Raw genomic sequence first — 144,179 nt, forward strand, 5'->3', positions numbered from 1 at the left:
CGCCACAGCAGTGAGAAGCGAGCTGCACAATTCTCATCACAATTCAAATCTACTGCGTAACAAAATACCAAGTTACTATCAACAAGTAGTCAAACAATTAATCACCTCTGATGTGTGCTGACAGCATGTGTCCCTCACCCTTCCTGCTTCACAGGCATGATGTGTCAAACCCAGGCGCGGTCCTCAGCGTCTCACAAACGAACATCACAAGGTCGAGTTCCCGGCAATTCTGCTTGAATCACACATGGCTTAAATGCAGAACGCCATCTAATTATCTGCTTCAGCTGAAAGTCTTTAAGGTTGCATGTGAGCACCATCCACAGGTGCTGCACATGATGTTGATGAGGGCGTGAGCACCATCCACAGGTGCTGCACATGATGTTGATGAGGGTGAAGGACTCTTCAGCCAGCACCTTCTCCACAGACAAATCAGTTTTCATACCACCTGGAGAGCAAAGAAAAGAAAAGAACACCAAAATGTCCAGCCACACCCCCCAACACACAACAATATTGTATCAATTGCATTTATGTTATTTTTTCTCTAAACTATTATTTTAACTTTGGATGGTGTTTTATGTAATATTTGTGTGACAGCCCACCTGGAGTTTGCCAAAACGCACCTGAAGGACTGTTGGGCCATGAGAAACAAAAGTCTCTGGTCTGGTGAAGCAAAGATTGTACTCTTTGGCATGAATGCCAGACGCCATGTTTGGAGGAAACCAGCCACCATCCCTACAGTGAAGCATGGTGGTGGCAGCATCATGCTGTGGGGATGTTTTTCAGGGGCAGGAACTGGGAGACTAGTTAGGATTGAGAGAAAGGTGAATGTAGCAATGTACAGAGACATCCTGGATGAAAACCTGCTCCAGAGTGCTCGACCTCATACTGGGTTGACGGTTCATCTTTCAGCAGGGCAATGACCCTAAGCACACAGCCAAGATACCTAAGGAGTGGCTTCAGGACAACTCTGTGAATGTCCTTGAGTGGCCCAGCCAGAGCCCAGAACTGAATCTGATTGAACATCTCTGGAGAGATCTGAAAATGGCTGTACACCGACACTCCCCATCCAACCTGATGGAGCATGAAAGGTGCCGCAAAGAGGAATGGGCAAAACTCGCTGTTCGCTGTGGGTTGCCCCCATGTGGCGTTGATTCTTCCGTTCCATGTCCTGTTAACCAGTATGTAATACAACAGCGTCAGCTTCCTCATTTTTGTTTGTTTGAATTGTAGGATCGCAGTTGAGAGTAGTGGCGCAACTTGAGAGGTGCTGCAAAGACGAATGGCCAAAACTGCCCAATGATAGACGCACCAAGCTCGAGGCATTATATTCAAGAAGTCTTGAGGATGTAATTGCTGCCAAAGGTGCATCAAAAAAATATTGAACAAAGGGTGTGAATACTTATGTACATGTGATTTCTTAGTTTTGCATTTCCAAAAAAAAAAAAAAAAAAAAACTTTTTTCATGTTGTCATTATGGGGTGTATGAGTCGAATTTTGAACGGAAACATGAATTCACTCCATTTTGAAATTAGTCTGTAACATAACAAAATGTGGAAAAGATGAAGCACTGTGAATACTTTGTGGATGCACTGTATAACCACATAGTCAAGGGACTCCAACAAGACATTAAAATGGAAAAGAAAAGCACTGGCTGTGACTTCCCCTACACTCACTGCTGCAGAAAGAAGGACCAAAGCATCCTCAGCGACCACCACCACCCAGCTCATTCCCTGTTCAGGTGAAGGGAATCAGGATACAGTATAAGACAGCATTGACCAGTATCACTACCCACACAGCACATTTCCACAACAGGTTTTTCCCAGCCATGTTCAGACTGCTTGCCTAGGATATGAAGCAGAGAAAGTAAATACCACATGCTTAAACATAACACTGACATGCTACAGCTGTAAAAACTAACTCTGAGCAGTAATTCCAGTGTATGTGTATTGTTTCATACATTTGCAAATGGCAATAAAATCTATCTATCTATCTATCTATCTATCTATCTATCTATCTATCTATCTATCTATCTATCTATCTATCTATCTATCTATCTATCTATCTATCTATCTATCTATCTATCTATCTATCTATCTATCTATCTATCTATCTATCTATCTATCTATCTATCTATCTATCTATCTTTGCCATACATTTCAACATGGAGTTATATTGACAAATGCCACGTAAAAATGTAGGGTGTAAAAAAACAAGCTGTATTTTAAACTTGTCCAGAAGCAGCATCAGTTTCTCTGGTTTCTGAAGCATTTGGCCTGGACTGTCACACAGCAGAAATGTGTAGTGTGGTCAAATGAATCAGTATTCCAGTTCATTTTTGATTTTTGGAAGAAATGGATGCAGTATGCTCCAGACCAAAGACAAGGACCATTCTGACTTATCAGCAACAAGCCCAAAAACCAGTATCTGTAACAGTGGTGGTTGTCTCAGTGCTCTTGGCAAAAGTATTTTGCATTTCTGTGATGACAGGGTTAATGCAGAAAAGCACAGTGAGATTTTAAAGCAACATATACTGACGTGTATGTGTTTTTCAACAGTGCAATGCAAATCCTCATTCTGCGCACATTGCAAAGGCATGGCTGTGGAAGGAGAGGGTACAGATATTGGACTGGCCTTGCTGGAGTCTGGACCTGTCCCCAAAAAGAGAATGTGTGGAGATCTTTGAAACAAAAAAATTAATGACAATCCTGTACTGTTGCACACCTTAAGACCTATTTGCAAGAAGAATGGGACAAAATATCCTCAGTACCAAAACATATTTTCAGTGCTGTGAGAAGAAATGACAACATTACAAAGTGGCAAATACTTTCCCAGTGTTTTTTGGAAAGTGTGACAGGTCTTTTATCTAAGAATGAATACATGTTAAATAAAATGAAGGTGACCATACAAAACATGGAATATTCTGCTTCTTTTTTTTATTATTTATTTGCATTTTCCGGGTTGTCCCAACTTTTTCTGATTTGGGGTTGCATATGCTGCAGAATGTGGTTTGTTAGTTTATATTTTACTTATGTTATTTATTTTTTTTAAATTTTAACCTGTTCTGGGAGGGGGGAATTTAAACTGAAGGAACAGAATTGAGAAACTGGATTCAGGTTGCCTACTTAAATTGCATCACAACAGTCACAAAACCTTGTACATTCCGGTACATCCTTGCCTTGTGATCTCTGTTTGCTCATAAATGCTCAAGCGTAGTCATGTCCTGCAAACAAACCTGCCTGTTCACTGCTTGCTATAAGCAGCTCTATACACACAATGTTGTAACTCAATAAGGACTGAACCACACTGATGATCTTCATGCAACCAGACCAACATTTAGTCACAATTGCATCTTCAAAAAGCAATATTTAGCCGATTGTTAACTAAAAACAGGTGTGTAGTGGTCATTAGTAAGATTTTCAACTCTACTGGATAACAAATCCAAAGGTGGGAGTTGCTATAGGCAGCATTCAAGTGCCACACCCCAACTCCACAGTCAGAAACTACAACCCCAATTCCTGTGAAGTTGGGACATTGTGTAAAACGTAAATAAAAACAGAATACAATGATTTGCAAATCCTCTTCAACCTATATTCAATTGAATACACCACAAAGACAACTTTGTTTTTGTGCAAATATTTGCATGTTCAAATTTTTGTGCATGCTTCGAGCAGAAACAGTGCCAAGTGCAGCATATGGCACCGCTTATGTGGAAGAAATAAAAACCAGCTGGTACCTGTGGGACCACATCGCACCGCTTACGTGGAATAATGAAAAAAAAACAAAAAAAAAACGAAAAAAACACACCACCCAGGACGCAAACTTGCACCTTTCACAAGATCTGATTGCCAGTCAGCAACTTTACCACTGAGCTACAGAGCTGTTCTTTGAAAGCTGCGGGAAGTTGCCTCATATCAGGAAGGACATGGAAGTATTCAAAAAAAAAAAAAATTAAAATCACACACCATATAAAAACACCGCATTTATCAAGCGAGCAACACAAATATGATCCATTCTGTTTCTCTGTAAATGACTCATGGTCACAGACATACAGTCATGAAATTACATGAATGAGAAGCAGTGTGCTCTGATGTCCATAACTAGTGGCCCGATGCGTCCAGTTGGCTGCGTGTGTGTTCTAACCGGACACGCATCTTGTGGACGGCACGCCGCAGCACAGACACCGCGTCATGTGGAACAGAGCTCATGTGGGTGACGTGACAGTCAGATCGCCCTCTGCGTGTCCTGATCTGACGGTCTGTTTCAACCTGGCAGGCTGTCAATGTCTGCTCCTTGCGCACACTCACTGGCTGCAGCTTGTCGCCACTGTGATATATATTTTTATTTATGTCCACATAAATACAGCATTCAGACACATGCCTCACAGTGGACAGTTGGTAGTCTATGTCTGTCCAAACACAGTAGGTGTTATCTAGCTGGAATGTCCAGAATGACAGATCACCACAGCTGCTTCTGTCATAGCCACACCTCCTGTCAGTTCTCAGCGCACACACCAAAGTCACACTCCTGGGGAACTTAGACAAATTTCTCTGCTAATACGACAGTGGTCATCTGCAGTTTGCTGTCGTGTGAAGAGTGCAACTGGTCACACATTTTATAAATGCCATGCAAGCGGTGTTAGATATTTGTGCATGTCACCTGGAATTTGGCTGACACCTGCCGCGAGAGGGTGTGATGGGTTTGCACAGTGCACACTTTGTCTTTCAGCCGCTGGTGTGTGCAAATAGTTGTAGCAACAGGTGTACGAGGCGTTAGAGGCAGGGATGATTTCACATGGTTTGCACATGATTCCTGTGTCATGCGCACTAAATGCGCACTTCATCCAAACTTCGCACTATGTGTGAAGGGGCCCTTAACAAGGTCAAGAACATTTGTTGAGGATATGTGCAAAATGACAACAAAGTCACAGATCATTGGACAGATGAATATTTAAAACAATTTCTTGAAATTTATTCAGTTATTCTGAAGCAAACATTTAACAATTGCAAGATTTAATAATGACAACAAACAAAAAATGCTTAAAAGTAATAACAATCCAATTACGAGTATATGAAATGAATTATACCTATGCTCATAACAATTTCACAACACTCCATATTAAGATTAAAGAGTAACATTCCTCTGAGATATTGGTATTCAAGGGTCTCAGGTTTAAATCGTTGCATGCTGTCTGAACATAAATGTCTGACAGTTATTATTGTTGCTCTATTGAAGATGTCCACATTATCCAAGTTATGAATAAGAAAAATAGTCAGGAATGAAAAACAAAAACATAATTTCAGAAGGATTAACATATTCAAGATACAATGATACTCAGCAGTACTAAATGCACAAATAAATTAATTAATTTATCCTCACAGTAAAAAGCTTGAGTATAAAAAATATAGGTCATTTATTTTCTATACCCGCTTACTCCACTAAAGGGTCATGGGGCTGGAGCCTATCCCAGCAGTAATAGGGGGGTTGGTGGGTGCACCCTGGATAGGACTCCAGTCTACCGCAAGGCCACAGTATATACAGACAATCTCAGGCACAAGCATACGCACACCTATGGTCACAATTTAAAGTTCACAGTTCACCTAACCTGCATGTCTATGGAAGTGGGAGGAACCCAAAGGGAACCCACATGAAAATGAGAATATTCAAAGTTCACACAGAAAGGATCGTGCAGGAAGGCATTGTCAGACCTTCCAAAACTCAAAATATTTTGTAATGTTGAAATCTAAAATAATTATGTGGATCTAACCCTTTATCCAATGCTATATATAAAACTTCATACAAGTTTTTCCAAAACTGGTAGATTGTGTAATCTCAATCCCAACTAAAAGGTGTGGGAGCCATGCATCTATTTGGATGAAATGACCAAACTTTTAAAAGTAAAACCCAAGTTAAGTAGAAGGAAAGAGAGTCTCATTATATTAGAATTTACAGGATGGCATGATCAAAATTTCTGGCCACATGTACAACAGCAGACCAGACTCAGAATGGTGACCAACTGCTTTGGCCATACTAGCAACAACCAAAATCAGGTGAACAAATAACTGGCAAACATGCAAATCAGAAATAAGGATCCCCATAGTAAAGTACCCATGATAAAGTCCAACGGGCATCATGACCCACAGTTCATCATAGATGGAGTTAACATATGCTAGTTCACAAATGCTAGTGAACAGGGTCCAGACAGATATAACAAATCACAGATTAATCATTTCTATCATTTGTTAAAGAATGACTCCAACTTCAGTATGTACCAGTTACCTGATTTACTGCCCCCTCCCACCCACACACTTTTATCACTGTGATCAAATACATTGTCAAACAAAATACATCATTGAAATACATTAGGGGCTTTGTTACACCTGGCACAAAGCAGCTCAAAGCGCAGTGCAAATGTCTTTATTAGTTTGTCATTTTCACGGCCCCTGCCCATGTTTTTTTTTTTTATAACTGAATGTATTTGTGCTTATCTGTGCTTAAGATGAGGTGTGCTCAAACACATTGCTGGTGCATTATTATGTTGAGACAGCAGACAATGAATGCACCAAAGACAAAAACAAAAAACAAACAAAAAACAAGAAAAAAACAGGTCAAAAGCTGAGTGCAGAATGTTTCTGCTATTTATACATTGTGATGTTCAGATACACATTCTGAAAACAGAACAGCTCTTTCTGCAGCTGGTGAGATGTGGATTTGATGGGGTGGTCAACGGAAGTGTTGCAGGAAGGAGGCACTCACTTCAGGAAGCTGTGAGAAGATAACTGCTGTTTCCACTAATGATCTGCTCGTGTGATCTGTTTCCTTGTCAGAAAACCTCTCATTTCTACCATCTACTGAGTCTGTCATCTAAACAGCAATACACCAGGCCCCAGTGCATTTGGCTCTTAAAAGGCGTTCTGATTGGTGTAATTCACGTTGCGCTAAAAACTGATTAATGATTAAGCAAAAAACAGAACCCCTTTGCACCCTCCACCTTAAAAGTGGAACTGAACATGCCTGAAATACACTTGTGCTATGCACTTTACACCATGCGCGATGGCTTGGGCCTATCGTCTTGGTCCCAATGAAACTGTCATGGGTATTTTTCATTATCACTATCTGACAAAAACAATTGTCCATAAGGGCACGCGACACAACTGTAAATTGAATTTTGGCTGTCAGCCCACCTCATTTTCACAAAAGGTAACATCTCAAATGAATAAACAGTGGAGACGTTGCCACACATTTGAGCATTTTTTTTTTGCCATCTGGTGGGCAATGTGAGCATTTCAGGGCTTCTGTTACATTTCCTACTTTAAACCCAAAATTCAGTAAAAAAAAAAAAAACAAAAAACAAAAGAGGCATTTCTAAATGTCAGAAATGTATGATTTGCCATTCCAGTATTAATGTATGAAATTTCGATTTTGAAAGTTTTACAGTTCTTGAGTTTTAGGACACGGAAGGTTTTGCCATATGGATGGACAGAAGGATAGTAATTTCTCTTGACAGTGGTGACTGAAAATGACCATGTGTTTTTCAGCGCCAGTAGCTCATGACTCAATAAAGACCTCGCAACATTTCAGTGGCATGATCATTTTGCAGTGAAGTCACGTTGTTAGTGACAAAGCTCCTCGTTTCATCCCCATTCTCTCTGTCAGATTGGCAACATTGTATGCCAAAACAAACACAAGTAAATTGAAAAAAAATTGAAAACACTAATGGAAAAATAAGAAGCCTCATGTTACTGCTTCACCTCAGGAGCTATGGCGGCTGCTGCCCACTGGTGTGCTCTGACAGGTTAGTGCTCACTTATTAATTCACTGGAATATCTTTCATTTGTCTCCTCATTCATCAACTGGCACACTCTGATTGGTTGATATTATGTTTGGACTACAACAAGGCCAATCCGAATAAACACAGCAAATCCAACCCCTTTGTGCTCGCATGGCATCAAAATAGAAGCAACAGTGTTGCCAGATACTGCAGCTGTCCTTATAACATTGAAAATCTGACGTGCGTAATGATGACCTTTATCATAATGAGCCACACAACAACCACATGAACAATCTGGAGCAAAACAAAATTCTTAAACTACAATTAAATATAAATTACCTTCACTTTAGCATTCAACTCAGTCTGTAAATGTAACACAAACATTTTCCTCCGTAAAAATAGCAAGCAATAATTAAAAAAAAAACTACTGCTTCTTTGCAGTTGGAAGCTTTATTATTGAGATGACAGCAGTCTGTTGCAGATGTCGGCAATTTTCAGCTAATAGCTATCATCGAACTGCATCATATGTGTTGTGCAGCTGATTGAGCCACATGCATTATACACTAATAATTATATATTATTTCTATACTTTTCATAAACAGTCTACTCTGGTTATATTTTTAAACAAAAGAATTGGAAGTGCTTTTTTAAAAACCTCTTCCCTGTTAGCTGTTGCACAGTTCCTTGTTTTAGTAAGTGAGTGTGTGTGTTTGTGTGTATGTGTGTGTGTGTGTGTGTGTGTGTGTGTGTGTGTGTGTGTGTGTGTGTGTGTGTGTGTGTGTGTGTGTGTGTGCGCACATGCACTGAAATGCACGGCTGCATGCATGAACTCTTCAGTACTGTAACTGAAAATGTGTCAAGGCTGCTGCTGGTACTGGCTCTCTGTGGCTGTGTAGAAATCCTCCAGGACACTCTGCAGGTAATCGAAGGTGGGCCGGTTCTCAGGCTTGTCCTTCCAACACTCCAGCATGATGTCATACAGTTCTTTGGGACAGCAGTCCAGGCGCTGCATTCGGTAACCCTTCTCAAGGGATCGTATTACCTCTGGATTGGTCATGCCTGAATATGCAAACATATAACCGGTTAAACGTCCTCATGCTTTTGTGTCACAGTTTCTTACAAAAGTGAGTGAGTTCAATCCATGACTTCAATTCATGGTGTGAGAGCTTTTCTTGGCACTAGAAACAGAGACCAGAATAAATTTCCAACACCAGTCTTAGTGCCCCTTGACACATAACACGAAAGATGCAGAAACCGGAAGAAAATCTACAAACCAAACACAAAATGGGGAACCACGAACCATCATGTGCATGCACGAACACAGTGTGAGCAGCTGCAGCGTGTTGCACCACACTGCACCGCTGATGTGGAGACAAATAAAATAAAAACCAGTTGTATAATTAGTGAAAATCACTGGGTTGATATCAATAATAAATAAAAGGGGACGCAATACAGAAGCCCGTGGTTAAATAACCCTGGTTAAATAAAAAATAAATACCACTCACGGGATTTGAACTTGCAATTTACAAAAGCTCAGATTACCAGACAGAAACTTTACCACTGCACTACAATCACTGTCTTATAACAGGAACGTAAAATGCCTAAAATCAAAAAGAGAAAAAAGCACCATAATAACTGACAAAACGATGTTTGTTATGGTGTACTTTTAGGGAATAACCCTGTTGTGTCTAATGATGTGTCGGACATTTATGCTGGGATATACAGTTGAAAATATTGCTTTTTAAAAGGAATTTTATCATAAAGCAGATATTTTCAACTGTATACAACATGCCATTCCCCTTTGTGTGCAAGTTTGCTTCAATTGTGTTATGTGTGAAGCGGCCCTTAAGTTTGATGACCACATTAGTCTTGGCCAGTCATACGTTGCTGTACTTGTCTACTAACAGACACTTGGCTGTATTGAATTACTTTTTCCCTCCACCTAATATTCATGTTCTTATGGGTGGAGTTAAACTCAGTCTGACCACATCTAAGTTCTGGGGATATTTGTGAAATGCAAGACGATGGTTCCAGCAATCACATTAGCATCCTGTCTGTAATTTTGTTTTCCTGATATAGTGTTGCTGTGTATTGTTCATTCTATCTGATTTATTTCTGTTTTATTCTCTGACCAAGGTTTCGGCTGATGAAGAGTCTGTAGGCGACCACCACTGATAGCCCAGGAAATGTACTGTGGGAGTGTGGGTTCTGAGGGCCATCCACCTCCGGTATGAGCTAATCTTGCAGACCGGTCACTTCACTGACGATTGTGGGACTAAGGAGCAAATTTTAAGTCTGAAACTGAATTGATAACTCAGTTCTAAATGGCTTTCACTGAGCATGATGTTTTGATGGACTTAAAATATTTCTTTGCACTGGGTAAAGCCTTTGGTGGTTTAGCTGGGGCAAAGTCACATTAAGCATTAAGATAACAAATGAAAACTATACATAATATATAAGCAAAATATTCATCTACTGTGACTTTCTATCTTCCTATTTTAATGTTTGTATACACAAGCATACACATGCCCATTTGCATGTATGCACATATGTATTGGATCTGTTGGGCATTGCAGTGTGTTTAGCTAATGTGTAGTAATACTATATTACAAAATAACTCACGGTGTCTGGAATTAAAGAGATTCTCCTTTAATGAATTAATTAATTTGCTGTCTTAATACAAGAGACACAGTATCCTATTAAATTGGTCCCATGCAAGCATTATTTTTGATAGTTTAATTTTATTAAAGTATAACATGGCATAGCAAGGATTATGCCATACACAAATATATCTATCCTAAAACTGAAAAAAGAGATAAATTATTTTACATGGTGATAAAAAGTTCTTTATCTGCACTCTCAAATGCAGAGATATTTCTAGTTCATCAAAACAACATTCTCACTGACAGCCAATCAGAATTTAAGTTGACCACATGTCATGTGTTCAGTGAGAGGCAATCAGAACTGAGTTGCGTCACTTCAGTTTGGGAATTATAAATTCGCATCCCTCTGGGAATTGGGATGTTGGTCATGTTCAATGAGGTTCTAAGTGTCATCATTTCTTTGTTGTACTTTGTTTTATTTGTTAATTTGTTATTAAGGGGCATGGCAAGAGCAGATGGTCACCCCTTGTCTGGTCTGTTAGAGGTTTCTTCCTACAATCAGGTGGTATGGTGTAAAATTAAAAACCCTCCCATGTGTTGCGTCTACCTATGCAACTAAAACAGGTAATCTCAATAATTAGCTCATTCACCTGCCTGAAGAGCTGAACTAATTGCAGTCAGCTGGTTTATTAGGAAGATGGAAGGAAGATGGCTGGACTTTTACTTTCTGAAGCTGGAGTTTTACACCTCTGCATCCGTGGGATGGGCTTTTCCTTACAACAGTTCTGTATGTGCTTCCTCGGGGGGGTAGGTAAGGTTTGACCTTACCTTTGTGAAACACCTTGGGTGACTTATGATGTGATTTGGTACTATATAAATTCAGTGATGGGCAGCACGGTGGCTTAGTGGTTAGCACTGTTGCCTCACAGCGAGAAGGTCGTGGGTTCAGTTCCCGTGGCCTTTCTGTGTGGGGTTTGCATGTTCTCCCCATGTTTGTGTGGGTTTCCTCCGGGTGCTCCGGTTTCCTCCCACATCCAAAGACATGCGGGTTAGGTGGATTGGAATCTTTAAAATTGCCCGTAGGTGTGTGTGTGTGTGTGTCTGTGTTTGTTTGTCTATTTGTGGCCCTGCGACAGACTGGCATCCTGTCCTGGGTGTACCCCGCCTCGCGCTCTATGACTGCTGGGATAGGCTCCAGTCCCCCGCGACCCTTAACTGGACTAAGCGGTAGAAGATGAATGAATGAATGAATGAAATTCAGTGATGGGCACAGTTCCACTAATCAGCTAAACACTAATTAGCAAAGCTGACTTTTTTGTTAGCCAATTAGCTTTCCAGCTAACTTCAAAAACCATCAGCATCTAGTAGATGGGTCAAAGTGCATAGAACACTGCCATCTACTGGATGGCAGTGTGAATGGCGCCCGGTTATATCACACGGTTGTAGAGTTGAATCACAACTTAACAGTATTTTCAGTTTTGCAAATGCCTTTTTTTTACAAATGAAAAAAATTACATATTTTACAAATACACATTTATTTGTAAAAACCAACATGTGTTATAGCCACTTGTGTGTTGGTTTTTACACCAACCAATCAGTGATGAGGGGAGGCTCATTTTACCATAATGCATTTTGGCATCTGTGTGTATTAATGTTCAAAACATTCAGAATTAGTGCATTATTTTAAAATTAAAAGATATGTTATATCTTCACTTTGTAAAAATGTCAGAGTTGACATTAATGTAGTTATTCTATCCAGATTCATTTGATTTATAAATCAAAACCATAAGGCAAACATGCTTTGCTTTTCAGGTCATCTGCCTCATGGCTGGACCGGCGTATGCTGTGAATGGAAATGACTCTTTCTTACAACAGTGGGCAGGGCGCACAAAGACAGACGCGCTGACTCATTGGTTGTGTTGGGTTTGTGATCGTCTTTGATTCTAATCAGAAGTGTTAGCGGTGCTTAAACTGAAAGCCGGCTTGTTAGTAGCTTAGAGTGTACTGGAGACAACGCTGAAAGGTAGCGGTTAGCGATTAACTGTAGCTTCCGCTAATTTGTTTGTGGTTTATCGGCTTAGCGTTATAAAAGCTAATTTTTCAGTTAGCTGATCAGCGGTTATCAAAGTTAACTTTTTGGTTCACTGTGCCCACCACTGTATAAATTAAACAAACTGAAACTGAATTAAACAAGCAACATTCCAATAAGATAAAAAGACATGTTTTTAAATTATACAGCTTAAAAATCTTGTTGAGTGAAATAGTCTTGGAAACATCATGTTTTGAGTCATGTCATTATGAAGTGATCTTGTCTTATATTAACTGTAGATTAGATTTTTTTGACTAAAATTCAACATGTCCACCAGTCATTAATTCATGTCCAGGCCCAATATCTGTGACTATTTTCCTACAGTTCAACGGCCAAAGGAGAAAGTCACAAAGCATTTGGTACCCATGCCACTCAAGCACCAGAATCAAAATCAACGGCTGTATTTTTGAGGTAAAAAGATCAAGTCCAAAATGCCATGACCTTGTTTCAGTCTGCATTCTAATTCTACATAAAATGAAGTGTTGAGAGATATCCATCCATCCATCCATCTTCTACCGCTTAGTCCAATCAAGGGTCGCGGGGGGCTGGAGCCTATCCCAGCAGTCATAGGGCGTGAGGCGGGGTACACCCAGGACAGGACGCCAGTCTGTCGCAGGGCCACAAACAGACAAACAAACACAGACACACCCACACGCACACCTAAGGACAATATTGTTAAAGATTCTAATCCACCTAACCTGCATGTCTTTGGATGTGGGAAGAAACCATAGCACCCGGAGGAAACCCACGCAAACATGGGGAGAACATGCAAACTCCACACAGAAAGGCCCCGGGAATTGAACCCATGACCTACTCGCTGTTAGGCAACAGTGCTAACCACTAATCCACCGTGCCCGTGTTGAGAGATATTTGTGGAAAAAATGGTAGAAATGTTGAAGTTCCCTTACCTGGGTATGGTGTACGTCCATAGCTAATAATTTCAGTCAGCAAGATTCCAAAGGACCAGACATCTGATTTAATGGTGAAAGAACCATAGTTGATGGCCTCAGGTGCTGTCCACTTGATTGGAAATTTGGCTCCTGATTGGTGGGAACATTAAAGCAAAATGAACGAAAATTAAAATAACTTCTGTTCTTTCTTAAACTCGAGATAAAATCAGACATCTGTGTAGCACAGTGTAAATTCTGCTGAATTGTGGAAACTATGACTGGTCCCATTTCAACATTTTTAAAGAATCAGTTCCTTTTTTAACTGTTTCGTGTGACACCTGACTGCTCAGCACATATCTTACATGTATTTACAGTGCATACTGTAGTGTACCTTCTCTGGCTGTGTACTCGTTGTCTTCAATGATACGTGCAAGTCCAAAGTCAGCTATTTTACACACTAAAGCTTTATTGACCAGGATGTTGGCAGCTCTCAAGTCCCTGTGGATGTAGTTCCTCTGCTCAATGTAGGCCATGCCCTCTGCAGTCTGCAAACAAGGCAAAACCATACATGAGGAACAACACTTTACATTCTGGCAATGATCACAATTCAGATTGCAAGCTAGAAGTTACTTATGTTTCTTTACATCAGAAGATGAGTATTTTCCAACATTAATATATAAGAAATATGCCCTGAGGCCCATTGGTACTGGTCTTTATCCCAGATTCTGCAGTGTGATGTGGATGAGACTCTACAAGTCCCCCTTAATGTGACATCAGTCCAACACAAGTTACTTCCCCAGTCGGTACCCATTTACAGCTGGGTGGACGGAGACAATACAGATGAAGTGTCCAGTCCAAGGACATGGGCAGATTGCATAACAGGGAATCAAATGCAGGTCTACATTTTAGTAGCCCAACTCTTTATGCCACTGAGCTCCCTGCTCTGCTGTACTCTATCAATATCAATTACCTAAAAACAAAGTGTAGGCAGCGAGCTAACAACTGTTATTATTAACAACTAAGTTTGAAAACCATTAGCGGTGTTGCTAACTTCCACTAATTTTAATTAAACTGAATTCAAGTCAGCTAACTTTTTTAAAATTAAAATTTAATTGTCAAGAAGTAAGCCGTAAAATCATACATCTTTGTTCTTGTTGGAGATTATACACTAATCCAGTCAGTGAAATGGTCACATTGTGTCAAGGCAACAAGGATCACCTCAAGGAGATGGAAGAGCAGGAAGACATGTTTATATTTATTAATATTTTTCTTTAACTTAACGTTGAATGCGAAGAACTGCTTAATTTCATATGTTCATTACCCAAGGCCATCAAATATGGCCATCGGGTATTGCAAAGACTTTGCATCCATCCGTCTGTCTGTCCGTCTGTGCTCAGCATAAGTCCAGTCCCATTACTGCCAGTCTTCAAATTCAGAAGGAACATTCTTGGGACACAGACCTTGGGCAAGTTCAAAGATGGCAACACTTGACCCATTTTATGAGGTATTTTAAGAGGTTAAAAACTCACAATCTGTTCAGTTTGTTTGTTTTTGAAGGGCAATGCTCACATGGCACAGGGTATTTTAGCATTGCATTATATTTTTACCCAAGGCCATCAAATATGGCCATCGGGTATTGCGAGGCTTTTCGTCCATCCAGCCGTCTGCCTGGCCATCTGTCTGTGCTCACCATAAATCCAGTCCTATAACTGCCATATTATTCCCATAATGCCTTTTGGCATGTGTGTCTGTTAACACTCAAACCTTCGGAATTAGCGCATTACTTTAAAAGATATGTGCAATATTTTCACTTTGTAAAAATGACAGAGTTTACATTAATGTTGATAAACTATCCGGAATTATTTTGTTTATAGATGAAACCATGAGTGAAAAGTGCTTTGCGTTTCATGTCTCCTGCCCACTGTCTGTGTCATTGCATGTGGAAAGTAAATGACACTTTTCTTTTCACAAACAGCAGGTGGCAACCACTGATCTCTATATACTACTGGATAGCTCATGGGCCCACACCCTCCGTACAATCCGCTGAAGAAAAGTGGCGGCCATCTTGCCACTCCCAACTTATGCAGATCGCACATAGACAGCTTATTGGAATGTCAACAATTTCTCACTTAAGTTTGATCCCTCCTAATCTGTGCATGCCATGATTCACTATTTGATTTTTCTTTCTTTCTTTTATTACTTTGACACGTTCTTCCCTTCTATTCTCACTTACACATATCTCTGGGACAAATACTGAATTCCAGCAAGGTTTTATATATATATATATATGTGTGTGTGTGTGTGTGTGTGTGTGCGTGCATTGGTATCATATCATGAACAAAAGTGGATAGATAACAAAAGTCATGATGGATAATACAGAAATAGTGGATTTTTTTAATAGTTGCACTAAAAGAATAAAACACCACTTAACTAGCTACAGGAGAGTTAGCTTTCCCTGCAATGACAACATTTATTACACACAGCTCTATGAGCTTCAGCCTAATATACACTCAACAAAAATATAAACGCAACACTTTTGGTTTTGCTCCCATTTTGTATGACATGAACTCAAAGATCTAAAACATTTTCCACATACACAATATCACCATTTCCCCTCAAATATTGTTCACAGACCAGTCTAAATCTGTGATAGTGAGCACTTCTCCTTTGCTGAGATAATCCATCCCACCTCACAGGTGTGCCATATCAAGATGCTGATTAGACACCATGATTAGTGCACAGGTGTGCCTTAGACTGCCCACAATAAAAGGCCACTCTGAAAGGTGCAGTTTTGTTTTATTGGGGGGGATACCAGTCAGTATCTGGTGTGACCACCATTTGCCTCATGCAGTGCAACACATCTCCTTCGCATAGAGTTGATCAGGTTGTCAATTGTGGCCTGTGGAATGTTGGTCCACTCCTCTTCAATGGCTGTGCGAAGTTGCTGGATATTGGCAGGAACTGGTACACACTGTCGTATACGCCGGTCCAGAGCATCCCAAACATGCTCAATGGGTGACATGTCCGGTGAGTATGCCGGCCATGCAAGAACTGGGACATTGTCAGCTTCCAAGAATTGTGTACAGATCCTTGCAACATGGGGCCGTCAACATGCCATCAATAAAATGCACCTGTGTTCTTCGTCCATAACAGACGCCTGCCCATACCATAACCCCACCGCCACCATGGGCCACTCGATCCACAACATTGACATCAGAAAACCGCTCACCCACACGACGCCACACACGCTGTCTGCCATCTGCCCTGAACAGTGTGAACCGGGATTCATCCGTGAAGAGAACACCTCTCCAACATGCCAAACGCCAGCGAATGTGAGCATTTGCCCACTCAAGTCGGTTACGACGACGAACTGGAGTCAGGTCGAGACCCCGATGAGGACGACGAGCATGCAGATGAATTTCCCTGAGACGGTTTCTGACACTTTGTGCAGAAATTCTTTGGTTATGCAAACCGATTGTTTCAGCAGCTGTCTGAGTGGCTGGTCTCAGACGATCTTGGAGGTGAACATGCTGGATGTGGAGGTCCTGGGCTGGTGTGGTTACACGTGGTCTGCGGTTGTGAGGCTGGTCGGATGTACTGCCAAATTCTCTGAAACGCCTTTGGAGACGGCTTATGGAAGAGAAATGAACATTCATTGCACGAGCAACAGCTCTGGTTGACATTCCTGCTGTCAGCATGCCAATTGCACGCTCCCTCAAATCTTGCGACATCTGTGGCATTGTGCTGTGTGATAAAACTGCACCTTTCAGAGTGGCCTTTTATTGTGGGCAGTCTAAGGCACACCTGTGCACTAATCATGGTGTCTAATCAGCATCTTGATATGGCACACCTGTGAGGTGGGATGGATTATCTCAGCAAAGGAGAAGTGCTCACTATCACAGATTTAGACTGGTTTGTGAACAATATTTGAGGGAAATGGTGATATTGTGTATGTGGAAAAAGTTTTAGATCTTTGAGTTCATCTCATACAAAATGGGAGCAAAACCAAAAGTGTTGCGTTTATATTTTTGTTGAGTGTATGTAATAAAGCTCGTAACAAAACCTAACACCCCAAAACGATGCACAAGTAGACCTAATAAATGTCTTAAAATAGTTCGTCCAACACAAAACACAACATGTGGCTACACATGTTGAGTTAATAAGCCACTTATTATTATTATTATTATTATTATTATTATTATTATCTTTGCTTATGCTGGAATAAGGGAGAGAACTCTTCAAATTATTGTTCATTATTATCACTTACTGAGGTGTTGCTGGGCTGGTACCGTAGATTTACATTTACGCTACCCCTGGCTATACCCGCATGCAGCTGCCCACAGTGGGCGGGTATCCGGATACCTGCCCGCTGTGCGTAAACTGATGACATCATAGCGCGCACGCGCGCAGCCCAAGAACTGTCCGCAGAGGAAAAGATGAAAAGGCGAGAAGTGTGTGTTGGTCCCAATATGGATATTCCGGATTATTTTCTCATGGATAGTCCGACAATGAACAGCAGCCAAAGCAGCCAGCTTGATGAGGACGCACTGCTGAATTTGGAGAGCAGCGCGCGCCAGCCGACACAACAAAAGTTAAAGTGAGCCAACTTTTTATGTACGCGTTACGTGTTGTGTATCTCAGTCTAACTCGGGCGAATAGCTGCCATTTTAGGCGACGGCATGGACGTCGGGTCTCTGAAAATGCATACCGCATGACAAATGCATGTTATTGTATTATTACTTCCCATTTCAATCATACTCACAGGTGAAATCTTCATCCACAGCCTCTGAACTGGCAATTTGCGCAGTTTATAGCTGCACTTGAAGGTATTTTTTAACATAATTACAAAGAATAAAGTTGTGGTCGTCTCACTGAAGATCAACAGAAAAGTGCGTTCAGGAGCGGGACATCGGAGTCGTAATATGGCGGCCAGTTTGCTTCAAAAATATTGGCCAATGAGCGATCCAGTGTTATATAGGGGTCAGTGCTGGCAGTTGGCAGCCAGCACGTCCTGCTCCACTACCTTCTGCTGGGGGAGGATTGAGCAGTCTGACTGTGGCAAAACATGCATAAGACAAGAACTAACATGTATGATTTTAGGGTTCACAAATATTTTTGCTTTGCTTTGTCAAGCTTTACTCACTATGCCAGCAAAAAAATGTTAGTGGACTGAAAGTTAACGGAACTAAATTCAGTGGAAGCTAATTGGTCCACTGATGGTTTTTAAAATTAGCTGAGAAGCTAATCCGCTAACAAAAAAAGTTATTTTTGCTAATTAGCAGTTAGCAGATTAGCGGAACTTTGCCCACCACTGAATAAAAGTTAGTGGCTATCTGCAGTTTCAGCAAAATATAGTGGTTCAGTGTAATCATGGTTATCTTTTCAGTTGACAGATTAGTAGTTAACAAACCTAACTTTTATCTTAACCCAAACAAAATGTGCGCTGAAACATAAGTACACATCCTGTAAAAAATTTGGGGTCTTATGTGTCCCATTGCTCATCTACCAGGATTTATGATAACCTGAGTGTAAAAACTAATGCTGCGCATTTGGACATATTCTAACAAGCAGAAGTTCATGTATCTTGTATAAATTTGTTATGGCTTTTTGGTTCAACACAGTTTCCTTTTGTAAATTGTATCAAATGTTTGTTCCCTTAGGCAAATTTTTTCTTGTCCAACCTACTGTGGAGGAAACATAATGATACAAGGACTACAGTGAAACATTTTACTCAAGAGTTCAGCAGGAAGCATGTTCCTCTTATTAAAGACACACAAACACATGCACATGTACGCGCGCGCGCACACACGAATAAACATACTGAGGCTGCAGGTGAAGCACACTGTTGCCTTCACTGCCTGTAGATGGCACACTCGTGCACATTTACTTGAAGCTACTTCTCGTTAGGCGGTGATTCTAGAGGTGGAGCGTTTACTCAGAATGGCAGGTGGAATATCTTAATAGTCACTTTATGTTTTTAAACACTGGTTCTGAGAAATGTTAAAAGGACAGACATAAAAACAAACCCATCAAACAACAAGAGAGAATGTTCTGCAACAGTCTGGAAAAGAGGAATGAGGGTTTTAAAAAAAGCCCATTATTTCGCCTGACCTGGGCAGAGAAATCGATAAGCTTTGGGAGCTGGATGCGACGCCCCTCATCACTCTTCAAGAAGTCCAGTAAACTACCTGTAAATAGACATAAACATAATAGCAAATATGCAATTTAATCATAATGTCTGGAAAAGTCTGTGTACTTTTTGGGTAATTAGGGACATAAAAAACCCCCACCACCAACAACAAACAAGCAAAAAAACACAAAGGTTTTTTTCATGTAATCTTTAATGTCACAGTGAAAACAAATGGCAGTAACACAATTTAAATAAAATAAAATGGAAAACAAAATCATTTTAACTTCATTATGATAGACCTAAAACAACATTTTATAGGTTTTTGGCTTTAGAAAAGTCATTGAATGGATATTACCATGTTACTGAATATTATGAGTGAAAAAATGAATGAAAAAAGGGAACACAGTATGATGTAATGTTTTTATTTAACTGATGTTGTAGAAATTATTTTTCATTTTGAGATTAAAAAAATAACATTTTTTAACATTAAATGTTATAAGTGTACAAATTCACTGGAAATTGAATGCAGCATAACTGTATTTGAACTTACTGATTAAATTTCCCAAAATCCTTGTTAATGTAGTCAGAATGTATGTTGAATTAATTTAAGTCAATCTTTATGTTACAAAACCAACAGATGTTCTGCTCAACATTTTTTACACACACCCACCTTTTTCCATGAACTCTGTGATAATATAGATGGGCTCCTCCTTGGTGACGACGGCATTAAGTCGGACCAGTTTGTCGTGCTGCAGAGTCTTCATCAAGTTGGCTTCAGCCATGAAGGCCTCAACTGACATGCTTCCAGGTTTCATGGTCTTCACTGCCACCTTGGTGTGTTTATTGTATGTAGCTTCAAACAAAAACATTTAATTTAGAAAATTAAATGCATTTAAAAAACTAAAACATGAGGTACTGTCCCCATCTCTCGAGATAACCCAGTACCAAACAGATTAAAATCCATCTCACCCATCCAGACTTCTCCAAACTGTCCGGCACCGAGCCTCTTCTCCATTCTGAGTGATGATCGTGGGATTTCCCAGGCATCTTTCTCCCATGGCTTCTCAGGTTTGGAGTTCAGACACGGGCTGGTCAGGGTTTGGCACAGACCATCACCCTGCTCTAGAGTTAAAATAACAACATCGAATCGAGTTATGAAGTCATGTTATTGAGCAGCACATTGTAGAGTGCTTACACTTACAGTGCTGATGAGAAAACAAATCGCATCCTTGTGATTTTTACCAGAGGCCATCAAATATGGCCATCAGGTATTGCAAAAGCTTTTCATCTGTCCAGAGAGCTAGGACCAAAGTAACAAAGGCTACACACTATGCAAAGAGGGACTCAAATCCTGCAGTGCCAGGTGTGTCCCCCTGCTTAAGCCAGTATGTGTCCAGGCCCATCTGAAGTTTGCCAGAGAGCATATGGATGATCCAGAAGAGGACTGGGAGAATATCATGTGGTCAGATGAAACCAAAATATAACACTTTGGTAAAAACTCAACTCTTCGTGTTTGGAGGAAGAAGAATGCTGAGTTGCATTCCAAGAACACCATATCTACTGTGAAGCATGGGGGTGGAAACATCATGCTTTGGGGCTGTTTTTCTGCAAAGGGGACAGGACGACTGATCTGTGTTAAGGGAAAAATGAATGTGGCCATGTATCATGAGATTTTAAGCCAAAACCTCCTTCCATCAGTGAGAGCATTGAAGATGCAACGTGGCTGGGTCTTCCAGCATGACAATGATCCCAAACACACCACTCGGGCAATGAAGGAGTGGCTCCATAAAAAGCATTTCAAGGTCCTGGAGTGGCCAAGCCAGTCTCCAGACCTCAACCCCATAGAAAATTTGTTGACGGAGTTGAAAGTCCGTGTTGCCCAGCGATAGCTCCAAAACATCACTGCTCTAGAAGAGATCTGCATGGAGGAATGGGCCAAAATACCAGCTACAGTGTGTGCAAAACTAGATGTAGACTTACAGGAAATGTTTGACCTCTGTCATTGCCAACAAAGATTATGTTACAAAGTATTGAGTTGAACTTTTGTTATTGACCAAATACTTATTTTCCACCGTAATTTACAAATAAATTATTTAAAAATGCTACAATGTGATTTCCTGAATTCTTTTTTCTCAATTTGTCTCTCACAGTTGAAGTGTACCTATGTTGAAAATTACAGACCTCTCTGATCTTTCTAAGTAGGAGAACTTGCACAATCCGGGACTGACTAAATACTTTTTGGCCCCACTGTACATCCGAGGGTGTTTTAGCATTTGCGTCATCTTTCATGTTTTAACTGCTTTAAATAATAAAAAAAAGGATCCAGCTTATTCAAAGCTCATGGAAACACATTGAAGATTATAAATGCTATATTCCATTTTTGCTAATAAATGCCCCCAAATCCAAAACAAATCCAACAGTTTGTAGCCAATATGGTAAGACTGGATCACAAATAATTAATTTGATTGACTTTTTTTTTATTTTTTTTTATTAAAAATGTAAGCTGTGCATATGGCACTTTTTGAATGACCCTTCTTGGTTATGTGATTAGATTCTAAGATGTATATCCAGGAACAGACATGACTCAAGATGTGCATGGAGGAACATAAGGCGGATTACAGAGTGGACTTTCACTCTGACTAATTTTAACCTGACTTCTGACACATACATTAAAACTGTTCAGTGATTGAAATTGTTCTTTTTTTCCATTCCACATACAGTGAACTCACTCTTGTAATGGGTGACAAGCTCCTGGAGAGTGTGGAAGGTGATACGAGGAGAGATGTAGAATCCTCCGTTATCCAGAGTGCGAATCTTATAATGTTTAACTGTTTCCCCAGACTGGGCGTCGTGGTCCCGGACAGACAGAGAGAAGCTTCCTGTGGTGAAAGAGAAAGAAGGGAGTTGTTACCACATGACTTACTGAAGCTGTTAAAGGCATATACCATACTGTTTTTCAGCTGACGTGATCGATATTTAGAGCTGATGGCCTTAAAATAATCCATCTGCTTAATTTACATTCTGAAATATTGGTGCTCAGTGTTTTTGCAAACCATTTGTGGAGACCAACAACTAATCCTCGACATGTATGACCTTCTGATTACAACGTAGTAAAAAAACAAAAAAACAACTGAAACAAACAACACACATTGAAAGAAGAATTACTGTTAGTTTAATTCATCATGTTTTGTGCCCTTTTTCAGAAAACATTAATAACAGGAGAACACACACACACACACCATTCAACGTAAGCACAACAAAACGTGTCTGCTGTAAAAATTACTAATTATATCATGTTTGAAAGCTATATTTCATGTATTTGTAACTGCTTGAACAATAAGAGGCAAACAGTTAAAAGTGTACAGCCTTTGAGTATTTTAAGATTAAAGTCATGAAAAGAATTTCCTGTTACCACTATAATTTTATTTATCAAGGTCAAGGTCAAGGTCAGGTTTATTTATAAAGTACATTTACAAACAGTCAGCAGGGGTGGTGGCCAAGTGGTTAATGCGTTTGGTTTCAGTGCAGAAGGTTCCAGGTTCAAATCCCACCCCTGCCACATTTCTCCATGTAATGTGGAGTTGCATCAGGAAGGGCATCCGGCGTAAAACCTGTGCCAATTCAGCATGCAGATCCACCTTGGATTTGCTGTGGCGACCCCGAGTGCAAACAAGGGAGCAGCCGAAGGGACTTACTTACATTTACAAACAGTCAACACTGCCCCAAAGTGCTGTACAATAAAAGGAATTAAAATTATATTTAGTTAAATACAAGAACAAAAAAAATCAACAAGACAATAAAAGATGTGGCAGTATTCAGCTGATCTTGTGTTAAAAGCCAGTGCAAAAAGATGTGCCTTTAAAAGAGTCTTAAAAGAGTCAATTGAAGGAGCCAGTCGGAAATTCAATGGCAGAGAGTTCCAGAGCTTGGGCCCCGCAACAGCAAAGGCTCTGTCTCCCCTGGTCTTCAGCTTAGACCTGGGACAGACCAGTAAACTCTGGTCTGCAGAGCGCAGAGCTCTTCCTGGAGTGTGCAATGACAGCATATCAGATAAATAGAATGGGGCATGACCATGAACTGATTTAAAAACAAGCAACAAAATCTTAAAATCAATTCTAAAAGCAACAGGTAACCAGTGCAGTGAAGATAAAACAGGAGAAATGTGTTGTGCCGTTTGGCTCCAATGAGCAGATGCGCAGCTGCATTTTGCACCATCTGGAGGCGATGCACAGACGACTGATTAAGATCAACATACAGAGAATTGCAGTAGTCTAAACGAGACGTAATCAAGGCGTACACAACCACTTGCAGATACTCTTCTGAGATCTCTCAAAACCGAAACAGTCATAAGAATGGTTTCTGCTTGTGGATACTTGGAAATACACACGCGTGCATGATTAGTGTGTGTGTGTGGGGGTTTAAACTATTTAACTGTCACATTTAGTGTTTTTTCCATCTGATGCAGATGCTAAAAGTGCTTTACAATGATGCCTCACATTCAAGGAGCTGCTATGCAAGGTCCTCAACTACACACCACGAGCAACTTGGAGATTACAGATGCTGGCCAAAAACCCTTGATGACTTCCATGACTGATAGGGAATTGAACTGAGGATCTTTTGGTTACAACACGCTTCACCAACCTCTTGACCATTGCCAAGTGCCGTTGAACATACCCCAAATGTAAATGTGGTGCACTGAAAAAAGAACCAATATAAAAAGTTCTTTCAGCTGGTAACATCTGAATGAATTAAGTTGTTTGAACATAAGTTAGTAAGTTAGATCAACTCTAACTTACAAACTTAAGTTCAAACAACTTAATTCATTCAGATGTTACCAATTGAAACAATTCATTTATGTTGGTTCAACTATTCTCTTTTTTCAGTGTGTGTGCTTTCGATGACACTATAGCTCTGCACCACAGACAAATTTTGGACATCTTATGATGTCCAAACATGACTTCATGTGTTTGGACATATGTAACCTTCCTTGCCTTTGTTGATTAAAATGTGAACACAAACATCTTAGTGTTGTTTGAACTGTCAGCAGGATGTCTCAAAAACACATTAATGGGTTTAATGTAACCTAGCAGAGAGGTCGGCATTTCATAAAGAGAGACTTTGAGGCAGAGGCAGGTTCCCAGATAAATTCACTGATTTCCATCTTATTAGTGCTTTGGTGAACTAGTCCCCCACCTGTACTTTATCTTGGCAATGGGTAGAACTGCGGATGGGTGAGAACCTGGCAGATGTATACACTCTCTGATTTCCCTTGAGTTTGTTCCATGTGTCACTTACCTTGGTTGGTTTCACTGTCTCTGATCATGAAAGATCCAATTTTGTTCCCAGGAGCCAACAGCTGCCTCTCCGCATCTTTTCTGGTTACTCCCTTAAAAAACCACCTAAATACCAGGCAAACAGAGGCGTTAGCATAGAAATCACCAGAAATCAGAACTCCCCCCCCCCCCCCACCCCATGGTTAATAATATTTTCTTTATTAACATTATCCCCAGGTTGTGGAAAAGCCAAGACATGAGTAAATACAGAGATAGATGTAGCTTGTTTGCTTGCTAGGTAGATAGATAAGTGGCTTTTTAAAAAACACAATAACTCAAAAACAATAAAAGCCATCATTTTTCACCTTACCATATTAAAAAGGCATATAATGAGGACAAACCCTTTGACATCAGGTGAACTTTAAAGCACCAGAACAATTAGAAAACCCACTTTGTTTTGCTTGTTCACCTATCCAATCACAGTGTGGTATGGCAGATGTATAGCTGGAGACGAGAGAAGCTGGAGACTCCATGTGCAAGTTGTTTTGGGTATATGCTTTGCAAATAAAACATGGCTATGACACGTATTTGCAGTGAAGATCATTTTTGCTGCCATAATGTTTTGCAACAAGTTGAAAAACATGTAAAAGAATCAAATCTAAAAAACATTATAAAATAATGCAAACTGTAAATAATGTCAGTGTTTTTGTGAAAGCTCATCCATCTTACAGTAAGTCAATGCCATGAGTGCTTTAATGGTGTTCCTAATTTATCATTAAATACTGAAACATAAGTTGTAAAGTTGTAAAGCACAAGTTATTTCCATCCCCCCAGCCCCAATAAGATGGTGCTTTAACGTTGATGGACAGAGAAAAGGATAACCAGTTTTACATACAGGCCAGGTGTATACATCTCATATGATGATTAAAACTCTGCAAAATGTATTGTTCAGGCTGTAGATACAGAGAATTGTTTATTTCATATTGCAGCCTATCCTATTGTCTCATTCATGCTCTTTAAATAACATCAAATAAGTGAAAATAAGCTTTGGGGAAGTTCATAATGGAATATGTTTTTCTCATGGCATCTGTTCCCTTATTGGTGTATCACTTCCACTTTCCCAGGCTGTCAAAATCCTCTAGTTCCATAATTCTCAAACTGTGGTACATGCCGGCTCCCTCTGGTGGTATACTGAGTCAAACGAACAAGTCATTTTTATGGCGTAATTAAGTGAGCTGCTTTTTTCAAATAAGGTTAAGACTAACTCAACAACTTTTCATTGAATCAATACAAACTAATAGAGGAGACTATTCATAATGAAGGACTTCCCAGTTGGTGAATGTGTGTGTTTCACACATGCCTTCACATGTTCGGGGAGTCAGCAAATTTCAACAGAATTGGAGAGTTTTCACTTGTAAAATGAGCGACAAGTACCAGGATAATTTCGGTGGTGAGGAGTTAACAAACAGCATGTTGTCACGTTCACGTTACTGCTGTTTTCTCATAGTAAGAGAGTTTGTATTTGTCAGTGAGTTTCTCAGGCAACTGGGCTTCAAACATGCCCCAGCAGACAGGCCACAGCAAGCGAACACGTGGACACTTGGAACCGGACCGAAAGAGCAGCAGGAGCGAGTCGAGTGGAGAGGAAGCATCTCATCGGTCGGGCCTGCAGGCAGCGTTAAGGAGGTCGTTGACCGGGCAGGAGTGGAGACGCGCAGCCAGTAACAGACAGTAACAGCAGCAGAGAGTGGCAGCATTTGGAGGAACATTGCATCATCGGTCTTGTCCCATAAAAACAACGCACAAAGGATATTATTATTATTATTGTTGTTGTTGTTGTTTTTCCTTTACACGAGGGACCGTAACTTCAATTGACGAACTGGAAAAGAGAACAACCGTGAGCTGCTCCAGTGGAAAAAGGCACGTTAATAATGAATGAATGCCAGCAAGAACAGACAAGAGTTCCGGTTAGCGACTTTAATTAACAGAATGGTGAGTTACAATTGGCATCTTTAAATGGCTTTGACGGAGGTTGATGAATAAATTGTGGACCCGCTGCTTCTGATTAGAGATCTGGCTATCACTGATTCAGCAGGTTTTAATGAAAGCTGGTCAAACTTGTGCTACGCTATGTTTATTTTACAAGTGAGAGCGTCTAACCAATTAAATGTGAGTGGAGTTATTAAAAACAGGCGACACTGCAGAAAAAAAGTTGTTTTCAGCCCTAATTATTTTTTTAATTGGATGTACAGCCAGCAACACAGCTCCGGTATCACTCGAACTGCAACAAAACATACAGAGAAGTTCACTGTGTTTTCACTCACTAAAAACCGGCCGATGCTGTGCATGTGAGAGGAAACAGTTCTTCTCTGCTGCCGGACACAGTCCTGGAGGTCACAGGCGGTCAATGACCAATACAAAAATGCTTTAAGTTGTCAACTTCACCTTAAACTGATCTAAATTATCATACAAGCTTCACGCTGCTGCATGGCGCGAAGCTCGCTCATACAGGGAGTTCCAAACAGGAAGTACCAAAGTTTGAGTCCACAGTGAAACAGGAAATGTCCAATGTTGAACACTTCCTGGCATGGGTGGAGCTAGAGCAGAGGCCAGGGTTGCACTGGACTTCCCTGAAATCTGACTGGACACAGATGACAGACAGGTCAAAATGTTTGCCTCAGATTAGAACTGAACACATTGTTTGAACCATGGACTAATAATGACACCAAAGTTATACTGGTGAGTAAATGACCGTATTTTATGCCATAAATGAGGTCCAGGTTGTTAAAAGCGGCATTTCTCCTTTAATTCGGGTTGTCATATATATTCATGTCTCTCCAGTGATTTTTAAATAAGCAGACAGCTGTTGATTAAATAACCCCCCTAAATTTGCTCTCTGTGTGACACCAGGATGATGCATTTCACTTCAAAATACACATGCCACGCAGTGTTTCTTAGCTGTACTCAAAAATATTGGAACACTTGGCATTTCACACATTTTAATTTGTCCGTAACATATACATATAATCCATATTGCTTTCTACTATTTTAAGCTGTTGTTGTTGCTGCTCTATGCTAGCCTCGATTCTTCGTACACTTTAATTCTTCCAGTTTGTTTGTGGTGTGTACACAGACAAAGCTTCCTCTGCATTACAGTATCATACAACATCTCTTTGTGCAAAGTGTGCTGTATAGTTGAACGATGCACAGAGACACTATGTGCGGCAAGATCATGTTGCAGGTCTTTGGAGCAGGTCTGTGGGTTGACTGTGACTGTTCTCACCATCCTTCGCTTCAGCTTATCTGAGATTTTTCTTGGCCTGCTACTTCAGGTCTTAACTAGTACTGTGTCTGTGGTCTTCCATTTCCTCATTATGTTCCTCACAGTGGAAACTGACAGCTGAAATCTCTGAGATAGGTTTTTGTATCCTTCCCCTAAACCATGATGTTGAACAGTCTTTGCTTTCTTTGAGAGTTGTTTAGAGGCTCCCATGTTTCCAGTCATTGGAAGAAATGCAAAGAGGGGAAACATTTGCAAATGGCTACCTTAAATACCCTTTCTCATGATTGGATTCACCTGTGTAAGGAGGTCAAGGGTCAATGTGCTTACAAACCAATTTTGTGTTCCAATTAGTGCTAAATGTATTCAAATCAATAAAATGACAAGGGTGCCCAAATCTATACACCTGCCTAATTTTGTTTAAATAATTATTGCATACTTTCTGTAAATACTAGAAACTTCATTTCACTTGTCAAATATTAATGTGTTGGTCTGCTATATGATATATTTAACTGAAATTTCTGATCCAGACAACCAATGATTTATAAAGGAAAATCATGAAAATTTTCAGGGGTGTCCAAACTTTTGCATACAACTGTATACTCTTTCTCACACATGCATATCAAGTGTGATTGTGAGAATATGTGCATGTAAGTGAGAAACCTGATGGCTTGCCCTGAGCTCAGATGTCCAGTAGGATGTCCACAAACCATGAACACACTGCTGCAAAGGCGGTAAGCTTTGAGGAGCCGACCACACCCTTTCACAATGATTCGCCGACCGAATTACTTACAGAAAAAAAAAGTGCAAACGTTGGAATTGGATTAGAATTGGAATAACCCCCTTGTGTCTGATGATTTGCGGACGTTAATGCTGGATTACGGTCGCAAATAGCCGTAAAACTCCTTTTTACCGGTAAAGTTCAATTTGCGACCATAAAATCCAGCATAAACGTCTGCAAATCATCAGACGCAACAGGGTTATTCCCTAATTAAACATTTACGAGGTCTGTTAGAAAAGTATCCCACCTTACTATTTTTTTTTAAAACCATATGGATTTGAATCACGTGTGATTGCGTCAGACAAGCTTGAACCCTCGTGCGCATGCGTGAGTTTTTTCATGCCTGGCGGTTGCGTCATTCACTTGTGAGCAGGCTTGGAGTGAGGTGTGGTCCACCCCTCTCGTCTATTTTTTATTGCGAATAAATGTCTGAATGATTTGGAGCTTTGCTGCATCAATTTTTTTCCAGAAACTGTGAGAGACCTCCAGGTGGACACCGTTCAAAAATTAATATGGCATTCAGGGATGATTTTATGGGGATTAAACAGATTACGGGGTGTTACTGCCACTTTAAGGACGGCCCACAACTGCTGAGAGTGCGGCGCGCTCCCAGCCCCCATCGACAGGCTGACACCCCGCTGGAACAACCAGATCATTTCCAACGTGAAGGCTTTGTTGATCCAGGACCTCTTCTGACTTTCACAAAAAGGCAGAAGATGTGGACATCAGCACTTTTTCCGGCACATTCCACCGTTACAGGAGTTTTTTCATGGAAAGAAAAGCGGAGGGACGCGCCACGGCTCCGTTCATTAAGTGGGACAAAACCACCTCGGACTTGGTCTCTCAGGACAGCTTTCAGGTGGATTTCAGACAGATTCCGGTTGCTTTCCAGTCGTGTGAATATCCGATTGTGATTGTGCATGAGCTGTACATGCCAGAACATGTCCCGTGAGGCTTCATCATGGCGTTGCTTTGCGCCGAGCGGCTGCACCGCGATGCGCGGTGGAGCAGCTTCTCTTTCCATGACAAAAACTCCTGTAACAGTGAAATGTGCCGTTCATTTTTAAACTGTCTTGATCCGGTATGTCATCTGACTAGCACAGTAATTGTGAAAAGACGTGGACATTCACACCTGTTGATGGGGGCTGGGAGCGCGCTGCGCTCTCAGCAGTTGTGGGCCGTCCTTAAAGCGGCAGTAACACCCCGTAATCTGTTTAATCCCCATAAAATCGTCCCTGAAAGCCATATTAATTTTTTGAACGGTGTCCACCTGGAGGTCTCTCACAGTTTCTGGAAAAAAATTGATGCAGCAAAGCTCCAAATCATTCAGACATTTATTCGCAATAAAAAATAGACAAGAGGGGTGGACCACACCTCACTCCAAGCCTGCTCACAGGCGAATGACGCAACCGACAGGCGTGAAAAAACTCACGCATGCGCACGAGGGTTCAAGCTTGGCTGACGCAATCACACGTGATTCAAATCCATATGGTTTTTTAAAAAAATAATAAGGTCGGATACTTTTCTAACAGACCTCGTATGTTAGTTAGAAACGCTGTCAGAAAATGTTAATATTAGTGAAACTATGCAACAGGTGCCACAACTTTTCTACAAGGTCTTGCCATCTTTGGATCAACCAGTGGTAAAACTCAGGAGAAGATGCTCTCCTCCACCTTATCATCATTGTGTTAATCTTGACAAAAATTTTGGCTCAAAAAAAAAAAAAAAAAATAACAAAAAAAAAAATCCATCTTCACAGTGTCGCATTCCCTGTGTTTTCAGGTGTACTTACTCTTCTGCCTCCAGAGTGTCTTTGGCGACATAGTTGCTGGGGATGTAACCTTCCTTGCCTGTGCTGATTAACATGGCTTTCCACCACTCCCCCGACCTGCAGAGAGAGAACAAGTGGGAATCTTTTTGGTTGCCATAAATCAGCACAAATACTGGAGTGAAAGCAAACACTTGACTTCTGTAACTGCCAACGATGGACAGTAACGTTTTTTTCTATTTCTCTGTTCATTTGCTTGTTCGAAATATTAGAGACATACATATTAAATGATGCTCTTAACACTGCGTGGAAGGTTAGGGGAGGGGAAATGAAGAACAAAATTAAATTTCAACAACATAAACTATGTTTATATGAAGGGTGGGTTCTTCTCATAATGATCATTGTAATCATTGTGTTGCCACAGTTACTTTGAAAAAAATAAAATAATTACTGATCACTCCTTGAAAAAGTAACTTAGTTAGATTACTAGTTACTATATTAGTTACTTTCAGGTGCTGCCAACAACAACCCCCCTGCTTCCTCAACATGAAAATGATAACCAGTTTGGCCAATACTCACTTTACTGGAAGTGCATTTTTAACAGTAATGTAAAGTAAACAATGTGTGTCTTGACATTTAAGTTGAACTTAAATACTACAATTGTGCTCAAACGTTTACATACCCCGGCAGAAGTTTAGGTTTTTTTGGCCATTTGTCAGAGCATATGAATGTTGTCCATTCGGCTGCCCCCGATTCATTCGGGTCGCCACAGCGGATACAGCCAGATCCGCATTGGTATTTGGCACAGGTTTTACGCCGGATGCCCTTCCTGACGCAAAACCCAGTTTTACCTGGAGAAACACACACAGCCGCTGGTATTCCAAAGAGGTCTCCCATCCAAGTACTAACCAGGTCCCGCACTGCTTAGTTTGCACTGTGCATAATTTCTCCAATCACAGCCACATAAGCCTATAACCTCTTCTGGGTTGTCTGGGTGTCTTGGTGGCTTTCCTCATTCTTCTACTTCTTGCACAGTCACTCAGTTTTGAGAACTGTCTACTCCATGCAGATTTACCATAAAGTGCCATATTGTTTGTATTTCTTTGTAACTGATGTAAATAAAGTCCGAAACATATTCAGTGGCAGCTTTACCATCAGAGAGCCTTGTCCAAATCTACCACAAAAGACACCAAGCTGTCATTGATGTTAAAGGGGCAATACACGGTATTAAGAACAGGGGTATGTAAACTTTGGATCAGGGTCATTTGAGTAGTTTGAGTAGTTTCTGTTGTCATTATGATTTGAAAAGAGTAAACAGTTGTTTGACAATAAATGGCTTCACCCAACCACTAACCATGAGTAAAAAAAACGTTTTTGTGTTTTTGTTCATATTCTCTGAAAAATCTGACAGGGTATGTAAATCTTTGAGCACAACTGTATATTTTTTAATGGCATGGATCAGTGAAAGAGGCTGTGTTTGAAGGTGAGCTGTACAAAGAGGTGTACTTACTCTTATATAGTTCTAACAGACAAAGTGTACGTTTGTTAAGACATGGTTGACATTGAGATACAAAGAGACACGCAAATACAGTTATTTTAAGAAAAAGATTGACACTGAACATATCAGATTGAACCGTCTGATATACGTAACCAGTGTCAAAATAAATAGAACACTGCCATGATCTACTGGTGCCATATGTTCAGTACTTAAGCTGGGCTTACACTGTGTGAGTTTTGGCCCTTTTTCAGCTGATTTTTCACTCGTGCGAGAATTTTTTGGATCGCGCTGAGTTTTTTAGGTTAATCCCGCATCCTGCATCGTGTAGTATACATGGGGTAACGAGTTGCGTTTAACCTCTCACGAACACCTCCTGATCAGCAATTGTATGGTCAGATGAAGATCAAACCTGTTTGATATTCTGGTCGGCTGTCATGAGGGTATCCCGCTGCTGAAGCGCTACAAGCGTCCAACCTCTCGCACTGTGCATGTGCAAACACCAATGCGGAATTGGAGAGAGCATAAACAGTGATCATCTCTTTGGGAGAGCAGCTTCTGTTTCTTTCCACCCCCTTTCTTCAACTTATGTAAAGTCTTGTAATGTTTTTTTTTAAACTTTGATGTCTCCCATCGAGAGTTTTTGTAAAAAAAAGTTAGAAAAAATGAAAGCTTCTGTTTACGTTTTGCTTCTGTAAACATGAGTCCGACGTGTGGTTTTTGAACATACAATGTGTGTAAGAACTTTTACACCGTGTGGTTTTGTCATACAGTTTGAGCTGTAGCTGAGTACAGTGATTGAAAACATTGTACAGTGTCTGCCCAACTTTAGGGGGAATACTGCCATGAACACTACTGGCCAGTAGATGGCAGTAGAGACCGTGAAAACTTGCCAAAACAAAATTCCAGATAATCCGTGCCTGCTACGTTTAAGATGCGTGAAATTTAATAAACGAAAACACAAACACAATAACGTCTATAAACTCAGAGAATATATTCATGAATGTTTTAGGCACAATATACAAACAGTTTAATGCTGTTGTCTGTGTGGAGCCTGATCAGAGCGTCTCAAATGCACTTCTTCTGTCGTGAATGTACCCATACCCATAATGCACCTGGGGACAGCATCTCCACACTAAAACCTTCAAAATTAGCACATTACCTTAAAACTAAAACATATATATGATATTTTCTCTTTATAAAACTCAGACATGACGTTAATTTAAATAACTTGTCCGAAATTAGTTTGGTTAAAATTTTAACCATAAAACTGTATGCCTCTTGGATGACTTGGGTGCTATGGGGTCAAAAGAAATGAGTTTTTTTCTTTTTTGTGACCGGTTTCTTCTGGAAACAATTCTCCTCTGTTTATGGAGGGTAAAACTATACATCAGCTATAAAACATTTAACAGGTAGGCGCTCAACTGATTTTAAATTTTATAAATGTTTGTAGCTATTCAGCTTTGTTTACCACATACGTTAGTGGTCTAAAAATTATTGGACCAAAACCTATTGGAAGATAATGGTCCGGTGATGGTTTTCAAAGTTATCTGAAAAGCTAATCCGATAATGAAAACATTATCTTTGATAATTAGTGGTTAGCGGATTAGCAGAACTGTGCCCACCACTGATAATGTGAGTCATGGACATTTAGGTTTGTTGAGAAATGTGTTGTATGTGAGTTACATGTGAGGCGACGACTTACATTCTAACATTTGAGGTAGAAAGCATATACATTTTGATCCAATACAAACATTCAAAAGCCACTTGGCACAAATTAAAGCTATTCGATCAACATGTGGAGTTGATAAGTACTTTGTATGTCATTTAGGTCTATGTTTTGATTGAAATGTTACATTATATTCTTATTTGAATATATGAGGTCTGTCCAAAAAGTATCGGACCTTTTTATTTTTTGCAAAAACCATATGGATTTGAATCACGTGTGATTGCATCAGCCAAGCTTGAACCTTTGTGCGCATGCGTGAGTTTTTTCACACCTGTCGGTTGCGTCATTCACCTGTGAGCAGGCTTTGTGTGAGCAGTGGTCCACCCCTCTCGTTGGATTTTTATTGCGAATAAATGTCTGAACGATTTGGAGCTTTGCTGCATCAATTTTTTCCTGAAACTGTGAGAGACCTCCAGGTGGACACCATTCGGAAAATTAATATGGCTTTCAGGGACGATTTTATGGGGATTACACAGATTAAGGAGTGCTCCAGCCAGTTAAAGACCGCCCACAGCTGCTGAGAGCGCGCCGCGCTCCGAGCGCCGATCGACAGGCTGACTCCTCGCTGAAACAACCAGATAATTTCCAACGTGAAGGCTTTGTTGATCCGGGACGTCGTCTGACTCTCACAAAAAGGCAGAAGGCGTGGATATCAGTACTTTTCAGGCACATTCTACTGTTACAGGAGTTTTTTTCATGGAAAAAGAAGCGGAGGATTGCCCCACCGTGCCGCTCATGGCGCGGGACAAAACCACCTCCGTGTTGGTTTCACAGGATGGCTTTCAGACAGATTCCGGTTGCTTTTCAGTCGTGTGAATAGCCGAGAAATTGAGCATGAGCTGGACATGCCCCAACATGTCCTGTGAGGCTTCATCACGGCGTTGCTTTGCGCCATGCGGCTCCGTCCTGACGCGCGGAATTCCTCCACACGTCTGTCTCAATGTGCCGAAAAAGTGCTGATGTCCACGTCTTCCGCAATTCCTGTGCTAGTGAGACGACGTAAATCTGAAAGCCATCTGAAAGCCACCTGAAAGCAGTCCTGTGAGACCAACACGGAGGTGGTTTTGTCCCGGCCATGAGCGGCACGGTGGGGCAATCCTCCGCTTCTTTTTCCATGAAAAAAACTTCTGTAACAGTGGAATGTGCTGAAAAAGTGCTGATGTCCACATCTTCTGCCTTTTTGTGAAAGTCAGACCACGTCCCGGATCAACAAAGCCTTCACGTTGGAAATGATCTGGTTGTTTCAGCGGGGTTTGAGCCTGTCGATCAGCGCTCGGGGCGCGGCACGCTCTCAGACGCTGTGGGCGGTCTTTAAATCGTCTGGAGCACTCCTTAATCTGTGTAATCCCCATAAAATCGTCCCTGAAAGCCATATTAATTTTCCGAATGGTGTCCAGCTGGAGGGCTCTCACAGTTTCTGGAAAAAAATTGATGCAGCAAAGCTCCAAATCGTTCAGACATTTATTTGCAATAAAAATCCGACGAGGGGGGTGGACCACTGCTCACACAAAGCCTGCTCACAGGCGAATGACGCAACCACCAGGCGTGAAAAAACTCACGTATGCGCACGAAGGTTCAAGCTTGGCTGATGCAATCACACGTGATTCAAATCCATATGGTTTTTGAAAAAAATAAAAAGGTCCATTACTTTTTGGACAGACCTCGTAGTATTTTATATTTTTTTCAAAAAAATTTGTTTTATTATCAATTATATGAAAATGAAAGGATTAAACATGTTATTGGAAGAGACTCAGACAAAATTAAACACAACATTTAGAATACTTAAAACAGCAAATCTTCGGAACCCTCACCTTCTGAACAGTTTATTTAAACTTGAACTCACAGCAAATATAAGATTTTATTCAGCTTGTGTGCATTCTTAAAAATACAAATAGTGGAAAATTTGTTTTAATAATTGATTTAAAGGCCCTGTAACACCTTGATAATTTAGCTAGCGTATGCCTGCTCTATTAAAAACGCTGGCACATGCTGTTGTACGTCTAATAAATTAACGCAGCTGTCATACCTTCACGATTATCCAGTGTATGCCAACAGCCCCGTTTACACCCAGTGGTTCTGGTCAGTACTGCACCATGTGGTGTGCATCAGAAACAGTAATTTAACATTATTTTATTTTTTATTTTCATTTTTTATCTTGGTGGACTATTTTCATTGTGTACAGAATGCTGATGTGTGGACTGGCTGTGGTAAATGCTGGCGTGAATGAATGGAGGGCTGTGACTTTAAACTTTTAAAGCACTGAGTGGCTGCTTTCAGGTCCACTGATCAGATCTGTTCAGGCCATCACAGACCTGAGTAATGAAACGCTGTGATGATTTAAACTCTTAAAGCACCAGTCGACCACGATCAGGTGTGATCTGAATTAAGTGCTGTGATCTTGTTTTTAGTGAGGACGCTCAAAGTGGCACAGAGTTTTAAAGAAAAAAAAAAGTGTAAAAATGTCTTAGTAAAGCTCAGTGGAGGTATGCTGCCATCACAGTGCTTTGAGAGGTGACAACTGTTTTTTGAACTCAGAGCTGATCTGCCCACAGGTCAGTTTTAATGCTGCGATCGACCCACACTATCTTTGTGATTGACCGGTTGAACACCCCTGATTTATACTGTATAAAAATAAACAAATAATAGTAATGCATAGTGACTTGGAGAAGTAACTTTAATCTGATTAGGAAATATTAACGCATTAGATTACTTGTTACTGAAAAAAGCGGTCAGATTAGAGTAATGCATTACTAATTAACTCGTTACCAGTGTCGCCCCCTAAAAATTGGTCCCCCTGATGATGCGGTTCACGGATTAACACCTCATTTCTGCTTCAAACTGCACACCAGTCACCATCTGTCTCAGTGACACATATTTGAAGCTTTAGTACAACAATCATTTCCACATAAATTCAGCATTATTTCATCATAAAACGTGGTGGAAGCGATCAGAGCGCCGCGGCTAAAGCCCAGGTTACACATAGATGGTTTTGTCGGCGGGCAGTACGTAGACTGAAGTTCGCGGTAGTTCCGGCTGTTTTTGCGGTGGAAAGGGGCAGAGCATTTCGCCGGCGTTTTGAGCACCGTACTAGCCGCAAAAGCGCGGATAAAACGCCGCTAAATCCGCCGAATAAAGCGGTGTTTTGATACCGTAGCATCCGGCACACGTCAGGCAACGGGGTTAATACCCAGTTCTATCCTTTACAATCGCAGGTTAAGACACGCGTGAGAACGGCGGTGTTCTGCTGCCGCCGATAATGCCCTGTGTACCGCTGGATTTATCCAGGCAAATCCTGCATTACTCCAGGAACTTTTGCATATAGGCACCGCTCCCAGAGTATAATAGGCTGAAGCAGCTGTCACTTCAGGGGTAGGGAGCTCATCTCTCAGCCTTTTATTCTCCTTTCCTTTTCCCCTCCTCAACGTGTTGCTTGTCTCCACTACAGGGCTACCCTCTGCTTCTGAACCAGACCTCTTGGTAAGTCCTTGCCGCTGCCAATTTTCTTTAGGAGGCATACTGGAGCTTCACTGCAAAAATATCTGGAGCTGGCCGCGAGTGAGAGGCCTGCATGCGCGCTAGCATTTTTATATTGACCGCCGCCTATCAGCCGTTTGGAACGCTGTTAACCGGGAGGTGGCGTTTAGAATGACGTACTGTCTGCTAGCGCCGCCGTTTTGTCTGCCTCTGTCGCCGGTTAAAATGCCTTTGAGGACGCCGATGTGGGTTCTATCGCCGTTTTACACGCCGCTGGTTAGGGATACAACGCCGGCCGTCAATTACGGCGGTGTAAACTGCGGCACTACAGGAAGGGGCAGGATGACATGGCAATTAAAAAGTATCAAACGCCGTTGTTCGCGTTGTCTCAGTCGTCACGCGAATTCTCCGGGAGCGCTCCCGGAATTATTCGACATGTTGAATAATTTTTTCGACGATTCCCAGTAAAGCCGGAACTAAGCCACGCCCCCTAGTGCCGGCGTTGACAACGGCGTTTGATCCTTAAGACGGCCAAAAACTCTTCTGGGACGCTTCCAGGAGCTCTTACCGTCTATGTGTAAACGGGGCTTAAACATAATGCTAGCTGATGCATTCACTGCACGTTGAACATTTCAAAACGTCATGGAATTTCGCCTCGTCTCTGCTTAAAATGGCCTCATTTCTGCTTAAAACTGACTTTAGAATGATTTAAGAGGTTTTACCTTGATCACCTAATGGTTAATAATCCCATTAATCCATTTGATCGCTTTGGGTGAAGAGACTCTGTCTCACATGTGCTGCTGTGGTCCGAAATGACGCATGTGCAGATGCAAAAAATGGACTGATTTTTAGGGGTGGACCATTCGGTCTGGGACACCAGCATCCCTGTCCACATGAAGGGTTTATATGATTATAATAAAAATGATCAGACTGATACAGATACACCTCTGGAGAGTGTGGTAGAGAGGTGAAGAAGAAAGTGCAGGCAGGGTGGAGTGGGTGGAGAAAGGTGGCAGGAGTGATTTGTGACCGAAGAATATCAGCAAGAGTGAAGGGGAAAGTTTACAAGACAGTAGTGAGACCAGCTATGTTGTACGGCTTAGAGACGGTGGCACTAACAAAAAGACAGGAGGCAGAGCTGGAGGTGGCAGAGCTGAAGATGTTGAGATTCTCTTTGGGAGTGACGAGAATGGACAAGATTAGGAATGAACATATCAGAGGGACAGCTCAGGTGGGACGGTTTGGAGACAAAGTCAGAGAGGTGAGATTGAGATGGTTTGGACATGTGCAGAGGAGGGACCCAGGGTATATAGGGAGAAGGATGCTGAGGATGGAGTCACCAGGCAGGAGGAGAAGAGGGAGGCCAAAGAGGAGGTTTATGGATGTGCTGAGGGAGGACATGCAGGTGGTTGGTGTGACAGAGGAAGATACAGAGGACAGGGTGATATGGAAACGATTGATCTGCTGTGGCGACCCCTAACGGGAACAGCCGAAAGACAAAGAAGAAGACTGATACAGATGTATATGTATTGCAAAAAAGCTGTCTTCAAGCTACATGTCTTCAACCACACCTGCTTCAAATTCCTCTCATGCATGTGTTGATAAGATCATTCCTTATAACAAACCCAGACATGCAGGACTTTTTTCTGCATATGGTCCAAGTGCCTCTGTGTTGACCAGCCCAGTGGCTGGAGTTAGTCAAGGAGACGCCCACATTTCACCTGCTGTGGCAGCTCACTTACTTCCAGATGGTTTCTTTCAGGAGGTGCCATGGGTCTGTTGGACCTTGGCAGAGGCACACATGTTGCTGTGGGTACCTCTGGTTGCTGTTTTAATGCAGTAAGCAGATGGTGCAATTGTGGGTGCAATCTGTATTTTACTCACTCCTCTAAGATTCTGAGCTTGTCGCCCTTCTTGAAGCCGAGGTCTCCATCATGAATGGCCTCGTAGTCATATAGTGCCATGGCAATAGTCTCTGCTTCAGTGACATAGAAAAGAGCAACAAGACTTGCATTGATCATACTGACACTAGGCTGCACAGTGCAAAAAATTACTCATGCAAAAGTTACAATGACTAAGTGCGATTTTTAGCACCATCAGAAGAGTTGCCTATTAATATGCCTGTAGTTGGAACAGGACATTTTCAGAAAAAATCAAGCTGAGATCATGTCTGCTTTTCCTGGCTAATAAAAAAGAAAAGAAAAAAGTCTTCATATGGTTGTCTGGCTGGCTTGCTTCTTTTTATAACCCTCAAGCGACCAAGTTATTTTAGCGCCTAATATGACCGAGTGGGGTCATTTATGACCCCATTGACATTACATTGGAATACTTCCATAAAAATGATTGTTTTAGGGTTCTTCATATTTATTTCACTCTCTAACATATTTGTCCATCATCTGATATAATAAGGTATGGAATCTGATTTTTTTTAACCTAAAAGTTGACAAAAACCCCCCACACCAGTACAACAATATTACGTTTAATTAGACAACCCTTGCCTGTTACATCTTGAAAAATGCACGTTAACTTTTATTTATTTGCATTTTTTTCTCTGCATCAAAAATGAAAACAATAAATCATAAAAAGTAAAGTTTCTTTGAGTAAAATATGTATTACAATGTGGTAGGATAATTAGCATCAAAATGAAGAAGAACCAGTGACTAGCAATATGCCAATACTTTAACAAAACACATCTTCACTGTCTGATGCTGACTCATCTCCATCAATGGAGCTATTTTCATCCTCACTCTGGGCATCAAGAATCAGTCTCAGTGCTTGTGCAGCTGCAAATCTTGCTATTCTGGGTCTGTTAGCCATGCTTCTTTGCAAAACAGTAAAATATAATGATTAGAGTTGGCAAATTACAATACCATCCAGGGTTCTCGCCAGCACAGTTGACACGTTATTTAATGCCCGCGTTAGTAACACAAAGTGGCCCTCAAAATGCAAAATGAAATAGTGCTTCAATGGGTTATAAATTTTAAAATTTTCTGGGTGGGGGATGCCTCTGGACCCTCCTACAATACTCGTGAGTCCAACGCTCGTCGCATGGCTATGCCCCGCTAAGTTCCCTCCTATGCTGTGAAAAAAATCCTGGTATGAACCCTGCCGTCTGAAGCTATAATGTCGAAAATCTCATAGATCTTCTCCCGGGGACATACGTGACCCTGCACAAGTTTGGATTATACACAGTAAATTTTGCAGAGTAAAATCAATTCTATCATGCTGTGAATGCCTCTTACTGGAGTAGAAAAACTCGATTTGACAAGATGGTAGAGCTGATTTCACTCTGTAATAGAGCGTATTTAACTCTATTTGGATTGGGATCAAATGTTATCCTGGCAGAGTATACTGTATTTTACTCTGCAAAATTTACTGTGTCTGTTGCCTCACAGCGAGAAGGTCGTGGGTTCAATTCCCATGGCCTTTCTGTGTGGAGTTTGCATGTTCTCCCCGTGTTTGCGTGGGTTTCCTCCGGGTGCTCCGGTTTCCTCCCACATCCAAAGACATGCGGGTTAGGTGGATTGGAATCTTTAAAATTGTCCGTAGGTGTGTGTGTGGGTGTGTCTGTGTTTGTTTGTCTATTTGTGGCCTTGCGACAGACTGGTGTCCTGTCCTGGGTGCACCCCGCCTCGTGCTCTATGACTGCTGGGATAGGCTCCAGCCCCTCGTGACCCTTAATTAGACTAAGCGGTAGAAGATGAATGAATGAATGAATGAATTTACTGTGTACTTGCCACATGGCTCGGCCGATCCTTACAAACTTGAATAAGCAAATGCAGGACAAATTGATTGACAAATTCATGATAGGAAACTTTTGACTATTAAAATTAGAAAAACGGTGCATCAAAATATATAACCAATGTCAAAAATGACCCCACTCGGTTGCTTGAGGGTTAAGTGCACACAGTGTGTTTAATGATTGACTGACTGTACTTTGACTGTGTAACCAGCTTCCTTGTTATATCTGTAGTACTGCTGGGTGTGTGTGAGTTCTGTGTGCTGAGCATTTGGAATGGATTGTGAAACATCTTCCTCTTTCTCACATCTCATGTTGTTCACGTTGTTGAACCAGCACTGACCTACATGACATTCTGTACAACTACAGAAACACACCTCATTCACTCATTCTGATACAGAATCAAGCACAAGTGTTGGGTGGCTGTAAATGATTCTAACTTACCATCTGAAGAGTTTGCATTAGGTGGAATTTTGCCCTGCAGACAGAAAGAGGAAGACAAGAAGACAACAACTCACCAAAAGTGATTTCAACCAGTTTAATAATTCAAATGTTGAAAAATGGGATAACTGAATAATAATTTTATGTATATAGCTGTTAATCTCATTGCGCTCATCAATAATTTGTGTAACCTGTATGTAAATTTAAAAAAGTTGAGACATATTTTTAATCAATGTTATGCAAAGGCTTATTCAAGGCTTAAAAAATGAGCAGAGACATAAGTAAAGTTCAGCCCCAAAACATACAAAGTCCATTATAAAGCGGACAAAAAATGACATTTTACAGTAAGTTAGAGGGGTAGGAAGTACTTTGTTATATCAACTTTGAAAATCAAAATAACAATTTAGTTTTTTTTCCCTTTATTTTGTGCAAAGTAAAACAGATGCTGTGTCGATTGCCCAGCCTGTGCTTATACCCAACTTCATATTTTTCTTAAAATTTTCATTTTGGCATGCAGTTTGTGTATTGTGATTAAATTGTTGTCTTTCAGCTGCCCCTGCATGGTCCAGTGAACCCAGTAAAGATACTTTGTTATTACACTCTGTATACAGTGCCTTGCAAAAGTATTCACCCCACTCGTATTTCACACTTTGTTTATGCTATTTTTGAAAACAAAAAGTAATTCAGGCTTCTCTGCATTAAAATGTAAACGATTATATTCCTTAAACTCAAAGTGAAAGCAAATCTCTACAACTTGATATAAATTAAACTAGCGTGTTGTCCATGGGGATCCACGGGCTCTAGATTGGGTAGTGTGTATGAAAGAGGTAGCTGACATTTTTCAAGGGTGGTAATGCATTATGCAAATTTTCTATAATGATTTTAACTGAAAGTGCAGGAAATTAAAATGAGAAAGCTTTGTGAATAATTGTATTTATTATTTGGCACATTTAGTTGAAGTCATGTTTTACAATGGGCAAGCTTGAGATATTTCCTTTGTTTGGAGCTTGTCTGGTTACCAGGGAATGATTAATGATGATATCAACATCCATTGTTCGCTTTTTAAATATAATAACCCTATTTTCTCCAAAAATATTAGTCCACAAGGACATTCATCCTTGACCTAAAATACATAAGCATACCACAATATCAAATGTCAGCTCTCCCCTGTTTCTCAGTGATTGGAAGCACTTGGCAACAGCGGGAAGGAAAAACTCCCTTTTAACAGGAAGAAACCTCCAGCAGAACCAGGCTCAGGGAGGGGCAGTCTTCTGCTGGGACTGGTTGGGGCTGAGGGGAGAGAATCAGGAAAAAGACATGCTGTGGAAGAGAGCAGAGATCAATCACTAATGATTAAATGCAGAGTGGTGCATACAGAGCAAAAAGAGAAAGAAAAACTCAGTGCATCATGGGAACCCCCCAGCAGTCTGTCTATAGCAGCATAACTAAGGGATGGTTCAGGGTCACCTGATCCAGCCCTAACTATAAGCTTTAGCAAAAAGGAAAGTTTTAAGCCTAATCTTAAAAGTAGAGAGGGTGTCTGTCTCCCTGATCCAAATTGGGAGCTGGTTCCACAGGAGAGGAGCCTGAAAGCTGAAGGCTCTGCCTCCCATTCTACTCTTACAAACCCTAGGAACTACAAGTAAGCCTGCAGTCTGAGAGCGAAGCGCTCTATTGGGGTGATATGGTACTATGAGGTCCCTAAGATAAGATGGGACCTGATTATTCAAAACCTTATAAGTAAGAAGAAGAATTTTAAATTCTGTTCTAGAATTAACAGGAAGCCAATGAAGAGAAGAGAATGAAGAGAGGCCAATATGGGTGAAATATGCTCTCTCCTTCTAGTCCCCGTCAGTAGTCTAGCTGCAGCATTTTGAATTAACTGAAGGCTTTTCAGGGAACTTTTAGGACAACCTGATAATAATGAATTATTAAATGAAGTAGTGGAAAACGTAGATGCATATGATGGAACGTTGTCCAAAAAACATGGCCTTCTTGAATGATGCACCTTTTCCTGTATCACTGCTTGAAGAAAAATCTTTTTTTAAGTGCTTGTTGTGCCACCCCCATATGTGTCATGAAAAAATGCACCCCAGGCGACTGCCTGGCTCACCTGTACCAAAAACCGCATCTGGTTAATGGCCCACTCTTTATGTTTCAAGTTTTGAGTCTTGTTAAGTGGTGGTCATGTTTCAACCTTCCTTATGATAACCATGTCTCTGAGCATCGTGTTTGATTTCAAGAATGTTGTATCTCGCTGAAACATCTGTCAAATCTATTTTTTTTTTTTTTTGCCCATTTAGCCAAAAGTAGCAGCCTAAAAATTATGTACACCTTCATATATGGTGATAACTTTAGGCCACACCCTCCCTCATTTCATTACATAAATGCATGTCACCTGAGAATGCTTAAATCCAATAAACATTCAGGTTTATATACAACCCCAATTCCAATGAAGTTGGGATGTTGTGTGAAATGTAAATTAAAACAGAATACAATGATTTGCAAATCCTCTTCAACCTATATTCAATTGAATACACCACAAAGACAAGATATTTAATCTTCAAACTGATAAACTATATTGTTTTGATGCAAATATTTGCTCATTTTGAAATGGATGCCTGCAACACATTTCAAAAAATTTGAGACAGGGCAACAAAAGACTGGGAAAGTTGACGAATGCTCAAAGAACACCTGTTTGGAACATTCCACAGGTGAACAGGTTAATTGGAAACAGGTGAGTGCCATGATTAGGGATGGGTATTGATAAGATTTAAGCAGTTGATTACAGACCTGCTGCAGGGTCTGCAATCAATGTAGAGAAATTATCATTTTCCTTACAAGCACCCTCAAAAACAACAGCTGTTAAGTAAAAAGGCTACTGATGTCAATGGATCATTTCTTAACGATACCGAAAAGAACCGGTTCTCAATACCCAACCCTAGTCATGATTGGGTATAAAAGGAGCATCCCCAAAAGGCTCAGCCGTTCACACAAGCAAAGATGGGGTGAGGATCACCACTTTGTGTACAACTGTGTGAAAAAATAGTCCAAAAGCTTAAGAACAATGTTTCTCAACGCTCAATTGCAAGGAATTTAGGGATTCCATCATCTACAGTCCATAATATAATCAGAAGATTCAGAGAATCTGGTGAACTTTCTACACGTAAATGGCAAGTTCAAAAACCAACATTGAATGACCGTGACCTTCGATCCCTCAGGCAGCACTGCATTAAAAACTGACATCATTGTGCAAAGGATCTTACCGTGTGGGCTCAGGAACACTTGTCAGTTAACAGAGTTCCTCGCTACATCTACAAGTGCAAATTAAAACTCTACCATGCAAAGCGATAGCCATACATCAACAACATCCAGAAACATCGCTGCCTTCTCTGGGTCCGAGCTCATTTGAAATGGACAGAGGCAAAGTGGAAAAGTGTGCTGTGGTAAACATACCACTGTCCCAGCTTTTTTTGAAACGTGTTGCAGGCATCCATTTCAAAATGAGCAAATATTTGCACAAAAACAAAAAAGTCTCTCAGTTTGAACATTAAATTGGTGTATTCAACTGAATATAGGCTGAAGAGGATTTGCAAATCATTGTATTCTGTCTTTATTTACAGTTTACACAATGTCCCAACTTCACTGGAATTGGGGTTGTAGCTTGGAGTTGGAAAATATGCAAAGAAATGATCAGGTCAAAATACTAACTTGCCTAATAACTGTACACTCAGTGTAGTTTTGATCTTATATCTTTGGCCTCATTTCTGTCGTTCTGCTTCTGTCACTTCCTCTTTGTTCATTGAGGGTGAAAGAGACATTACAGTCAGCACAGAGGAAGCAGTAGCCAGCAGAGCCACACCACTAAAGAACAGATACGAAGAAAAGAACACATCCACATCTGGCCACTATGCAAATTCACACCCAGCTGCAGGAGCATGGAACGTCTAAAAAAACACAGCCAAACTGACTTCCACTGACGGGTGGCAGCAACACAATGAGCCTTCATGTCTTTTTGTGCTTTCACTGTGTTTACACTTGTTATCATTTTTTTCTTTTCTTTTCTTTAACTTCAGGCCAAACACTCTTTCAAACTTGAATTTACATGATAGTCTTTAAAGCCCCTTTTGGTCACAGAAAGAGACACCTTAATGATTTACACCCACCAGTCACAGGAAGACCAAAATACCTTATTTTTATTTGTCAACGTATTTTTGGAAAACCTTTCCATCTAGCACAATGGGTATTGATAAGATTTTATCGATGCCGATGCAATTATCAATTCCGCTTATCGATCCGATTCCTTATCGACTCCCTTATCGATACCGCTTGTGAATTTTCTGTGTATAAAAGTAGGCTTTACAGGTTTTCTATGTCAACAATATTTTATTGAGTCTTAAAGTAAATAAATATGAAATTTGTCACTGGATCCTTGGTCTCTGGACATAAATAGAAATAAAATCTGTAGTTTTTGTCAAAAGCATTTTTCTTTCAGACATTTTGTCATGAATGTCTCTCCATACGTCTGAGCTGAGCTCAGCTGGCTGCTACACGTGAGCGCAGGACGTCTCATTTTGGGAGGAAAAAAACAAGTTTTGATCGATTTCAGTTTATTGTTTGTATTACAACATTTGGAAAGAGGTAATTTGATTTAAACGGTGATTTGCTTTGACGATATTAATTCCGACCAGACTCTATCTTTCTAACTTGACTCGGCAGAGAGCCGTGCAGTGTTTGGAGCTGTGCGAATGGAACAGAGGATGATTCTCATTTCTTTCTAGCAACAAGACAGGAGTACCATTTAGTGACTTTAATCCGCACAAAGGTGACTTGCGATTGGCATATTTTAATGGCTTTGAAAGGGGTTAAGAAGCAGACTTGCCACTTCTGAAAAGCAGCAAAGCAAAGAACCAATGAAGCAACGGGTCGGAGCACTGCTTCATTGCTTCAAGCTTCAAAGCAGAGCCACTGCAGAAGTGGATGATTACAGATCCACTGCAGGGTTTGCAATAAACGTAGAGAAATGATCATTTTCCTGACAAACACCCTCAAAAACAACGGCTGCTCTGAAGGATCGATAAGGGAATCGTTAAGCATAAAGGCTATTAATGTCAGTGGATCGAATAATTTTTTAACGGTTCTCGAAAAGAACCGGTTCCCAATACCCATCCCTAGGCGAGAGCCAGAGATATGGCTGTCAAGGGGCCTGTCATCCCCCACCTTCATGACAGCAAAGACCACCACAAGATGGTGAGAACAATGGCACATGTCAAAGCCACTCAAAGCTATTGGAGGGCACCTCCTCATCCCTTCCCCAAACAGCCTAGCATCAAGGCTCCACCCCATGAGGGCACTGCAGATATGATGACTGCACCACAACCCAATCCTGCTTGTGCAGTGGGTAGACTTGTGCCCTACTGGGCAAGCAGGCCAAGCCCTGGGTCAAGCCCTGGGTCCAAATCTGCAGCCATATTTCTGCTCCTGAACCCTTCTGTGATGGATTGTCTATGATGTTGACTGTATGTTGTTTTGGGCAGTTTATTCATAGCTCTCACTATATTTCTGTCATCTGCTGTTGTGTTTTTTTGTTTAGCTGATTTGATTTCTGTCTCTTGAATGGTACACCAATTCTTTCTTTTTGAGGACATTCTACATTGTTGTATTGGCTATGCCTAGTGTTTGTGGAATACCTCTGGTTGATTGTCCTTCTTTTCCCAGCTTCACAATGGCTTACTGGTTTACAGCTAAAGAGACTGCATTTACCAACAATTAAGTGAGAGGTAAGTATACGTCAATACTGTAGAAGTTGCTGACACGATTGATGGACACTGAACACATTTTGTGTGAATTTTCAGACCTTTTGTCTGACTTAGTGCTTAGCTCAGATAAGATAATTATAGTGGGCGATTTTAACATCCACACAGATGCTGAGAATGACAGCCTCAACACTGCATTTAATCTATTATTAGACTCTATTGGCTTTGCTCAAAAAGTAAATGAGTCCACCCACCACTTTAATCATATCTTAGATCTTGTTCTGACTTATGGTATGGAAATAGAAGACTTAACAGTATTCCCTGAAAACTCCCTTCTGTCTGATCATTTCTTAATAACATTTACATTTACTCTGATGGACTACCCAGCAGTGGGGAATAAGTTTCATTACACTAGAAGTCTTTCAGAAAGCGCTGTAACTAGGTTTAAAGATATGATTCCTTCTTTATGTTCTCTAATGCCATATACCAACACAGTGCAGAGTAGCTACCTAAACTCTGTAAGTGAGATAGAGTATCTCATCAATAGTTTTACATCCTCATTGAAGACAACTTTGGATGCTGTAGCTCCTCTAAAAAAGAGAGCTTTAAATCAGAAGTGCCTGACTCCGTGGTATAACTCACAAACTCGTAGCTTAAAGCAGATAACCCGTAAGCTGGAGAGGAAATGGCGTCTCACTAATTTAGAAGATCTTCACTTAGCCTGGAAAAAGAGTCTGTTGCTCTATAAAAAAGCCCTCCGTAAAGCTAGGACATCTTTCTACTCATCACTAATTGAAGAAAATAAGAACAACCCCAGGTTTCTTTTCAGCACTGTAGCCAGGCTGACAAAGAGTCAGAGCTCTATTGAGCTGAGTATTCCATTAACTTTAACTAGTAATGACTTCATGACTTTCTTTGCTAACAAAATTTTAACTATTAGAGAAAAAATTACTCATAACCATCCCAAAGACGTATCGTTATCTTTGGCTGCTTTCAGTGATGCCGGTATTTGGTTAGACTCTTTCTCTCCGATTGTTCTGTCTGAGTTATTTTCATTAGTTACTTCATCCAAACCATCAACATGTTTATTAGACCCCATTCCTACCAGGCTGCTCAAGGAAGCCCTACCATTATTTAATGCTTCGATCTTAAATATGATCAATCTATCTTTGTTAGTTGGCTATGTACCACAGGCTTTTAAGGTGGCAGTAATTAAACCATTACTTAAAAAGCCATCACTTGACCCAGCTATCTTAGCTAATTATAGGCCAATCTCCAACCTTCCTTTTCTCTCAAAAATTCTTGAAAGGGTAGTTGTAAAACAGCTAACTGATCATCTGCAGAGGAATGGTCTATTTGAAGAGTTTCAGTCAGGTTTTAGAATTCATCATAGTACAGAAACAGCATTAGTGAAGGTTACAAATGATCTTCTTATGGCCTCGGACAGTGGACTCATCTCTGTGCTTGTTCTGTTAGACCTCAGTGCTGCTTTTGATACTGTTGACCATAAAATTTTATTACAGAGATTAGAGCATGCCATAGGTATTAAAGGCACTACGCTGCGGTGGTTTGAATCATATTTGTCTAATAGATTACAATTTGTTCATGTAAATGGGGAATCTTCTTCACAGACTAAAGTTAATTATGGAGTTCCACAAGGTTCTGTGCTAGGACCAATTTTATTCACTTTATACATGCTTCCCTTAGGCAGTATTATTAGACGGTATTGCTTAAATTTTCATTGTTACGCAGATGATACCCAGCTTTATCTATCCATGAAGCCAGAGGACACACACCAATTAGCTAAACTGCAGGATTGTCTTACAGACATAAAGACATGGATGACCTCTAATTTCCTGCTTTTAAACTCAGATAAAACTGAAGTTATTGTACTTGGCCCCACAAATCTTAGAAACATGGTGTCTAACCAGATCCTTACTCTGGATGGCATTACCCTGACCTCTAGTAATACTGTGAGAAATCTTGGAGTCATTTTTGATCAGGATATGTCATTCAAAGCGCATATTAAACAAATATGTAGGACTGCTTTTTTGCATTTACGCAATATCTCTAAAATCGGAAAGGTCTTGTCTCAGAGTGATGCTGAAAAACTAATTCATGCATTTATTTCCTCTAGGCTGGACTATTGTAATTCATTATTATCAGGTTGTCCTAAAAGTTCCCTAAAAAGCCTTCAGTTAATTCAAAATACTGCAGCTAGAGTACTGACGGGGACTAGAAGGAGAGAGCATATCTCACCCATATTGGCCTCTCTACATTGGCTTCCTGTTAATTCTAGAATAGAATTTAAAATTCTTCTTCTTACTTATAAGGTTTTGAATAATCAGGTCCCATCTTATCTTAGGGACCTCGTAGTACCATATCACCCCAATAGAGCGCTTCGCTCTCAGACTGCAGGCTTACTTGTAGTTCCTAGGGTTTGTAAGAGTAGAATGGGAGGCAGAGCCTTCAGCTTTCAGGCTCCTCTCCTGTGGAACCAGCTCCCAATTCAGATCAGGGAGACAGACACCCTCTCTACTTTTAAGATTAGGCTTAAAACTTTCCTTTTTGCTAAAGCTTATAGTTAGGGCTGGATCAGGTGACCCTGAACCATCCCTTAGTTATGCTGCTATAGATGTAGACTGCTGGGGGGTTCCCATGATGCACTGTTTCTTTCTCTTTTTGCTCTGTATGCACCACTCTGCATTTAATCATTAGTGATCGATCTCTGCTCCCCTCCACAGCATGTCTTTTTCCTGGTTCTCTCCCTCAGCCCCAACCAGTCCCAGCAGAAGATTGCCCCTCCCTGAGCCTGGTTCTGCTGGAGGTTTCTTCCTGTTAAAAGGGAGTTTTTCCTTCCCACTGTAGCCAAGTGCTTGCTCACAGGGGGTCGTTTTGACCGTTGGGGTTTTACATAATTATTGTATGGCCTTGCCTTACAATATAAAGCGCCTTGGGGCAACTGTTTGTTATGATTTGGCGCTATATAAAAAAATTGATTGATTGATTGATTGATTTTGAACACTGAAATGATTGTGTTGGGGTACTGGTCAAACTCACACTTCACCACACCTGCAAGAGTAGATGATAATTAACACGGGTCACCTAACACATGTTGACCTGTGCTGTCATGTTAATCTGAGAGGGCTAAATGAGTTGAGGAGATTTTATGAGTGGGACAGTATGCGACTTCTTTCATGTTCTCAAAAAACACCTGATGACCACCAAACAGCTGGATAATTTTGTCAGTTATTTATTTTTGTCATTATTGCTTACAGCTTTGCCTGCAAAGTTCCCTGTGGTGGGGTCTTTGACGTAGTGGGCCGTCTGTGCACGGTTCTGCAGTTCATCATTGCCCATCCCTTTACCGACAGGCTCCGTCTCCTTTGTGCCCACACAGCCCATGGTGCAGCCTGCAAGACAAGAGACATTAAATTACATCTGTGAAACATCTGTACAGATGCATGATACATGTCACATGTAACTGCCCGAGACTCAAGAATGGATGCTTGTTTACATCAGGTGGAGACAAGTGAAAGTTATTCACTATACATGTTGAAAGGGAGCACCATGGTGGCATGCTTGCCTCCCAGGCAGAAGATCTCTGGTTTAAGGCCACCTGTGCCCCATTCTCCATGTATATACCCCGGCCCCCCCACTCCAGACACATAATGGGGCTGCATGAAAGGGGGTACATTTTAACCGTTCGTCTCGGGAAGATTTTTCCAGAGAAAGTCGAGGAAAGGGGGTTGCTTTTCAAATTATTATATGGTACGTGATTTTGCCAACTTCTGATTGGCCCGTTCGCCACTTTCTGAGCTGTACCACATGCCGAGTTGACCGCTGGTGGAGCCGAGTACACCTCGCGTGCAGCGCAGCCAGTGGTGGGCACACTTCCGATAATCCGATAACAGATAATTATCGAAGATAATGTTTTCAGTATCGGATTATCTTTTTAGATAACTTAAAAAACATTATCGGACCAATTATCTTCCGATTAACTTTTGTCCAATAACTTTTAAACCGATAAACAAAATAAACAAAGCTGAACAGCGACAAGCATTTTTAAAATTAGTTCAGCACCCACCTGTTAAAAGTTTTGTAACAGATGCATAGTTATAACCTTTGCAAACAGAAGAAAACTGCTTGTATAAAAAGCATCTCAATCCTCTGCAAACAAAGGACAAACAGCCCCAAAAGAAAAAAGAAAAAAAAAACAACATTTCTTTTAACACCATACCGGTATGCTGGCAATATGACCTAAGTCATCCAGAGGCATACATTTTTAACTTATGGTTCAAATTTTAACCAAACTAATTTTGGACAAGTTATTTAAAATTACTGTCATGTCTGAAGTTTCATAAAGTAAAAATATCAGATATATGTTTTAGTTAGTTTAGTTTTAAAGTAATGTGCTAATTTTTAAGGTTTTGTGAGCACATGCTGTGCCCCGCAGTGCATTTTGGGTATGATGATGTAATCTCAGTACGTCACGACAGGACAAATGCATTTCAGACACTCTGTTCAGGCTCCACGGACAACAGCATTAAAATCTAGTGCCTAAAACTCTCTTGAATATATTCTCTGCATTTATAGACGTTGATTTTTTTAATTGCGTTTGTTAAATTCTACGCATTTTAAATGTGAGCAGACAGGGATTATCTAGAATTTGTTTGTTGTTAATGGAGTTATTCTATCGGTATTTATAAATCAACACCATAACTCAATATGACTTTATTTTTCAAGACCTCCGCATGACCGGAGCTTTGTCATTGATAGAGAGCTGGCTTTACGGCTGCTCTCAGGGTGCCTCTGTGTTGGGAGGGCTGTAATAAACAAGAGCTTCCAACAGGGGCCGAATGTTGAATGAAAAAAGTGTGGTCTCATTGCATTGCCGTAAAGTGCATGCGAAGTGGGAAATGTAAAATGGAGACAGGCGGAGACGAAAACGGTGAGTGGCAGGGAGCACAAAATAACCCACAGAGAAAATGTCAGAAATTGTCGAACGTGTCGGACCATTATCAATTAAACTGAAAGAAAAACTGCAACACAGAATTAGCTTTCCATAACAGCACTTCTTCCATGCTACACAGCACCTGAGCAGAAAACATTCACTGGATGCATCGAGCCTGCCAAGCGAATCCAACAGGTAATGTTAATGTCATGTTCACAAAAGTATTTAATTTAGATTTAATTTAGATCAGTGATTGCAAGTAGGGACGGGTATCGTTAAGTATCTACAAATTATTTGTTATTCAGTTCACAAAAGCACCCTCACGCTCGCTCTACTGAGGAAACAAGATTTGTTGCCCAATCAGTGGGTCAGAGTATGACAATTTAGCCAGACTGACAACAAATATGAGTAAAGCAAGTACTTTTTTGTGGTTTCTTGGGGCATTTTGTGAATGCAGAAATGTGCTCCGACCTCAAAACGTGCTTCTGCAATATAAACCAAACGTACCCTCTTCTCTTCTGTGGTGTTTAATGGCAGCCGGCATCCTTATTGTTGCATTGCTGCCACCTTCTGCATCAGTCTGTTATAGCAGCACTAAATCCTCTCAAAACTCTCCTACTTTAATTTAATCTTTATTTAACCAGGTTAGTCCCACTGAGACCAAGCTCTCTTTTACAAGGGGGACCTGGACAATGATAAAGTTTCTAATTCACCTAATCTGCTAATCTCTCTCATCTTCAACCGCTTAGTCCAATTAAGGGTCGTGGGGGGCTGGAGCCAATCCCAGCAGTCATAGAGGTGCGAGGCGGGGTACACCCAGGACGGGACACCAGTCTGTCGCAGGGCCACAAACAGACAAACAAACACAGACACACCCACATGCACACCTATGGACAATTTAAAGATTCCAATCCACCTAACCCGCATGTTTTTGGATGTGGGAGGAAACCGGAGCACCCGGAGGAAACCCATGCAAACACGGGGAGAACATGCAAACTCCACACAGAAAGGCCACAGGCGGGAATTGAACCCCTGACCTTCTCGCTGTGAGGCAACAGTGCTAACCACTAAGCCACCGTGCTGCCCCTAACCTGCTAATCCTATGTCTAAAATACTTCCAACAGAAACTTCTTTCAGGCCTAATATGACAATATGTTTTAAGTCTTTTGGTCATCTTTAAAATTAACCCAGAATATGCCAATGCCACTTAAATGGACTCCTTTTCTTTCTTTAAAGAAGCAGCTACCAGTTAAGTTATACCACCAAAGTCTGCCAATAAAAATTCTTATTTTAAGAGGAGTTGAATTGGTTGTTCATTAAACTGACATATTATTTTCTTTGTCAGGTATTAATTAAGCTTACGTAAATTAATGAAATGAAATTAGCTTTTTTTTTGATTACTCGATTAATCACCAGAATAATCAATAGAATACTCGATTACTGAATAATCGAGTATTCTATCAATTATTCAGAATAATGAATACTCGATTAATAGATAGTTGAAAGGTAAACCATATTATTTGTGTGATCATAAAGATACCTAAAAGGTATAGTTTGTGACGAAATGTTTTGAATTTATGGTGTTAAAAACAACAAAAATGATGATAAGGGTCAATTTCAGTTTATACACGGGTCAAAAGTGAAAAAGTTGCTGGTAAAAAGTGATGCAAATTAATGGTTGAGTTAACCTTCTGGAGTCCAGGGTATAATTGGCCGTTTTTGACAATTTTTGGTTGTACCTTACAAATATACCTGAAAGAACTGTTTTGTGTTGTGTCTTTTTTTCAGGACAGTCTCACCTGTGTGACTTTACAGTTTTTCTTTCATTCTGACATAGCATATTAACACAATGGACCTAAATTCACACAAAACAAAAAATCCAAATAGAAAAAAAGTTTGTTTTTTTTTACTGTGAAAACAACAAACATGTGTAACAAACCATTTTTACAGCTTAGAATGCAAATATAAATTGTAAATCACAAAAAACATATGTACAAATGCAGCAAACAACAAAGTTATATGCAATTATTTACATTAAAATGCAAGACATGCTTCAGGAATTTTTTGTACAACTATTTACAAATAGCACCTCAGTTTGTCGTTGGTGGCTTTTTTCCCCTTAGCAATACCCCCACATAGGATTGTTGATTAATCCATGTGGGGTTGTTGCTTTTGATTGGTTTATGTAATGCATTTTTCCACCAAATGATAAAGGGTAAGACATGTTTTTTCCCCTTCAAATTGCTCCTGCAAGAGAGGAGAAAAGAGGGAGAGGACTCCTGTTCGTGTGCATGCTGGACTAAGTGACTGCACATTACCATAATATTCAGGAAAAGCCTGGCAAAAATTATTCATGGGTCCTCCCATCACATAGGGGAAACCGGGGCACAGTGGATCAGAAATGTTGTTTTGTAGCAGTATAAACACATTATGCATAAGTTTAGGTCATTCTATTGTGGATTTAATACAGCAAGTTATTGTTTATAAGGCTGTATTTTTTATTTCTCCCCAAGTGAAATTTACAGGTGTTTAAAATCAATTTTAAAATCTTTGATCAACTTAGAATATAATGAAAGAAATGCATCATTATAAAGATTTCTTCAAAATTATTAAATATATACTAATGCATATACAAACTATAATCCAGCAAACCAGCTATGTAATGTGTGAGTGTCTTATATAGTGATATAGTTCTTTATAAACTATTATAAATACAACTGTCATCATTTCTGTTCAAATGTGAAAACAGTTGTTTATATACACAAATTATAGAAATAATTCATGGAAAAATAAATGTATAAGCTACAAGTAATATTTCTCATCCACTTGATACTGGGGCTTCGTAAATCACTTTCTAGACTGATTCACTGTGCCTCGATTCATTGTGCCCCAGGTGCATGTGACACACGAGTCATGTTATCAAATAGCTTCGCACCTGCATATCTATGTGAGATTCTGACTCTTCACCAGCCCATCAGATTTCTACGATCTCCACAGCTCTACTTGTTGGAGCAGCCCAGGTCTCGAAGCAAACAGTGGGGTGATCGTGCTTTCGCAGTAGCAGGTCCTAAACTTTGGAACTCGCTGCCCCTTGACTTGCGTGCCATCTCAGATCTACCCCTTTTTAAAACAAAACTCAAAACGTATTTGTTTAGATGAGCTTTTGATACTTAGTCTTTTTAGACTTGGGAATAAAATGAATGTGTTCCTCTTTTTAACTATATTTTAAATGCGATTTTTATATGTACAGCGCTTTGGTCAACTTAGGTTGTTGTAAGGCGCTTAACAAATAAAATATGATTGATTGATTGATTGATTGATTGAAATAGCTGATAGTCTGGAGAAGACATAACACATGCTCTTCAGTTGGAAGGGGTAGTCTTCTAACTAATAACAATTTTTTGGGCCACCTTTCCTCTGTTGTGAGAAATAAATACACTGACACTGACATCCACAAAATTTACTTTTGACAGGAAAAAACTGACTTCACTTGCCACTTAGTTTTACCCTTAATGTATCCAAAAACACAAAATGCATAAAAATATGGCATAACGGCTGCATATATATATATATATATATATATATATATATATATATATATCATTTTGCCTATCTGCTGCACTATGAGAGTCCTGGTGTTTCATGTCTTGCTGTATGGCTGTGAGACTTGGGCTTAACTAGTGACATAAGGTAATGATTAGATGTCTTTGGTACTTGGTCTCTTCGGAGGATCCATGGGTACCACTGGAATGACTGTGTGTTTTTTATACTGGCTAACCCTGGCTGAGTGCCACACTGTGAGTCTACATGCTTGCATATGCTGTATCTGCAGGCATTTGTGTTTCTTATAAATTTCCAGTTTTGACAGACATCTGTACAGCAGAAACCAAACAGTCCCCCAGCTGCAACATGTAGCATGTGAGTGGTAGTACAGGGCTAAAGAGGTAACACTGCATCACTTTGTGGTGAACTAAAATAGGTCACCAGGTAGTGAAAAACAGATATTAAAGTTCATACCCAATATACTCAACAGTTAAACAGTTACAGTAACAGATCAAAGTATGTTGTACTGTAGAAGGTAGATTAAAAAGAATTTTCCACAGTATGACCCCTTACATGTGTTGGGACAACTGTTAAAAAAAAAGAAAGGCATCAGAGGAATGGTGCATACCCTTTGCGATCTACACCCCATGATATAAATGTAAAAGCAAATATACATATGTCTGTGTTGGCGACTATGTATGACATCATCATATGACTTCAGTGTGATTTCCTTATGAAGTCATTCATCTCAATCAATAAAAAATATTTTGCTGATCTTTATATGCTTTAGATAATCCATCTAGGCTTCTGGGTTGTTGAGATGTACAAAAAAGGGTGCTTTCAGACAGACCTCAAGATATCTATCTAAGGAATATTCCCACCAGATTTGAAGGAAGCTATCTTGTGTACACACACGCACACACACAGAATGAAAAAAAAAAAAAAATCCCCTGATATTACTGCTTTGCTAATATGCAGGGTAAAAATGGCTTAACACAGTAACGTCTTTCATGTCCTCTGTGGCAAACCATACTGCTAAAATAGCCACCTGTTGAGTTCCTCTAGTGTCAATATCTGTGTGCATGTCTCTATATCAATTCAATCAATCAATTTTTTTTTTTTATATAGCGCCAAATCACAACAAACAGTTGCCCCAAGGCGCTTTATATTGTAAGGCAAGGCCATACAATAATTATGTAAAACCCCAACGGTCAAAACGACCCCCTGTGAGCAAGCACTTGGCTACAGTGGGAAGGAAAAACTCCCTTTTAACAGGAAGAAACCTCCAGCAGAACCAGGCTCAGGGAGGGGCAGTCTTCTGCTGGGACTGGATGGGGCTGAGGGAGAGAACCAGGAAAAAGACATGCTGTGGAGGGGAGCAGAGATCGATCACTAATGATTAAATGCAGAGTGGTGCATACAGAGCAAAAAGAGAAAGAAACAGTGCATCATGGGAACCCCCCAGCAGTCTACGTCTATAGCAGCATAACTAAGGGATGGTTCAGGGTCACCTGATCCAGCCCTAACTATAAGCTTTAGCAAAAAGGAAAGTTTTAAGCCTAATCTTAAAAGTAGAGAGGGTGTCTGTCTCCCTGATCTGAATTGGGAGCTGGTTCCACAGGAGAGGAGCCTGAAAGCTGAAGGCTCTGCCTCCCATTCTACTCTTACAAACCCTAGGAACTACAAGTAAGCCTGCAGTCTGAGAGCGAAGCGCTCTATTGGGGTGATATGGTACTACGAGGTCCCTAAGATAAGATGGGACCTGATTATTCAAAACCTTATAAGTAAGAAGAAGAATTTTAAATTCTATTCTAGAATTAACAGGAAGCCAATGAAGAGAGGCCAATATGGGTGAGATATGCTCTCTCCTTCTAGTCCCCGTCAGTACTCTAGCTGCAGCATTTTGAATTAACTGAAGGCTTTTTAGGGAACTTTTAGGACAACCTGATAATAATGAATTACAATAGTCCAGCCTAGAGGAAATAAATGCATGAATTAGTTTTTCAGCATCACTCTGAGACAAGACCTTTCTGATTTTAGAGATATTGCGTAAATGCAAAAAAGCAGTCCTACATATTTGTTTAATATGCGCTTTGAATGACATATCCTGATCAAAAATGACTCCAAGATTTCTCACAGTATTACTAGAGGTCAGGGTAATGCCATCCACAGTAAGGATCTGGTTAGACACCATGTTTCTAAGATTTGTGGGGCCAAGTACAATAACTTCAGTTTTATCTGAGTTTAAAAGCAGGAAATTAGAGGTCATCCATGTCTTTATGTCTGTAAGACAATCCTGCAGTTTAGCTAATTGGTGTGTGTTGTCTGGCTTCATGGATAGATAAAGCTGGGTATCATCTGCGTAACAATGAAAATTTAAGCAATACCGTCTAATAATACTGCCTAAGGGAAGCATATATAAAGTGAATAAAATTGGTCCTAGCACAGAACCTTGTGGAACTCCATAATTAACTTTAGTCTGTGAAGAAGATTCCCCATTTACATGAACAAATTGTAATCTATTAGACAAATATGATTCAAACCACCGCAGCGCAGTGCCTTTAATACCTATGGCATGCTCTAATCTCTGTAATAAAATTTTATGGTCAACAGTATCAAAAGCAGCACTGAGGTCTAACAGAACAAGCACAGAGATGAGTCCACTGTCCGAGGCCATAAGAAGATCATTTGTAACCTTCACTAATGCTGTTTCTGTACTATGATGAATTCTAAAACCTGACTGAAACTCTTCAAATAGACCATTCCTCTGCAGATGATCAGTTAGCTGTTTTACAACTACCCTTTCAAGAATTTTTGAGAGAAAAGGAAGGTTGGAGATTGGCCTATAATTAGCTAAGATAACTGGGTCAAGTGATGGCTTTTTAAGTAATGGTTTAATTACTGCCACCTTAAAAGCCTGTGGTACATAGCCAACTAACAAAGATAGATTGATCATATTTAAGATCGAAGCATTAAATGATGGTAGGGCTTCCTTGAGCAGCCTGGTAGGAATGGGGTCTAATAAACATGTTGATGGTTTGGATGAAGTAACTAATGAAAATAACTCAGACAGAACAATCGGAGAGAAAGAGTCTAACCAAATACCGGCATCACTGAAAGCAGCCAAAGATAACGATACGTCTTTGGGATGGTTATGGTTATGAGTATATCAACATGCAAATACTCAGAGTATAACATAGACAGTCAGAACAGACAGCGAGTCTGTGAGGTCATGCAGAAGTTGTGTTTTATTTCTCATTGTAGATCAACTTTCACACCACACAGAGAAAAAGCACTAAAACATCAACACTATGGCATTAAGTGTCTGGTGACTGGCTGGTGTACAGCTCAGACTGTTTCCACCAGCCTAGCTAAAGAGACGGCATAATAGTGCCAACAATCCAACTCACTCACTCATCTTCAACCGCTTACTCTAGTTAAGGGACAGGGGGCTGGAGCCTATCCCAGCAGCCATAGGGTGTGAGGTAGGATACACCCTGGACAGGACGCCAGTTGGTCGCAGGTCCACATATAGACAAACAAACACATTCACACCTGCACGCACACCTACGGACAATTTAAAGCAGAGGTCTCAAACCATTCCAGAAAGGGCTGAGAGGGTGCAGGCTTTCTGTGCAACCACCCACTCCAGCAAGTGATTTCACTGATTAACTGATTTTACCTGCTCAAAGTGATGTTATGTTAATGTTAGTGAAACCACCTGCAAAAGTTTGAATTATTATGACATTTAAAACATGCATTTTTACTTTGTATGACAGGCTGTTTTACAAGTGAACCAATTTTCACACAAATCTAGAACACTCTGCTCATAGAGTGCAGAACTCCACCAACACTAGTTTCCAATTCCACAAATTTTTACATTGAAAAACAATTTCATGGTTAAAGTCCTATTAGAAATGTCTTTTCATAAGCTAAATTAGATGTGATCCAATGTCAGGAGTATGTATTTAATTCATGCACTTCAACTTGAGCTTTTTTTGTGGTGTTGTTTATTTTTCAACTTTTTTGGTTTCTGCATTATTTTTCAGATAATTTTCACAGAACATTGGTTCTCTCTGCCATACACAATTTGTCATTGTTTTTTAGCACTTGGTTTCCAACTGAAAACTGGAAGATCGACAAAAAGGAATAAAATTAGAACCTCCATCCAATTTTGGTGGTGTAGGTAAATCCATAATAGAAAAATGAGAGTGACTGAGACACTTTTGATTGAGATATAGTGCAAAAAGTACACCAAAAGGGATTTTCAATATTAAATTCAAATGGCCATAAAATTCACAAATTGCATGATTTCCGGATCAAAATTTGTCAGGCGATAGTGAGTGCCAGTCTGCACCTCACTTTCATATGTGAGAGTGATGGGGCATGTCTGATTAAGATATAATGTAAAATCTATAATGTAAAATAGCCATATATAATAGCCAAGTGGCATCTGTGTGTGTGTGTGTGTGTGTGTGTGTGTGTGTGTGTGTGTGTGTGTGTGTGCGCACGCGCGCGTGTGGGCTTGGCTTAGATCATGCAAAAACTGAGGAGAGCTGCGATTTGCCATTTGCCATGTTTATGTATTTTGGGTCAAGGATGAATGTTGCTTAAAGGAACAGTCGAAAGGACAAATATTTTTGGAAAAATGAGCAGTTTTAACCAACCAATAAACAATGGATGCTGTACTGCAATGCACCATTGGAGTTTGGGTTTTTGAGCTTTTAAATGTTGTTTTTGTGTTTTATGTTAGTTTAACAGTGTTGTTCGTGTTCATGTAACAGTGTTGATTTATTGTGTTTTGTAGCTCAATTGGTTTAGTCAGTTTAGATAGGTCTCATGTTGCAGTTGCCATGAGTGACTTAAGTTTCATGTTGGAACCATGAGTGAAATGTTTTGTGGTTTTAATATCTTCAGCCACTGTCTTTGTCAAATTAAAATCACCTGCTTACAGTAGCTGTGCGTGCGTGCGTGTGTGGGTGCTGCTAACTACTTTCTGGACTCGTGCCATTCCAGCAGGGGGTGGTAAGTCAGCTTTATATTAAAAGCGTGAGTGATTTTAAGTTCAATGTAAGTACATAATATAATTGTAAATGTGTTAAAAATACATGGATGACACAACAAAGTGAAAACACTTATTTCCATTGTGGTCCATTTAAAAATCAAATGATAAAATAGAAGTAGAAATTAAAAACAAATAGTAGTGTGTATGATAACAAGAACCTAAAGAGTTTCTAAATACATTAAGATGGCAATGAATTAAAAAATTACATAATTAACAGGAAATTAAAAAGGTTGAGTTCTTCTAAAAATTGTTGAGGTCTAAGGTTATAAAAACATTCTGGACTCACTATTCCAACTCATTATACAAGGTTTGCTTATTTTATTACCACACTTACCACAGAAATGTGAGCTACCTAGTTTATAAACACTACCCAGTCTATCCCCACGGGCAACACGATATTATACATTAATTAAATTGGTTTTCAGTGTTAAATTTAAATTACCACAAAATATGTAATCAAGATCAACAGGGGCGGAGTTTGCCTATTTTTAGGGGTGCTCAAGCACCCCAAAATATATTTTAAGCACCCCTAAAAATATATACAGTTGTGTTCAGAATAATAGTAGTGTGGTATTCAGTCAGTGAGTTCGTCAGTTTTATGGAACAAACAGGTGTGAATCAGGTGTCCCCTATTTAAGGATGAAGCCAGCACCTGTTGAACATGCTTTTCTCTTTGAAAGCCTGAGGAAAATGGGACATTCAAGACATTGTTCAGAAGAACAGCGTTGTTTGATTAAAAAGTTGATTGGAGAGGGGAAAACGTATACGCAGGTGCAAAATATTATAGGCTGTTCATCTACAGTGATCTCCAATGCTTTAAAATGGACAAAAAAAACCAGAGACACGTGGAAGAAAATGGAAAACAACCATCAATGTTGTGTGGGCCGCCAGAAGAGGAGGTACTGCTGGCCCACCACCAGAGGGCGCCCTGCCTGAAGTGCGGGCCTCAGGCACGAGAGGGCGCAGTCGCCTCACAGAAGCAGCCAGGGTGACAGCTGTCACGCATCACCTGCAACAGCTGTTACCCATCATCTGATCAGCAGGGGAATATCAGCAGGACGACGCCTCCACCTCTTTGCCGAGATATCGTTCTACCTGGAAGGTAACGTACCTCAGCTAACTGTTCGACAGTATTCATTATAACTTTGTGCGTTTTTTCGTGGACTACTTTTCCAACGAGAGGTGGAGGTAGCTTTCCTGTTATACGGATTCCTGGGTGCAAACGCGCCCTCATTTAATTGCTTTTTGTTCCTCGCCAGCAGTACCAGGTCTGACACGCGGAGGCAGTGGCCACCTGGGAGTTCGGGACTTGGCGGCTCCAGTATTCCCGGGGTCTGGTGGCAGAGGAAATCGTGTGGTTCCGGTTCTGCTTTGGACAGGCGTCTCCTATCTTCGAGCCTGCCCACACGACACCTTTGTAAATTGACTTTTGTCTATTGTTGTAATCTGTTGTATTTGTTGTGCACATTCACAACAGTAAAGTGTTGTTATTTGACCTACTCCATTGTCCGTTCATTTGCGCCCCCTGTTGTGGGTCCGTGTACCTACACTTTCCCAACAATCAAAATGGAAAGAAGAATAACTAGAATGGCAGCTCCAGCCTGATCAAAGACAGTCTGGAGTTACCTGTAAGTGCTGTGACAGTTAGAAGATGCCTGTGTGAAGCTAATTTATTTGCAAGAATCCCTCTGTTAAATAAAAGACGTGCAGAAGAGGTTACAATTTGCCAAAGAACACATCAACTGGCCTAAAGAGAAATGGAGGAATATTTTGTGGACTGATGAGATTAAAATTGTTTGTTTTGGGTCCAAGGGCTGCAGACAGTTTGTGAGATGACCCCCAAACTCTGAATTCAAGCCACAGTTCACAGTGAAGACAGTGAAGCATGGTGGTGCAAGCATCATGATATGGGCATGTTTCTCCTACTATGGTGTTGGGCCTATATATCGCATACCAGGTATCATGGATCAGTTTGGATATGTCAAAATACTTGAAGAGGTCATGTTGCCTTATGCTGAAGAGGACATGCCCTTGAAATGGGTGTTTCAACAAGACAATGACCCCAAGCACACTAATAAACAAGCAAAATCTTGGTTCCAAACCAACAAAATTAATGCCTTGCAGATGTGAAGAAATCATGAAAAACTGTGGTTATACAACTAAATACTAGTTTAGTGATTCACAGGATTGCTAAAAAAGCAGTTTGAACATAATATTTTTGAGTTTGTAGCGTCAACAGCAGATGCTACTATTATTGTGAACACCCCCTTTTCTACTTTTTTTTTTTACTAATAGCCCAATTTCATAGCCTTAAGAGTGTGCATATCATGAATGCTTGGTCTTGTTGGATTTGTGAGAATCTACTGAATCTACTGGTACCTTGTTTCCCATGTAACAATAAGAAATATACTCAAAACCTGGATTAATCTTTTTAGTCACATAACACTACTATTATTCTGAACACTACTGTATATACGAGGTCTATTAGAAAAGTATCCGACCTTATTATTTTTTTCAAAAACCATATGGATTTGAATCACGTGTGATTACATCAGACATGCTTGAACCCTCGTGGGCATGCGAGAGTTTTTTCACGCCTGTCGGTTACGTCATTCGCCTGTGGGCAGTCTTTGAGTGAGGAGTTGTCCACCCGCTCGTCGATTTTTTTCATTGTTTAGGAATGGCTCAGAGACTGTTGCTTTGTTTGATAAAAATTTTTTCAAAACTGTAAGGCACAACTGAGTGGACACCATTCAATAAATTCAGCTGGTTTTCGGTAAAAATTTTAACGGCTGATGAGAGATTTTGGTCTGGTAGTGTCGCTTTAAGGACGGTCCACGGCGCCTGACGGCGAGCTGCGCTTCGAGGCGGCAGCGTCTCGCCGTTTCAAGTTGAAAACTTCCACATTTCAGGCTCTGTTGACGCAGTAAGTCATTTTGTAATGAAAGAACGTGCGGGCAGAGTCGCATGTCGGGCTGGACCCGACCGCGGGGGGTCGCGGCAGGAAAAACACCTCCGTTGGAAATCTTAACGGGCAAGTTGGAACATGCCCAAGCTGTTAAACAATTTCTCAGTTACTCACTTGTTGAAAGCCATTAAAAGCCACCTGAATTCTACAAATGGTTTTCAACACGGACGTGTTTTTCCTGTCGCGGCGCACACAGATTTGCCGAGTCGTCACGGAAACGACTCGGCGAATTTGCGAGTACGTCTTTCATTAAAAAAATGTCCTTAAACAGTGGAATGTCCGCATAAATTCCTCATGCCGGCCTCTTCTGAATCTTCTCTGTTCTCTCACGATGTCCTGGGTGAATTAAGCCTTAAATTAGGATGTTTTCAGCTCGAAACAGGCCGACGACAGCGCCTGGAAGCGCTGCAGGACGTCCCGCTCCATGGGAAGTCCTTACACCGACAGAAACACCCCATAATCTCTCATCAGCCGTTAAACTTTTCACAGAAAACCAGCTTAATTTCTCGAATAGTGTCCACTCAGATATTCCTCACAGGTCCAGAAAAATTTTTGATAAAGCAACGCGCGCCGTCTCGAGCAGCGTGTGAAACAAAGGAATTCAGCCGAGAGGGCGGGACCACATCTCACTCAAGGCCTGCCCACAGGGAAATGACGTCACCGACACGCGTGAAAAAACTCACGCATGCGCACGAGGGTTCAAGCATGATTGGTGTAATCGCATGTCATTCAAATCCATATAGTTAAAAAAAAAATAAAAGGGTCGGTTTATTATCTAAGAGACCTCGTATATATGCTTCTATACTACTATTTTTTAAACAACCTATTTCAAGCATCATGCCAAAATATGTATTACAAGAACACAGTAATTTGATCATCTCCCCTTCTTGGGCAAATGGTTCAATCCAAGAAGCGCACCTACATTCATCTCTCTCTCCCCGTCCGCAACTGCGTCTGCTCTGGCATGTGTTTGTGTCGCGTGGTACTGCTGCGGGTGGCGCTAATTTAGCAGAGGAGCTGTCCTGTGAGCTCTGGTGGTAACCTCGCACAGCCGCGCTGTCAAGTGATTGCCAGGCGACTGCCACATTTGCGAGGTATTTATTCACAGTTTATGTCTCTGAATGTGAAGAGCAAGTGCAACTTTCTGAAAAGTGCTTATTTTACTCACCTAGCTAGCTATCGCAAAACAATATATTGCTCTACAAATTAGTGCACGCTGTGCGTGGTCAAATGTAAGACTGATTCAGTGTTGTGTTTTTTTTTTCAACTAAATCCTCTTGTCAGCTACTAAATGGTGCTCGCCCTTCAATCTGTGTAGCTCCCATTAACAAATACAAATTTGTTAATGGGAGCTACATCAAATACCATGTACACAGATCTGACCTTAAATGCTTAGTTAAGGTCCTTAATTAAGCATTTCAGAATTAAGACAGTAAACGTTACCACAAAGTTTAATGCACAGCATGATAATAAGTGAATAATTTAAATTCCTGCTAAAAAGGCATAAATCATAAAACTCATTTTGTATTTTTATTTGTTGGCAGTAAGTGGCAAACCTGCAGTGCAGTGATGGATATCAGAGCATTTTTTTCAAAAGCAAAAAAAGCTTCAGGTGAGGTTTGTGCACTCTATAGACCTTATGTGATAGTAGATATGGACATTGAGAATAGCATAGGATGGAAAGTGAAGCTAAGTGGAAATTGAATATGTCTATCAGACTGTGGAGGTGTCTTGTGTTACTGGTATTTTGGTATGAATTCTGACTTTTAAGTCATACATTTTTATTTTTCTTACTTTTAAGGACTTCATTAGATCTTGTCTGTCCTTTCTATGCTTTGCTGTTAATTCAATAAATAATTCATATTCATATATTTCTTATCCTGAACCCATTTATGTGCAGTATACCATCTGTGTTCTCCATCCAGCCTTATAGTGGAGTGCTGCTGTAGCTGTGCTAAACCAGGTCCTCCTGCACACGGCACTAAACCTCACTGATCATAACAACTGCAACTACTGTATTTTTATAACTTGCAACGTGGATGTGCATGCTGCCAGAAAAATGAGACATCAATCAGTTTGTAGAATAAATAAATGAATTGCCAAAACTAAAACACAATCTAAGTAATGTCTAAAACTGTCTAAATGTAACTGAAAAGTGATACCAGGGTGAGTGTTCTGTACTAAGTACTATGACATAATAATCTGTTAAGATGAAATAAAAAAAAATCTTCAGTAACTATAGGCTCATAAGACTAATTTAAAAACAAGGATATATACTTTACTCAGCCTCTGAATATTTTGGACCTGCTCCTAAGTTGCAATTACTATTTGCCCTCACCACATTAGGAGATTAAATTATTTCTTACATAAACTGCACCAGAATGCAGGAATTTTATGTATGGGCTGTTATCCATTGCTAATATGCATTTTTTTTTTTTTTTTTTTATCATTTTGACAATGAATGCAGCTTTTACAAGCAATGTTTTCACTCTGAAATCATGGGAAATCGTATTTCTGGACATGTAGATTTTAAAAATTTAAAAAATGTGCTAAGCACCCCTAAAATTGGAAGTCTAAAATTGCCTCTGAAGATCAGACCAATATCAAACTTTGTCAGTTGATAAAGGATACTATCTCATATAATGCTCTCAAATATGTAAAAAATTCAATCTTTCTTGACCGAGTTATGAATTTTTGAAAATTTGTTCAGTGTTAAAGGATAAGGATTTTTCCAATTTTCCAAGATTTTTTCAGACTTTGCCCTATGAACTTGAAAACTGAATCAATTCTTGCCTATCAGGACATGAATCTTCTGTAAAAATTTCATAATGATATATGAAAAATTGTGGGTTCCAGGCTGTTCACAAACAGACAAACAAACAGGGGTTAAAACAGAACCTCCGTGTCAACAGAACCTTCGTTGACGGACATAAAAATGAGAGAGACAGTCAGGTCTCACCATGAATGGAAACAACTGTGTTTGAGGTTGGAGCCACAAAAAGGGGCAGACCCATGACGTTTACTGTAACTTTGCACAGGGTAAGTTTTCAGTCTTGGAAGAGGTTTGCACACTGAGTGCCCATCACCTCACACTTCCTCCTCTTTGGAAGTCCTGCCCCTCTCTATTGCACTTTTCTGGCAGCAGTAATTTGGATGTTTTGATGGATCACATTTCATGATCGTAGATTTAAATGTTTCCACTGTAAAACACCACACAGGGATGGAGCCAATTCCTGGTGGTTGCTGCTACACCACATAAACTCCAATAATGTTCATATTTTGGATCCAACTCACGTGTCCTTGCCAAAAATCACACAAAGAGAACAAACCAATTCAGGATGTGTCATGTCTCATTTCAGATGACAGGAGATCACTGCACCGAGAGAAGGAATTCTTATTTTTCGAGAACACTGTGTAGTTTGATTAATTATTACATAACAGACCTACTGTGATTTTAGGATTGAGCTTTGTGTCAACTGTTATTTCAATCAACATTTCTTGGTTTGTGCAGCATAAATGTTTACAACTTTTCATACACAACACTGTACAAACATTTTAGATGTCCCAAAACTTTGGCAGAAATGGCTGTTTGACACCTCTTTTGTTCTTCAGTCACACAATATCATTATCTGTTACTATGCTGACCTGGTACCACAGAGTGATGGAAAATGTCACAGGAAATTGTACCGCTGCTAATGTCACGTGTGTGGTGTTAACACACTTTCTTCCTTTTTCTTTTGGCTTCCAGTCTTGTTCCTCTTTAGCTGTCTGATCAAACGAGGGTCAGCGTCGCCAGACAGCTATAAAAAAGTCTTACAGTCTGCATCGGGCTGATTTGTTCGACACACAGTCACCCATAGGCAGAGCTGCCGACGAGCTGTATCTTCGGTGGACAAAAATGATGTGAAAGTGGAACAAAATTAGAAGATATGCCTGCAGATTTTCACCTCCTTTGTGAGTTCCTCTCCAAAATTAGAAGACGCAACCAAGCAACACATGATCTCCACCACAGCAGTAACAGCTTTCCAAAAAAAGAAAAAAAAAAAAGAAAAAAGAAAAAGAAGGATTTTAAACTTGCACTACTCACACATCTTCAACCACTTACTCAAATTCAGGGTCACGGGGGAGCTGGAGCCTACCCCAGCAGTCATAGTGCGTGAGTTGGGGTACACCCTGGACAGGACACCAGTCTGTCGCAGGGCCACATATAGACAAACAAACACACTCACATCCGCACAAACACAGACAATTTAAAGTTTCCAATCCAACAAACCTGCATGTCTTTGGATGTGGGAGGAAGCCGGAGCACCCAGAGGAAACACACGCAAACTCCACATAGAAAGGCCACAGGTGGGAATCGATTCCATGACGTTCTTGCTGTGAGGCAACAGTGCTAACCACTAATCCACCAAAACTTGTACTAATGAATGAATAAATAAATGAATATATACGTATGCTTGATTTACATGATTTAAATATGTACATTGGTGGCACATGAAGCATAAGAACATTTGGACACATTCTGATCATGTGCAACCACTGTGTGTGTGTGTGTTTTTTAAAGGAGTTGTTTTCATGTCAAGAAAATAAAAATACCTGGCAGCTGTGGCTGTCAGAATAATGCTGTAATACAATAAAAAAATAATGCTGTAATACAATAAAAAAAATACATAAATACCATGCAGAGCAAAATGTAAATTTAACAGTATAATGTATTAGTAAATTATAAAATATTAATGTTGTAAATCAGCTTTTTTTCCCCCTAAATGATTATTTCCAAGTACAAGCGGCTGAGATGAGTTTCCTCCGCAGGGTAGCTGGGCGCTCCCTTAGAGATAGGGTGAGGAGCTCGGTCACTCAGGAGGAGCTCAGAATCGAGCTCCTGCTACTCCATGTCGAAAGGAGCCAGCTGAGGTGGCTCGGGCATCTTTTCCAGATGCACCCTGGACGCCTCGCTGGAGAGGTGTTCCAGGCAGGTCCCATTGGGAGGAGGCCCCGGGGAAGACCCAGGACACGCTGGAGGGACTACGTTTCTCGGCTGGCTTGGGAACGCCTCGGGGTTCCCCCGGAGGAGTTGGGGGAGGTGTGTGTGGATTGGGAGGTCTGGGCAGCTTTGCTTGAGCTGCTGGCCCCGTGATCCGACTCCGGATAAAGAGGAAGAAAATTGATGGATGGATGGATGGATGAACATTTCCATGCTGTTTTGAAATGTATCATTTCCCCATTCAATGAGATTTTGTTGTGCTGCTCCCATTTTGCTCAGCACCACCACGGAAGCGTTGTCATGGGACCCACAAGTTGCCATGTCACCTCCCAAACTGAGTGATAGTGCAAGAAAGAAAGCAGCGAGGGAAACCATCAAAACACCCACAACACCTCTGAAGGAGATTTCTGTGGTTGTGATTGGATGAACTGTGTACAGTACTACTTTTGTCTGTTGTATCACAAGTCACGGCTTCATGGTGGTGTGGAACACAGACAAATTTTCTTCAAACGAAGATATAGAATTTCAGCTACAGTGTGACAGACTGTACACAGTAAAATCACCAGTGTAAAAGTAAAACTGACAGTGTTAAATTAACACTACCAATGTACATATGGACCCATTCTGGTCAGAGTGGGACCATATGTTCACTGTCAGTGTTAACACTGGTGATTTCGCTGTGTACATGGGAGACTCCATCCCAGATTGGTCTGTTTGTTTGTATGTATCTGTGTGTCCACCATTTGTCCATCTCCTGACTTTCTCAGAGAAAACACGTCTAAAAATGGCTGTAATTCCTAAATGCTTAAAGGAGCATTTTTGTTAAAATGTGACACATTTCTCTGCCTCAGTGTTAAGGAAGAAAAAGGTAAATTAACCAATTCCATTTATTCTTCAAAAGGTTCTGGGTGGAATAATGCAGTCGCTCGCTTCAAATGGGTGGTTCACTATTCCCTCTGATCGTCTCACACAGACAGTAGGCCGAGGGGGCTGATCCCACCTCCTACACCGAGAAGAAGACAAGCGGGATACAGTCCCAAACCATCGCATGTGTACTGTATGGTTCAGTACAAATGCATTGTGAGTCCCCTACAGTTCATATTCATGGAACGTTGACCTTAAGAGAAAAGTGTGGTTGGAAAAGATACACAAGCAACAGGGATGACCACAGCTTTGAGAGGATTGTGATGCAATGCCAATTCAAGAACTTGGGGGAGTTTCACAAGGACTAGACTGAGACTGGAGTCAATCTATCAATACCTGCCATGCACAGACGTCCAGGAAATGGGGTACAAGTGTCGCATTCCTCATGTCAAACAACTCCTGAACCAGAGACAGTGTGTGAAGTGCCCTACATGTGGGCTAAGGAGAATGGTACCATTACCAGTACCAGTGCCAGGGTACCAATGGTACCAGTACCAGTGCCAGGGCATGGGGCCCTGGCACTGGTACGTACAGTAGTGTTCAGAATAATAGAAGTGCTATGTGACTAAAAAGATTAATCCAGGTTTTGAGTATATTTCTTATTGTTACACGGGAAACAAGGTACCAGTAGATTCAGTAGATTCTCACAAATCCAACAAGACCAGGCATTCATGATATGCACACTCTTAAGGCTATGAAATTGGGCTATTAGTAAAAAAGTAGAAAAGGGGGTGTTCACAATAATAGTAGCATCTGCTGTTGACACTACAAACTCAAAACTATTATGTTCAAACTGCTTTTTTAGCAATCCTGTGAATCACTAAACTAGTATTTGATGGTTGGTTTCCATTTTCTTCCACCCGTCTCTGTTTTTTGTCCATTTTAAAGCATTGGAGATCATTGTAGATGAACAGCCTATAATTTTTTGCAACTGCGTATACGTTTTCCCCTCTCCAATCAACTTTTTAATTAAACTACGCTGTTCTTCTGAACAATGTCTTGAACGTCCCATTTTCCTCAGGCTTTCAAAGAGAAAAGCATGTTCAACAGGTGCTGGCTTCATCCTTAAATAGGGGACACCTGATTCACACCTGTTTGTTGCACAAAATTGACAAACTCACTGACCGAATGCCACACTACTATTATTGTGAACAGCCCCTTTTCTACTTTTTTTTACTAATAGCCAAATTTCATAGCCTTAAGAGTGTGCATATCATGAATACTTGGTCTTGTTGGATTTGTGAGAATCTACTGAATCTACTGGTACCTTGTTTCCCATGTAACAATAAGAAATATACTCAAAACCTGGATGAATCTTTTTAGTCACATAGCACTACTATTATTCTGAACACTACTGTAAGCTGGAAAAGACTGCTAAAAAGATAGCTAACTTTAGAAACCACTTAAGATTTAACCTGAGATGCAAACAAAACAACGTTATTCCTAGATGCATGAAGCAAAAGGCACTAGAAGCAGGTCACACAGCAGAAAAGATCCAGCACAGGTACCTTAGGAGGATTCTGGGTCTTAGAATTAGAAGACTTCATTTTAAAATGATCTTGATAGTCTTCACAAAAGGTTAGAAACTCTAGTGTCGGAAGAGGCCCATAATAAGATCACAAAGTTCATAGTTAAAATTCAAATGTCTGAGCATTTAAAAAGTTCCCTGTTTACAATGGAGTACTCAGGTCAAAGCAGTTTCAGTCTTTTGTTCATGGTAATGAGTCATTTACATCATCAGGAGAGTCGTCAAGGGAGCCATCAGGAAAGGCGTCCATTCCATCATTAGGAGGGACAGCTGCCCTGTCATTAGGAGGGTGCTAACTACAGCACAATAGGTGCTAATTTGAGCTATTGTTTAGTCACTAGCCCACAGCAGTCTGCCTCTCCTTAGGAGGAGTCTGGTTAGGTTTAAAACTCCAGCTTTTGTAGCTTCTGTTTATTCTTCTCTACAACAGTCAAGACTGAAGTCAGATTACCAGAGCAAGAATTTTAGCTGAGGAAGCTTCTGCGATTTGAAGCGAAACGTCCTCGCGTCAAGCAACCCAGTCTAGTAGAAGATTCAAGCTTCTCTACTATACAAGGCCAAGATCAACAACTTGCTTAGTGACTCCAATACATACGAGCGTTTGAAGAGAGACCCCACAAGTGGCTATAAGAAGAAAATCATTAACTACCTCCAAAACCTGGAGAAAGAGGGACTCATCGACAGACAGGCATACTACAGACTGTACCCTGGGGACGCCATTCCATGCATCTATGGACTGCCCAAAATCCACAAACAGGATGTGCCACTCAGGCCTATTGTATGTAGCACAGATTCCATCACGTACAATTTGGCCAAGCACCTCAAGTGAATTTTGGCTCCTCTAGTGGGTAACTCAGACCATGATGTGGAGAACACATGAGATTTTGTGAACAAGATCAAGGACCATCAGCTGGAGGCAGATGAAACTATGGTGTCATTTGATGTGACATCGTTGTTCACCTGCATCCCAACCGCTGAGGCCGTCTCAGCTGTGAGACAGAGACTGCTGGAGGATGCGTCTCTACTTGAAAGGACCAAACTCACACCAGACCACATCTACCAACTCTTGGAGATCTGTCTTAACACCACGTATTTCCTGTTTAGGGGGAATTACTACAGGCAGATCCATGGTTGTGCGATGGGTAGGAGCAGCGGCTCGACTCTGAGCTCCTCCCGAGTGACAGAGCTCCTCACCCTATCTCTAAGGGAGCGCCCAGCCACCCTGCGGAGGAAACTCATCTCGGCCGCTTGTACTCGCGATCTTGTTCTTTCGGTCATGAGCCAAATCTCATGACCATAGGTGAGGGTCGGAACGTAGATCGATCGGTAAATCGAGAGCTTTGCCCCCCTGCTCAGCTTTCTCTTCACCACGGCAGTCCGATACGGTGACCACATCATTGCGGACGCTGCACCGATCCGTCTATCGAGCTCACACTCCATCCGTCCCTCACTCGTGAACAAGACCCCGAGATACTTAAACTCCTCCACCTGAGGCAAGGACACCCCAACGACCTGAAGAGGGCAAGGCACCTTTTTCCGGTCGAGAACCATGGCCTCGGATTTGGAGGTGCTGATCTTCATCCTGGACGCTTCACACTCAGCTGCAAACCGCCCCAGTGCAACGCTGAAGGTCCTGGTTTGACGAAGCCAACAGGACCACATCATCCGCAAACAGCAGTGATGAGATTCTGTGGTTCCCAAACCGGACCCCCTCTACACCCTGGCTGCGCCTAGAAATTTTGTCACCGGTTCTGTACATGGGAAGCGTATAAATAAATGGTTTATTACTGAGTGTCAAAAAACAAACAAAAACAACAACTAGAAGCACTCAGAGAGTGCAAACCTCCGCCAAGGCCATGGGGTCACTGACACCATAACATCTACACGCTGTGGAATCATCGAACCTAAAAAAGTCTAACAGTTATGTTTGTTCAGTAGTAAAAAAAGTTTCATCTGCTGTGACTGGATAGCATGTATCCTTAGCACTTGGCATCACAGTTTATTGCAACTTGCACCTTTTTCCAGAAGCTACTGTCATCTGATCACTGATATTGATATTGCATGTGCTTATAGACAAAAACAAATAAGACACAAAATTCAATGTATTATTCAACTAAACTGCAAATATATGAATTTTTTAACATTTATGAAACACTTCTCTAAACAAGGCCATAGGATCACTGACCCTAAAGAGATTCCCTCCTTGGCACAGTGATCTATTTCTTTTTGTCTCTTTCTCTAAAATTGTATATAATAATCATTAGATTATTAATATATAAACAAAAATAAATTTAAGAAATATTACAATTTGAAAACAAATGCACCCGAACGTGATGACAGCTGCAACTGCTTAATGCTAACTTTTAACACTGAAAATGCCATAGACATCACTGGGATTTGGATCGTGATCCAGATCACCACTAAAATTTAATCACTTGTTCCTCTTGTCATTTCCAACCACTCCACAAAATTTCATCAAAATCCGTTCAAAACTTTTTGAGTTATCCTGCTGACAGACAGACAAACAAACAAACACGACCAAAAACATAACCTCCTTGATGGAGGTAACAACAACGAAAAACCCAAATTATTAACAAACAAATATTAAGGGTCCAAGCACCCCTCATGCCACTGTGGATCCAGGGCTGCCCCAAGCAGGGACCATGGAGAACCAAGCAGCAACACAAAGCGCACGTTTCATTTTGCCCAAACCGTATACTTTTGTATTCCGAGACAGTCACACACTTCCCACCAAATGGTGGCAGTAATGCTCTGGTCAGCTGAACCAAACAGTTCTTCAAAAATGTGATCATTACAAATCTGGATACATGTCTCATTCATTATGTACATCTAAACATTTAAGGACACCTCGTGACACATTTTACCAAATCAAGTACAACCCCAATTCCAATGAAGTTGGGACATTGTGTAAAATGTAAATAAAAACAGAATACAATGATTTGCAAATCCTCTTCAACCTATATTCAGTTGACTACACCACAAAGACGAGATATTTAATGTTCAGACTGATAAACTTTATTGTTTTTGTGCAAATTCTTGCTCATTTTAAAATGGATGCCTACAGCACGTTTCAAAAAAGCTGGGACAGTGGTATGTTTACCACTGTCCCAGTCAGTAAGCGTTTGGGAACTGAAGACACTAACTGTTGAAGTTTTGCAGCGGGAATTCTTTCCCATTCTTGCTTGATGTACGACTTCAGTTGTTCAACAGTCCGGGGTCTCCATTGTCGTATTTTGTGCTTCATAATGCGCCACACATTTTCAATGGGTGACAGGTCTGGACTGCAGGCAGGCCAGTCTAGTACCCGCACTCTTTTACTATGAAGCCATGCTGTTGTAACACGTGCAGAATGTGGCTTGGCATTGTCTTGCTGAAATAAGCAGGGCCGTCCCCGAAAGAGATGTTGCTTGGATGGCAGCATGTGTTGCTCCAAAACCTGGATGTACCTTTCAGCATTGATGGTGCCATCACAGATGTGTAAGTTGCCCATGCCATGGGCACTAACACACCCCCATACCATCACAGATGCTGGCTTTTGAACTTTGCGCTGGTAACAATCTGGATGGTCTTTCTCCTCTTTTGTCCGGAGGACATGACATCCATGATTTCCAAAAACAATTTGAAATGTGGACTCATCAGACCACAGCACACTTTTCCACTTTGTGTCTGACCATTTCAAATGAGCTTGGGCCCAGAGAAGGCAGCGGCATGTCTGGATGTTGCTGATGTGCGGCTTTCGCTTTGCATGGTAGAGTTTTAACTTACACTTGTAGATGTAGCAACAAACTGTGTTAACTGACAATGGTTTTCTGAAATGTTCCTGAGCCACCACATCGCCGAGATATCGACTTCTGTGAGAGGTAACTTTCTCTGCCAGCATTAAGTGATTCCAAGAGCTATTGTGTTGCAGCTGTCAACCAGAGGACCGGCGTGGGTCGCGACTGTTTCGTCCTACGTCCCGTCAGATAAGTGGTTAAACAGACGCTGCATGAGTGTGTGTTAAAGGTGGAGGTGGAATTCCCACCATTATTGTTACGAGGTGTACACACACCCACACTTGACTGTCTTTGTTCTCCGCCAGCAGTACCAGATCTGACATGCTGAGACGGTGGCCACCTGGGGACTTCGGGACTTGGCGGCTCCAGTATCCTTCGGGTTCGGTGGCGGTGGAAATCGTGTGGTTCCGGTTCATCTCCAGACGGGCGTCTCCTATCGTCGAGCCTGCCCACATGACACCTTCATTAATTGACTTGTATTGATTCTGTAATCTGCTGTGTGTGGTTGTGACATTCACAACAGTAAAGTGTTCTAATTTAACTCCCTCTATTGTCCGTTCATTTACGCCCCCTGTTGTGGGTCCGTGTCACTACACTTTCCCAACAGGATATCTCGGCCAGCGTCATGGACTCCGAGGGGCGTCACCCAGCTGTTGAACGACCAATGGGAGAGCAGGGAGTGCAGGCATCTGCAGGAGGCGTGATTGGTGAGCTGCAGCACATCCTCACCGCCTTTACGGCTCGGTTGGATCAAATGACCGAGCAAAACATCCTCCTGAACCGCAGGGTGGAGGCTCTCTCCGCGCAGGTGGCGGCGAGCGCTCAGGGCGCTGCTGCAGCTCCTCCTCCTGTCGACCCTGTGCAGGATATGAATGTTCCAGTGGTTGTTCAACAACCCCTCCCACCATCCCCTGAAGCATACATAAGCCCTCCTGAGCCGTACAGAGGTTGTGTGGAGACGTGCGCGGACTTTCTCATGCAGTGTTCGCTCGTCTTTGCACAACGTCCCGTCATGTACGCATCAGATGCTAGTAAAGTAGCTTATGTGATTAATCTGCTTCGGAGAGAGGCACGCGCTTGGGCTACGGCGCTTTGGGAGCAAAATTCACGGCTCCTTCACACGTACACTGGGTTTGTGAGGGAGTTCAAGACTCTGTTTGATCACCCTAACAGGGGAGAGACCGCTTCGACTGTGCTGCTGTCAATGAGACAGGGACGCTGGAGCGCAGCCGCTTATGCAGTCGACTTCCACATCGCGGCTGCGAGGTCCGGCTGGAATAACGCTGCGCTCCGTGCCGCCTTCGTAAACGGACTGTCATCGGTCCTGAAGGAGCACCTGGTGGCCAAGGATGAACCGCGGGAATTAGATGGGCTTATCGATCTTGTTATACGGTTAGACAATCGGTTGGAGGAACGCCGTCGGGAGCGAGGCGAAGGACGTGGCCGGGAACGCGCCGTCCCTCTCCCTTCCGGGTTCGAAAAGGGGCCGCCCTCCCCACGCTCCACAGCCGCAGCGCTCCGTGGGGCAACAGCTCCCCCTGCTGACATTGTTAGGGAAATGCACAGGGCCAAACCCAGAACAGATGACAGAATGAAGAGGCTGGTCCGCGGGGAATGTTTTCTCTGCAGCTCAAAGGAGCACATACAGAAAAACTGCCCCAAACGGCCACAACGACAACAACCGCCCTTAGAGACTGGGCTAAGGGGGGGTCATAACATTCACGTGGGACACACCCATATTGCCACACGACTCCCAGTTACAATCCTGAGTGGGGATTTAACCCTTCAAGCCCCAGCACTGGTGGACACGGGGTCAGAAGGGAATTTGCTAGACAGCAGATGGGCAAGGGAGGTAGGGCTCCCTCTGGTGGCGCTTCCTTCGCCATTGCAGGTTCGGGCAGTAGATGGCACCCTCCTCCCTTTGATCACACACAAGACACAACCAGTAACTCTGGTGGTGTCTGGAAACCATCGGGAGGAGATTGAGTTTTTTGTAACTCCTTCTACCTCCCGCGTGATTTTGGGCTTCCCATGGATGTTGAAACACAATCCCCGGATTGATTGGCCGTCTGGGGTAGTGGTTCAGTGGACCGAAACCTGCCATCGGGTGTGTTTAGGATCCTCGGTTCCTCCCGGTTTACATGCTAAGGAGGAGGTCAAAGTCCCTCCCAATCTGACGGCAGTGCCGGTTGAGTACCACGATCTTGCTGACGTCTTCAGCAAGGATCTGGCACTCACCCTTCCCCCGCACCGTTCGTACGATTGTGCCATCAATTTGATGCCAGGCGTGGAGTTCCCGTCCAGCAGGCTGTACAACCTCTCCCGACCTGAGCGCGAATCGATGGAGACCTACATCCGAGACTCCTTAGCTGCCGGGCTGATCCGTAACTCCACCTCCCCGATGGGAGCAGGTTTCTTTTTTGTGGGCAAGAAAGATGGCGGTCTTCGCCCATGCATTGATTACCGGGGGCTGAACAAGATCACGGTTCACAACCGATACCCATTGCCTTTGTTGGATTCGGTGTTCACCCCCCTGCATGGAGCCAAAATATTCACAAAGCTGGATCTTAGGAACGCATATCACCTAGTTCGGGTCCGGAAGGGAGACGAATGGAAGACGGCATTCAACACCCCGTTAGGTCATTTTGAGTACCTGGTCATGCCGTTCGGCCTCACTAACGTCCCCGCGACGTTCCAAGCTTTGGTTAATGACATCTTGCGGGACTTCCTGCACCGATTCGTCTTCGTATATCTGGACGATATACTCATTTTTTCTCCGGACCCTGAGACCCATGTACGGCATGTACGTCAGGTCCTGCAGCGGTTGTTGGAGAACCAGCTGTTTGTGAAGGGCGAGAAGTGTGAGTTTCACCGCACCTCTTTGTCCTTTCTGGGGTTTATCATCTCCTCCAACTCCGTCGCCCCGGATCCGGCCAAGGTCGCAGCGGTGAGAGACTGGCCCCAACCTACAAGCCGTAGGAAGCTGCAACAGTTCCTCGGCTTCGCAAATTTTTACAGGAGGTTCATTAAGGGGTATAGTCAGGTAGTTAGCCCCCTGACAGCCCTGACCTCACCAAAAGTTCCCTTCACCTGGTCGGATCGGTGCGATGCCGCGTTCAAGGAGTTGAAACAGCGCTTCTCGACTGCACCCGTCTTGGTGCAGCCCGATCCTAGTCGCCAGTTTGTGGTCGAAGTGGACGCCTCTGACTCAGGGATAGGAGCCGTGCTATCCCAGAGCGGAGAGACCGATAAGGTTCTTCACCCGTGTGCCTATTTCTCCCGCAGGTTGACCGCAGCAGAGCGGAACTATGACGTGGGCAATCGAGAGCTACTTGCGGTGAAAGAGGCTCTTGAGGAGTGGAGACACCTGCTGGAGGGAGCGTCAGTGCCTTTCACGGTTTTTACTGACCACCGGAACCTGGAGTATATCAGGACCGCCAAGCGACTGAACCCCAGGCAAGCCCGCTGGTCACTGTTTTTCGGCCGTTTTGACTTCCGGATCACTTACCGCCCCGGGACCAAAAACCAGAGGTCGGATGCCCTGTCCCGGGTGCACGAACATGAAGTCAAGACCGAGCTGTCGGATCCACCGGAACCCATCGTACCGGAGTCCACTATCGTGGCTACCCTTACTTGGGACGTGGAGAAGACCGTCCAGGAGGCCCTGGCACGGAGCCCGGATCCCGGAACAGGGCCGAGAAACAGACTATACGTCCCACTAGAAGCCAGAGCTGCCATCCTGGACTTCTGTCACGGGTCCAAGCTCTCCTGCCACCCAGGGGTGCGTAGGACCGTGGCAGTGGTCCGGCAGCGCTTCTGGTGGGCGTCTCTGGAGGCTGACGTCCGGGCTTATATCCAGGCCTGCACCACCTGCGCCAGGGGCAAGGCGGACCACCAGAAGGCACAGGGACTCCTGCAGCCGCTTCCTGTGCCTCATCGCCCCTGGTCCCACATTGGTCTGGATTTCGTCACGGGCCTCCCGCCGTCCCGGGGGCACACCACCATCCTCACGATAGTGGACCGGTTCTCCAAGGCGGCCCACTTCGTGGCCCTCCCGAAGCTCCCATCGGCCCAGGAGACAGCGGATCTCCTGGTCCACCATGTCGTCCGTCTGCATGGGATACCAACAGACATCATTTCGGATCGCGGTCCCCAGTTCTCCTCGCAGGTGTGGAGAAGTTTCTGCCGGGAACTGGGGGCCACCGTGAGCCTCTCGTCTGGGTATCACCCTCAGACTAACGGACAGGCTGAACGGGCCAATCAAGAGTTGGAGCAGGCCCTGCGTTGTACAACATCCGCACACCCGATGGCTTGGAGTGAACACCTGGCCTGGATCGAGTACGCGCATAACAGCCAAGTGTCCTCTGCCACCGGCCTCTCCCCGTTTGAGGTGTGTCTGGGGTACCAACCCCCTTTGTTTCCTGTGGTGGAGGGAGAGGTCGGTGTGCCCTCGGTCCAGGCCCACCTGCGGAGATGCCGTCGGGTGTGGCGCACCGCTCGTTCAGCCTTGTTGAGGGCCCGGACGAGGGCAAAAGCCCATGCAGACCGTCGACAGTCCCCGGCCCCCGCATACCAGCCCGGGCAGGAGGTATGGCTATCTACGAAGGACATACCTCTCCAGGTGGCTTCCCCGAAATTGAAAGACCGCTACATAGGGCCGTTCCGCATCCTCAAGGTCCTCAGTCCCACCGCAGTGAAGCTCCAACTCCTGGCCTCACTGCGGATCCATCCAGTCTTTCATGTCTCCAGGTTGAAACCACATCACACCTCACCCCTCTGTGCACCCGGTCCGGCGCCGCCTCCTGCCCGTATCATCGACGGGGAGCCGGCTTGGACAGTACGCCGGCTCTTGGATGTCTGTCGAATGGGCCGGGGCTTTCAATATTTGGTGGACTGGGAAGGGTATGGACCCGAAGAACGCTCCTGGGTGAAGAGGAGCTTCATCCTGGACCCGGCCCTCCTGGTCGATTTTTACCGACGCCACCCGGACAAGCCTGGTCGGGCACCAGGAGGCGCCCGTTGAGGGGGGGTCCTGTTGTGTGGGCCGCCAGAAGAGGAGGTACTGCTGGCCCACCACCAGAGGGTACCCTGCCTGACGTGTGGGCTTCAGGCACGAGAGGGCGCTGCCGCCTACAGGAACAGCCAAGGTGACAGCTGTCACTCATCAACTATGACAGCTGTCACTGATCATCTGCATCTCACCCTGGATAAAAGCAGGATGACACCTCCACCACATCGCCGAGATATCGACTTCTGTGAGAGGTAACTTTCTCTGCCAGCATTAAGTGATTCCAAGAGCTATTGTGTTGCAGCTGTCAACCAGAGGACCGGCGTGGGTCGCGACTGTTTCGTCCTACGTCCCGTCAGATAAGTGGTTAAACAGACGCTGCACGAGTGTGTGTTAAAGGTGGAGGTGGAATTCCCACCGTTATTGTTACGGGGTGTACACACACCCACACTTGACTGTCTTTGTTCTCCACCAGCAGTACCAGATCCGACACGCTGAGACGGTGGCCACCTGGGGACTTCGGGACTTGGCGGCTCCAGTATCCTTCGGGTTCGGTGGCGGTGGAAATCGTGTGGTTCCGGTTCATCTCCAGACGGGCGTCTCCTATCGTCGAGCCTGCCCACACGACACCTTCATTAATTGACTTGTATTGATTCGGTAATCTGCTGTGTGTGGTTGTGACATTCACAACAGTAAAGTGTTCTAATTTAACTCCCTCTATTGTCCGTTCATTTACGCCCCCTGTTGTGGGTCCGTGTCACTACACTTTCCCAACAGTTTTTACCCCATAACTCCATAACATTCAGTCATAGATAGTCCAAACTATACCTTTTTGGTATCGTTGTGATCAGACAAATAATGTGGTATAGCTTTCAATATGATTGAAACATTTTTAAATTTTGTAATTCTTCAATTGACCCCTACCTGGTCGCCTACTGAAAATTCAAGTGGCTACTCAGTTTTTTCAAAAGAGTAATGTCTAAGGAGTATTTGTGCCAACTTTGGTGCTTCTTTCCAGATTTGAAGGATTCCTCTGTAAATATTCTGTTATCTGCTGCACTATCACCCCATCTGTGCTTGTGATCGGCTGAGCCTTTTGGGGATGCTCCTTTTATACCCAATCATGACAATCACAATTAGTGTCCTCAGTTCCCAAATGCTTATTGAGTGTTGTTAGAAGGAAAGGTGATGTAACACAGTGGTAAATACCACTGTCCCAGCTTTTTTGAAACGTGTTGTAGGCATCCATTTCAAAATGAGCAAATATTTGCACAAAAACAATAAAGTTTTTCAGTTTGAACATGAAATATCTTGTCTTTGTGGTGTATACAGCTGTGTATAGGTTGAAGAGGGTTTGCAAATCATTGTATTCTATTTTTAATTTACATTTGACGCAACGTCCCAACTTCACTGGAATTGGGGTTGTACAAGAAATGTTAACAGTATCCTGGATGAAACTGGTAAATTGACATTTGACACATCCATTAATATGAGGGAATTTTGAGTTATTTAAGCTGTTCTAAAATTAATTCAAAATATGAAATTATTTTTTTGCAAAATGATTCCTCATCTCCTTTGGTCTAATAGTAAAATGACGCCTTATAAGACTCTGAGGCAAGAACTACATGAAATTCAGAGCATGCTAGCGTTCTGAAATTTATATAAATATGGTTTACAGCACCATCTAGTAGCGTATTTCCACTGAAATTGGCACTGTGACTCTAACAGAGGCCATCCATACACCTGCCAAATTTCATGCCATTTGGTTATCCCATAATAAATTAAATATTTGAGCACATGGTCAAAGTCAAAGCCATAAAACTTGCAAAGACAGGAAATTTTTTTGCATGTTTTCAGTCCAATTTGAGTTGTTTCTGTTGTTCTAAAATTAATTTAAATATATGAAATATTTTTTAAGTGGTGATTTATTGTCATCTTTGGCCTGACAGTAAAACAGCACCTTGTAGGACTCTTATGGAAAATCTACCTGAAATTTTGAGCAATTTGTACCTTTGAAATTGAATGAAAACATGCTTCACAGCGCGATCTAATGGCACAGTTCCACCAAATTTGGCACTGCAACTCCAACTCTAACAGAGACCATGCATATACTTGCCCGATTTCATGCCGTTTGGTGATCCCATTAATGAGAAAATGAGTCATGAAGTAAAGAGCATCATACATGGTCACACTCCAGGCCATAAAAATAGCAAACAGAGCAACAAATTTAAAGGTTTCTGGTGAAATGACTGAAAGTCATGAACCAGTGAATGTTTTTACACCAATCTGGCTTTTCTTCATCAAAAATCCAGTGATGAATTCATTTGGGCCAATTCTGCATATTTTGGAATATTGCGCAAAAATTTTGAGGCACCACCGGGTGTGGCCTATACCGTTGGAAAGAGCTCACTCCACCTATGCAGTGTTATAAGGTTTTACTATGTTTGACTACAATACAAAAGTTATTACAAGTTGTTTTTGTAAAAACCTTTTTACTATTTATAATGACACCTAGGATTTTTCACTGGCCACTATTTGTATACGGGTAGATGGTACTGCGCTCTACCAAGCCTGTAAATTTCACATTTCAACTCCACCTGGTTTTTGCTGCCCTTTGACTTTTTTTCAAAAGAAGACGACCAAGAAAAAAATAAAAATCAGCACAAAAACCACAGGGTCCTTCAACGAGCTTCACTGGTGCTTAGACCCTAAAAAACGGAAATGTCAGGGATACAGGAGGTGTTGTTATGTGTTGACGCGGGTTGAGGAGCAGACCTGCGTCTGACGGAACCCAGCGCTAAAACAACCAGAAAGCGGTTCCAATAACAAAATTTATTTTCGCCCTTTGGTGCATAACAAAGTGTACAAACAAAAACTGCGTTGGTCTGGCAGAGTGAAGGACGGCACGCTCTCCAGCGCCCAAAAGGATCGAAGCCCGGCGCTTCTGGACCCACGTTCACCGCCAAACACCCCCCAGGTGGACACGACAAACCGACTCTGCGAAGGATAGAAAAGGTGAGGTAAGTCAGCAGCTACAACTAATATCCTTCAAAAGGCACACACTATCAGCAACACATTCAGGTCCGAATTCAAGCTTTATGTAAATGAGCAGCTTCTCACAACAGGTGGAGGATCATCAGTCCGCATGCCACGGCAGTGAGAAGTGAGCTGCACAACTCTCATCAAAGTTCAAATATACTGCGTAACAAAATACCAAGTTACTGTTAACAATTATTCAGATAATCAATCACCTCTGATGTGTGCTGACAGCATGTGTCCCTCACCCTTCCTCCTTCACAGGCACGATGTGTCAAACCCAGGTGCGGTCCTCAGCGTCTCACAAACGAACATCACAAGGTCGAGTTCCCGGCAATTCTGCTTGAATCACACATGACTTAAATGCAGAACGCCATCTCATTATCTGCTTCAGCTGAAAGTCTTTAAGGTTGCATATGAGCACCATCCACAGGCGCTGCACATCATGTTGATGAGGGTGAAGGACTCTTCTGCCAGCACCTTCTCCACAGACAATAAATCAGTTTGCATACCACCTGGAGAGCAAAGAAAAGAAAAGAACACCAAAATGTCCAGCCACACCCCCCCAACGCGCATATGCACCGCATCCACACGTGCGTGCGCGCGCACGCACACACAAAACCAATCCACTGTGCTGCCTGGAGGTTGTTAGCAGGAAGAAAGAAGAAAAGCTGGACTCATTTCTGATGTGACTTTTCTTTTCGCTGCACTGAGGACGTATACATTCTTATTTTTGTTGTTCACGCACGCACAAGCGCCAACCAGGTTGCGTGTGTGCGCGCGCGGGGAACACGACTCTCCTGAGACATAATTTGAGCTAACTGACACTGCTAATTCTTGTAAGATACACACACACACACACACACACACACACACACACACACACACACACACACACACACACACACACACACACACACACACACACACACACACACACACACACACACACAAAACGAATCCACTGTGCTGGAAGAGAAAGAAAACCTGGACTCACTTCTGACGTGACTTTTTATTCGCTGCACTGAGGAGGTACACGGCTGGACCGAGCCGGTTGGTGTGCGGGACAGCGACATGATGACTTGATTGAAACACTGATGTGATTTTTGGCTGGACTGAGGAACTACACAAAGTCTTTTTTTTTAATGGAAGTCCAAAGTCAGTGCACAGCATCACTGGACTACACGTCACAGTGGAACATCAAAATGTAAGTCCCTTTTCTGTTGTTTATAAATTAATAAACTATCAAATGACAAGGATCTATTTTAGCCATTATATAAAACAAATAATGAATGTTTTTACATTCTTTCAATGGTACGAATATTTTATGAGGTGAAAGCTGGAACAAACCATTCAATGAGGCGAGCTTTCACCTCATGAAATATTCGTACCATTGAAAGAATGTAAAAACATTCATTATTTGTATACTATAGTGTCATTTTGCACTTATGTGGATAAGGTTGCATATGATTGCAGTTTCCTTGTTGTATCACTGGATGTGTACATATGCATGCTCAGAGTGCACACATTTACTCACACTTCTAAATACAAATACAAGTTGATAAATTCAATACTTTGCATGAAAATGCATACTTCGCTGCGCTCCGACGCCCCTGCCATATCGACAGCAGCACACTTGAAGCGGTCTCGCCTCTATGAGGGTGGTCGAACACCTGTCGGAACTCCCTCACAAACTCAGTGTAAACCGTTAGGAGCCGTGAATTCTGCTCCCAAAGCGCCGTAGCCCAGGCGCGTGCCTCTCCTCGAAGCAAATTGATCACATAAGCCACCCGGCTAGCGTCTGATGCGTACATGACAGGACGCTGTGAAAAGACGAGCGAGCACTGCATCAAGAAGTCCGCGCACGTCTCCACACAGCCTCCGTACGGCTCCGGAGGGCTTATGTATGCTTCAGGGGAAGGTGGGGGGGTTCGTTGAACGACCAGCGGAATGTCTGATTCTGGCACACGGTCAGCAGGAGGAGGTGCTGCAGCAGCGCCCTGAGCATACACTTCCACCTGGGTGGTGAGAGCCTCCATCCTACGATTGAGAACACTGCTCTGCTCGGTAACTAAGTCCAACCGAGCGGTAAAGGCGGTTAAGATGCGCTGCAGCTCACCCAACACGCCTCCTGCTGGCACCTCTGCACCTCGCTCTTCCATTGGCTGTTCAAGCGATGGTTGACGCCCCTCGGGATCCATGACGCTGGCCGAGAAATCCTGTTGTGAAAGTGTCGTGACACGGACCCACAACAGGGGGCGTTAATGAACGGACAATGGATAAGCCAAAAGTAACAATTTAATGTTGTGAATCGCACAACGACGTACAGACAATAACAATATGGTGACTGTCAATCATACACCAGGTGACGTGTGGGCAGGCTGGACGATAGAAGACGCCTGGCAAGAGAAGAGCCGGATCCCACACAGCTTCCACCGCCAACGGAGCTGAAGAACACCGGAGCCGCCAAGCCCTGCGCCCCAGGTGGCCGCTGTCTTCAGCAGTCAGACCCGGTACTGCTGGCAGAGAACAGAGACAGTCCTGATGAGTGTGAGGTCGCACACTTAGTAATCCCACAGTCTGTACACAATGAGGAGGGAGAACCTCCACCTCCAATCACACACTCGTGCAGCTCCTGTCTAACCACTTATCTGGTTGGAGTGTGAAACGAAGCTGTCGCTGATCACACCAAACGCCAATCCCACAGATAAGGAAACCACAGGAAAACGGCTGCAAAGAAGTTCCGATTATTACTCAATGTTTTAAGTCAGCAGAGAAAATTACCTGAATGGTAGCTGATTTCTCAGCGAGGAGGTGGAGTCGCAGTCCGGCCTTTATGGAGATGGTGATGAGTTGACTGAGTGACAGCTGGTGCTGATGAAGAGTGACAGCTGTCACTCCCAGTGGCTCCGGCGCCCTCTCGCGCTTGAAGCCCGCACTCCAAGCAGGGCGCCATCTGGTGGTGGTGGGCCAGCAGTACCTCCTCTTCAACGGCCCACACAACACCTTAGGCAAGGACAGCACCCATCTGCAGCTGGTGAATTGAGACAATGCAGATTAAGTGTCTTCTCCCAAGACACAGGATTCAAACCCAGGTCTACGGGGCAGCTACTTATCCCCTAGACTACCTGCTCTACATTCTTAAAAGGACATGAAATAAAACAGAACTATATTTGCAGGAGTGATCAGAATGCTCTGTTTTAATGTACTGGTACGAAACCTGGACCCTAACCAAGCAGCAACCTCAGCTTTGCTGAACAATGAAGTCAACGTGAAAGTGCCAAAACTTACAACCTTTTGATTAAATTGCCCGTTGAGACTACCTTCATAAGTGAGTCACTCTCCATCAAAGCCTTTGTTAATATCTCCAAGTTCATAACAGAAATACTCAAATACAGCCTGGTACAAAACTGGTTTTGACCTGTATAGCTAGTTTCTTCAATCAAAACAACTTTACTTGCTCATAGATATATCAAACCATGGTCACTTTGAGCGACAGCTAGTGTGCCGGTTTCAGGACCACGCTAGCACTGGCTGCTAGCGCTGTGGACTCAACCATGTTCATCCTTTCTGAGCATTTAATATTGCATACTGTGCTTTTAATGGCATCTAAGATGTCTGTGAGTCAGTATTCATTGTGAGTGAAATTTTTGTACGTTAGCATCAGCAGCACTAATTATCAGGTGACAGTGAAAGTACCATAATTATTGAGGCAATATGTCAATCATTTTTTATTATCCAAGCCATTCATTGAACGCACCACTGCCCAGTACATATACTATGGGTTGCCGCAGACCTTACCCTAGCGCCCCCTGGTGACCATTTTTGGCCGATGAAAACATCACCAAACTGTGTACAAATACATGTAATTTGGTCACTTTTCAAAGGGTCAGACTCATAGGTCATTAAAGTCAATTTAATGTACAATGGTTCACTTCAGGTCATCCTGGTATATAAATTGCATCATTCCAGGCAATGATAGCTATCTGTTATGATAGCTAGCTGTTAGAAGCAAGTTAGGGCCAAAACCAAACCAGCTGATTCCAATAGGCAAGCAATACAGCCCAAGCGTGCTTTCAGCAGACAGCCACTCGCTGAAGTACGAATTCTCACCTTTGGAATCACCACTTTGCTGGAAGTGACGTGTACTTGCGCCATCCCATATGCATGTAAAATAAAGTTACCATGCTAGCCTTAGGTACCATGGTAATTTCAAGAAAGGTGTGTGTGATCGGACATAATTCATCCTATCCAGATTATAGATGAATAATTGAAGAATACAACCCCAATTCCAATGAATTTGGGACATTGTGTAAAATGTAAATAAAAACAAAATACAATGATTTGCAAATCCTCTTCAACCTATATTCAATTGAATACACCACAAAGACAAGATATTTAATGTTCAAACGGATAAACTTTATTGTGTTTGTGCAAATATTTGTTTATTTTGTAATGGATGCCTGCAACACGTTTCAAAAAAGCTGGGACAGTGGCAACAAAAGACTGGTGAATGCTCAAACAACACCTGTATGGAACATTCCACAAGTGAACAGGTTAATTGGAAACAGGTGAGTGTCATGACTGGGTATAAAAGGAGCATGTTGTGTGGGCCGCTGAAGAGGAGGTACTGCTGGCCCACCACCACCAGAGGGCGCCCTGCCTGGAGTGCGGGCTCCAGGCACCAGAGGGCGCTGCCGCCTAATGGGAGTAGCCTGGGTGACAGCTGTCACCCATCACCAGACTCAGCTGTTCCACTCAGCACAGAGGTATATCAGGAGGACGGCGTCTCCACCTCAGTGCCGAGATATCGCCTTACGTTAAAGGTAACGTTCTCTGCATTAATATTCTGATTAACTGGCTAAAAGATTTGTTAAACCTTTGCAGGACAGCTGATTATTGTGAGCTAAATTGCTTGGAGAAGTACTCACCTTTCTGCAGTATTGACGTGAGGTGGAGTCAGCTTCTTCCCTCTCTGTGTACTGGGTGCAGCCGCATCCACACCTGTGTGTTTGTTCTCTTGCCAGCAGTACCGGATCCGACGAGCGGAGGCAGTGGCCACCTGGGAATTTGGGACTTGGCGGTTCCAGTATTTCCAGGGTTCGGTGGCAGGGGAGATCTGGGTGGTTCCGGCTCGACTTGGACGGACGTCTCCTACCTTCGAGCCTGCCCACACGACACCAGTGGAATTCGGTGTAAACCCAAATTGTCAATTGTTGTATTGGTTGTGCATTTTCACAACAGTAAAACTTGTTATTTACTTTCTCCATTGTCCGTTCATTGCGCCACCTGTTGTGGGTCCGTGTTCCAACACTTTCACAACAGGATATCTCGGCGAGCGTCATGGACCCCGAGGGGCGTCAACCGGCTGTTGAACGGCCAATGGAAGACCAAGGCGCGGCGGAGGCTTCGGGAGGGGTAATCGGTGAGTTGCAGCGGATTCTCACCGCTTTCACCTCTCGGATCGACTTAATGACCGAGCAGCACGTTCTCCTGAACCGCAGGGTGGAGGCTCTCGCCGCACAAGTGGAGGCGCGCCCTTCGGGCGCCGCTGCGGCTCTCCCTCCCGAGGACCCTGCGCGCGAAAGTGACGTTCCACTGGTCGTTCAACGGTCCCTTCCTCCGTCCCCAGAAGCATACATAAGCCCTCCAGAGCCGTACGGAGGCTGTGTGGAGACGTGCGCGGACTTTCTGATGCAGTGTTCGCTCGTCTTCGCACAGCGTCCCGTGATGTACGCGACTGATGCTAGCAAAGTAGCCTATGTGATAAATCTGCTTCGCGGGGAGGCACGCGCTTGGGCTACAGCGCTCTGGGAGCAGAACTCCCGGCTCCTTCACACATACGATGGGTTTGTACGGGAGCTCAGAACGGTGTTCGATCATCCCAATAGAGGAGAGTCCGCTTCAACCGCACTACTGTCAATAAGACAGGGGCGTCGGAGCGCAGCTGCCTATGCAGTCGCCTTCCGCATCGCGGCGGCGAGATCCGGCTGGAATAGCACTGCCCTCCGCGCTGCCTTTGTAAACGGACTGTCACTGGTCCTAAAAGAGCACCTGGTGGCTAAGGACGAACCGCGGGATTTAGATGGGCTCATCGATCTAGTTATACGACTCGACAACCGGTTAGAAGAACGCCGTCGGGAACGAGGCGAAGGGCGTGGCCAGGCACGCGTCGTCCCTCTCCCTTCCGGGTCCGATCGAGCTCCGCCCTCCCCACGCTCCTCTGTTCCTGCGCTCCGTGCGCCTATGGCTCCCCCTGCTGACGAAGCTATGGACACAAGCAGGGCAACATTTAGGGCACCTGGAGCACAAAGGAGGCGGGCTCACGGAGCTTGTTATGTTTGTGGCTCGAGTGAGCATCTCGCAAACGACTGCCCCGAGCGGTTAAACTCCAACGCCCGCCCCTAGAGACTGGGCCAGGGGTGGGCCAAAATATTCACGTGGGACACACCCACATTGCTACACGACTCCCAGTCACGATCCTGTTTGAGGATTCGACCCTGAAGGCCCCAGCACTGGTGGACACGGGCTCTGAGGGGAATCTGCTTGACAGTAGATGGGCCAGGGAGATAGGGCTCCCTCTGGTGGCTCTTACCTCGCCTGTGCAGGTTCGGGTGCTAGATGGCTCCCTACTCCCACCAATCACACATAAGACACCTCCAGTAACTCTGGTGGTGTCAGGTAACCACCGGGAGGTGATCGAGTTCTTTGTGACTCAGGCCACCTCCCGTGTGGTTTTGGGGTTTCCATGGATGCTAAAGCACAATCCCCGGATCGATTGGCCGTCCGGGGTAGTGGTTCAGTGGAGCGAAACCTGCCATCGGGAGTGTCTAGGTTCCTCGGTTCCTCCCGGCTCCCAAGCTAAGGAGGAGGTCCGAGTCCCGCCCAATCTGAAGGCGGTGCCGGCGGAGTACCATGACCTCGCTGACGTGTTCAGCAAGGATCTGGCTCTCACGCTTCCTCCCCACCGCCCGTATGATTGTGCCATTGATTTGGTTCCAGGCAGTGAGTTTCCGTCCAGTAGGCTGTACAACCTCTCACGGCCGGAGCGTGAATCAATGGAGACCTACATCCGGGACTCATTAGCTGCCGGGTTGATCCGGAATTCCACCTCTCCGATGGGTGCTGGTTTCTTTTTTGTGGGTAAAAAGGATGGCGGGCTTCGTCCATGCATTGATTATAGGGGGTTGAACGAAATCACGGTTCGCAATCGATACCCGTTGCCCCTGTTGGATTCGGTGTTCACCCCCTTGCATGGAGCCAATATCTTCACCAAACTTGATCTTAGGAATGCGTATCATTTGGTTCGGATCCGGAAGGGAGACGAATGGAAGACGGCATTTAACACCCCGTTGGGCCATTTTGAGTACCTGGTCATGCCGTTCGGTCTCACTAATGCTCCCGCGACCTTCCAAGCGTTGGTAAACGATGTCCTGCGGGACTTCCTGCACCGGTTCATCTTCGTATATCTGGATGATATACTCATCTTTTCCCCGGATCCTGAGACTCATGTCCGGCATGTCCGTCAGGTTCTGCAGCGGTTATTGGAGAACCGCCTGTTTGTGAAGGGCGAGAAGTGTGAATTCCACCGCACTTCTTTGTCCTTCTTGGGGTTTATCATCTCCTCTAACTCCGTCGCCCCTTATCCGGCCAAGGTTGTGGCGGTGAGAGATTGGCCCCAACCCACAAGCCGTAGGAAGCTGCAACAGTTCCTCGGTTTTGCTAATTTCTATAGGAGGTTCATTAAGGGCTATAGTCAGGTAGTTAGCCCCCTGACAGCCCTGACCTCACCAAAAGTTCCCTTCACCTGGTCGGATCGGTGCGAAGCCGCGTTCAAGGAGTTGAAACGGCGCTTCTCGTCTGCACCAGTTCTGGTGCAGCCCGATCCTAGCCGCCAGTTAGTGGTTGAAGTGGATGCCTCGGACTCAGGGATAGGAGCGGTGCTCTCCCAGAGCGGGAAGACCGATAAGGTCCTTCACCCGTGTGCCTATTTTTCTCGCAGGTTGACCCCCGCTGAACGGAACTATGACGTCGGCAATCGGGAACTCCTTGCTGTGAAAGAGGCCCTCGAAGAGTGGAGACATCTGTTGGAGGGAACAGCCGTGCCATTCACGGTTTTCACTGACCATCGGAACCTGGAGTACATCAGGACCGCCAAGCGACTGAACCCCAGGCAAGCCCGCTGGTCACTGTTCTTTGGCCGTTTTGACTTCCGGATTACCTACCGTCCCGGGACCAAGAATCAAAGATCGGATGCATTGTCCCGGGTGCACGAAGACGAAGTCAAAACGGAACCGTCGGATCCCCCGGATCCCATCATCCCGGAGTCCGCTATCGTGGCCGCCCTCACCTGGGACGTGGAGAAGACCGTCCGGGAGGCCCTGACCCGTGTCCCGGACCCCGGAAACGGACCAAAGGACAAACTATACGTCCCACCAGAGGCTAGGGCTGCAGTCCTGGACTTCTGTCACGGTTCTAAGCTCTCCTGTCACCCAGGGGTGCGAAGGACCGTGACAGTCGTCCGGCAACGCTTCTGGTGGGCATCCCTGGAGGCCGACGTCCGGGACTACGTCCAGGCCTGTACCACCTGCGCCAGGGGCAAGGCCGATCACAGAAAGACCTCAGGGCAGCTACAGCCACTGCCCGTGCCTCATCGCCCCTGGTCCCACATCGGTCTGGACTTCGTCACGGGTCTCCCGCCGTCCCAGGGAAACACCGTCGTCTTCACGATAGTGGACCGTTTCTCCAAGGCGGCCCACTTCGTGGCCCTCCCGAAGCTCCCAACGGCCCAGGAGACAGCGGACCTCCTGGTCCACCACGTCGTCCGTCTGCATGGCATACCATCAGACATCGTCTCCGATCGCGGTCCCCAGTTCACCTCACATGTCTGGAGGAGCTTCTGCCGGGAACTGGGGGCCACGGTCAGCCTCTCGTCTGGGTACCACCCCCAGACCAACGGGCAGGCAGAGCGGGCGAATCAGGAGCTGGAGCAGACACTTCGCTGTGTGACAGCCGCGCACCCGACGGCCTGGAGTACCCACCTGGCCTGGATCGAGTACGCCCACAACAGCCAGGTGTCATCAGCCACCGGCCTCTCCCCGTTTGAGGTGTGCTTGGGGTATCAGCCCCCCTTGTTTCCGGTGGTTGAGGGAGAGGTCGGTGTGCCCTCGGTCCAGGCCCACCTACGGAAGTGCCGTCGGGTGTGGCGGGCCGCCCGCTCTGCCTTGTTGCAGGCCCGGACGAGGGCGAAGAAACATGCAGACCGGCGGCGAGCCCCGGCCCCCAAGTATCGTCCTGGGCAGGAGGTCTGGTTGTCCACCAAGGACATTCCTCTACAGGTTGACTCACCAAAACTACAAGAACGGTACATCGGACCTTATAAGATCCTCAAGGTCATCAACCCCGCCGCAGTGAGGCTCCAGCTTCCGGCCTCACTGCGGATCCATCCAGTTTTTCATGTTTCCCGGATCAAGCCTCTTCACACCTCACCCCTCTGCACCCCGGGTCCGGCGCCGCCTCCTGCCCGGATCATCGACGGAGCACCGGCTTGGACAGTCCGCCGGCTCCTTGATGTCCGTCGGATGGGCCGGGGTTTTCAGTATCTGGTGGACTGGGAGGGGTACGGACCCGAGGAGCGCTCCTGGGTGAAGAAGGGCTTTATCCTGGACCCGGCCCTCCTGGCCGACTTCTACCGTCGCCATCCGGACAAGCCCGGTCGTGCGCCAGGAGGCGCCCGTTGAGGGGGGGGGTCCTGTTGTGTGGGCCGCTGAAGAGGAGGTACTGCTGGCCCACCACCACCAGAGGGCGCCCTGCCTGGAGTGCGGGCTCCAGGCACCAGAGGGCGCTGCCGCCTAATGGGAGTAGCCTGGGTGACAGCTGTCACCCATCACCAGACTCAGCTGTTCCACTCAGCACAGAGGTATATCAGGAGGACGGCGTCTCCACCTCAGTGCCGAGATATCGCCTTACGTTAAAGGTAACGTTCTCTGCATTAATATTCTGATTAACTGGCTAAAAGATTTGTTAAACCTTTGCAGGACAGCTGATTATTGTGAGCTAAATTGCTTGGAGAAGTACTCACCTTTCTGCAGTATTGACGTGAGGTGGAGTCAGCTTCTTCCCTCTCTGTGTACTGGGTGCAGCCGCATCCACACCTGTGTGTTTGTTCTCTTGCCAGCAGTACCGGATCCGACGAGCGGAGGCAGTGGCCACCTGGGAATTCGGGACTTGGCGGTTCCAGTATTTCCAGGGTTCGGTGGCAGGGGAGATCTGGGTGGTTCCGGCTCGACTTGGACGGACGTCTCCTACCTTCGAGCCTGCCCACACGACACCAGTGGAATTCGGTGTAAACCCAAATTGTCAATTGTTGTATTGGTTGTGCATTTTCACAACAGTAAAACTTGTTATTTACTTTCTCCATTGTCCGTTCATTGCGCCCCCTGTTGTGGGTCCGTGTTCCAACACTTTCACAACAGAGCATCCCCAAAAGGCTCAGCCATTCACAAGCAAAGATGGGGTGAGAATCACCACTTGATGAACAACTGTGTGAAAAAATAGTCCAACAGTTTAAGAACAATGTTTCTCAATGTTCAATTCCAAGGAATTTAGGGATTCCATCATCTACAGTCCATAATATAATCAGAAGATTCAGAGAATCTGGAGAACTTTCTACACGTAAGCAGCAAGGCCAAAAACCAACACTGAATGCCCGTGACCTTCGATACCTCAGGCGGCACAGCATTAAAAACCGACATCATTGTGTAAAGGATCTTACCACGTGGGCTCAGGAACACTTCAGAAAACCACTGTCAGTTAACACAGTTCATCGCTACATCTACAAGTGCAAGTTAAAACTCTACCATGCAAAAGTGAAAGCCATACATCAACATCCAGAAACACCGTCACCTTCTCTGGGCCCGAGCTCATTTGAAATGGACAGATGCAAAGTGGAAAAGTGTGCTGTGGTCTGATGATTCCACATTTCATATTGTTTTTGGAATTCATGGACGCCGGGTCCTCCAGACAAAAGAGGAAAAAGACCATCCAGATTGTTACCAGTGCAAAGTTCAAAAGCCAGCTTCTGTGATGGTATGGGGTGTGTTAGTGTCCATATTCATGGGCAACTTACACATCTGTGGTACTATCAATGTTGAAAGTTACATCCAGGTTTTGGAGCAACACATGCTGCCATCCAAGCAACGTCTTTTTCAGGGATGTCCCTGCTTATTTCAGCAAGATAATGCCAAGCCACATTCTGCACATGTTACAACAGCGTGGCTTTGTAGTAAAAGAGTACGGGTACTACAGTGGCCTGCCTGCAGTCCAGACCTGTTGCCCATTGAAAATGTGTGGCCCATTATGAAGCGCAAAATACGACAACGGAGACCCCGGACTTTTGAACAACTGAAGTCATACATCAAGCAAGAATGGGAAAGAATTCCACCTACAAAGGTTCAACAATTAGTGTCCTCAGTTCCCAAACGCTTATTGAGTGTTGTTAGAAGGAAAGGTGATGTAACACAGTGGTAAACATACCACTGTCCCAGCTTTTTTGAAACATGTTGTTGCAGGCATCCATTTCAAAATGTGCAAATATTTGTACAAAAACAATAAAGTTGATCAGTTTGAACATTAAATATCTTGTCTTTGTGGTGGATTTAATTTAATATAGTTTGAAGAGGATTTGCAAATCATTGTATTCTGTTTTTATTTACATTTTACACAACGTCCCAAGTTCATTGGAATTGGGGTTGTAAATTAATCTTTGCACCTCTAAAGTTTGTAATCAAAATACCACATCAATACTGAGGTAATGATCCTTTCAGTGATGATGATGATGATAATAATAATAATACCAGCTTCGTGCCACGCAGCATGAAGCTTGCTCATGGTACACTGAGTCCTAAACAGGAAGTGCAAAATTTTGAGGCCACAGTGAAGCAGAAAATGTCAAATGTCGAACACTTCCTGGATTGATAGACAAGATCTTGTGGAATCTCGTGGGAACTCAGTGGCAAGTTCACAATGAAACGGGAAGTGCCAAATTTTGAGTCCACAGAAAAACAGAAAATGTCAAATGTTGAACACTTCCTGGCATGGGTGGAGCTAGAGCAGATACCAGGGTTGCACTGGACTCCCCTGAAATCTGATTGGGCACAGATGATTGACATGTCATAGCACCACACGTCTGGTTGAAAAGAGCTGCATTTTGAAATCGTGACATATATTGCCTGCTATGTTCCTCCTGTCCAGTAGTTGGCACTGTGTATCACCACAAGAATTTCTAATCCACCTTAGTAGAAGAAAAATGTTTGACTAAGATTTTTAACTGAAAACATCATCTGAACCACAGACGCCTAATGACACCAAAGTTATATCGATGAGTAAACGACCGTATTTTATGCCAGAAATGAGGGCCAGGTTGTTAAAAGCAGCATTTTAATTCAGGTTTCCTTATGTATACGTGTTTCAGTGATTTTAAACGAGCAGGCAGCTGTTGATTCATGAGATATAACGTGAAGATGCTCAGATTGAAAGAAATACAGGTACATTTCTCCTCCTCTGTTCTGTATAAAACCTGTGTGACCTCTTAATTTTGCTCTCTGAAGGACTTATTTTTAACTAACCTGGTAATTTTGCTGTCTGAGTGACACACCAGTGACACAACTTTAGATAAATAAATCTAAAGTTATCCTCCTTAAACTCAAACTGAAAGCAAATCTCTACCACTTGATATAAATTAATTAAAAATATAAAATTGAGCTTCCTGGTGAAGTGGTGTAGAGGAGGATTTTCTTTAAAAGAAGACCTGAAAGTTCTGCTACAATATGACAGAAAGTACATTTGAGATAAAAGCCTAGACTTGATGTTTTGGCGAAAGAAACCTTTGTATTTCTTCATAACTGATGTCAATAAAGTCCAAGACATACAAGTATTCAGTGACTTGTTCTATCCCCTGACTTGTTTGAAGGAAACTGGCAATAGAATTGATTATTATTTACAGGTATTATCAGGTTTTAGAGATTTGCTTTCAGTTTGAGTTTGAGGAAGATAATTTTAGAAATTTTTTATTCTTTATGTTTTTTGTATTTCTTGTGTTTAAATGGCATAAACAAATTAAAATATATGAAATATCAAGTGTTCCAATACTTTTGGAGGGCACAGTATCCTAACCTTATGATGAGTGCAAAATGAGTGTGGTATTATTACTATTTTGTTTAAGAATGTTTACTTTTCACTGTTGTTGCACTTTGTCTCAAATCATAGTCATATCGTATATCATACGGATATGAGAATATTGAGATACGATAATTTGGCCATATTGTACAGCCCTACTGTCAACTAGCAGAAAGTTTGCATATTAATTTAGATCTACATTTTAAAAAATGCTTCAAGCAGCAGGGGGTTAAGAGGGCTGTAATTGGGGGGGGGGGGGGGGGGGTGTCTGGGGAGCGCCCAGAAGCTGGAAGTTTTTAATCATGCTAATGCTCTTCAAAAGCATTTACTGAAAATAAAGTGTGAAAGACCTACACTGTTAAAAATGTCCGTGAAATTTACAGTGAAAAACTGTGAAATGGCAACAGGAATAAACTGTAAAGCAAGAAGCTTATTGTTGTAGAATAAACATTGAATTTGTTGTGTGGGCCGCTGAAGAGGAGGTACTGCTGACCCACCACCAGAGGGCACCCTGCCTGAAGTGCGGGCTTCAGGCACGAGAGGGCGCCGGAGCAACCGGGAGTGACAGCTGTCACTCATCATCACCACATCACCATAAAAGCCGGGCAGCAACTCCACCTCGCTGCCGAGATATCATCTACCGCTTAGGTAATATTCTCTGCTGTGTCTGAACTGTGACTTACGTGTGATCTGTTTCCTGTGGTACACTTTCAGTTGGGTTGGCGATCAGTGAGAGAATCGACGTCCTCGCCTCTCACTCCAACCAGATAAGTGGTTAACAGGAGCTGCTATTGTGTTCCTACTTCAGAGGTGGAGGTGCTCCCTCCTGGAGGAACTGGATCTGCGTGTGAGGATTTACTGGGTGTGTATCCACACACCCACCATTAACTGTCTCTGCTTCCTGCCAGCAGTACCAGGTCTGACAGCTGGAGACGGTGGCCACCTGGAGATTCAGGACTTGTCGGCTCCGGTGTTCTTCAGACCCGTTGGCGGTGGAAGTCGTGTGGGACCCGGCTCTTCTCTGGATGGACATCTTCTATCCTCGAGCCTGCCCACACGTCACTTTTTGTATAATTGATTATCGTTCTCAAACTGCATTTGTCTGTATTCCGTTGTGCACATTTCACAACATTAAATTGTTATATTTTGGCTTATCCATTGTCCATTCATTTACGCCCCTTGTTGTGGGTCCGTGTCACTACACTTTCCCAACAATGAGCCTATATACAATTTCACTGTTATTTTAACAGTAACTCATCTTTATTGGAACATTTTCAAACTGTTGTTTTTACAAGTGTTAATATATCTTACCGTGAAGCCATATACAATATCACTGTATTTTTTACGGTGAAAAAATGGCAACCACAGCTGCCAGTTTTTCACCATAAATTTGACAAGATTTTTTTTACAGTGTAAATGACGTGGATAGATGGCAAGGAGCTTTCAGGCATTTTGAGAGGCAAACAAAGAAAAATGCTTAAACAGGAGGGGGGTCTGTGGGGGCGAAGCTCCCCAGAAGCTGAAGGTTTTTAGTCATGCTAATGTTCCTCAGAAGCATTTACTGAAAATAAAGTCTGAAGGACCTAAATGACATGGTGAGATACTGAAGAGCGTCGCACATTCATGTCCGCGACATACGTATGCATATTAATAATAAAAATAATAGTAATAATAATTCCAGGTGTCTTAGAAACAACTTGTTGGTGAAGGTTTTCTGTTATGCCTTCCAGATGTTTTTACCCTGAACAAAGACAAAACTGTCACAATCCATCCAGCTGGCAAAGACAGGACAAAAGCTTGACTGACCATCTGTGAAACATCATGTACAAAAAAAAAAAAAAGAAGCTAAATTTGGGGTTGCACTGTACGTTTCCTTTTTGTTTGCAACATTTCAGGAAAAAAGAGAAAGAATGTTGCTTTGATGGTCACAGAAGTTGTAAAAATGGACATATTTTGTAATATTGGCCTTTCACAGATTTATGCAACACAGTGATCACTTCTGCACTGATGGTTTCTGAGAAAAAACTTTTCCCTGAGTAATGTTGCATATGTACAATTTCAGAAATTTTGCCAGCATTGTGATACCTGTCTGATGTCAGCACATTCAAATGAATGTTACCGCGTCTGTGCTGCAATAACAATCATTTCATCATCAACGTCTGTAAAATAGGAGTTTCCAAACTTTCTCCCTCCTTCCTGTATGATAAACTGACACATCTGCCACAAAAATGAAATAAAGGTGAATGAATAAATAAATAAACAAATAAATGTGAAAATTTACAAATAGGTCAAATGAACTTTGAGAGCACACTGATGTCACACCCAGTTTTCAAAGCATCAGGCAAACAGAGAAAATGTTGCATGGGCTTTTATACACCTCATTAAAGCTCATTAAAACATCTTAACTCATTTCAATAAAATTAACTATTTTCCTAAGGATTACCCTGTGGTCTTAAATATGATCTCAGCCTCTGACATTAATCATTGACGGATCCTAACCAAAGTCACTCCTTCACATCCATAGACACAATGTACCTGTCAAATTTGACCAAAACTGGATTATACATTCTTAAGACATTTAGATGACATACTGTACATACATATCGTAAGGTGCGTACAAAATTACATAGAGGCCAATGTGATCACAAAACCATATGCATCCTATGACATCATTAATTATCACCATAGTTTAATTTTCACTGTTACTATCTCGGTCATCACTGGTTGGCTGCCATGCAGGACCCAAGGTGGCTCCGTAACATGGTAGATGTGGTGATCAACACAACGCATACTTCCAGCTCTCACCTGATTTGATACTAACTTGATGACATCAGCTTCTTTTAACTTCTTAACGCACTATGCACTACAAGCCCACCGTCTGGCCTTTTAGGACTTGCTGCTTGTTTGATTGTTGTGCTAGAGTGAAGGAGGATTGTGTGTTCCTAATTATTTCAAACATATTTTATTATTGTTTTTTTTTTTTAAGTTGAAGAATGATTTATTACTTGATTGTAGTACGGTCTATTTTTTATAATGGCGCTGGTCCTGCAGACAAACTTTGTTTGTGAAACATGTAAAAGACAATACAGGAACCTTGAACCAATGATCTGTACTTCTTGAACATTACATGAATACATCTTCTGCGTCACACAATAATAACAGTTAACTGTTGACACATAAATAAAATGAATTCAGTTCATGTGTTCTTCAAGGTCATTTTGCTCCACAGTGCAAAAACTTTGTCATCCGAAATGGGGACTGCTCCACAGTATGAGAACCACTCAGTTAAACTGTTGTTGGCTTTATGATTAATATGGAACTCATATAATGTATCGAGAAGTAAATTTAAAAAATGAACTTTTACATTTCATTGGACTTTTATACTTTTGCCGTCTCTAGGAACATCTTACAATTTGTCACTTTGTTCATACAACAGTCCAAAACTCAACAATACTATTGTTTTTAAGGAAACTAAAATGGTGCTTTGTCTCTTTTCAAGATGATAATATTCAATTATTAACTCTGCAGATCCACAGAAGGCAGAATGATCAGTTTTGTCATTCAGCCTTTGCGACATCACAAGGAAATTATGTTAAAGGAAGTGTTAAAAGCAAAAAGTTTAGATGCAGACCCAAAGCAGCACATTTGAAATTTATGAACATGAGATCATTTGAAAATGGATGATTACTAAACCCGTTATGATAACAAAAGTGGAAATGTGGCATTTCTATTTGATAATACACTTTAACCAACTTGGTTGTTTCATAACTGAAAGAGAGAAAAACCAGTCTGGTTTCTGTTTCCTCTTTGAAGTCCTAAAAATAACCGAAGGCACCGGACACACACCAACTTGCGCAATGATGAAGATTTGGCGTTAATTAATATAAGAAAAATTGGAGCCATAACAGAGCGCACAAGGTGACACTGTGAGGTAATAGTGACGTCACTTTCCCCCCACTTTCACGCTTTGTCAGTTTGCACTCTGATCTGGTTCTTTCAGCTCAAACATCTTCTTCAAGTTATTCTTTGTTTCTCTCCTGTCAATCCACCCTGAACATCGCGCTCATAAGTTGTTTGTTTCTTTTTAACGACTCCTTATTGAGAACAGAATTGACCTTACCGAGTTTCAAAGCGTCGATCCGTCACTTCACTCTGCGATCTCTTCACGTCTGCACTCTTACTGGCCTCTGAACATTAATCCTCATCTCTTTTCTGCGCCTGCCATCCTTCTCGCTTCGGCTTTTCGGAGATGTGCACACGGAGCGGCGGAGCGCAGCGCACTGGAGCTGGATGAGGAAGTCTGACTATGTGCGCGCACATGTGGTGTAACAGGAACAAGCTGTCAGCTTTCACGCCGTGTGCACGCCCGGCTTCTCTTCCCCAAACAGTGGGCTCCTCATTTGTTATTGTGTCTTCCAAACGCACCAAACACATGAGCTGCTCATGCGTCTTTTATTCTGCGTCAAAACGCAGAGGCATTTAAAGGACGCACTTTTTAGAGGTTGGAAATGAATAAAGTGCATGTGCATCAGTGCAACACACTCACAGAAATATTTAACCCTAACCTTTAACATTTATGTCATTTTATTACATGACAAATTCCCATTTACTTTTTTTTTTTTTTTTAGATAATTTTAATACAAACCTTCCAAATAAACCTTAAATGATGCATATTCATCACCGTAATACATCCTATTTATTTGAAATGCATAATCCTCAGCTTTATGTATTTAGTATTAATAAAATATAATTACTCTAAATCAATCATAATGACAGTATTTATTTAAAATACATAAAGTATATTGTTTGAATTGCATAATAATTATGTTACCTATGCCATTTATCTCGTATAGGTAACATATTTACTATGCAATTCAAACAATATACTTTATGTATTTTAAATAAATAATGTCATTATTATTGATTTAGAGTAACTATATTTTATTAATACTAAATACATAAAGCTGAGGATTATGCATTTCAAATAAATAGGATGTATTACAGTGATGAATATGCATCATTTAAGGTTTATTTGGTAGGTTTGTATTAAAATGATCTAAAAAAAAGTAAATGGGAATTTGTCATGTAATAAAATTACATAAATCTTAAAAGTTAGGGTTAAATATGTCTGTGAGTGCACTGCATTAAAAGGTCAAACATCTCACATCAAGTTTTCATGCTCTTTGGGAGCACTTTCTAATAACTACATACTATGAAGCATTTGTTCAGCATTTATAAGACATTCATTTATGATTAGTTCATCATTTGTAAAACATTATTCATACATTAATTCTCATTGGTAAATCATTTGTAAAGTGTAATGTTAAACAGTTATAAATGTTTTGATTGTGGTAAATAAGCCCATGTTAAATGGTTTTAACAACTGAATTCTCACACTTAATAAATGATGTGTTAATCATTTCAAAATGAGCAGCACAGTGGATTAGTGGTTAGCACTGTTGCCTCACAGCAAGAAGGTCATGGGTTCAATTCCCACCTGTGGCCTTTCTGTGTGGAGTTTGCATGTTTGCGTGAGTTGTGGGGGGGAGGGGGGGACCCTGACCCCACCCTGGTGGTTTCCTCCCACATTTAAAAACATGCAGGTTAGGTAAACTGGAATCTTTAGAATTGTCCAGGTCTCCCTTGCAAAAAAGAGCTTGATCTCAATGGGACTAACCTGGTTAAATAAAGGTTAAAAATAAAGTGATGATTCACTTATTAAGAAATTGTCTGTCATTTCTAAGATCAGATAGAATGCTAACATTAAAGCTGTTCCGCCTTTCAAATTTCACAAAACTGACTAAATTTAGAACCCCAATTCCAATGAAGTTGGGATGTTGTGTCAAATGTAAATAAAAACAGAATACAATCATTTGCAGATCCTCTTCAACCTATATTCAATTGAATACACCACAAAGACAAGATATTTAATGTTCAAACTGATAAACCTTTTTGTTTTTGTGCAAATATTTGCTCATTTTGAAATGGATGCCTGCAATATGTTTCAAAAAAGCTGGGACAGGGGCAACAAAAGACTGAGAAAGTTGATGAATGCTCAAAGAACACCTGTTTGGAACAGGTTAATTGGAAACAGGTCAGTGTCATGATTGGGTATAAAAGGAACATCCCCAAAAGGATCAGCCGTTCACAAGCAAAGATGGGGTGAGGATCACCACTTTGTAAACAACTGTATGAAAAAAATAGTCCAACAGTTTAAGAAAACTGTTTCTCAACATTCAACTGCAAGGAATCCATCTTCTACAGTCCATAATATAATCAGAAGTTTCAGACAATGTGGACACAGTGGAACCAGAAATTTTGAACATTTGTAGAAGTTCCTTTTTCAATTTCAATTTATTAATTTATATAGCACCAACTCACGACAAAGTCACAACACATAATTCACAACACAAATTAATCTAAAATCAAAATTAAAAGCAAGAAAAGCACAGTAAAAAGATAAAACACAGTAGAATAAAAAGAAATTACAAAGCAAACACAAACAGATTAAAAAATTAATGATAAGATCTTTTTGTCATTATAACCATAAAGTATGACTTCATATTGTTGAAATATCACATTTACTTTCTTTTTTAGAACCCTAACAGCAGAATTTTGAAATATTTGTAGCCATCTATCACTAACATACTACACAGTAAATTTTGCTGAGTAAAATTTACTCTACTGGGATAACATTTGGTCCCAGTCTAAATACAGTAAAATACACTGTATTATAAAGTGAAATCAACTCTACCATCTTGTCAAATCAAGTGCTTCTACTAGAATAAGAGTTGATTTTACACTATGATAGAGTTGATTTAGCACCATGATACAGTATATTTAACTCTATTTGGACTGGGACCAAATGTTATTTACTGCGCACGCCAGAGAATAACATGCATATGTTGGTGATATTCATTGAAATTAAGGCCCTCAGCATTCAAAGTGCAGCGGAAAATGAGGAACATAACCAGTTATAACCAGTTAATTATTACACAGCTATTCATAGCACAAGATACAGACTTGCAAATTCACTGACAAAGGATTACAAGGTCACTGTAAATTTACATTTTCACTTCTTATTCCAACTGAAACAGAACTCAAAAGAGCTGTTTAAAGGGACAGTAAGCTACAATATGTAGAAATTGTGGGTATCAACAGGGGGAAACAAACAACAACAACAACAAAACAAACAAAATCACACTAGCATGATTAGTGAAACTGTGAAGTTTTCTCTACAAGAGTACGGTACACAGTATTTAGAAGAAGAAAGAAGTAAGTCCTACAGAATGTAGGTATCATCTTATCCCTGGTTTCTGTAGCATGAAGTGGAAGGGACACCAGTCTATCACAGGTTACTTCTCAAGACCGGTGTCGCCGACCAACTGGTCCCCCCCAAAAATCTGTCTGCCCTGCCTTCACTGCACATACATCATTTCAGAGCACAGCAGTGTCATTTCTGAGTGTCAGCTTTGGTGCACCAATTATCACCTCATTTCTGCTTAAAACTGCCCTCCAGTCATCATCTATCTCAGCGACAGATATCTGAAGCTTTTGTACAACAATCGTTTCCACATAAATTCAGCATTATTTCATAAAAAGAGACGGCGGAACAATGAGAGTGCCACAGCAGCATGGTTAGAGTGGGGGGAAGGAGTAGGGTTAGTAATAGTGAGTTTAAAAAAACCCTTATCACGAAAATTTGAATTATTTCATGGCAGGAGGACAAAAAAACAAACAAACAAAGAAAAAAAAACTCAGGACTCTGAGGAAGATGTGACTCTCACATCGAAACGTCAGTCCCTTTGAACATTTTTTTTTCAGCACCTTATTAAAGACTTTTTGCACTTATTTCTGTGCTGCACCAGTTATTTCTTCTTTTTTACAAATTGGTCCTGTCTGGTTGCACCAGATTTGTTTATGCTGTGCAGAAGCGCGGTGAACTCTTTGTCTTTGCTAAAAAAAACAAAAAACAAAAAAAACGTTAGACTGGGCTGGTCATTTCGTAGCGTCAGTAGCGATTCACTGATTATCGCCTCGTTTCTGCTTAAAACAGCCTTGTTTCTGCTTAAAACTGACTTTAGAATGATTTAAGAGGTTTTACTTTGTCACCTAATGGTTAATAATCACATTATTCCCTTTGATCGCTTTGGGTGTAGAGAGTCAGACTCAGAGAGTCAGTCTCAGACGTGCTGCTGTGGTCCGAAATGACACATGAGCAGTGAAGGCAAGATGGACCAATTTTTAGTGGGGGGGCCATTCGGTCGTTGACACTGGGACCTATTTACAGCTGGATGGACTGGGACAATGCAGATGAAGTGTCTTGTCCAAGGACACAGACGTGCAGTTTGACCAGGAATCAAACCAAGGTATACATATTGGTAGCACAGCCCCTCATCCCACTGATCTATCTGCTCTGCTGTGTTCAGACTGCTGTGTTAATTTGGGTGCTTATGTCTGAGGGGAATGTCATTTTCAGCTTGTTTGCTGCAATGTCGGACTCTGTAGTTTTCTCTGGGCCCTTCCCCAATCGGACCGGGAGTGACATGTTTAGCTGCATGTTCTCCTTGAATTGCTGGCTGTCTGAGTGGTGTCCAAAAAATGAGGTGGGCTTCATAGATAATTGGCAAAGCTTCTGGGGAAAACCTGGTCTTGTTAGGAGAGACGGCATCCATCCCACTTTGGATGGAGCAGCTCTCATTTCTAGAAATCTGGCCAATTTTCTTAAATCCTCCAAACCGTGACTATCCAGGGTTGGGACCAGGAAGCAGAGTTGTAGTCTTACACACCTCTCTGCAGCTTCTCTCCCCCTGCCATCCCCTCATTACCCCATCCCCGTAGAGACGGTGCCTGCTCCCAGACCACCAATAACCAGCAAAAATCTATTTAAGCATAAAAATTCAAAAAGAAAAATAATATAGCACCTTCAACTGCACCACAGACTAAAACAGTTAAATGTGGTCTATTAAACATTAGGTCTCTCTCTTCTAAGTCCCTGTTAGTAAATGATATAATAATTGATCAACGTATTGATTTATTCTGCCTTACAGAAACCTGGTTACAGCAGGATGAATATGTTAGTTTAAATGAGTCAACACCCCCGAGTCACACTAACTGTCAGAATGCTCGTAGCACGGGCCGGGGCGGAGGATTAGCAGCAATCTTCCATTCCAGCTTATTAATTAATCAAAAACCCAGACAGAGCTTTAATTCATTTGAAAGCTTGTCTCTTAGTCTTGTCCATCCAAATTGGAAGTCCCAAAAACCAGTTTTATTTGTTATTATCTATCGTCCACCTGGTCGTTACTGTGAGTTTCTCTGTGAATTTTCAGACCTTTTGTCTGACTTAGTGCTTAGCTCAGATAAGATAATTATAGTGGGCGATTTTAACATCCACACAGATGCTGAGAATGACAGCCTCAACACTGCATTTAATCTATTATTAGACTCTATTGGCTTTGCTCAAAAAGTAAATGAGTCCACCCACCACTTTAATCATATCTTAGATCTTGTTCTGACTTATGGTATGGAAATAGAAGACTTAACAGTATTCCCTGAAAACTCCCTTCTGTCTGATCATTTCTTAATAACATTTACATTTACTCTGATGGACTACCCAGCAGTGGGGAATAAGTTTCATTACACTAGAAGTCTTTCAGAAAGCGCTGTAACTAGGTTTAAGGATATGATTCCTTCTTTATGTTCTCTAATGCCATATACCAACACAGTGCAGAGTAGCTACCTAAACTCTGTAAGGGAGATAGAGTATCTCGTCAATAGTTTTACATCCTCATTGAAGACAACTTTGGATGCTGTAGCTCCTCTGAAAAAGAGAGCTTTAAATCAGAAGTGTCTGACTCTGTGGTATAACTCACAAACTCGTAGCTTAAAGCAGATAACCCGTAAGTTGGAGAGGAAATGGCGTCTCACTAATTTAGAAGATCTTCACTTAGCCTGGAAAAAGAGTCTGTTGCTCTATAAAAAAGCCCTCCGTAAAGCTAGGACATCTTTCTACTCATCACTAATTGAAGAAAATAAGAACAACCCCAGGTTTCTTTTCAGCACTGTAGCCAGGCTGACAAAGAGTCAGAGCTCTATTGAGCTGAGTATTCCATTAACTTTAACTAGTAATGACTTCATGACTTTCTTTGCTAACAAAATTTTAACTATTAGAAAAAAAATTACTCATAACCATCCCAAAGACGTATCGTTATCTTTGGCTGCTTTCAGTGATGCCGGTATTTGGTTAGACTCTTTCTCTCCGATTGTTCTGAGTTATTTTCATTAGTTACTTCATCCAAACCATCAACATGTTTATTAGACCCCATTCCTACCAGGCTGCTCAAGGAAGCCCTACCATTATTTAATGCTTCGATCTTAAATATGATCAATCTATCTTTGTTAGTTGGCTATGTACCACAGGCTTTTAAGGTGGCAGTAATTAAACCATTACTTAAAAAGCCATCACTTGACCCAGCTATCTTAGCTAATTATAGGCCAATCTCCAACCTTCCTTTTCTCTCAAAAATTCTTGAAAGGGTAGTTGTAAAACAGCTAACTGATCATCTGCAGAGGAATGGTCTATTTGAAGAGTTTCAGTCAGGTTTTAGAATTCATCATAGTACAGAAACAGCATTAGTGAAGGTTACAAATGATCTTCTTATGGCCTCGGACAGTGGACTCATCTCTGTGCTTGTTCTGTTAGACCTCAGTGCTGCTTTTGATACTGTTGACCATAAAATTTTATTACAGAGATTAGAGCATGCCATAGGTATTAAAGGCACTGCGCTGCGGTGGTTTGAATCATATTTGTCTAATAGATTACAATTTGTTCATGTAAATGGGGAATCTTCTTCACAGACTAAAGTTAATTATGGAGTTCCACAAGGTTCTGTGCTAGGACCAATTTTATTCACTTTATACATGCTTCCCTTAGGCAGTATTATTAGACGGTATTGCTTAAATTTTCATTGTTACGCAGATGATACCCAGCTTTATCTATCCATGAAGCCAGAGGACACACACCAATTAGCTAAACTGCAGGATTGTCTTACAGACATAAAGACATGGATGACCTCTAATTTCCTGCTTTTAAACTCAGATAAAACTGAAGTTATTGTACTTGGCCCCACAAATCTTAGAAACATGGTGTCTAACCAGATCCTTACTCTGGATGGCATTACCCTGACCTCTAGTAATACTGTGAGAAATCTTGGAGTCATTTTTGATCAGGATATGTCATTCAAAGCGCATATTAAACAAATATGTAGGACTGCTTTTTTGCATTTACGCAATATCTCTAAAATCAGAAAGGTCTTGTCTCAGAGTGATGCTGAAAAACTAATTCATGCATTTATTTCCTCTAGGCTGGACTATTGTAATTCATTATTATCAGGTTGTCCTAAAAGTTCCCTAAAAAGCCTTCAGTTAATTCAAAATGCTGCAGCTAGAGTACTAACGGGGACTAGAAGGAGAGAGCATATCTCACCCATATTGGCCTCTCTTCATTGGCTTCCTGTTAATTCTAGAATAGAATTTAAAATTCTTCTTCTTACTTATAAGGTTTGAATAATCAGGTTCCATCTTATCTTAGGGACCTCGTAGTACCATATCACCCCAATAGAGCGCTTCGCTCTCAGACTGCAGGCTTACTTGTAGTTCCTAGGGTTTGTAAGAGTAGAATGGGAGGCAGAGCCTTCAGCTTTCAGGCTCCTCTCCTGTGGAACCAGCTCCCAATTCAGATCAGGGAGACAGACACCCTCTCTACTTTTAAGATTAGGCTTAAAACTTTCCTTTTTGCTAAAGCTTATAGTTAGGGCTGGATCAGGTGACCCTGAACCATCCCTTAGTTATGCTGCTATAGACGTAGACTGCTGGGGGGTTCCCATGATGCACTGTTTCTTTCTCTTTTTGCTCTGTATGCACCACTCTGCATTTAATCATTAGTGATTGATCTCTGCTCCCCTCCACAGCATGTTTTTTTCCTGGTTCTCTCCCTCAGCCCCAACCAGTCCCAGCAGAAGACTGCCCCTCCCTGAGCCTGGTTCTGCTGGAGGTTTCTTCCTGTTAAAAGGGAGTTTTTCCTTCCCACTGTAGCCAAGTGCTTGCTCACAGGGGGTCGTTTTGACCGTTGGGGTTTTACATAATTATTGTATGGCCTTGCCTTACAATATAAAGCGCCTTGGGGCAACTGTTTGTTGTGATTTGGCGCTATATAAAGAAATTGATTGAATTGATTGATTGATATCTCCCCCTTTCTTTCATTCCATTTTCTCTCTTTCCCTGTTTCTGTAATGATACAGTTTTTTCAGGTGCTAACAAGCATCAGTCAATACTGAAGAAACTTTCACAAAGCTCTTCATATCGTCAAAATAAACAACATGCATTTTGGCCAAACAGTTAATGTCACCTCCAAAACCCACTGAAACCACCAAAACTGTTGATATGGCTCAAGATAAGTGCATTTAATGGACGGGGCTCACTGGGTTTTGAATTCTATCAGAATGCATTGCAGACTTCAAGAGAAGCAACATTATACGATTAATCAGAAACCAGTGATGTCATCTGTTGTTGCTGAGTCCACTCCATTCTTGTCCATACTGTGGCTTCAGAGCGTGAGATTTCCTGATCTGATTCCTTTGCATTCTAACTAGAAATCCAGATGAAAACATTAAGAAACAATTAAACACAAATCTAGTGACAGGCAGAAAATGTAACTGATTCCACAGTCAAAATTAATTTTATTGTCCCCTGGCAGTCCAAACAAAGTATTGTGGTGATGTTTGCCATAAGAATGGACATGCTTATGCAGTGATTGTCATTTTAAGGTTTGTTCTTGTGATCTATACCGTAATACACTGCACAACTTAAAGGGTTATGGGAACAGTATGAAACTGTTCATGAACTCATGGCTTTGTGACTATATATATTTTTGTTTGTATCTGGATAAATACCTGCTCTTGATGAACATTTTCACAGAACAAACATTAAATTTATTTCCTGGTGTTTAACAATAAGTTGGTTGCTGACTTATTATTTAAGCAAAAACAGTATTATACTTTCTCATGTGTCACTCGTGGCATCTACACATGGATAGATCACATGTGCTGCTACAAGGCTGATATTAATAATGTTAAAGCCTGTCTCATTATTGAGCCAGAGGTTTTAAATGTTAGTGATCATTTACCTTTACATATTGATTTTACTGCTCTTATGAATTCTTTTACACCTACAACTGATTTTAATGTTCAGGTGCAGCCTGACTGAAGTAACCATGTAAACAATGCAAATTTATTGCAATATATTAGCCAAAAAATTAGATTGTTTTGATGCATTGTCATTTGCTCAGCATAATGTCATAGGTGCTGTAAATGATATACTTACTACTCTTATTAATGCCATGCATAGTGCCTCTAAGGAGGCTGGGTGTGTTCCTAAAACGGTTTTTAAACCTAAACCATACTGGTATCTTGAACTCAGTAAAATTAGAGATAAAAAGCGTTTTAGTGGTCTCTCTGGGTTGACGCTGGTAGGCCCAGACATGGTCCAGTGTTTGAGGTTCTCAAAAATGTTAAAAAACTGTTTTGGCACCTTAGTAGAAGGTACATGGACAACAAGGTACTTAGAGATCTTGATACGCTTAATCATTTATATTATACGAAAAATATTAAAGGTTTCTGGTGTAAACTTAAGCGTCAGCAACAGTGTTCTGAACAGTCCTCACTCAGAGCTGAGGATTTTGTCAGTTACTATAAAGGTATAATGTCTCACAGTATTAATAAATCACCTCATACTGATTCAATCGAGTATTTTGTTACAGGAAAAGCTGAACTTCATAGTTCTGTTAAATCTAGCCATTGTAGCATCACTGGTGATAATATGCAAAATCTAATCCTGAAGCTAAATAAAGGGGTAGCCCCCGGGCTTTACAGAATTACAGCTGAACATGTATTCAATGGTTTATCCAAATCTTTGTGTAACCAGTTAGCTAATTTATTTTCTGTGATGTTATCATATGGTGTAGTACCTGATATTTTTAGACTAAGTGTAATAGTTCCTGTACTAAAAAAAAGCCTACGCGCAATACCAGTCTATCAGAACATTATACACCTATTGCTTTGTGCTCAGTTCTATCCAAAATGTTACTCATGGCAGACTTTGTGCCCTTAGACTTTCAGTTTGGTTTTAGAGAAGGTTTAAGTACAAATCTGGCTGTATCTCTTATTAACTTCCATAGTATATTTCAATAATTGTGGTTCACCTGTCTATATATGTTCATTAGATGCAGAGAAGTGTTTTGACTCAATTTGGCATGATGGTATCCTGTTTAAATTGTATGATAAAATCTCACATAGGTATTCGTTATTTCTACACAACTGGTATAAAAATAGCTATGCATGTGTCAGATGGAATCACAGGGTCAGCCCTTCTTTCCATGTTACTAAGGGTATGAAGCAGGGAAATTTGTTATCTCCTTCACTTTTTAATATCTTTATTAATGATCTGCTAATCAGTTTGCAGAATACAAATACTGGTGTTAGAGTCTTCAATTACAAAGTCAACACGTGTGTATGGTCACGATGTAACAGTACTCATTTCAACTGTCCCAGGTCTCCAGTCACTGATTAATATCTGCATGCTGATGACTGGCAGTTTAATTTTGGTTTATAGAAAAGTCACGTTTGTATCGTAGGAAAAAGCCTACTAAAAACCCCTCCTAAGTTTAATCTAAAGTCAAGTGAAATCTACATACAAACTAATATGGAGATTCTGGGTGTCAAGTTTGATTCTGTGGGTAAATACACCAGCCATGTAAATAATAAGATAAGTGCTGGCAGAAGAAGCTATCTCTTATTTCACAAAAAGTTTGTTAAACTATGGTCTGCTGAGATTACTCAATTTTTTTTTTCAATTTTTTTTCATTTATATAGCGCCAAATCACAACAGAGTTGCCTCAAGGTGCTTCACACAGGTAAGGTCTAACCTTACCAACCCCCAGAGCAACAGTGGTAAGGAAAAACTCCCTCTGAGGAAGAAACCTCAAGCAGACCAGACTCAAAGGGGTGACCCTCTGCTTGGGCCATGCTACAAACATAAATTACAGAACACGGACGAATATACAAGAAATGCTATTGGCGCACAGGACAGGAGGATTGCCAACACGAATACAACTCCCATCTCTGGATGGAGCTGCACCTTAAACAGAGATAAAAAACAGAATCAGGCATGAAAGACAAAAAATACTGTATAATTTGCCAGCATTAAACAACAAGAAAAACAGAGAAATACTAAGGTGATCGCCGGCCACTAGCCCTAACTTCACTAAAAGACATAGCCGGCGCCACGAGGGGGCATTTGGGGGCAACGCCCCCTCACATCATCAACCTCGCCCCCTCGGATGTTAGAGTTATCAAAAAATAAAAAAGAAAGAAAAAGAAATACTGGAAAATATAGCAAAATATTAGTTATTCAATAGTATCACGTATTTAACAAATAAACCAAATTAATTAACTAAAGTAATTAATTTTAAAACAAACGGATATGGCGTGTGTCTGTGTTCAAGGGATTTGATAGGTTGAGGGTTGCGCTTGTCAGTGCGGCAGAGGGCGGTGCATTTCCAACGCATCGTGACATCAGACGCGTTGCTTCGGAAGTGGCAAGGGGGCAGAGATTGCTACGTCACACTCTGGCTGTTTCCACAATCTGAAAAAAGTTCAGCGATCGCCATCTTGAACTTCGGTTGCCTGAACCACAAACAAACCTTTAAAAAACAGCAGTAGAATGATTCTCCCATCACCCTGCTGGGAGAAGCTTTTTTCAGCTACTTTTCAGAGTGACACCGACCGAGGGAGGACTGACGTCTTGGTGGGATATCAATCGAACCGCGATAGCGGGCCAACCCGCACGGAGAAGACGGCCTTCAGGCATCATTATTGTATGGCCTTGCCTTACAATATAAAGCGCCTTGGGGCAACTGTTTGTTGTGATTTGGCGCTATATAAAAAAAATTGATTGAATTGATTGATTGATCATCACTGGGCAGAGCGATCCAGGCCGCCAGGGTGATGGAGCAAACCCACTCAGTCCGAAATCTCCCACTTTTTGGATAAATGCGAAGTCCCAGTTTGCCCAACGTTTAGTTCTGCAGCTTTACTGAGGTGAGAATAATGTAAAAGTAAAGCGTGACGTTTACTGAACTGTGAAGGTTTAATGATCGGCTAACGTTAGCGTAGCCTTTTAGCACAGTTGATCTGAGTGAACACTTTTAATTTGTAAATGGTTCAGTCTTTTTTATTTTTACCAAATAAAGCTACAGCTTTTTTCAGACACCACAAAAGCTCAACTTTAAATAACTTATTTTTTCGGGCGTTTTTTCCATCATTTTTTGCCGTTTTCCCCCCTTTTTTTTATGTATAAACTGTTTAGTATTTCTTTATATTTAAAGAAATATTTTTATTTGTCTCATTCAGGAACATTTGCTGTGCAGACAACCAAACTTCCAGTGATGAGCTGAACACCGCGAAGTCCAGTCGAAAGAAAACATCTCTGCTTTTCAGCAACACCACCAGAGTTAAAAACTGCAGAAGAGACCTTCATCTGGTCCCGAGAATCCAGCAGAACACCTGCTTCTATATAAAAGGCTCTTTGAACAGCAACTATTTTATTATTTTTAAAAAAGCTGTTTCATTTTATATTTTAACAATAAATGAACGGATCATTAAGAATGTCCACGAATCAAAGTCAAAAGACATTTGCACAAGTAGAAGCTCTCCACTTATTGTGCTCAAATTCATATTTTAGAAATGACTCTGTCCTGATAACATTAAAGGCAATTACATATTTTAAGTTAAGTTTAAGTTTATAAGTTTAAATGACTATAAAAAAATTCATCATGAGGTTTATGTTGGGAAAGTGTAAGTACACGGACCCACAACAGGGGGCGCAAATGAACGGACAATGGAATAGGTCAAATAACAACACTTTACTGTTGTGAATGTGCACAACAAATACAACAGATTACAGCAATGGACAAAAGTCAATTCACAAAGGTGTCGTGTGGGCAGGCTCGAAGATAGGAGACGCCTCTCCAAAGTAGAACCGGAACCACACGGTTTCCTCCGCCACCAGACCCCGGGAATACTGGAGCCGCCAAGTCCAGAACTCCCAGGTGGCCACTGCCTCCGCGTGTCGGACCTGGTACTGCTGGCGAGGAACAAAGAACAATTAAATGAGGGCGCGTTTGCACCCAGGAATCCGAACTGCAGGAAAGCTACCTCCACCTCTCGTTGGAAAAGTAATCCACAGAACAACGCACAAAATCCAAAAGGATACAATCCGTCAGCTGAGATACGTTACCTTCCAGGTAGAAACGATATCTCGGCAAAGAGGTGGAGACGTCGTCCTGCTGATATACTCCTGCCGATCAGATGATTGGTAACAGCTGTTGCAGGTGATGCGTGACAGCTGTCACCCTGGCTGTCACCCTGGCTGCTCCTGTGAGGCGGCTGCGGCCTCTGGTGCCTGGAGCCCGCACTCCAGACAGGGCGCCCTCTGGTGGTGGGCCAGCAGTACCTCCTCTTCTGGCGGCCCACACAACAGGACCCCCCCCTCAACGGGCGCCTCCTGGCGCCCGACCAGGCTTGTCCGGGTGGCGGCGGTAGAAATCAGCCAGGAGGGCCGGGTCCAGGATGAAGCTCCTCTTCACCCAGGAGCGTTCTTCAGGTCCGTACCCCTCCCAGTCCACCAAATACTGGAAGCCCCGGCCCATCCTACGGACATCTAAGAGCCGGCGCACAGTCCAAGCCGGCTCGCCATCGATGATCCGGGCAGGAGGTGGTGCCGGACCGGGAGTACAGAGGAGTGAGGTGTGATGGGGCTTGATCCGGGACACGTGGAAAACGGGATGGATCAGCAGTGAGGCTTCAGCTTCCGGCCTCACTGCGGCTGGACTGATGACCTTGATGATCTTGAACGGACCGATATACCGGTCCTGCAGTTTAGGGGAGTCCACTTGAAGGGGTATGTCCTTGGTAGACAACCACACTGCCTGCCCTGGCCGGTACGTAGGGGCCGGGGTCCGCCGACGGTCTGCATGGGCCTTCGTCCTCATCCGGGCCCTCAGCAAGGCAGAACGGGCGGCACGCCACACCCGACGGCACTTCCGTAGGTGGGCCTGGACCGAGGGCACACCGACCTCTCCCTCAACCACCGGAAACAAAGGAGGTTGGTACCCCAGACATACCTCGAAAGGGGAGAGGCCGGTGGCTGACGACACCTGGCTGTTATGGGCATACTCGATCCAGGCCAGATGGGTACTCCAGGCCGCCGGGTGCGCGGCTGTCACGCAACGCAGGGTCTGCTCCATCTCCTGATTGGCCCGTTCTGCTTGCCCGTTGGTCTGGGGATGATACCCGGATGAGAGACTCACCGTGGCCCCCAGTTCCCGGCAGAAGCTCCTCCAGACGTGCGAGGAGAACTGGGGACCGCGATCGGAGACGATGTCTGTTGGGATCCCATGCAGCCGGACGACGTGGTGAACCAGGAGGTCCGCTGTCTCCTGGGCCGTCGGGAGCTTCGGGAGGGCCACGAAGTGGGCCGCCTTGGAGAATCGGTCCACTATCGTGAGGATGGTGGTGTTGCCCTGGGACGGCGGGAGGCCCGTGACAAAATCCAGGCCGATGTGGGACCAGGGGCGATGGGGCACGGGCAGCGGCTGGAGCAGTCCCGAAGCCCTGCGATGGTCAGCCTTGCCCCTGGCGCAGGTGGTGCAGGCCTGGATATAATCCCGGACGTCGGCCTCTAGGGACGCCCACCAGATGCGCTGCCGGACAACTGCCACGGTTCTTCGCACCCCTGGATGACAGGAGAGCTTAGAGCCGTGACAGAAGTCCAGGACTGCAGCCCTAGCTTCTGGTGGGACGTAGAGTCTGTTCTTCGGCCCAGTTCCGGGGTCCAGGCTTCGTGCCAGGGCCTCCCGGACGGTTCTCTCTACGTCCCAGGTGAGGGTGGCCACGATAGTGGACTCCGGGATGATGGGTTCCGGTGGATCCGACAACTCCGTTTTGACTTCATCTTCATGTACCCGGGACAAGGCATCCGATCTCTGGTTTTTGGTCCCGGGACGGTAGGTGATCCAGAAGTCAAAACGGCCGAAGAACAGTGACCAGCGGGCTTGCCTGGGGTTCAGCCGCTTGGCGGTCCTGATATACTCCAGGTTCCGGTGGTCAGTGAAAACCGTGAATGGCACGGACGTTCCCTCCAACAGATGTCTCCACTCTTCAAGAGCCTCTTTCACCGCAAGGAGTTCTCGATTGCCGACGTCATAATTCCGTTCGGCCGGGGTCAACCTGCGGGAAAAATAGGCACACGGGTGAAGGACCTTATCGGTCTTCCCGCTCTGGGAAAGCACAGCTCCTATCCCTGAGTCTGAGGCGTCCACTTCAACCACTAACTGGCGACTAGGATCGGGCTGCACCAGAACGGATGCAGACGAGAAGCGCCGTTTCAACTCCTTGAACGCGGCATCGCAACGATCCGACCAGGTGAAGGGGACTTTTGGTGAGGTCAGGGCTGTCAGGGGGCTAACTACCTGACTGTAGCCCTTAATGAACCTCCTGTAGAAATTAGCAAAGCCGAGGAACTGTTACAGCTTCCTACGGCTAGTGGGTTGGGGCCAGTCTCTCACCGCCGCAACCTTGGCCGGCTCAGGAGCGACGGAGTTGGGGGAGATGATAAACCCCAGGAAGGACAAAGATGTGCAGTGGAACTCACACTTCTCGCCCTTCACAAACAGCCGGTTCTCCAACAACCGCTGCAGGACCTGACGTACATGCTGGACATGAGTCTCAGGATCCGGAGAAAAGACGAGTATATCGTCTAGATATACGAAGACGAATCGGTGCAGGAAATCCCGCTAGACATCATTAACCAAAGCTTGGAACGTCGCGGGGGCGTTTGTGAGGCCGAACGGCATGACCAGGTACTCAAAGTGACCTAAGGGGGTGTTAAATGCCGTCTTCCACTCGTCTCCCTTCCGGATCCGAACCAGGTGATACGCATTTCTAAGATCTAGCTTAGTGAATATTCGGGCTCCATGCAGGGGCGTGAACACTGAATCCAATAGGGGCAACGGGTATCGATTACGAACCGTGATTTCGTTCAGTCCCCTATAATCAATGCATGGACGAAGTCCGCCGTCTTTTTTACCCACAAAAAAGAAACCTGCACCCATCGGGGAGGTGGAATTCCGGATCAACCCGGCGGCTAAAGAGTCCCGGATGTAGGTCTCCATTGATTCGCGCTCAGGTCGTGAGAGGTTGTACAGCCTGCTGGACAGGAACTCACCGCCTGGAACCAAATCAATGGCACAATCGTACAGACCGTGGGGGGGAAGGGTGAGCGCCAGATCCTTACTGAACACATCTACAAGGTCGTGGTACTCCACCGGCACCGTCCCTAGATTGGGCGGGACTCTGACCTCCTCCTTAGCCTGGGAACCGGGAGGAACCGAGGAACCTAAACATACCCGATGGCAGGTCTCGCTCCACTGAACCACTACCCCGGACGGCCAATCGATCCGGGGATTGTGTTTTAACATCCAGGGGAACCCTAAAATCACACAAGAGGTAGCAGGAGTCACAAAAAGCTCGATCTCCTCCCGGTGAATTCCTGACACCAACAGAGTTACAGGTGGTGTCTTATGCGTGATTGGAGGGAGTAAGGAGCCATCTAGTGCCCGCACCTGCACAGGCGAGGTAAGCGCCACCAGAGGGAGCCCTATCTCCCTGGCCCATCTGCTGTCTAACAGATTCCCTTCAGAGCCCATGTCCACCAGTGCTGGGGCCTTCAGGGTTAAATCCTCATAAAGGATTGTAACTGGGATTCGTGTGGCAATGTGGGTGTGTCCCACATGAATGTCTCGGCCCACCCCTAGCCCAGTTTCTAGGGGCGGACGTTGGTGTTTAACCGCTCGGGGCAGTCTCTTACCTGATGCTCTATCGAGCCACAAACAAAACACGCTCCGCGGGCCAGCCTCCTCTGTCTATCTGGTGCCCTAAATGTGGCCCTGCTCGTGTCCATAGCTTCGTCAGCAGGGGGAGCTGTAACCACACGGAGCGCAGGGGCCGTGGAGCGTGGGGAGGGCGGAACGCGGTCGGAACCGGAAGGGAGAGGGACGGCGCGTGCCCGGCCACGCCCTTCGTCTCGTTCCCGACGGCGTTCTTCTAGCCGATTGTCTAATCGTATGACGAGATCAATAAGCCCATCTAAATCCCGCGGTTCGTCCTTAGCCACCAGGTGCTCCTTTAGAACCAATGACAGTCCGTTTACAAAGGCGGCGCAGAGGGCAGTGCTATTCCAGCCGGACCTCGCAGCCGCGATGCGGAAGTCGACTGCATAGGCAGCTGCGCTCCGGCGCCCCTGTCTCATTGACAGCAGCACGGCTGAAGCGGTCTCTCCTCTATTTGGGTGATCGAACACTGTTCTGAACTCCCTCACAAACCCATCATATGTCTGAAGGAGCCGTGAATTCTGCTCCCAGAGCGCTGTAGCCCAAGCGCGTGCCTCACCGCAAAGCAGGTTTATTACATAAGCTATCTTGCTAGCATCAGTCGCGTACATGACAGGACGTTGTGCAAAGACGAGCGAACACTGCATAAGGAAGTCCGCGCACGTCTCCACACAACCTCCGTACGGCTCTGGAGGGCTTATGTATGCTTCCGGGGAAGGTGGGAGGGGTCGTTGAACGACCTGTGGAACGTCACTGTTACGCACAGGGTCGACAGGAGGGAGAGCCGCAGCAGCGCCCTGAGGGCGCGCCTCCACCTGCGCGGCGAGAGCCTCCACCCTGCGGTTAAGGAGGACGTTCTGCTCGGTTATTAAATCCAACCGAGCCGTGAAAGCGGTGAGGATCCGCTGCAACTCACCGATCATTCCTCCTGCGGACGCCTGTGCGCCCTGTTCTTCCATTGGCCGTTCAACAGCCGGTTGATGCCCCTCGGGATCCATGACGTTGGCCGAGATATCCTGTTGGGAAAGTGTAAGTACACGGACCCACAACAGGGGGCGCAAATGAACGGACAATGGAATAGGTCAAATAACAACACTTTACTGTTGTGAATGTGCACAACAAATACAACAGATTACAGCAATGGACAAAAGTCAATTCACAAAGGTGTCGTGTGGGCAGGCTCGAAGATAGGAGACGCCTCTCCAAAGTAGAACCGGAACCACACGGTTTCCTCCGCCACCATACCCCGGGAATACTGGAGCCGCCAAGTCCCGAACTCCCAGGTGGCCACTGCCTCCGCGTGTCGGACCTGGTACTGCTGGCGAGGAACAAAGAACAATTAAATGAGGGCGCGTTTGCACCCAGGAATCCGAACGGCAGGAAAGCTACCTCCACCTCTCGTTGGAAAAGTAATCCACAGAACAACGCACAAAATCCAAAAGGATACAATCCGTCAGCTGAGATACGTTACCTTCCAGGTAGAAACGATATCTCGGCAAAGAGGTGGAGACGTCGTCCTGCTGATATACTCCTGCCGATCAGATGATTGGTAACAGCTGTTGCAGGTGATGCGTGACAGCTGTCACCCTGGCTGCTCCTGTGAGGTGGCTGCGCCCTCTGGTGCCTGGAGCCCGCACTCCAGACAGGGCGCCCTCTGGTGGTGGGCCAGCGGTACCTCCTCTTCTTGCGGCCCACACAACAGTTTATGTCACAGAAATCCTACTTTATAATCACACTGCAGTCATTGTTAAATTATTTCCTTTTGCATTTATAATAAACATTTGTATTTATTTAGTGTTTGTTTTTCTGGTTGAAATGAGACATAAATAATCTACCAGACTTAAAAAATATACAAGTTTCCATGTTATTTTATTTGTCTAAAAATAAATGTCTGAGGTTCCTTATGTTAAACAAGAAATTATCTAATATGAAATAACAGGTGGTTTTAATTTACAGATGAAAGGTTTCTAAAGAACCATTTATTGATTTATTTAGCTATTTTAATTACAAGTGTTCTAAACTTTTTTTAACAGTAATCAGAAATTTTGAGGTAACAAACAACAACAAAAAAACATTTCCAATGATTTTTCTTCAGAAAACTGCTCTCTAAATGAGCAGTCCTGTCACACGTTAATGTTTCGTACAGATCAGTGGTTTCTGCACCAATCGGATTGGTCCAATCCATTTTGTACAGATAAGTGGTTTCTGCCACGAGTCTTCCGTGTTTTGGCCCGACGTGTCGTTCCTATTGGACAACACGAAGGTACGTCACAGCTCAGAGTGTCGAAAGTTGGCGCACCTCATCTTGACAGAACACCGGCTTTGTGGTATGCAGGAAATCACTTGACCGAGGGTCTATACATTCAAATAATAATTAAAAAAATACTGTCATCACTCTTTACTCTTACTCAGTCAGTCTCTTACAATGGTGTAGCCTAAATACACGAGCTTTCCAGGACCGCACCCAATTCATTATGCACGCTCAGAGGCATGTCTCCTCCGGTGCGCACTTTTTTTGGGGGGGGGGGGGGGGCGACCCCGCCCCTGTGATAAACTCATCGCACCCTTAATATTTTTTTCTGGTGCCGGGCCTGCTAAAAGACCTAGAATTTAGGTGAAGTTGAGGCCGCAGCCCGCTCCAATTACTAATAAATGAATTAAAAAAGTAAAAAGCATAAAACAAAACTGTACCAGTATGCTAGCCATATGAAAGGGAAAATAAGTGCGTCTTAAGTCTGGACTTGAAAGTCTCCACAGAATCTGACTGTTTTATTGACGCAGGGAGATCATTCCACAGAACAGGGGCACGGTAAGAGAAAGCTCTGTGACCCGCAGATTTCTTATTCACCTTAGGGACACAAAGTAGTCCTGCACCCTGAGAATGTAAAGCCCGGGCCGGTACGTAAGGTTTAATTAGGTCAGCTAGGTAGGGAGGTGCCAGTCCATGAATAATTTTATAGATTAGTAGCAGAACCTTAAACACAAATCTAGTGACAGGCACTACTGAAGTATGCAACAAGAGAAAGTGCTAACAAGAGGAAGTCACTCCACAATTAAAGTGATGAACGCAACTAAACCTAAATGCTATGTTATCTTACTACCTAACACTTTCAAGATTATATCCAGTGGTGGGCACAGATAACCAAAAAATTTACTTCGATAACAGATAATCAGATAACTTAAAAGTTATTTTTGATAAAGATAAACCGATTAACCACCCAAAAATGTATCGGAAGTTATAGATAACCGATAAATTCCAGTATTGTCTCTGGTACACTTGCAACTACTAACAAGCTGATTTTGAGTTATAACACCACAATCGCTTTTGTAAGCATTAAAAGGAACGACAGACCCAAACAATGAGTCAGCACTTCTGTCTTTGAGCATCCTGCCCCCTGCTAGAAGCTCCTGTTTACTACATGGCTTCCAGCACAGACGAACCTCTCTGCTCAATCACAATGATGCCATCATGAAACATGTATCATTTCAACTATCATAAAGCAATGCTGAGTTATGGTTTGGTGTATAAATAAAATAAATACTGATAGAATAACTGTCATTTCTGTCATTTGTACAAAGTTAAAATATATCATATATCTTTTAATGTTGAATAATGCATTCATTCTGAAGTTTTGTAACAAACACAGACAGATCACAAAGGATTCTGGGTAAAATGTGCCTCGGCTAAACACTGATTGGTTGAGTCATTCATTATGTAAACCAACACGTTAATGTGAGTTGTGTCGTGTGTTGGTGTTTACAGATAAATGTGCTTTTGTAAAACATTTCATTTTTTTATTTGTAAAAAAAAAAAGGCATTTTCAAAAAAAAAAAAAAGCCAAGTTGTAATTAGATAACCGTCTGATATAACCTGTGTCAAAAATAAATAATAGAACACTGTCATGATCTACTGGTGCCAGATGTTCAGTACTTAAGCTGGGCTTACACTGTGCGAGTTTTGGCCCTTTTTCAGATGATTTTTCATTCGGGCGAGAATTTTTTGGATTGCACCGAGTTTCAGGTTAATCGCGCGTCCTGCATCGTGTAGTATACATGGAGTAACGAGCTGCGTTTAACATCTCATGACCACCTCCTGATCGCCGGTCGAATGAAAATCAAACCTGTTTGATATTATTCTGGTCGGCCGGCATGAGGGTATCCTACTGCTAAAGAGCTACAAGCATCCAACCACTCGCATTGTGCCTGTGCAAACACCGCAGACCTGTCTTGTAATGTTTTTTTTGTTTGTTTTTGTTTTGTTTTGTTTTTAAACTTTGATGTCTCCCATCGAGAGTTTTTGTAAATTAAGTTGGAAAAAAAAAGCTTCTGTTTACGTTTTGCTTCTGGAAACACAAATCCGACATATGGTTTTTGAACATACAATGTGTGTGTGTGAACATAAATCATGCGCTCTGAACTTTTACATCGTGCGGTTCTGTGGTACAGTTTGAACTGAAACCGAGTACAGTGATTAAAAATATCATACAGTGTCTGCCCAGCTTCAGGATGAATAGTGCAATGAACACTACTGGCCAGTAGATGGCAGAGACCGTGAAAACTTGCCAAAACTAAATTCCAGATAATCCGTGTCTGCTACATTTAAGATGCGCGGAATTTAACAAACGCAATTAAAAAAATCAATGTCTATAAACCCAGAGAATATATTCACAAGAGTTTTAGGCACTAGAGCAGGGGTAGGCAACCTGTTCCAGAAAGAGCCATGAGGGTGCAGGTTTTCTTTGCAGCCACTGACTCCACCTGGTGATTTTACTGATTACTGATTGAGCAGATGGAATCAGTTAATCAGTGAAATCTCCTGGTGGAGTCAGTGGCTGCAAAGAAAACCTGCACCCTCATGGCTCTTTCTGGAACAGGTTGCCTACCCCTGCACTAGAGTTTAATCCTGTTGTCCGTGGAGCCTGAACAGAGTGTCTGAAATGCATTTGTCCTGTTGTTGAACGTACTGAGATTACCCTATCCTACCCATAATGCACTGCTGGGCACAGCATGTGCTCACTAAAACCGTAGAAATTAGCGCATTACTTTAAAACTAAAACATATATCTGATATTTTCACTTTATAAAACTTCAAACGTGACAGTAATTTTAAATAACTTGTCCAAAATTAGTTTGGTTAAAATTTGAACCACAAGTTAAAAATGTATGCCTCTGGATGACTTGGGTGATATTGCCAGCATATTAGTATGGGGTTGAAAGAAATGAGTTTTTTTTTTTTTTGTGACCAGTTGTCCTTTGCCTGCAGAGGATAGAGTGGTTTCTCCTACAAGCAGCTCTCTTCTGTTTGCAGAAGGTAGAACTATACATCTGCTATGAAACATTTAACAGGTAGGTGCTCAACTGGTTTTAAATTTTAAAAATGTTTAGCGCTGTTCAGCTTTGTTTATTATGTTAACGGTCTAAAAATTATCGGATGAAAATTTATCGGAAGATAATTAGTCCGATAAGTTTTTAAAGTTATCTAAAAAGATAATCAGATAATGAAAACATTATCTTCAATAATTATCAGTTATCAGATTATCGGAACTGTGCCCACCACTGATTATATGCAAATCAATCTAGTGACAAGGGACACTGGCAACCTAACACCAGTATATATAAAGAGAACCAGCAGACAAGAGACAACACCAATCTAATCTAATGCTACTAAGTATAATATTGTTATGGTTAGGGGTTCAGATGGAACCGAAACGTTTCAGACTTTGGACCCAAACGCAGGGAGCTGGACATGGAAAGAAGTACAAAAAGAAAAATCAGATTTATTTGTAATAAATAAATGAAAATGTTCCGCTGGGGTGCCTGCAGTATGGAGAGTGGTCCGCCCTCTCACAGTGAAATTAGGGAGATGTCCTGTGCTGACATGCAGCAGCCGGCTGAACTCAGCTCAGAGGTATGGAGTGAGATTCATGCCAAAATGTCTGAAAGGAAATGCTTTTGACAAAAACAACAGATTTTATTTATTTTTATTTATGTCCAGAGATCAAGGATACAGTGACCAATTTAAAATGTTGCTGACATAGAAAACCTGTCAGACGCGTCAAAAATCGGTCTAAAAAGCATTATTTTCAATGAGACACGTTGCATTTTAGATGCGTCAGAAGCATCGCGTCAAAAGCTGAGCTAAAATGACGCTTCTGACGGGAGCGCACATTGCCGCTTGTCGGCAGGCTGACGGAGTCAAATTTCAATCCAATTCAACTTTCGACACTCTGAGCTGTGACGTACCTTCGCGTTGTCCAATAGGAACGACGCGTAATTCCAAAACACGGAGGATGAGTGGCAGAAACCACTGATCTCTACAAAATGGATCGGTGTAGAAACTACTGATCTGTACAAAACATTAACGTGTGACAGGACTGCTCATTTATAGAGCAGTTTTCTGAAGAAAAATCATCCATCCATCCATTTTCTTCTGCTTTATCCGGAGTCGGGTCGCGGGGGCAGCAGCTCAAGCAAAGCCGCACAGACCTCCCGATCTACACACACCTCCCCCAGCTCCTCCGGGGGAACCCCAAGGCATTCCCAAGCCAGCTGAGAGATGTAATCCTTCCAGCGTGTCCTGGGTCTTCCCCAGGGCCTCCTCCCAATGGGACGTGCCCGGAACACCTCTCCAGCGAGGCGTCCAGGGGGCATCCGGAAAAGATGCCCGAGCCACCTCAACTGACTCCTTTCGATGTGGAGGAGCAGCGCCTCGACTCCGAGCTCCTCACCCTATCTCTAAGGGAGCGCCCAGCCACCCTGCGGAGGAAACTCATCTCGGCCGCTTGTACCTGCGATCTCGCTCTTTCGGTCATGAGCCAAATCTCATGACCATAGGTGAGGATTGGAACGTAGATCGATCGGTAAATCGAGAGCTTTGAGAAAAAAAGTGCCTCAAGTGGAGGAGTTTAAGAAAAATCATTGGAAATGTTTTTTTTGTTGTTGTTGGTTACGTCAAAATTTCTGATTACTGTTAAAAAAGTTTAGAACACTTGTAATTAAAATAGCTAAATAAATCAATAAATGGTTCTTTAGAAACCTTTCATCTGTAAATTAAAACCACCTGTTATTTCAGATTAGATACTTTCTTGTTTAACATAAGGAACCTTGGACATTTATTTTTAGACAAATAAAATAACATGGAAACTTGTACATTTTTTAAAGTCTGGTAGATTATTTATATCTCATTTCAACCAGAAAAAGACACTAAATAAATACAAATGTGTATTATAAATGCAACAGGAAATAATTTAATAATGACTGCAGTGTGATTGTAAAGTAGGATTTCTGTGACATAAACCTCATGATGATTTTTTATAGTCATTTCAACTTGTAATTTTGTCAAAATATGTAACTGCCTTAAATGTTATCAGGACAGAGTCATTTCTAAAATATGAATTTGAGCACAATAAGTGGAGAGCTTCTATCTGTGCAAATGTCTTTTGACTTTGATTTGTGGACATTTTAATGATCCGTTCATTTATTGATAAAATATAAAATGAAACAGCTTTATTAAAAATAATAAAATAGTTGCTGTTGAAAGAGCATTTTATTTAGAAGCAGGTGATGTTCTGCTGGATTTTTGGGACCAGATGAAGGTCTCTTCTGCAGTTTTGAACTCTGGTGGTTTTGCTTTAAAGCAGAGATGTTTTCTTTCGACTGGACTTCGTGGTGTTCAGCTCATCAATGGAAGTTTGGTTGTCTGCACAGCAAATGTTCCTGATTGGGACAAATAAAAATATTTTTTTAAATATAAAGAAACACTAAACAGTTTATATATAAAAAAAGGGAAAAAAAAACGGCAAAAAAAAAAACGATGGGAAAAAAAAGCCTGAAAAAATAAGTTATTTAAAGTTGAGCTTTTGTGGTGTCTGAAAAAAGCTGTAGCTGTTGTGTGGGCCGCCTGAAGAGGAGGTACTGCTGGCTCACCACCAGAGGGCGCCCTGCCTGTTGTCAGGTTTCAGGCACCAGAGGGCGCAGTTGCCGGAGGAGTCCACCAGGTGCTCGGAGCTGACAGCTGTCACACATCATCCATTATCACAACATCCATAAAAACCTGGGAGAGACATCAGAACTCTGCCGAGTTATCTGCTTACCCTAAAGGTAAACCTACTCAGCCGTTTTGTGCCGCTCGCACATTTATTGCTACTGATCTTTGCAGTCGTAACCTTTTGTATACTTGCAGCTTGGAGCTAGGTTTGTGAAAGTTTGGAGGAGCTGGCGTTTCCACTCCTCACTTTCCTAATTTCTAAGTATTACATTAGGCACTGCACGTACTCAGTTTTCCTGCTCTCTGGGAGTGGAGGATTTTCCCCCAGGAGGGAACTGTGGTTGTTGCTGACTGTTTGCTGGGGGTACACACACCCACCTTAACCTGTGTCTGTTCCTGCCAGCAGTACTGGATCTGACAGCTGGAAGCGGTGGCCACCTGGGGACTCAGGACTTGGCGGCTCCGGCGTATTTCAGGTCTCTGTTGGTGGTGGAACATCATGGGTGCCGGCTCTTCTCTGGTTAGGCGTCTCCTACCCTCGGGCCTGCCCACACGTCACTGAGTTTTGTGATTGACAGACTAAGCATATTTGGTTGTTTGTGCACATTTGCAGAATAAATTGTTATTTATTCGGACTTCCTATTGGCCGTTCATTCACACCCCTGACGTGGGTCCGTGTACTTCACTTTCCCAACAGTAGCTTTATTTGGTAAAAATAAGAAAGACTGAACCATCTACAAATTAAAGCGTTCACTCCGATCAACTGTGCTAAAAAGCTAAGCTAACGTTAGCCGATCAATAAACATTCACAGCATTGCAGAAACGTCACGTTTTACTTTTATTTTATCCTCACCTCAATAAAGCTGCAGAATTAACCTCCGTTTGGCAAACTGGGACTTCGCATATATCCAAAAAGTGGGAGATTTCGGACTGAGTGGGTTTGCTCCATCACCCCGGCTGTCTGCCTCGGTCTGTCCAGGAATGATGCCTGAAGACCGGCTTCTCCGTGCAGGTTGGCCCGCTGTTGCGGTTCGATCGATATCCCACCAAGTCGTCAGTCCTCCCTCAGTCGGCGTCACTCCGAAAAGTAGCTGAAAAAAAAGCTTCTCCCAGCAGGGTGATGGGAGAATCATTCTACTGCTGTTTTTTAAAGCTTTTTTGTGGTTCAGGCGATGCAAATTCAAGATGGCGATCGCTGAACTTTTTTCAGAGTGTGAAACAGGCAGAATGTGACGTAGCCGCAATCTCCGCCCCCTTGCCGCTTCCGAAGCGACGTGTCTGATGTCACGACGCGTTGGAAAGCATCGGCCTGACGCGCTAGGGGGCGTTAAAGCGTCACGTTAAAGCCTGCAGTGTGAAAGGCCCTGTATCGATAAGGAAACTGATAAGGAATCGGATCAATAAGCAGTATCGATAATGGCAACGAAATTGATAAAATCTTATCAATACCCATCCCTGCTTAAGGCTTCTTGGACCTTTTGGTTCACTTCCCAGGTAAGAGCCCCCACATCTGATGACTGCAGAATGATGTGACCTGGTCTCTCAGAGATTGTGTAGGCTGAAGGCCGGAACATATGCGACAGAGCATCTGGTTTGCCATTTCATTTACCTGGGCGGAAGGTGATGAAGAATTTAAACCGGGCGAAAAATAACACCCACCTAGCCTGTCTGGGGTTCAATCATTTAGCTGTTCTGATGTACTTCAGGTTTTTGTGGTCAGTCCAAACCACGAACGGGACTGCAGCTCCCTCTAGCCAATGTCTCCATACTGTCAGGACTTTGACTGCTAACAACACCTACATCATAGTTCTTTTCTGCTGGCATTAAGCACCACGAGAAGAATGCACAGGGGTACATGTGATTATCGTCTGAGGTCTTCTGGGACAACACAGCACCTACCCCTAATTCTGAGGCATCAACTTCTTCAAAGAACTGTTTTTCTGGGTCAGATTGTGTGAGTATAGGTGCCATGGAAAAGCGATGTTTCAAAGTGTAGAATGTGTTGTCAGCTGCCGGTGTTCAACGGAAGGAGACTTTTGGGAGGTTAGCGCAGTGAGTGGAGCTGCCACCTGGGTGTACCTGCAGATAAACCATTGATTAAAGTTGGAGAACCCTAGGAACTGTTGTAGTTGCTTTTGGGTGGACGGTATGGGCCACTTTGTAACAGGGATCACCTTGGCCGGTTCTGGTTCCATACGATTAGGTGAAATGATGAACCCGAGGAAGGAGATGGTTTCTCGATTAAACTCACACTTCTCAGCCTTCACAAACAGGCAGTTCTCGAGTAGTCACTGGAGGACAGGTGTGTGACTTGGAATCAGGCGAGAAAGTCAATATATCATTGAGATAAACAAACGCCGGTCAAGGAAGTTTCGGAGGACATCGTTCATGAGGACTTGGAACGTAGCCGGGGTGTTCGTCAAGCTGAAAGGCATCACTAGGTACTCAAAATGGCCAATTGGGGTGTTGAATGCTGTCTTCCACTCATCCCCTTCCCGCACTTGAACCAGATGGTAGGCGTTCCTAAGATCTAATTTGGTAAATTTAGTCACCCCACGCAAGGAACTGAACACGGAATCAAGAAGGTGGAGTGGATACCGTTTCCGGACTGTAATTTTGTTCAGTCCCCAAAAATCGATGCAGGGGTGCAAGGTGCCATCTCTTTTCCCTACGAAAAAGAAGCCTACACAAGAGTCATTCACATACCATCAAGGAATGAATATAATGATATTGTGATTTTTAAACCCAGAGGAGACATTTTTCAACAGGCCAGTATAAGTAAGATTGACAAATACATGCATTTGTAGGCCTCATTGTGCAGCAGAGGCATGGGGAAAATTGGTTTTGTTATCACTTTCTTTTGCAGAACAAGCTTCTACAAAGTATGAAAACAGCAGGCGGCCATGTTGTTTCATGCATATTAGGGATGAAGGAGAGAAAATACAGCTTGCAAATAAACTCTGAACTCAGCAATTCAAATAACCCAAATATAAGAGTTTTCATTGCCTTTCTTGAGCAAAAACCAGCAAACCTTTGGAAAACATGAAAAACCGGGTGACCATTTTGTTTAATGCACATTAGATAGTGGAGTAGCGATACCGCATGCTAACAACATTTGAATTCTTCAGGTCAAAATACATGAGAATAGAACTTTTATTTCTGTTTCTAATGCAAATACAAGTAAACTTGTGGGACATTTGAGGAAATGGGTGGCCATTTTGTTTTATGCTAATTAGAAGGTGAAAGAGTAAAGACACAACAAGCCAACAGCAATTTTTGAATTCAGCAGGTCAAACTACATAAGCCTCTTATCTGCTTTTAACAGAAAATGCCTTGGTTAGTCTACTTATCTGAAAATAGAACATAACTATGTCCGAACTGTTGAGTTCACTGGCTTTAGCATAGGAACATATCTCTGTGTTGGAAGAATAAACAGAACAAAATTATTGACTCTTTTTAATGCATGTACGCATTAAAACAAAATTGTAAAATTTAGGTGATGAGAAATAAGTGTCATGATCCAGCCCTTCAGGGCCATCTGTTATTAGACTGGATTCATTTCTCCTTCCATGCTCTGAGTCTTCAGTGTTTTTTCCATGTCTTCTCAGGTCATCATAGTCATGAAAATTCAGTAAGGTATATCTTATATATTATATTCCAATTCTAAGGTGGAACTATGCTAGTATACTAAGGTATATCTAACTATCTAAAAAGGAAGAGTAAAATAGAAGAGTAGAAAAGAGTAGAGTAGAGCCACTTAGGTGCCTGGTCTTTATCCCATGGGAACTCTCCCTACCCACCCAAGTGGCTCAAGAAAAAAGGTATATATAATAATAAATAATAAGACATAAGAAAGATAAGACATCATATATATATAACATATTTAAATATTAAGTGTAATAAACAACATATACAATAAATATGGTACTATATAATATACAGGAGTAGGTATTAAAACCTAAATATTAATACAGGAGAAGATTGTAGTATAAGTAATGTTATCATTGGTTTCGTTTCTGTTCATCATTCTTTTATTTATGGTCTGCTATGTACTTTTGTCTTAGTTTGATTCTGTTTATTTCAATTCTTGTATTATGCTTTTGTCACTGGTTTGTTTTTCTGTTGATCATCTTCTCGTCTCTGGTTTCGCTTTATTTACTTTCTGTGTGTAGTAATCTGGTGATGTTACTTAAGTTATGTACTGCATTCTCTGTTTATTGTTTATTATGTGTATTCTTTGGTCACTGGTTTTGTTTTCTGTCATTTATTTTCTGTTTAGCTTGTAGTCTGCTTTTCCATTTTATCATCTGTTATCGCATTTACTTTTATACGTAAACCAGTATCGGTTCTGTTTTGGATTATAGTCTTTAATTTGATTATCTTTCTTTTTAGGCTGGTCACGTTATTTCCTTGGTTGCTCTCTTTGTGTTGTTCACATCTACTGTATTATTGTTTGTCTTGAGCACATCACATTTGTCACCATTGGTTTTCCTATCACTTGTTTTTCTTGCCCCAATCCGCTTTGCCTTTTGTCTCACTATATTCTCTTGCACCTGCTCTTCTCTTTCTCGATTACGTCCCTTCTCGACCGTTCTGCGCACCCGTTCCCAGTGGTGGACACTTGGAGTCTATGGGCTCCAAACACAGAGACACCCCAAGACCCAAACAATGAGACCACACTTTTTTTCTTTCAACCCCCTGCTAGAACCTCTTGTTTATTACAGCTCTCCCAGCACAGAAGCCCTCTGAGAGCAGGTGTAAAAGCAAGCCTATATCAACTGTAAAGGTCCGGTCATGCGGAGGTCTTGAAAAATAAAGTCATATTGACTTATGGTTTTGATGTATAAATAACATTAATTCCGATAGAATAACTCCATTAATGTCAATTCTGTCATTTGTACTAAGTTAAAATATAACATATCTTTTAATGTTGAATAATGCACTAATTCTGGGGTTTTGTAACAAAGAGACAGATCGCAAAGGATTCTGGGTAAAGGTGCCTACTAAACACTGATTGGTTCAGTCATTCATTATGTAAACCAACACGTTAATGTGACGTCTGTTGTGTGTTGGTGTTTAAATGTGCTTTTGTAAAATATTCAGTTTTTTTATTTGTAAAAACAGGCATTTTTACGGAGCTCTGGAAGTGTCATCACAAAATTTTGTACATGTTTTTTTGCATTCTTTTTTTCATTTTTTTGCATTCTCTCTTTACAACATTCATTTGATGTTGTAAAACATACTTTACAGTGTGCGAGATGATTTTTCATGCAGGAATTGTTTGGACCAAGTTTCAGGTTAATCGTGCGTCCTGCATCGTGTAGTGTTCATGGAGTATCAAGCTGCGGTCAACATCTGACGACCACCTCCTGATCGCCAATCGTATGGTCGAATGAGAATCAAACCTGTTTGATATATTATTGTGGTCGGCCGTCGTTAGGGCTTCCTGCTGCTGAAAGCTACAAGCAGCATCCAACCATTGGCACTGTGCCTGTGCAAACACTGCAGAGCTATCTTGTAATAATGTTATTATTATTATTATTATTATTTTGCAGTTGTTTTGTTTTTAAACTTCATTTGTAAAAAAAAAAAAGCCATTTGCAAAGCAAAAAAAGTTGATTTGACAATCATCTGACATAACCGGGGTCAAAATAAATAGAACACTGCTATCTACTGGTTCCCAGACACTGCCATGAACACTACTGGCCAGTAGATGCTAGATGGCAGTAGAGGCTTTCAAAACAAATTCTAGATAATCCCTGTCTGTTCACATTTAAAATGCGTGGAATTTAACAAACGCAATTTAAAAAAAAATCGTCTATAAACGCAGAGAATATATACAAGAGAGTTTTAGGCACTAGAGTTTAATGCTGTTGTCCTTGGAGCCTGAACAGAGTGTCTGAAATGCATTTGTCCTGTCCTGACGTACTGAGATTACATCATCCTACCCATAATGCACTGCGGGGCAGAGCATGTGCTCACAAAACCTTAAAAATGAACACATTACTTTAAAACTAAAACATATATCTGATATTTTTACTTTATGCAACTTCAGACATGACAGTAATTTTAAATAACTTGTACAAAATTAGTTTGGTTGAAATTTGAACCATAAGTTTAAGATGTATGCTTCTGGATGACTTGGTTGCCAACATGTCAGTATGGTATTAAAGGAAATTTTTTGGGGGGGGGGGGGGGGGCCTGTGTCTCCTTTGTCTGCAGAGACTTGAGATGCTTTGTATACAAGCAGTTCTCTTCTGTTTGCAAAGGTTATAACTGTGCGTCTACAACCTGTGGCAAAAATTATGGAATCACCAGCCTTGGAGGATGTTCATTCAGTTGTTTAATTTTGTAGAAAAAAAGCAGATCACAGACATGACACAAAACTAAAGTAATTTCAAATGGCAACTTTCTGGCTTTAAGAAACACTATAAGAAATCAAGAAAAAAAATTGTGGCAGTCAGTAACGCTTACTTTTTTTAGACCAAGCAGAGGAAAAAAAATATGGAATCACTCAATTCTGAGGAAAAAATTATGGAATCACCCTGTAAATTTTCATCCCCAAAACTAACACCTGCATCATATCAGATCTGCTCGTTAGTCTGCATCTAAAAAGGAGTGATCACACCTTGGAGAGCTGTTGCACCAAGTGGACTGACATGAATCATGGCTCCAACATGAGAGATGTCAATTGAAACAAAGGAGAGGATTATCAAACTCTTAAAAGAGAGTAAATCATTACGCAATGTTGCAAAAGATGTTGGTTGTTCACAGTCAGCTGTGTCTAAACTCTGGACCAAATACAAACAACATGGGAAGGTTGTTAAAGGCAAACATACTGGTAGACCAAGGAAGACATCAAAGCGTCAAGACAGAAAACAAAGCAATATGTCTCAAAAATCGAAAAATGTACAACAAAACAAATGAGGAACGAGTGAGAGGAAACTGGAGTCAACGTCTGTGACCGAACTGTAAGAAACTGCCTAAAGGAAATGGGATTTACATACAGAAAAGCTAAACGAAAGGCATCATTAACACCTAAACAGAAAAAAAACAAGGTTACAATGGGCTAAGGAAAAGCAATTGTGGACTGTGGATGACTGGATGAAAGTCATATTCAGTGATGAATCTCGAATCTGCATTGGGCAAGGTGATGATGCTGGAACTTTTGTTTGTTGCCTTTCCAATGAGATTTATAAAGATGACTGCCTGAAGAGAACATGTAAATTTCCACAGTCATTGATGATATGGGGCTGCATGTCAGGTAAAGGCACTGGGGAGATGGCTGTCATTACATCATCAATAAATGCACAAGTTTATGTTGATATTTAGACAATTGAAAGGATGTTTAGGGATGATGAAATCATTTTTCAAGATGATAATGCATCTTGCCATAGAGCAAAAACTGCAAAAACATTCCTTGCAAAAAGACACATAGGGTCAATGTCATGGCATAGGGTCAGTGTCAATGAGCAGATCTGATTTGATGCAGGTGTTAATTTGGGGGATGAAAATTTACAGGGTGATTCCATAATTTTTTCCTCAGAATTGAGTGATTCCATATTTTTTTCCTCTGCTTTGTCTAAAAAAGTAACCGTTACTGACTGCCACAATCTTTTTTTCTTGATTTCTTATAGTGTTTCTTAAAGCCAGAAAGTTGCCATTTGAAATGACTTTAGTTTTGTGTCATGTCTGTGATCTGCTTTTTTCTACAAAATTAAACAACTGAATGAACATCCTCTGAGGCCGGTGATTCCATAATTTTTGCCAGGGGTTGTAGTACAAAACAGGTGGGTGCTGAACTAATTTAAAAAATGCTTGTTGCTGTTCAGCTTTATTTTGTTTATTGGTATAAAAGTTATCGGACAAAAATTCATCAGAAGATAATTAGTCCGATAATGGTCTTTAAAGTTATCTTAAAAGATAATCTGATAATGAAAACGTTATCTTCGATAATTATCTGTTATTGGATTATCGGAACTGTGCCCACCACTGCCCGTTCCTCATTCCGTGCCCTGATTTGCCTGCCACTATTTAAGCCCTCATAGTCTCACAGTCCCCCACCAGATTGTTAAATTCATTTCACTTTCCAGCCATAGTTCTTAATCCTGTTTTGCCTCATCATTTGCCTGCATGTGTTTTTTGACTTTGCGTCATCTTTGACTTCAATTTTGTCTTTGCCACTGATCTCCACAACGCTGTGTATTCTGACCTCAGCCTATTATTTGACTACTTCTCAGCTTTTTATCTGCCTGCCACCTCCGCCTCACTGCTGGATCACCTGTATACTGAATCCCTGCTCGTCTTACCATATTAAACCTCTTTTTCTTATTCCGATCTGCTTGACAGAGTTTGCATTTGTGTCCTGCTCTCTTTGTGCCACGCCTCTGCCAAGCCTGATAGAACAATCTGGCCAAAAATGGACAGAGCGAACTCTTTTTCTGCCATCACGGCCTCAGACCTTACTGTAATCAGACAGACAATTTTTCTGAACTCAATTTCTTCTTCAGTTGTTTTCATGCATGTTACACACCGAAGAGTAAATTTGATTATTTAGACCAAGCTCAGGAGTTGGTAGAATCTAATGCTTGGTTATACCAATTCTTCCCAGACCTGGAAGATCTTGACAATTTGTTTGCTGCGTGGAGACTCCCAGCCTGGGTGTTACAACCCGAGCAGCACCTGTCATCCTGCCCTCCACTCTCTGACAGCGCATCCGAGTGGGAGGGCATAGGATGATATGTCTTCTGAGGTGGAAGGACAGACACTCCAAGACACTGCTACAGTTTTTTTTTTAAGATACAGGACTTGTTTTTTGAGTTTTGGGACAGTTCAGATCAGTGACACCGAAAGCGTGTTTTTGTTGCATTAGATCAACTGTTGCAGGCAGAGTCTGATATTGTTTCGGCATACCCAGATTCAACAAATGTTAAGACACTGTTCAGGTAGGGTCAGGCACCACTGTACGTAGAGGACCCCATGAATTTATTATTTGAATCGGATCTCTACGATTCATGCTCAAATGCTCCACATTTCATCACCCTCTCTGATGCAGCAGTCTTGCTTCCTCATTCTCCTGCATCGGTACCTCGGCCGTCTCCTGCAGCAGCACTGATCTCGCCTGGTCCACCGCCAATACCGGCACCCCGAAGCACACCTACGTAGACGCCAACTGGGGCACGTCTGCCCCCCATGCCAGCACCTAGGAAGAGCTGCACACCTCTGCTACTGCTCTTGGCTCCCGCTTTGTCTTCTGCTATAAAAACAGAATCACTAACGTTGCCTGACCCCTCTAGAGTGATTACGTCATCAGAATCACACACAGAGCCATCAGGAAGTTCCACGTCACCTCAGCGCTTGGCAACACCTGTCATGACTACCACAATCTACCTGCCTCGGAACCAAGCAGAACCACCCTCGGCTCCACCTATATTTACAGAACGACTGAGGGACTCCACGTCACCACAGCGCACAATCCACAGGAATCATTCAGGACGCATTCACCTCCTGAATCTTTAGCACCGCCTGTGGTTTCTGAGCTGCTTGTGGAGCTTTGGACAAGTTTCACCACTTCGACTGCAGAATCACCCGCATTGTGCGTTCCTCCAATGTCATCAGCGGCGTTCTTGGGATCACCGGTAGCACACACGCCTACAGACCATCCTGTTAAGCCTGCATCTCCAGATCTTCCACTGACCTCAAGATAAATGGTGCCAGCCCTGAAAATGAACTCTGATGTCTTTGCTGGTAGGACAGTGTGTTTTCCTTTGTATTTTTTCTTTGTGAGGCTTCTCAAAGTTGTTCTGTACACGTTGTGCCTGTTAGAGGGCACTTTTGTCTCCCAAGTCAGTATCTATGCAATGTTGTTTAATAAATTTGGCATTAGAAGCTTGACAATGTTTTCTTTCATTTTGTTCCTCAGTGTAGATTTATGTGTCTCGCACGTGCACTGCTCACATTTTTGTTTGAAATTGCTCCATCTCCCTTAATGTTGTTTAGTTATGTTTTCATCCAAGTCTTTTTGTAAATTCTCTGTTTTTGGTTACCCCTGAATACGTTTCACTGGATTTTCCACTTTATGCAAGCTTTGGTTAAGCGGTTCTCTCTCACGTTCTTTTGTTTGTTTGTCCTGTTTTGCCGGCTCCCTTAGTCCATTTCATAGGTTTTTTTCATTTATTAGGGTCCATGGTTACTCAGTTCTGCTCCACTAGTGGTTGTGATGAAATTAACCACTAGTGGTTAATTTCTCTTGACCCTCATAGCATTTCTTTTCGTTGGATTCTCCCTTTTTTTTTTATGTTTCTTACGTAAGCATGTTTTTCCCACAGGCTATTTCACAGTTTGCTTTTCACTCTGTTCATTGGTTGGCTTATTTATTATTAGTTACCTCCAGTGGAGGCCTTTATATTTGGTTTCCCATATGTTGCATTCAGATATTGCTTGGGTTTTGTTTCCAGTGTATTTCAGCAGTTCAGTTTTTCCCCAGTTACTTCTGTCGGTTGACTGTTTTTCTTTGATGGACTTTTTGTTTCATCGGGTTCCCTCCTTACATGTCTTGTTCATGAGAAAGTTCCTCTCTCTCTGTACATTTATCAAGTTAATCAATTCAGTCTGTCCTCTGCAGCTCTGTAGGTCCATTGCCCGGGGGGGGTTGGTTATTTTGACTTATTATGCCCTGTGTCGGATCCATGTTCCTGCTCCCCTGACTCTTCCTTGGCCTGGTGTAGACAGAGTTCAACACCCAGACTTACCGATGGAGGTTAGGGGGTCTTCCAGCCGTCTCCCTGACTCTACCATGTACCCTTATAGCTCACGTGGCCCCCCTCCTGACTTATCCGTGGACCTCAATGGGTCCAACGGGCGCCCTCCGGGCGCAGCTGTGCTCCTTAATAGGCCACCCGGTACTCTGTCGGTCCTTCTGTCTTACTTGTGTCACCCTCACAGCCGTCCCCTGGATTCCACTTTAGACCACTCTCTTGGTGTTTGGTTGTTTGCTTAGTGTACCCTTACCTGTAGACACGTCTTTTGGGTTTCTGCCATTCTTCCCAGTTGCTTTGCCCGCTTTTAGCATTTGATGCGGAAAGCTGTTCGGCCACTGTTTTGTGCAGCAGCCCCGAGTTAGAAAAACAATTAACACCTCTCTGTGTCTCAAGGAGCAGTGAGAACAGCACACCTGGAGTGAGCTTTATAAAGACATTTTTACACTTTTTTTTATCTTTTAAACTCTGTGCCACTCTGTGAGTGTCTACACTGTGGTTAAACTCAAAGCAGCTAAAGACCCGTGACATGTTAAAAACCAATACTAATGCTCCCCCCTGCACCCCCAAAATGCACCTAAAGTCTCTTTCTGAGGATGGCATGATGTAATAAGCTCTGATAAAACTTTCTTACATGTCAATCAGGTTGTGCTTTTTGCATAAATACACACGTTATCCATTCTTCCTGTTCAGACAACAAGCCAGGAGCAAAAACAGATGGAAAGAGGGTATTGGGTGGGTGGGGGATTCTCCCACAACACCCCTAGATTAAAGGTCCACTTTTGAAAATTTTTTTTCATACTACTAAATAGTACTCCACAACTTAACAATGAAAATGTTGTTTAAGTCAGTATTATTCTGGGACTACGTTTTATGATAGTTCTGCAATAAGTTTAATTGATGATTGGTTTAGCATTTATAATGGTAGGTAGATCATTTTGACTTGGTCATTTTAGAAGTAGCTCGCAAGCTGAAAAACTGTGCGCATGCCTGCAGTAAGCAAACAAATGCATAAAGAGTCCAATTATCGTAATGACCGATGTCTAAAAGACAAACAAAAAGTGGAGAACTGTTGAGTCAGTGTTTGCACTGATGCCAGGGCCTGGTTTCATAAAGCAGTCTAATCTTTCAGTCTACTAAACTTATAGTCAACTACGGTTAATCGTCCAACATTATCCGTCTAATCACCATTTCACATCGATAGCTAAACTTGTAGATTAGTCTACAGTTTTCACAGGCATAACGGCCTCGTGCGTGCCAGTGCCAAGAGACGACTCCAATGTGCGACAGTTTTGTTTACTTCCGGGTTGGTTGTTGTCATGAATTATCTAGCCTTTGTTAACATTATCATTTACGGACACATACGAACTGCAGAACAACGTGCTTAGCACTTGGCCTAGCAGATTCACTCTTCTGTTTCTTCTTCTACACTTACATCAAGCCTTTTTGTGCACACAATGCTGCTCAGCCTAACAGTAACGCCTGGTGGCTAATGTGAGAACTGTCCTCTCCATCATGACAGTCATCGTCTGCTGCACCCATGGCCAAAAGTGGAGGAAGCTGTCCTTTTGAAGGAATATGAGCAACACAGGGGCACTCTAGAGTGCTCCATCAAGTGCTGTTACATGCCAGATGTCATTTTTTTTTTTTTTTTTTTTAAGGGAAGTTACTGAAGTTTTTTTGTTTGTTTGTTTTTTTGACTAAAATAAGATTAGCCTCCTCTGTATCAGGATAAAAACTTTAGTCTGGTAGCACAAAACTTTATTTAAGCTCTTTGTGCAATGACTAATGTAAACATTAGAACAAAACATAAAACAAAACATTAATGTAAACATTAGACTGCTTCATGAAACCGGGCTCAGATCAGTCATTAAATGGGTCTTTCCCTCTGCTTTAAAGGTGGGTGATACTGGGAATTTTGGTATTGATCCGATACCAAGTAAATACATCGCCGATATCGATACTGATACTTTTTCATATTTAAGCTTCATAGATCCAAAGGATCCAAAGGACCTAGGATAGAATTTCGCCAAACATCGTATGTGACAACAAAATACTTTATTATCACAATCAACATTTTTGTTTAAAAAAAATATCACTCAACACAACTTAAAATCTCCTGAGGTAGAGGACTGACTGGAGGAGAGTGCTGAGTGGGCGGGCCAGGCTGAGCCTACCTGCATGGCTGTTGGCTGGTGCCGCTGAGCCATGTGATGGCACAACAACAAATGACCAGAGGGGGAGGGTGCGCTGCTCCGTGTTGTGTGACACAGCGCAGCGCTGCTCTTACAGAGAGTAGACTTTGATGAATCTGCGTGCGCAGCAGTCAGTGCGTGTGGGAGAGAAAAAAGCTTGAGTATCGACCTTTTTACACGAGGATCGTTCAATATCAATACCAGCATTGGTATCGATATTAGGATTGATCTGCTCACCTCTACTCAGCTTTCCCATCCCTAATACCTAATTTCCTTTAAAACAGTCATTGCATGGTTTTTGTCACTAATGTTCTTTTTTGAGACAAGACAAATCTATAATATATTGAAATAAATTGATGAAATATGTTTCAGTATTATTTGTAAATTCTGGTATTTGGTGATAATTTTGTTTAAAGACCTTTTCTACAATAATATGTGTGTTAATATTGTCGAATGCAGCATGCTCTCAGTGGAGCTGCTAATGTGCAACAGCCATGTTGTGTTACGCCACAGTTTCCACTGGTTTCTTCACTCATGATCATTAAGCCACATTAGTTTTGCATAATGTTCAGAACAAAGCGTCACACTTGATGTTACTTCTGTTTCCTAGAAAAGTCGTCAACTCACACTCTGTGAATTTGAACAGTGTTTAACATAAGCGAAATACCATCTACTGAAGCAACAACAAAGAACAGAAATTTATTTCAGTATCACAAGAACACAAAAAAAATATATATATATTGAAACCATATATGAGTTTAGCATTTAATTTTATGGATTAGCATGTAGTAAATGACTAAGTACTCAAAATCAAAGTGACTAATGGACAGATGCAAACTTTTTTTTTTTAATCAAATATGGTACATAATTAAAGGTAGTGGTGCTGTTCAGGCAGCCAAGATTCAGATTCAAGTAACAGAAAAGTGACTGCCATTTGAGGAACCTCATAGCTGCAAATGTCAGAGACATATTTATGACTGACTCTTGAACTCAGTTTGCCCCGGTGAAACAGTGCAACAGAACATCACCATTTAATAACAAATAAAAAAGCTTCAAGCTTTAATGGTTTGAAGTGAAGCCTGTCCAGAACAGAAAAAGTTGCAGGCCCTTGAATGGCTCCAAAAGTTGGCAGGTTCCCACAGAATTCCATGTTAAAATTTCTAACCTTATGGCTCAGTCACATGGCACACAGCATTTGCTGAATGAAGGAAAAAAGTCACAAAGCCACAAATCATTGAAAAACGTGGACGAATGAGCCGGGACGTCTCCCATCACCGACAAGCCTGCGAGTGCAGAACGCATAAAAGACCGAAATGAAACCGAAATTAACAAAAGAAACATGAAGCAAACGGCGACCTTGAGGCTGTGATCATTTCTGCAGCGAGTCTGCGCTCTCCACAGCCACCTGCAGCTGCGCTGTCTTGACAACAGGTTTGAACATGTGCGCGCACATGCATGTTGGAGCCAGAGATGGCATGCGAACGTGCGCAAATAGTTAAAATAGTTGATAAAACGTTCTTGGCGCTATTGTTTCTGTATGAAAATGTTGCTTTTCATCCCACACATGGACGAGTCACGTTCAGCTCGTCTGAGCTTTAGTTATTGATCCATTCAGATATCCTCAATGTTTGTGCAAGACATCAGACTTGGAAGGTTGGATGACAATCGTGACAATCAAACTGAATGTTAATGGTACGGGAACTATGCAGATGATGAGGAACCATCAGAATATGGTTGAGGTTGTCGTCAGAATTTGTTCACATTTTTCAACAGTTTGAACATTCTAATGAAGCGCCAGCTACAGAAACAAAGCTGGATGACAGTTAAACGCTGTCTCTGAAAGTCAACGTACGTCCAGATTTCTTCTTTCCTTTTGGCTTCAGTGTCCTTCGTTAATGTCGTGTGACTGAGGCTTTAGAGGAGAGAGGGAGAGAGAGAGAGAGAAAGAAGTCATTTTTCCAGACTGTGGTGAGATGGAAAAATGCCTAAAATGCTTGGTGCCCAGTTCAAAGTCATTTATACTGACTGTGAACCATTTTTATGCCCTAAACTGGCAACATGCCTGTGATGCCTGTTGATAGTCCTCCCAGCTTATGAGCAACCTCCACCACCATCCCTAGTGCAAAAAGCCATGTGCTAGTGATAGGGGATTCCATCGCCTGCAAAGTCAGACTAAACATGCCAGCTGATATTGAATGCGTACCTAGGGTCAGAGCAGCCGATGTAACTTCACACTTTAGGATGCTAACATCACACAAGGACAAACAAAATAAGGAACACGACACCAGATACAGTCGCACTGTCACCTATGTGGGTTCACCGTGGCTTGCTGATGCCGGACAGCCTTCATCCTCCAGGAAAGGCATCGCCATGTTATCTGCAAACATAGATTTCTACAGGACTCCACAGCAAGCCACAGAGCAGGTGATTATAGAGCCTGCAGGGCTTACTATTACTGTGGGTGTGGAATCCACTAGTTTATTGGGGAGACTAGTGCAGGAAAATCACTATGGTGATAGTGTTGTGTATACACCAGGAAGGGAATTTTTTCATATCGAGACTGTGGCCTGTTTGCATAGACAAACCCATAAAGGGTATGCTTAGCAAATTTAGTACCCATTATTACATCAGACAATACTATTACTGGGGATGCCCCATCAGCTGTTTCTGTAACATATTCAAAAATTCAGTTTTTGCTACCTTCAGCCCATGTAGAACTTTGTCAATATAAACCTAATCTGAGACATCTTACATGAATGAGGATGGAACCACCCACAAACTCTGTTGGCCAAATTAACATCTCGAGTAAGGTCATTCGCCCAGGTTTCATTAATATAACATCACTGTGCTCAAAATCTTTGCTGATAAAATACCTAATTATGCCACATAGCGTAGGGCCCCTTCACAAATAACATGAAAGATGTAGAAACTGGAAGAAAATCTGTGAACCAAAAACGAAATGCGGAACCACGAAACATTCCACCTGTTGTTGGGAGAGATACACGATCGGACAAGTGTGCACGGTACCGCGGTGACAGTCTTGTGCATGCTCATGTTCACGCACGAACACAGTGTGAGCACGTGGAATGTCACGCACACAGCAGTGGAGCAAAAAATGAATAAAACACCACAATTTATAATACTTAATTCCTGTTATAAAGAGCGGCGTTAGCCTCCGCCTAGACGTACACCAGGAAGTAATGAAATAACGTGGAATACTGTTTTCCTTTTTATATTTTACATTAATTGCCTGATGCGCCCCTCTCATGAAGACATCAGCCGGGCTCTCGTCCCATGAAGAGTTAGCTCCCGTCTCATGAAGTCAGCTCCCATGTCATGAAGAGTCGGCTTTTGTCTCATGAACGCATCAGCCGGCATTGCGTATCCAGCGTGTAGTGTTCTGCTGGTGACTGCATTGCAAATGTGATGTGCATTTTAATTCTTACAATGTGGGGAAATCCCGCAGTGACACGCACCTCGCTGTGATTTTCTGCATGGCATGATATTCACCAGCATTGCGGTGCGCTGACATGGCAGTCAGCTGAAGCGATATGTTTTAATTTATTCCCACTTGAGGCCAGCAAGCTGATGTCCGCTCTTCACAGTGAAGTTATGCAATGTCATATTCTACCAGCCACTACAGGTGTTACCCAGCTGTGACTTGCTAGCACAGATATCCGAACAGCTGCAGGTCGCAGGGGGACACACCCACCTTTGTCTGTGGACGTTGCTGCTGTGGGGAAAAAACTAAAAAACACACACCATAAAACAACACTGCAATTTATAATATTTAATTCCTCTTATCAAGCGGACAATACAAGTATGAACCTTCTGTTAATCTGGATATAACCCATGGTCATAGACGTACAGTCATGAAATGACATGAATGAAGCAGTGCACTCCCATAAAGTCCACATCTGCTGGGCCCGTGCGCATGTCCAGCCGGTCCTGTGTGTCCAGTCAGCCGTGCGTCGAAGGACAGACACCGCGTCATATGGATCATAGCTCACACGAGGGTGAGGTGACATTCAGATCACTAGCTGAGTGTATACATGATCTGACGGTCCGTTTCACCTGGCACAGCCTGTCGAGGTGCGCACTGTGCGGCCACTGCAGCCCGTCGCAAAGGCGCTGATACAAACCACCCTTGCCGTCAATGATCCTGTCTAACATAAGGTCACTGCAGCATAAAATCACCGAACTTCAGATTAACGCCAAAGCCTACTATGAGTACCGGGAAGCGGGCGCTATGGTGTTTACTGAGACCTAGTTGCATTTGGACATCGCGGGTTCCCTGGTTGAAGTGGATGGATTTTCACTTTTTCGGGCGGACAGAACATCAGCCTCAGGGAAGAACAGAGGCGGAGGCATTGGGGTCTACGTGAATGACAGATGGTGTCGACAGGTTACAGTGAGAGCAACGGTATGTACCCCTGACGCTGAACTACTCTGCCTATCCTTGAGGCCCTGGTATCTACCTAGGGGGTTTGGGAATATTATCCTATGTGCGGCATACGTGCCCCCGCCGCGAACGCAGCAAGGGCTGTGCGTCTGACAGCTGACTGTATACACGATCAGCTGCAACGCACACCGGGCATGTCGTTTTTTTTCTGGGTGACTTCAGTCACTGTAAATTGGAACTATTGCTACCGGATTACGAACAATACGTGAGATGCGCAACACGAAATAACAGCATACCAGACAAATGCTACAGTAATGTGAAAAATGCCTACACTGCCACCCTGAGGCCCCCTGTAGCCAACTTGGACCATAGCACTGTTCATTTATTATCTTCATACAGGACTGTATTAAAGAGATCTAAGCCAAAGACAAAACGGGTAGCAGTATGGTCTAACAACAGTATTGAGACTCTAAAAGGCTGTTTTCTCAATACAGAATAGAACAGATTTCACAGCCAGGACCTTGACTCTGCAACAGAGGCAATTACAGACTATATTCATTTCTGTACTGAATGTATTGTCACAAAAAAGGATGTTGTTACTATATCCAAATAACAAACCTTTCATTACTAAGCAAATCAAAGACTGTATCAATACAAAGAAAATTGCTTTTAAAACTCATGATAAGGCTGCACTGAGATTAGCACAAAAAGAACTTAATCAGCAATTGCGTGTAGCAAGGAGAAAACAGAAAGAACTTTTAGAACTTAATTATAATACTTCAAATATGTACTAAGAGAGTCTGGGATTCTATGAAGGCTATCACAAACATGAACCCTTCTAAAAAGCACCTTATATCACCTGATGACTCCAAAATGGCCAATGATTTAAATGATTTTTATTTGAGATACACGACTTCTCTGAAAAGTGTAACAAGGAGCTGGACTCCCTACCCCCCTCTGATAATGCGTCACACAGACTGTGAATTGATCCACAACAGGTCAAACATCTCCTTCGGCGTGCTCCGTTAAAAAAGGCTGCAGGGCCAGACGGGATTTCACCATTTTTGTTAAAAACATTTGCACAGGAGCTTACTGCAGCTTGGTGTCCTGTTTTTCAACAGTCTATAGACACTCACACAGTCCCTGCTCTGTGGAAACGTTCCATGATCATCCCGGTGCCCAAGAAGGCAAACCCCACTGAAAACAATGACTTTAGGCCCATAGCATTGACATCAGTTGTGATGAAATGTTTTGAGAAATACATTGTGAGCAGGCTGAAAATAGATGTATATGGCAAATGAGACCCATTTCAATTTGCTTACAGATGAGGGCGATGCACTGATGATGCTATCTCCACCATCATGCATCTTGTTTTAAAACATCTTGATGACAAGTCATCATATGCCCGATTACTTTTTATCGACTTCAGCTCCGCCTTTAATACGCTTCAGCCATACTTACTAATTCAGAAACTTAAAGTGTTGGACGTCAACCCATCACCAACCATCACTGGTTTCACTCTTTCTTGACAAACAGAACACAGCAGGTTAAGGTAAATTCCAGCCTATCCCAAATCAAAGACATCAGTACTGGAGCACCACAGGGATGTGTGAGTTCACCTGTCCTTTTTACT

At 42.6% G+C, this 144,179-nt stretch overlaps 1 protein-coding gene and 1 long non-coding RNA gene across 4 annotated transcripts in view; both read right to left on the bottom strand.

Annotated features, from left to right (window-relative positions):
* Positions 1 to 8,156: 8,156 nt before the first annotated feature.
* hck (HCK proto-oncogene, Src family tyrosine kinase) lies at positions 8,157 to 100,514 on the bottom strand. 3 transcript variants are annotated; one of them, XM_034172109.1, is made up of 13 exons: positions 100,320 to 100,514; positions 50,493 to 50,629; positions 41,464 to 41,497; positions 39,165 to 39,258; positions 30,607 to 30,702; positions 24,772 to 24,879; positions 22,210 to 22,355; positions 20,450 to 20,602; positions 20,151 to 20,333; positions 19,462 to 19,538; positions 13,742 to 13,895; positions 13,369 to 13,500; positions 8,157 to 8,827 (listed from the first exon to the last, which is right to left on the bottom strand). In XM_034172109.1, the coding sequence occupies exons 2-13, from the start codon at positions 50,619 to 50,621 to the stop codon at positions 8,625 to 8,627; spliced, it is 1,509 nt and encodes a 502-aa protein (XP_034028000.1). In that variant the 5' UTR covers positions 50,622 to 50,629; positions 100,320 to 100,514; the 3' UTR covers positions 8,157 to 8,624. The 3 variants fall into 3 exon arrangements, with proteins under 3 accessions (XP_034028000.1, XP_034027999.1, XP_034028001.1); XM_034172108.1 differs by having other exon boundaries at positions 22,210 to 22,359; positions 24,776 to 24,879; positions 100,320 to 100,513; XM_034172110.1 differs by having other exon boundaries at positions 22,210 to 22,359; positions 24,776 to 24,879; positions 39,165 to 39,255; positions 100,320 to 100,511.
* Positions 100,515 to 143,676: 43,162 nt separating this feature from the next.
* The window catches only part of LOC117511609, a 12,332-nt gene continuing 11,829 nt past the window's right edge, over positions 143,677 to 144,179 (bottom strand). Inside the window, exon 3 of the long non-coding RNA XR_004560994.1 lies at positions 143,677 to 143,692. This is a non-coding gene — a long non-coding RNA (uncharacterized LOC117511609). The remainder of the gene's footprint in view (positions 143,693 to 144,179) is intronic.

The sequence above is a fragment of the Thalassophryne amazonica genome, chromosome 6 (genome assembly GCF_902500255.1).
Source record: "Thalassophryne amazonica chromosome 6, fThaAma1.1, whole genome shotgun sequence".
Classification (NCBI taxonomy): Eukaryota; Metazoa; Chordata; class Actinopteri; order Batrachoidiformes; family Batrachoididae; genus Thalassophryne; species Thalassophryne amazonica.

What these genes read in the sequence shown, in the direction of transcription:
- hck (XM_034172109.1), bottom strand. Translation starts at nt 50,621, where the DNA reads ATGGGCTGTGTGGGCACAAAGGAGACGGAGCCTGTCGGTAAAGGGATG. An exon ending in GACACTCTGGAGGCAGAAGA is followed by an intron (nt 24,880 to 30,606) that starts GTAAGTACACCT and finishes CCTGGTATTTAG; the next exon opens with GTGGTTTTTTAAGGGAGTAA. An exon ending in TTATCGATTTCTCTGCCCAG is followed by an intron (nt 13,896 to 19,461) that starts GTCAGGCGAAAT and finishes CCTTGTTTGCAG; the next exon opens with ACTGCAGAGGGCATGGCCTA.